At 47.8% G+C, this 122,568-nt stretch overlaps 2 protein-coding genes across 6 annotated transcripts; one reads left to right on the forward strand and one right to left on the reverse strand.

Moving 5' to 3' along the window:
- Positions 1-4,038: 4,038 nt before the first annotated feature.
- On the reverse strand, positions 4,039-35,608 carry Alg7 (Alg7 dolichyl-phosphate N-acetylglucosaminephosphotransferase). The gene is made up of 8 exons (XM_077707262.1): positions 35,093-35,608; positions 34,392-34,506; positions 32,307-32,520; positions 30,795-30,941; positions 24,967-25,051; positions 16,598-16,786; positions 15,794-16,049; positions 4,039-4,190 (listed from the first exon to the last, which is right to left on the reverse strand). Exons 1-8 carry the CDS (start codon positions 35,239-35,241, stop codon positions 4,125-4,127), a joined length of 1,221 nt encoding a protein of 406 aa, XP_077563388.1. The 5' UTR covers positions 35,242-35,608; the 3' UTR covers positions 4,039-4,124.
- A 968-nt stretch (positions 35,609-36,576) lies between these two features.
- Positions 36,577-95,231, forward strand: LOC144179066 (uncharacterized). Of its 5 annotated transcripts, none has more exons than XR_013324138.1 (4): positions 36,577-36,739; positions 38,379-38,404; positions 43,816-43,968; positions 95,143-95,231. XR_013324138.1 is itself a non-coding variant. In XM_077707263.1 (4 exons), exon 4 carries the CDS (start codon positions 61,211-61,213, stop codon positions 63,311-63,313), a length of 2,103 nt encoding a protein of 700 aa, XP_077563389.1. In that variant the 5' UTR covers positions 36,589-36,739; positions 38,379-38,404; positions 43,816-43,968; positions 61,182-61,210; the 3' UTR covers positions 63,314-63,465. The 5 variants fall into 5 exon arrangements, 4 of the variants coding, with proteins under 4 accessions (XP_077563389.1, XP_077563391.1, XP_077563390.1 ...); XM_077707263.1 differs by lacking the exon at positions 95,143-95,231 and adding an exon at positions 61,182-63,465 and having other exon boundaries at positions 36,589-36,739; XM_077707265.1 differs by lacking the exons at positions 43,816-43,968; positions 95,143-95,231 and adding an exon at positions 61,182-63,465 and having other exon boundaries at positions 36,589-36,739.
- Positions 95,232-122,568: the final 27,337 nt, after the last annotated feature.

Here is a 122,568-nt window from a genome sequence, read left to right on the forward strand (position 1 = left end):
GATTTGTACAAATCATACCTGTCACTAAAGTAAAATGTTTTTTTTCTGGCCATACCTGATATTTCGATTTACTCTCAGTTGAGAACTGCACTACGCTTTCGGCATGCTTTCCTTGCTTCTCTGTGCATAGTGTCCAGGGCCCTGTAGAGCTGTTGTAACAGCTGTTGTTTTCTTTCCTGATCTGTCAAGCAACTTGCTTGTAAACTACTCAACTCGGTATTCACTTCAAGGTGATCAACTAAAGACCTCAGTACAGAAGCATTCGGGAAATCAACATGAGTCGGATTGATTGATTGATTGTAGGGTTCAATGCACCGACGCAACACAGGCAATAAGGCGCGCCGTAGTGGAGGGCTCCGGATTCATTTTGACCACCTGGGGATTGTTAACGTGCGCTGAAATCTCGCACACACGGAAGTTTTTGCTTTTTGCCTCCTTCAGAAAAGCAGCCGCCGTAGAACGCGAGTTGGAGGCGAACACAATTATTCTTGAGGACACCACACCGCCCCTGAGTGGCTCTCGTATTAGTGTAACAGCATCAAAAATTAAAACAGTGATTAGATCATGTCCGTTATTTCCTCAAAGGAGCATTGAAAGATCAGGGGCGGTATTCTCAAGTTTTGTCCCTTTTGTGTCCCTTTCAAAAGTATCCCTTTTGACAAGCCCTGATTGGCTAAAAGCAAACAACCGGAAGTGACGTAACGCAAGCGCGGCAAACCTACTGCCAACGCTCACTGCTTAACCGGAAGTACGCCACGAGGAAGGGGTGCAAAAAGGACATTTTGAAAAGGGACAGTTACGAGAATACCGCCCCAGGTGACCTGCTGCGGTGGCTCAGTGACTGAGGTGTTGTGCTGCAGAGCCCAAGGATGCAGGCTCGATGCTGGCCACGGTGGCTGCTTTTCTAACAGAGGAGAATAGCAGAAATGCCGGTGTGTCGAGATTTTTGACACACACTAAATCCCCATGTGATCAAAATTAATCCGGAGCCCCCCATTACGCCGCACGTCATAGCACAGGTGTAGCTATGAACATTTAGGTGAGTTTCAATTCTAGCAAGTTTCACTGCCAAAAGCAAACTAAGCTTACGGCTATGCCATTATGGGGTGCAGCATCTTTATATAATAAATAAAAAGCTCAGCTACGTTTCACCGGGTTTGATGTCCAAGCCCCAACTTCAGTCTCCACACAATAGCATCAAGTCTGTGCACTTATTGTCCGGTTTCGGCTACTATCTACAGCATGTCACAGTGCCCTTGCCATGACATGCATGGCGGTAGGGGTGATTTAAAATCCTTACCTTTAAAGATTACTTCCTTTGTCACATCAAACAAAACCGTAGCGAAGTACAAGCTGCACGATATCTCAAATAAGTCAAAAAAAGTTGTTCATTGTACAAATTTCAAGACAAGCTTGGCGTTGCAGTGTAAAAATGCAGTCAGTATGCACTATGAATTTTCAAAGACTGCATGTTATCTTTATGGTTTTGCTGTATTTGCCACATATTGTCCAAGATCCTAAATTGTTAACAATTATGCTCTACTCTTAATAAAGGTATGCGAAGCTAAAATATGACTTAGAATAGCTTTCTATGTATTTTCAAAATTTATATATGTACTGAAATGCGAATAGCGTTCTACGCTTGTTTTTCCTAAATACATGCAAGTAGAGAAAATGAGGCACATTATGTACTACAGACATACGAGGCTTGATGGCCAAAATTATGGCCACGTTTGTGTCGTGTGTTTAATGGAGTGCCCAGCCCACAGTTCACTTTTTTAAAGCGAAGATTTTTATGCCTCACTGATAATGTCAAAAAGCAGAAACGTACTGCAGGAAAGCCAAGTTTACACAATAAGTTTCACAAACCGATGGTGACGATTAGCGAAGGCACATCTATAGCCCCTCAAGAAAAAAATTGGCCGCGTATCTGCTCCTTTTGTTGCAAATGTCGTCAAAAGACGATAGTCTTTGTAGACATTTGCCAAGGAAATGCCCCCTATTGCTTTCCCGCTCACCTCTCATGCTGTTCCTGTACCGTCGCGCTCATTCCAAGGTAAACACACTAAAGGTTTGCGCAAGGCGATTTGAATTTACCGCGTTCCACTGCTACAGGCCGGGTTCCTCGATGCCAGCGCTGCAGTACGGCGGAGACGCGCGTGAATGGAGGTGGCCGACTAGAATGTTTAGAGAGCAGTGTGGCCGTGCTCCACGTGCGTTCCAAGCAGAACGCAGAACTGGCTAGTGGAACCTTTCGTTGCTGTTGCCGCGTGATTTTTCATACGCCGCCAGGAGGCGGTGGTTTTCTGCAGTAGATGTAGAATATCATTTGCTATCGAAAAACCAAGCATCCATGAATTTTTTAATAAAGGAACACTGTAAATATCCCTTGCGTACTAATTTCCCGTCTTATATTTGCGTAATGTCTTGTTCTTGTTCAACACAGTTGACAAGTATGAACATATAAACTGGGTTTAGATGTTTACATGTGGCTGTGAGTATGTAAGACTATTGCGCAATATCAATTTTACTTTGGCTGGGTGGCTGAATCGAGTCACAGACAGACAGACGGACAGACAGACAGACATACAGACAGACCAAAATTTCTGGGTTTAAGTAGCCCAAGAAAGACTATCGTCTTTAAAAAAAAAGGCTTCCTGTGGTTGTAACTGAACCAGGGTTCCTTGCATTATGCAGCCGGTGTCTATCCAATTGCACCATTCCAACACAGTCAAAACAGCTTTGCGTTTTAACCATCTTTCTCGTAAGAAAGGGGCTTTGAGTTCTTTAAATTAAAACCCACTGTCATTAAATATATGAGTGCTTGGGAATCTTAGCAATGGCCTACAGTCAGTGTCAATATGAGGCTGAATTCAGTTTTGCAAATGTTGCGATTAGGGGTGGGCGGTTGATTGACTAACCTTACGATTAATCGATTAATGTGTTAGCCAGAATTAATTTTAGGTACCTTAGGACCGCACAATGTCCGTCCGCATCCGTGCGCATAGCATTCACAATCGCAAGAAATCACACAGGCACCGGCAGGATTCGAGCCTGTGTCTGGTAGACCAGATAGAGTTAGTGTCAGTCGTCTTATTCATTGGGCTACGACCGTGAGTCAGTAGCCGAGAGTCAAACGGCTTACTCCCTCGCCTGTAACGGTGCGGAGTACCTTAGGACCTCGCAATGTCCGTCCGCGTCCATCCGTGTGCACACCACCATCAAGCGAAATTCGATTTGAGCCGAGAGTTGCAGTTTCATTTACGGAATAATCAAGGTGCAACTCACGGCTCAAATCAGATGTCACTCAGGGTGCAACTTGGATGTCATTTCGAGTCCCCGTACTCCGCACCCTCGCCATCATCCACGAAGTGGAGATGCTGCCATTTTTTTTAATCAGTTGAAGTCATGTCAGTGAACGGAAACAAGACTGCCGCATTGAAATTGTGCAAATTTAGTGTCAAGCGTCACATTCGTGTTCAAATAACCTGCCTGAGGTCACAACAGAAAACGATGCAAGTACGCTCAGACATGATAGTGATTAAAACCGAAAGCTTACAGCCGAGACATACGAGAAAATGGCTGCTCTTAATACGGATTTACAAGGCAGAAAAATTGGCAAGCGGGCACTCGCACCGTTTAGCCGTTGTATAAACTAACTCTGTCGCAAGTAAACCATGGTTAACTGGCGCCCGCTGCAATTGCAGTGAGTGTCCATGTTCCTGATTCTAGAAAAGTGTGAGTGACGAACACGGTGATTAGCGTCTCGCCAGCATCAGCGCCATGGTGGAATGTCTGTGAACACACCGTCGAGCATAGTGATATTATTATTATTATTATTAAAATGTAAATTTTTGGTCATTTTTTTTCTTTTAAAATCAATGTAACCAATTAATCAATCAATTAAATGAAAGCAAGCTGATTAACTGGATTAAATTTTTTAACTGATGCCCAGCCCTCGTTGCAACAAATAAACACGGGGGAGGGGGGAAGACAAACGCACAAACACCGTGACTGTAAAAGACAAACGAAGCAATGTAAAACGCAACACTTTAATGATTAACCACTGCCATTGAGGCAAAAAGGGCTTTGGAAAACAATTGCAGCAAAGAGAGAGAGAGAGACTAGAAGTCATAGAAGAGCCTTGCAACGCCATATCGAATTCCAAACGCTACCAGACTGGAGGCAACCTGGAAAGAGAGAAAAAGTGCCCATTGTCAAAAGCAGCAACTGAAAGTGTCACTGTCACCAAGAAAATTTACCACAAATGAGGATGTTCTGCAGTACAGTAAAAAAAAAGTTTTTAAACAGTGACTTCGAAGAAAACAGTGCCATTTCAAGTTGGTACACAAATAAAATGAGCAGAGTAGAAATTGTACTCAACAGTTTCAATATTTATGTTAAAATTTCACCAGTAAGGCACCATTTACACACCACTTAGCATTTTCGAATTTCCCCCACCCATCTTTTTCTCGTTCAAGCTTAAAGCAATGGCACCACTGCATCACAGGATGATTCAGACTGACCCCTTAGGAAGGCAGTAGAATGGGAGACAAGGATACCAGTGAATATGGCAACAGGGAGAGAAGGAGAGAGAGAGAGCGAGAGATGTTTTGAAAAGGTGGAGAGAAGGAAGAGGTTGGCATGGCCACAGGCTAGTATGGAGATGGCAGAAAAATTCCCAGCCCCTCCGACTTGGATATTAAAGTGCACTGCATTCAATTATTCACCAAGTTACAAACTGTGAGTGAATCTACTGCTCAGCTAGTACTCCAGCGAGGCAGCAAAAAAGAAAAATCTTACAGAAATTCAATTCAAGATGCCGCATGGTGAAGTGAACAGCATGCCTGCTGCGGTAATTGTCGGCAGCACAGTCGGACAGCACAGACAGGTGCCACATATGCACAAGTAATGGAGTATGGTGCCTCATCAAACAACGCAATACCCGCAGCAACTCCAGCTACAGTTACTGTAAAATGAATGGTAGTTCTCAAGCAGTAATTATGCATGTGGCTCCACAGGCAGCAAAGCAAACAGCAGGCATTTGTAGCCCTGTTTCAGTGTCTACAGATAGATATAAAAAAATGATATGCTGAAATGGGAATTAAAATATTAGCCTTCATTTTTCAATACGGCATTCTTGAAGCCATGCATTCCTGACTTTGTGCAGTGCAAAATGGGCCCCCTGAAACTTATGGCCGCTCAGCAAGCCGCCTGTTTCCACTTTTCTGTGGCATGCACGAGGACACCGCTGAGTAGTTGAAAGGCACTCATGCGGTGCTTCGAAATTTATCCTGCTCGTTTTTCTCTGTTTGCATTCTGTACTTGGAATGTCTGCACTTGGAATGTCTATACTTGGAATGCCTGTACTTGGAATGTCTGTTACTTGGAATGTCTGCACTTGCAATGTCACACCTACATACAAATTATACAGATAATTATTTGAAATTTTGGGCACCTCAAAAAGCAATTGGGCTTCAAAGGATGCTCAAGTGCCAATAAAAGGTCTCGGGAATGAGGTGTTGTGCATTGTGTAGTATTGGGCTAGTTGGTGATTCATCTTAACAATAAAGCGCAACAGAAACAAAGACTTAAGCTGAGGCACACAGGACGAGCGCTTTTGCCCTCATGTGCATTTTGCCCTCATGAGTGCCAGCAACAACAGAAATCGCTGTTTGGTGTAAGGCGCGAGTACATTTGTTGTCATTCGTTTCGACCTGATAATTGCGCACGATGAAAGGTTGGTTCAGCCCTGCAATGCATACTTTCTCCAGATGCAACATTTACGGCCTCGTTTAGAACACAAATGTCGTAGAATTACAGTTGTACGAGTAGGAATTGTAGGAACACTGTTGTAATGTTGTAGCACTCATTAGGTGACAGCCATCTGTACTTTTTCTGCGAATATGAGCCATGCAAAAATTTAGATGCAGTACAAGGCTTTGCACCAGTAAGCATCATCATCACCAGCCTATCTACGCCCACTGCAAGGCAAAGGCCTCTCCCGTTACTCTCCAATTACCCCGGTCCTGTGCTAACTGCGACCAATTCATCCCTGCAAACTTCTTGATCTCATCTGCCCATCTAACTTTCTGCCACCCCCTGCTACACTTGCCTTCCCTAGGGATCCACTCTGTTACCCTTAAAGACCAACGGTTATCTTGCCTTCGCATGACATGCCCTGCCCACGTCCATTTCTTCTTCTTAATTTCCACTAATATGTCCTTAACACGCATGCACACACTCAAATATGTGCTGACTGATTCTTTAGAGCAAGAAGCAATAACGGTTAAGAAGAGTAAGCAATAACAAAGCATGTTCGAGCCCGAAAGAAACAGAAAAGCCTATATGAGGTTCCATGTTCCACCTGGCAGGATTTCCACGAAGCTCTAAGCTGCGGGAAGGGAACGTTTGCTGCTGCTCGCCCCAAGGCAATCTGACCTTGCATAAAGGCTTCAATATGTGTTTTTCCTGTAATATCATTTTGCCTTATTCAACTAAACATTTCCATAAAATGTCTGAGAACTTTGTCACACTAACACTTACAAGTGCGGCTCGTGCACTGTTGCGATAACCGAACAGCAAAGGTCTTACGCAGTACATATCTGAAGTACGACACTCACAAGTGTAACCGGCGCACTGTGAGGTATGAGCTTTGATTATCTAAGTGCATTGCTGTACCATGGCCGTGTGAGGAAACATGGCTTGCTAAGGCATTGTTATAAAGCTTCAGGGCAGAGCACTCATGATCAGTGCCACACCACTTGCTGGTTTCGTGATGATCGTCTGTGACACACCCTGGGGCGCTTATACAGACAAATTGTGCCACACTGCAGTTGCGTCAGAACTATCTGTCCTCGTAAATCTCGCACGCCTTGCCAAGACTGTCCCCGCCTGTATACAATGTGTGCAAATGAGAAATCGCAGCCGTGAATGTGGAACATAGCTGCAGCTACAACGGGAAGTTGGCAAGAGCGACACACAACTGCTTGTGAAACTCAAGCTTCTAGAGAGCACGCAGTGCAGCTCCTGCACTAATGGCCTGTTCAGTTATGACGCAAACACCGAAACAAATTTATATGTACAAACTTGAGGGTTCTTGTTCTGTCAAGGCAGAAATACTAGCGTTAATCTTCTATAATGAAGCACACATTTTAATAAAAAGTGCATTTGAAGCTTTGATTATTTTTCTTATTGAATTAACAACCAGCATGTATGTTTAGCTTCATATACTTGACTTGGCCTTTGTGCTATTGCAGCCCCACACTCTAAAAGCCTGCTGCATGCATTTCTGCTAGTGCTTTGATAGCACGGTCACCCACACATTCCTCGCCCTTAGGTAGCAAGGTCTACCTGCTCACGCGGGGGTATGTGTCAGAGCAGAGTGGAAGAGCATGAGTTTTCTCAAGAATTCAGCATTTGACAGTGGCCAGTGACTGGGTCAGAGTCGATCGAGGTAAGCTATATTCAAACATCCAGGCGTCAGACAGGCTTTCTGAATCGCCCTGATGCTTGAATATTGTATTTTTGCGCACATAACCTGCTTTTGAAACAAGCTTTCAAAACCCGCAGCGTCATGTTGCGTCTTGAAAAATATATATATATTAGCATATTGCCCGCACCACTGAATGGTAAATGCACCCTTCAATCTTCATAACAAAGGAGTACTGCAAAATTACATTAGGCTTATTGAGATAACAAATGTACCAGTGTTTATAAAAATTCATTTTCTGTTTTTACATGCATGTAAAGAATGAATTACCGGGAACGAAAATGTAGCCAAAAGATGTGCTGCTCTATGGCAAGGCATATCTGCTTGGTTACATTCAGCTTTCTGCTGGCTTCTCAGAAGCTCCCTTCTTGCTTACTCCAGGGGTGGCATTTGATCTTGGAACAGCAAGCGCACTCACAACATAAAAAGAAAGGCACTGGCTCAAAACTGAACACTAAAACAACTTTATTTCTGCTTTCGACAATAAGCCAGGTAGAATAAAGCTACAGGAAGAAATGCAACAATGGGTGGTGCTGATGCATGGTGCTGAGTGACTTGCATCCACACCGTGGTGAAGCTGCATTTTGGAGTAAGGTTCATGCATTACCTGCACCTAAACTATAAATCTAAAAGGGACACTGAAGTGATATGTAAACATTGCGGGATTACTAGCGCAAATTGTAGTCCGGAGTCCCCAGGCCATGTTTCGACCACTCTAGGCGCGTTTACGCGATTTTATTTAGTAGAAAAATTAATTCGAAAATGCTGTCCTCCTCTCTTTACGCTCGCCCATTTTCTGTGGCGTTCTTGTGTGACGTCGGGATGAGCCGAGCTCGCAATTGGCTGCGCTACTGCACGGCTCCCCGGCCTTCAGACAGAGTCAGTCGGCCCAGCATTTCGACCGCCGGCCGCCGACGGGTCGTCGCAATTCGTTCGCTCAGTTGAAACGAAGCCAGGACACGTTTGTGAATGGAAGAATGTGCCTTTCTTTACTTGGTTAGTTTGTACACTGTATCTAGCTCCAAGTCAAGGTCGCTTCACACAAGCGCTGCACAAGCGCACATGCGACGCTTCGCTGACTGGTACGCCAGTAGGAAAATATAAGGCCTCTTGAAGGCAGGAGAAGAGTCAGCGAAGTCCAGATAGGTACTAAGGAAATAAAATCAACTGATATTTTTACCGTACAGCGTAAAACTAGGGTGTGGGAAGCACTTTTTTGCGCTGGGCGAACAAGCACAGCGGCCAGCAGCACGACTACACATCTGCGAACGCTTTCCCGTCTAAGAAATGCAATTGCTACACGTGAGATATTGTGGAAACTTGGGGGATGCGTACTGCACGAGCGCAAAACAACAAATAGTCACCGAAGCTGCTTGGAATGCTAAAACTAAATAAAAGTGTAAACTGGTTATACATTATACCTTATATTTCCAAGTCCGGCAGCGCTCGCCGGTGGCCGAGTGGTTTCGAGCACTAGGTATGTCAGCGCAAGTGTTTTGCAAGTCACAAGTTCAAATCCCCGCGGGTACGTGCTTTTTTTTTTTTTTTTTTTCCGCCGATGTTTTCTATACTGAGTTCACCTTTTTTTTTGGGCTGCAACGTTCATTGCTCCACGAACTAGTTCACAGAACGCGCGCAGGCTGGCACTGGCGCGCTAGCGTGTTCTCGTTGGCGTGGTGTTGCCATAAGCACCGACTGCTTGCGGGCAGTGGGCACACGCCAGAATCAACAGACCCTTGGCCAGGTGCGAACACGCTTTTAACGATACAGGCATGAGTGGGGGAAAAATGCATGGCATTTGAGCGTCTGCAGGGACGCGGAGGGCGTTCATGCACTGCGTAGGCCTCGGCTAGTGAATGCTACGATTCCAAGCAGTCCTGGGAGGCTTATCTTATTCATTTTACAGCCGACAACATGGCAGAAGCGCGGTACGATGATTACTGAGATATTGAGAATGCCCATCCAACAACGCCATTGGTTGTGTTTCACAGAACCGAAACCGAAACTTGTTTGATTGCTAACCTTGGGCATCGTCCAATCACGGTGCCCCCTCCTCCCAACGTCACAGCCTTTAGTTGGTGCGGCCGCCGCAAACCGCGCATGGTAGTTTTTCTTCTTTCGCGCTTTGTAAAATAATTACCGATTTGCCAACCGGATAAACGATGAAAAGTGTGCTAATTTGAGCCAGTCTACGCAGTGCAAGCAAAAACGGGAGCTTGACAAATTCACTTCAGTGTCTTTCATCGTTTATCCGGTTGACAAATCGGTAATTATTTTACAAAGCGCGAAAGAAGAAAAACTACCATGCGCGGTTTGCGGCGGCCGCACCAACTAAAGCTATGACGTTGGGAGGAGCGGGCACTGTGATTGGACGATGCCAAAGGTTAGCAATCAAACAAGTTTCGGTTTCGGTTCTGTAAAACACAACCAATGGCGTTGTTGGATGGGCATTCTCAATATCTCAGTAATCATCGTACTGCGCTTCTGCCATGTTGTCGGCTGTAAAATGAATAAGATAAGCCTCCCAGGACTGCTTGGAATCGTAGCATTCACTAGCCGAGGCCTACGCAGTGCATGAACGCCCTCCGCGTCCCCGCAGACGCTCAAATGCCATGCATTTTTCCAAAACTCATGCCTGTATCGTAAAAAGCGTGTTCGCACCAGGCCAAGGGTCTGTTGATTCTGGCGTGTGCCCACTGCCTGCAAGCAGTCAGTGCTTATGGCAACAGGCTCACGCCAACGAGAACTTGCTAGCGCGCCAGTGCCAGCCTGCGCGCATTTTGTGAACTAGTTCGTGGAGCCATGAACGTTGCGGCTCAAAAGAAGGTGAACATATAGGTATAGAAAACATCGGCGGAAAACGAAAAAGTTAACTTACAAAAAAAAAAAAAAGCACGTACCGTGGAGATTCGAACTCGTGACTTGCAAACACTTACGTAACATACCTAGCGCCCCAGACGACTGGGCCACGGAGCAGGCTCCGCCGGCCTTGGTAATATAAGGTATATATTGTACAACCAGTTTACACTTTTATTTAGTTTTGGCATTTCAAGCAGCTTAGGTGACTATTTGTTGTATTGCGCTCGTGCAGTAAGCGTCCCCGAGTTTCCGCAATAGCTCACGTCTAGCAATTGCATTTCGTAGACGGAAAAGCGTTCGCAGATGCGCAGTCGTGCTGCTGACCGCTGTGCTTGTTCGCCCAGCGCAAAAAAGTGCTTCCCGCACCCTAGTTTTACGCTGTACGGTAAAAATATCAGTTGATTTTATTTCCTATATTGACTTCGCTGACTCTTCTCCCGCCTTCAAGAGGCCTTATATTTTCCTACTGGCGTACCAGTCAGCGAAGCGTCGCATGTGCGCTTGTGCAGCGCTTGTGTGAAGCGACCTTGACTTGGAGCTAGATACAGTGTACAAACTAACCAAGTAAAGAAAGGCACATTCTTCCATTCACAAACGTGTCCTGGCTTCGTTTCAACTGAGCGAACGAATTGCGACGACCCGTCGGCGGCCAGCGGACGAAACGCTGGGCCGGCCACAGAACAGGGGCCGGCTGACTCTGTCTGAAGGCGGGGTGCCGTGCAGTAGCGCAGCCAATTGCGAGCTCGGCTCCTCGCGACGTCACACGAAAACGCCGCAGAAAATGGGCGAGCGTAAAGTGAGGAGGACAGCATTTTGGAATTAATTTTTCTACTAAATATAATCGTGTAAACGCACCCAGAGTGGTCGAAACATGGCCTGGGGACTCCGGACTACAATTTGCGCAAGTAATCCCGCAATGTTTACATATCACTTGTGGGAATCGTGGAGAACCGCGACCTGCGATCCCGAGCCAGCGCGCGCTTCGGGAGAGACGCTTGTGCGCTGGAACCGGTCCGGCGCTCCGCTGGTTCGTCGGCGTCCCCCGAGAGATGGCGCCACCGATGTGTGCGGGGATAGGCGCGCGGGCGCGGGCGGCGCGAGCGTGCGCGCACGGGAGAAGGGAAGTCTCGTCGGAGACCCGGTCGGGACGAGATCGGCGGAACATCGCGGCGATTGCGGATACCATGCCTCTCAGGTGGGAGCTTTGTTTGTCGCGCGCCGTGAGTGCCTACCTCCCGTTCGTGGTCACGACCCGGACGGCGTGATTCGTGAACGCCGCCGAGCCTTGTGCTCGCATGCTTTGGGATTCCCCAAATAAACGGCTGTGCTTCGGCACTACTGTCTACTGTGTTCTCGTATCGGCGAACCTCGCCGGGCTGCCGTAGCCATGGGAGCCCGCGTGGTTGACACGCCGGGAGCTAGCGTGGTGGCTTACGCCAGGACTGGCTAAGGCCCCCGAGGAACCCCACGTATATCCCACATGGCGCCCGAACGTGGGTCTCGTATTCGGACGAATTTGCTAGCTAGCTAGCTAGACGAGGTTGCTAGCTCTCCGAGAAATGCGTTGCTGCAGTCGTAGCCCGCTACCCTTTGTCCGGAAGACTTCGGACGAAACGCCTCGCGCCAGTCGGTTGCAGGCAGACAGTTATGATGCCCGATACAGCCGTGACGGCAAATGCGTAAACTTCCCTACACGCACCAGGCGGTGAGTCAGTAGGATACCTCCGAGCACCGCAGTCGCGGCCCGCTTGCGAGACGGGAGGTGCGTAGGCCTTGTTCCAACATGGCGGCGGGTCGCCTTCCTCGTAGCGCCGTCCCCGCGCAGTCGCGCCGGCGGCGCCGGTTGAAGTTTCCCCCAGGCGCGGCGGACACTACCGAGCGAGAATGCGGTGTTTGGGAGTTCGCAAGCCGCACGATGAGCCCGCCGCTACTGCGCTTCGAGTCCGAGGCGGAGTGTTTGCCGATTTGACGCCTGACAAAGAGCGAGGGGGATCACTGAAGAATCAGTCTCCTCTCGCTGCGGGGGGAAGCGGGAGCAATGGGACCGTTGTCTCCGCGCTTCCGGAGTGCGTGCGTCTCGATGCCGTGAAGTCTCCGCTTGAGATTGCGTTTAGGCAGTAAGAGCTTCGCGCGGCTCGGCAGCGGGCTCGTTGGTCGCGAGAGATCGCCAGTCTTAGTAAGAGACGGACTCTCAGGCGACCTATACCGGTGATGTGCGCCCGTAAGCCGCTGGTATTGCGGTTGGCGCTGGCTCTACGGCAGCTTGTATTGCTGCGAGTGAGTTGCAGGAGCCCGCCTGCTTGATGCTGACGCTGCTTTGCCGACCAACGCACCAGGCCGAAATAGCTCGGACGGGCGTTTCGATGCCGACAACCCGTAATAGTCAGGCGAGCTGCCTCCAGGCGGGGATGGCGGCTGGAGCACAGTTGCCGGACTCGTGATTCCGCGAGCAAGCGAACGTGCAAGGGGGAGTCCCCTCGGGCATCTTTGTTACCCTATTTGGCGAGATCGTCGATAAGGTTTCCGGCCAGTCACAGGAGATTGCGGAGTCCCGCTGCTCCCCACTTCAAGTTCGGGAATCGTTTAAACTGGACGGTGAGAGCGAGACCTGCAGCATACGGATACCACCGGGAGCCACGCCAGTCACCACTGCCACGGACAGCGAGGATGGCCTGCTGAACCACCGGCGGGGCCGAGCGCGGTTCGTGGAGCTGCTACTCCAGTTGCTACTCCGGCCTGCCGGGCGGCAGCCAACCGTTCGGGAGGACCTGCGGCCGAAGCGGCCACGGAACCCAGGAGGCGGCGGTATCTGGCGCCTACGCGAGCGGCGCGAGCCTTCGGGCAGCCGCAGTGGGCGCGGCCGTTCCTGTTGCCGCCTCGAGCTGGGAGTGGGGGTCGCATCATGGCGCGACCCCGGCGTTCGTCGGCTGCGGCTGCAGCTACCCCCGGGCCTGCCAACCTGCTGTGCTGCCCAACCGCGAGAGACTTGGAACCATTGCAATGTGTTTGCGGGTTTGTGAGGCGAGCATCGCGACGGCGGCATCGTGTGGCGAACTTTGGTGTGGAGTGGCGTTCGGTGGCTGTTTTGCTGACTTGAGACGTGACGAGTGTGGTGCACCGTGGCGTCACTTGAGCTCAAGTGGCGTCCAGTTTTAGGGGGGAGGAGTGTGGGAATCGTGGAGAACCGCGACCTGCGATCCCGAGCCAGCGCGCGCTTCGGGAGAGACGCTTGTGCGCTGGAACCGGTCCGGCGCTCCGCTGGTTCGTCGGCGTCCCCCGAGAGATGGCGCCACCAATGTGTGCGGGGATAGGCGCGCGGGCGCGGGCGGCGCGAGCGTGCGTGCACGGGAGAAGGGAAGTCTCGTCGGAGACCCGGTCGGGACGAGATCGGCGGAACATCGCGGCGATTGCGGATACCATGCCTCTCAGGTGGGAGCTTTGTTTGTCGCGCGCCGTGAGTGCCTACCTCCCGTTCGCGGTCACGACCCGGACGGCGTGATTCGTGAACGCCGCCGAGCCTTGTGCTCGCATGCTTTGGGATTCCCCAAATAAACGGCTGTGCTTCGGCACTACTGTCTACTGTGTTCTCGTATCGGCGAACCTCGCCGGGCTGCCGTAGCCATGGGAGCCCGCGTGGTTGACACGCCGGGAGCTAGCGTGGTGGCTTCCGCCAGGACTGGCTAAGGCCCCCGAGGAACCCCACGTATATCCCACACACTTCAGTGTCCCTTTAAGACTTGTCAATTATTGGTGCGGGTTACCTGCATGACAATGCGCTACCATGCGCTTCAATGAGTCTCTGCCAGCGTGAATCTTGCTTCATTTCATATTGCATCATGTCAGGAAGGCCACCAGCTACCTCTGCACCGACTTGCTTTTTCTTTTTTATGCAATATGTCAAAGCAGTAAACACTACTGTGCCCTTTGGGAGAAATGTTCGGGCCGGGATTTTTGTCTGCCACCTTCCTTCACTTGCATCTCCTGCCTCTATCCAGCCCATGCACTACCTTTTCCAAGGTGTGCACTGTGCTGCTTAGCTTGAGAACCTTCTAGAATGAGACAAAAAGAGTCTTTATTTCTAGGGGTGTGCAAATGCCGAGTAGTACCTTTTGAATTGGATATCGAATCGAATTCGAAAAAAAAAAAAAAAGCCGAATATCGAATTGAATGTCGAATATCAGTTTTATTTCTACAGGCCTCGATTTTTCATAGGTTTTTGCGCAAAAGCAGAAGATACTTCGCATGTTCCGAAGACATGACGTTCTTTTTCAACCCGGAGAACGCAGTTTTCAACTCGCTTCGGCAGTACTCCAGGAATCCGGAGCGGGCATAATACGCAAAAAAAAAAAAAAAAAAAAAAAAAAAAAAAAAAACGACTTGCACTTTAGTTGCTGTACTGCAATCATAGGCAACGACTATACAGCGCCTCGTAACTCAGAAGCGAGCACTTTGCAGGCATGAACAACAGGGCGTGAAAACACGGCACAACCACAATCATGGACCACGATGAGACACTTCTTTGGAAGCACATGGACAGCGTGAAGCGTGAATAATATGTAGCGTAAGGAAAGCTCACACTACAGTCGCCGTGGACAAGCCCGCACTATCCACTGTGGTCTAAAAAACAAGTAAACACGCAGTAACTGTACACCAACTACATTACAAACAGCCAGAACCACTTTTGATTTTCAATTAACGAAGGCGCTGTCAAAACGGAGGCGCTGTCAAAATGGTGGCGGTTTTTACTGGAAGCTGCCCTAACATGTAAACATCCGGTCGCAGAATTCAAAATGGTAACCAGAATGGACGGCGTCGGCTCGAAAAAAAGATGTTATCGCTCCAATCGCAGATTACTCTCTGCAGCGGGATAAAATTTACGGCCTCTGCAAGGCGCGCTCGTCAAAAGCACGATTTGGATGAAACTTGCCGAGCAGACAGTGTAGCAGCAGTGTGTTAGTGTGCGCCGACATCTCTTGCTTTTGCAAAGCCATGGAATGTTCGGAAACTCCACTCAACTATTCGAAAAATCAAATAGTAGATATTTGATTCACGAATCGAATTATTCGCAGAGGTACTATTCGATTCGTATTCAAAATAATTAGCGGTACACAAAACCTGACAACAGCTCACGGGTTCATTCGTACACATGCACGCATCCTTTTTCTCAAACAGCTTTTTGGTCTTTGGTCGCGGGATGAGCAGTTGTGACACCCCCTTGTCCCTCTCAGGGATCAGGGTTCTGCTTGTAATTCCACGGTTCTGCTTGTAATGAGTGGGGTGGCCCCCCCCCCTGTTGCTTATGAGCAGCAGGCCCATGAGCCCACCCAGCTCCTGGCACGGGTGATAGGTGAGTCACGATGATGATGATGATGACGGTGATCACCGTGACAATGCAGCGCACTCTGCCACGAAAAGCTGAAAGCCCCTGGGTGGTGCCCCCACCTGCATGGCCAGGAGCACGGTGGTGAGGGACTGCTCATGCCGCTTGCCTCCCCGCACCAGCACCAGGTTGATGAGGGTGAAGTTGCTGCACTCCACCTCGTCCTCTGCACTGCCTCTGCCGTCCTTGTGCACCGGCCTGCACTGCACCAGGCCCATCATGCGGTACAGGCGCAGAACCAGCCGGCCCAGGGGGTCCAGCGAGGACACCCGGAACCGCACCGTGCTCGCCTCCATCAGGTCCTCCTCCGGGCAGAACCTGCACCACAGCGGCAGCAGCAGCAGAGGGGTGGTCCACCAACAAGGTTGTTGCCGCAACCGAAGTACCACTCTGCAGGCACCGGTCCATTAGTGCAGTGGACGGGCCCACCTTTGATTACCAGGACCACTCAAGGGACAGGGATGATGCCAGGTCGATGGCAAGGCGGTTCATTTGAACATGCTATGCAACCCTCCGAGTCTTAAACTAACGGCCATTTTCTTATTACGGCTGCAGAAAAATGGAGGCAAACATAACATCAGCATGCAGGATGACACTTTCTGCGACGCATCACGCATACAGCTTCTTTGATTTTCATAATGTGCAAGTAGCGCTTAACTGCTGCTAACTGGTGTCTTACGAAATGTGCCATCAAAAGCTGTATCCTACTGGAAAATCAAACGTCAATATTTCTGCAAAGGACCAGGGGTGACCATTTTCAGATTCGGCATCTCCCAAGTGTTCCAGATGCTTTCCCCATTTTTCACTGAAAGCACTTGCAATAGGTGCACCGCCTGTATCCATCACAAGCGCTAGTGACTAGTCACCTGGGCAGCCGGTGCCGGGGGCAGGGCACCAGGTGGAAGAGCTGGGGCACGCTGTACAGGAAGTTGAACACTTGGGGCAGAAAGAAGAGCAGCATGGTCTTGCTGAAGTGGCCCAGGATGCCCACCACCGCAAACGTCATGCCCGCAAAGTAGCAGAACGTGTCCCCCACAAACACCCGCGACGGGTACCTGTGAGGGGAGAAGGGGGAGCGAGGAGACCGCCGCATGAGGCTACAAAGCGTCACTGCATTGCATCCAATCATACTGACAGGTTCTCACGGCTTTGCATGCTTATAATACTGCCAAGGCACTCGTTATAACATTCTTTGTCGAGGAATCGGCAGTTCCTGGCTGTTAATGCTGCAAACTTGCTTCCAGACCATGTAGATTTCAATTCATCCATACGCAATTCAAAATGTTCTTTTAAGCAGCAGCGACCATAGTTTTGACGATATCACTATGTTCGTTACTCCCAAAGACTCCAGTTAACCCTTCTACATTTATCGAACAGGTTGGGGAGAGCTACCAGCCATTTGAGAGTCAACTGGTATGCATCTAGACGGTAACTCTTTAACGCCATCCTCACTGTCAACACGACACCACTGTGAAAGGAAATACCGGAAACAAAAGTGCTAGCAACAGTTTCCAGTGGAGTTTTGGCTACTGCGATTAATACTCAACATGTCAATATCTGCATAACCCCTTTTCCCCCATTTCAGAGCCCTGAAAAATCAATTGAAACTCACATTTAAACAAAAAATACTTTGGCACTTTTCATATTGAACAGCTTTCTGCCTTCAGCAAACTAACCCACAGTCCAGGTAGCCAGCATATACACTTACTACCTTGTTAACTCAAAGTCGTAAAGTCCGCAAAAAATTTCAATATAAGCAAGGCTCAGAGTTAACCCGATTGCGCAGAATGCAGAAATTCAAGATTCAATTTCACATGTGTCGCTCATGTAGCGCAGCGAAAACAACGAGCAACCATAAAAACCTCCTTCGTGTGCTTGCAAGGGATGGGTCCAGCCATTGTGCGGCTTACCAATAAACCCGTGGGAACCCACGCACAAGTGACACCACCCATGGGTGCCATGGTGTCAAACGTTGATATTACTCACACCGCTGTTTGACACGTTAGGTAGAAAACTGTCACACCGCGGGAATTTCAAATTTGTCGTTCGTTCATGACATGGGAGCTAGGTGTTCGCATCAGGGGCGTAGGGAGGGGGGGGGGTTATGGGGCTTCAGCACCCCCCACCCCCCCCTAACTTTTGTCGTGCTGTCATGCACGACAACCTGCGGCGGAAACCATTCTACGATTTCGTCTAGAACACAAGAAATCCTGCGCTGAAATCACACCCACTCTCCCTTAGTGCCCCGTTTCCCTCCTGGCATGCCTAACTCCTATGCAAGGCCTTCATCTACGGGAGTGTTCTTTGAGCTCCCGCTCCACAATGCAATGGAGACACCTTGCTCAGAAAAAACTAAGAGAGATTTGCGGGCGAATCTGCAGGCCTGGCGGCTTCAGTGCCTCCATGCCAGTGCACTAACCGGTGCGTTAACGACTTCGGACTCCGTCCCCCCTTCACTCTACATGGTGCGAATTTACCTGTGAATTTGCTCCTGCAGTGCCATTCGTATGGCTAAATGATCAATTGCCACAGCTACAAACACAGATTGTTTTGCTGCACGAGCAGCACCGCAGCAGTGGATTTTCAGGTAAATTCACACTGTGTAGAACGGGCTTTTTGTATAAATGTACACTTTGTTGCCCGTGACACTTTTGTTGCCCTGATCAAAGTATAATCTTCTATATTTCCATGACAACCGTAAATTTTGACGTATTAGTTGTGTGACTAATTTTGGTGCAATTATTCGCAGCACGCAATGGTTGCCAAGCTTCTCCTATGCAATATTTTGGCATAAAAGACTGAGGCTTTAAGACTTGTCCCTAACCATCACATATGTGCAAAAATGAAGAAAAGATTGCTTAAAGGAGCCATGAAGACAAAATACAAGTTGGGTTTATTAGAAAGACTGCTTAATCCCGATAACAATGATACCAATATCATCGCAATCTTCGAACAAATAACAGAGATATTAAAGAAAACATGTGAAGCAGTCGCGACCCCCTAGCCAATTTCCCGCAACTTTTCTATGACGTCACGGAACCTTGTTTGTGCGATTGACGGCCGCCTAATTGACCTGTCGAGACGACACATGACTGGATGTCTCTAATGGGGCCTTTAGTTCCATTTGACCGCATCACTTGATTGCTAACGTGCAGTTAACGCACTGAAAATTATGTTTTATTGTTGGCCCGTATGACGTCATTCTTGCTCATAACACGTCACTGTGGCGCAAAATTTGAAAGTTTTTATATACTTCTTGCTTTTTTTTCGTTAAAAAACATCTTTTGTGGCTGTAATGGAGCTGAGTGAGATACTGAATCCTAGTTCTTTCAAATTAAACGAAGTTGTATTTTCTCTTCATGGCTCCTTTAATGACAAAGCGACAAAGTACAACGCCCACCCACAAGTTGTTTAGTTTGTTCGTTCCATATTTATAATGTCCGCTCCGTGCTTTGTTAGTTTTAGATGAATTAGCTCTTTACTGCCACGTTTTTTCTTTATTTTTTGATTGATCAGAAATGCAACGCACCGACGCTGCACAGGCGATGAGGCGTGCCGTAGTGGAAGGCTCTGGATTAATTTCGACCACCTCGTGATATTTAACGTGGGCCGAAGTCTCAAACACACAGGCATTTTTGATTTTCGCCTCCATCAGAAAAGCGGCTGTGGCAGCCGGGAATCGAACCCACATCCCTGGGCTCAGCAGCACAACACCTTATAGCATCTTCGATAAACCGCACTGGTGCACACAGGGGCCCACCGGTGTGCCTTTTAATCCTCGATAAACCAAGGCACACCGTCGCGGGGCAATTTTCGGTTGCCCCGCCACGCACCGAGAGAGTCAACAAGGTGCCGACGTGCAATGCCAAGATACATTGCGAATGACGCCAAGTATGTGGCTTTCTCCGCCGTCTTCTGCAGCGACGGCGCATCGTTGCAGTTGTGAGAGCGGAAGGAGCTGTATAATGTTGCTAACAAGGATGACTTACATGCAAAAACATAAGGCAACGATACGACAGGCTCTGAACGGGCGGTAACAACGGCCAGAAATTGTAAATGAGGACGCGAACTTCGTGTACTGCACGCATTGCCAGCTAGTTGGAGATTTGGATTCGTTTCGTTCGATTGAATAATCATGAACAGACACTGGAGGGCCTTGGCCATAAAGACCTACATGCTTTGCAGTAGCAGAAGAACGAAACAAAACAGGCACTGTCATTAGGGTTCTAACGAAGATGAGAAGCAGCTTGTATGTCGCTGTTTAGTGGAAGCAGTGGAAGTATGTTGTCGCACATCTGTGACAGATATGGGTTGTGTACATATAATGATTGGCCATCCATAAATGTCACTTTCTAGTAGCGCTGTGTCACATTACGCTGCTGTATTTCCACTTGTGAACCCTTTTATGAGTTGCTTTCTTAGCTTAAGAGATGGGGCTCGGGTAGAAGTGCTCAGTTTGTTCTCGATCAACACTTTGTGCAAGTGCACACCGTCACGGGGCATTGCGCACCGCGCCAGTTTTGGGGGCGACCCCAGTGTGTGTTTATCGAGGACGCTAATTAGCCACTGAGCCACTGCGGTGGGTCTTTCATGTTTTTTGCTTCCAACGTTTGTTAAGCATACATGTTTATATACGTTCTAGTTTTATATTTATTTAAATGGTATTTTTTCCAGGGTGTCGAACCGGAACCGAACCGAACCGAAAACCGGAACCGAACCGGTATTTTTGCCGGAACTGAACCCGAACCCGAACCATTATTTTTTGAGCCGGCTGAACCCGAACCGGAACTGAACCGAAAAAATAAATAACGGTTTCCGGTTCTCGACAAAACGGTTCGACCATCCCGTTATTGATAACGGGTGGTAAGTGTCATTAGGGGCTTCTTTCTTTCACGCGCCATCAACTTCGCAATCTCTCGCTCACTTTTACCCGTTCAATGAATCAAAACGCTCCGAACACGCTCATCACGGTCACAACATGGTGACAATTTGATTACTTGATTGATTGTGAGGTTTGTTAATGCGCCGACGCAAGGCAGGCGATGAGGCGCACCGCAGTGGAGGGCTCAGGATTAATTTTGACCACCTGGGGATCTTTAATGTGTGCCGAAATCTCGTACACACGGGCGTTTTCGCTTTTCGCCTCCATCAGAAAAGCGGCCGCCGCGGCCGGAAATCGAACCCGCGTCTTTCGGCTCAGCAGCACAACGCCATAGCCACAACATGGTGAAACGACTGCACACCAGTATAGCAATTAAGTCTCCTAATTGCAATGGTATGTTGCTGATGGTCGAGCAAGCAGGGTGCAAGGCTTGGAAGAAGAAATGTCAAACTCTTGGCAGCCTGCACGATGTTTGAAGCACCGAATTCACCCTTCCCGCGGTCGCCGGTGCGCCTGTCACCACGCCCCCACAAGGGGCCTTAAAAGGCTCAATAAAACGTTTGTCGCTCTCTCTTTCTCCCTCATTGGGACAGTGCAAGTGCAATCAGTCCACGAGATTGTTGCACTGTGTACCAGCCAAGGTTCAAGCCCTACATTTGCCTATGCCTATTTACAGCAGCTAAATAGTGTTGAAATTTTGGCTTTTAGGTACATGCATAATCACAAGAATTAAAACAGCGCCACTAACGGGACGCACGAAGAAAGGGACGCACATATGTTTGTTATTGGTTCGAGACATCGGCTTTATACAAGCGAGGCGAACCTCACGAAACGAGGAAGAGGGGAAAATAGGGCGAAGGGGCCGGAGAAATAAGATTCTTAAACGTACTGCACGGGGAAAGAGAACATTGATTGATTATGAGGTTTAACGCGCCGACGCTACACAGGTGATGAGGCGCGGCCCAGTGGAAGGCTCCGGATGAATTTTGAACACCTGGGGATCTTTAGCGAGCGCCGAAACCTCGAACACACGGGCGTTATCGCTTTTCGCCTCCATCAGAAAAGCGGCCGCCACGGCCGGGAATGGAAACCGCGTTTTTGAGGCTTAGCAGCACGACGTCTTAGCCACTGAGCCACCGCGGCGGGTGAGGTAAGCGAAGATACGTGTCTATTCGAAATTCTAGAGACTGTGTTCTTTCGAATGGACAGGTGTGCCCAGCGTTGGGCACTGTACGTTTGGTTTCGCTGATTTCCACTAGCGTCTTTGGTAGTCTCTTGTACAGGTAAAGCTGCTCTTCACAGGCGAATAAAACGCCATGTTGTGTGCGCGGGCGTGTGTTTGCGCGCTTTACGTGGAAGTTTTCTTTGTTGATTGTTTTGCAGGCAGCATTCGCTCTTGATTGTCGCAGTAAGCCCGATAACGAAGGGGCCGCAGCCCCTGGTCGGCGATATTTTTCCGCCGCGTCATCTTACATGCTTGGCCAAGGATCCTAAATGGACCATGAAAACGAAGCCCTACCTTGCCTTATTTGAAAGATCTGCCTTTGGTGACTCGTTAAGGAAGTTGTTTTTACAAGAAGTGGTGAGAAACACCGAAAAAACTTTCAAATTTTCTGCCACCCAGCATCAGCAGTGACGTAACAAGGAAGTAATTCAAGCAAAATGGGATATGTCTTAAGTCATTATTAGCATCTAAGCAGTACAATGAAACGAAGAAAGGGGCACCAATAAATAACACACTCATGTCTCTTGGCGGCGGCTTTGTGTAGTATCTAGGATGACAGTAGGGGTGGTGAAAAAGAGGCTGGTACATTTTCTGTTACACCTGGCCAATATTTTCAAATTTGACAGTAGTATTGCAGCTCATTTTCAAAAAACCACTAGTTCGAGTGAAGAAAAAAAGTACTTCAGTTTTGATGAATTTGAAGTATACAAAACTGATTTTTCACGCCTTGCTAATAATTCAGTTCTGAACCGGTTCACGAACCGGTTCAACACTCCGAACCGGTTCGCGAACCGGTTCGTGGATAGAATTAGTCGAACCGGAACTGAACCGGAACAAAATAAATTTACCTGAACCCGAACCGTAACCGAACCCGTATTTTTTTCGGTTCGACACACTGATTTTTTCATAATTAGACAAAACAGAACATTGGAGACAGTGATAGCGATTCTGCCACAATTCTGAGAACACATGAATAGGTATTTTAAATATTTTGTTTTTCTTGTTCTTCGCAGTTAAAACTTGTGTATTTTCACTTAAGAGTTTCAGATAATAGTTATGTATATTATTATGAGACATTGATAAGCTCAATGTAAAGAATACGCTAGATGAGCTGTAAATGGGATCGTCATCAAGGTGGGAAGATGAAGATGTTGACGGAAACGCGCGTGTAGCTCAGCCCCTTGCTTGGGCGGTGCTCTCTTCTACCATGCCTTCTGTAACCGGTAACTTGTAAATAAGTACGTTAAATACACTTCTATAGATACCAGTCTACCTCATATCAATATTATCAGTTAATAGTTATGTATTTATTATACATATTTTTAATCTCTTGAAAAATCATATGGAGGTGGTCGAGGTGCAAGAGTTCTGTCTACGCCCCTGGTTTGCATGGAGACATTATCAGCGGCCTGCAGTGGACTTTTCTGTCCTCTCTGTCAACATTTTGAGATATTCGTGGTCCCTCGGAAAAATGTTTTGAGATAAAAGGGGGAAATACATAGCACCTATGAGAGGTAAAGGTATGGCGAGGAAAATTTTCGACTTTTCTGGTATTTCGAGATACGCAAGTTCGCGTTAACGAGGGTTTAATGTGGTATTTCTGTTCTATTATTTTCTCTCCTTCTAAGTAGCCCTTGCTCATTTTTAACCACAGACTTGCGGGTAGCAATGCCTGGCCTTTGAGTCACTCTGCACATAGGAAAATGCTGCTTATAATAAACGAAACCTCTCAACCAATCCTTTTTTAATAAAAATAAATTACGAGGCACCTTGAAAATATGAAATTCCCATTTATTATAACACTATCCCCCCATAATAAATTTTGTATCCGTGTGCAAGTCATAACATTTGTGCCCGCACATTTGGCAGCAATATTACTCGAGGTCTGCACAGTCATGAGAGTGGGCTGCATTAGGACAATAAAAGGAGAAAAGGTTCGCCAAAACCTACTTTCTGAATTGAATGCACTCATTCCAAAACTGCATAATCTTTTAGACAAAACAAGGTGTCATTATGCAACTAAGTACCTACTAGTATTACCTGCCCTTCATTACACCAGTGAGTACCAACGTGCCTACTTGCATAAGCATGTTGAAAGAATAGGCACCCCTGGCAATGCAAGTTTGCAGAACACGATTTCAACTGTCAATGCTGGCTCAGCGCTTGATTAGTATCAATAAGTGAAGCATCATGCTTTGCAGCATTATCACTGCACAAGTAAAAGGAGCTGATCCACCAAGGCAGCACAGAAATTATCTTTGATTATTAAAATCACATTCTGGAAATTTTTGTCCCCAAATGGGCCTTACAAAGTACCCTGACGAGAGTGATAAACATTTTTTTTTTCTAAAAAAAAAGTGCCTTAAAAAGTGCTGCTTCCTCTCAAGTCACACTCCTCTTGACTGTTTCACTGATTCACTAACATTAGCTACAATGACACACTCCTAACTGTGCAGGGCGAAAGTAAACGGATTGCGAGCATACTTACCCCGTACAGTAAACTGCCTGCAAACAGGCAAAAAGTCAATTTTTGCAAAGAACACAGCTGCAAATAAAATACTGACGGCTGGGACAGCATCAAAAGGGACCGCAAACGAGTGTGACGCCCCTGCAGCAGTTCATAACGCTAAGGACGCATGATGTTATCTCTTCTGGGCGTTACTGATAATTTGAGTCCCCTATATGTACTTACACAAAACAGTGAAATTAAGGATTATGCAGGATGAACCACACAAAACAGCCACAAAGAAGGCTCAACAAATTCACTTCAGTGGCCCCTTAATAGCAGATTCCTAGTCCCAAGCATGTCGACTCGTTTTCCATACATATTGTATTCACTGTTTCGACAATCCCCAACAAACATATAGGATATGCAGTAGAATAACTCGAATGAAATACATAATTGCTTTGAATCAGACCCAACTAAGAATTCTATATCCGCGTTTGTCTGACACACATTGCAGAAAAGACTTAACGAAATTATCACCAAAATTATTGTCTTCCCAAAATTCACTGCTCGAAAGTGGGGGCTTTGCTGCACTAAAAGTGACGAGGACAAGCTATTGAGCCCAGCAGGAGCCAAAGCGGCACAATGCGGAGTAGGCCAGCACAGCCAAGCTGGTTCTCACCAGTTGTATTTGAGCAGGCCCAGGGTGGTCATGAGGAACGGAGGCATGAGGTAGAGTGAAAACAGGTGATTCTTCCAGCAATCACCTATTCACCAAACAGAGAAGGAGGACAGAAACAGGTTAGATCTGTTGTTGCGCACGGCACCTGCCAAGGGAAAGCAGTGGGTAGGGAGAGGAGGAGAGGATGAACAAACGAGGAGGTTTCTTTCTTAAGGCACAGAACAACAAAAGAGGCTAAGGCACAACTCAAGTTTCATTTGAACCCGACTGCTTTTGTTTTTGCCTCATGATGTGGCACATGCCGCACACGGGCGTGCATTTTATAAAGCAATATGCCACCGCTGCATCTTAAAGATGAGGCAGCAAAGAGACAGGGCAGAACTGACCAACTTGCTGAGAGGTTTGATGTTGTGGCCGGTCTTGCGCTAAATCAATGCATACTGATCAAGTTACCTTGGGTGATTTCTAAAAGCAGCAGACTGTCCCAAATACCTTTTGTAGAAAAATGGCTGAAATTGTAGGGTGCATGTGTTAACAGTGCATGCTGTGTGATGCAGCAGTCATAACGTGGTGAGAGAGAGAGAGAAAAAAAAAGGAAAAGTGCAGCTGCCGTTTCAAAAGCAATTGATCCAGACAACACCCTTCAAGACACCACCCTTTCATCCAGAAACCCTTCTTGGCATAGCAGAGTAAGGATTTAGCCTACCTAGTTGGTAATGGTGATCCATGACTTCATGTAGCACAAAACCCGAAGCCCAAGACCTTTGACAGTGCTGGCCCCATCAATCACATTGCGAAGGTAACCTGACAGATATATCACTAATGAATGTCGCCCAGGCACTTCGTCTTCCCTAGAGCTGCTCTGACAGCATCGCTTGCCACAAAGCAGAATCCTGCGTCATCCTGATTGATTGATTGATTGTGGGGTTTAACGCGCCGACGCAACGCAGGCGATGAGGCGCGCCGTAGTGGAGGGCTCCGGATTAATTTTGACCACCTAGGGATCTTTAACGTGCGCCGAAATCTCGTACACACGGGCATTTTTGCTTTTCGCCTCCATCAGAAAAGCGGCCGCCGCGGCCGGGAATTGAACCCGCGACCTCGTGCTCAGCAGCGCAACGCCTTAGCCACTGAGCCACCGCGGCGGGTCCTGCGTCATCCTTTAAAGTTAGGAGCGCTTTCAGTGGTGTAGGCAAAAATATTTTTCGGGGGGTGTTTTATAGTATAGCAGTACGTACCGTCAAACTAATTGGTACATGACTGGTAGCCCCATGAAATGTGTTGTTAATTAGTTAGAAACGTTGAAAATAGCTCCGTCGCAGGTGATGCTGCACCTGCCGGCAGATTGCCCAAACAACCATGAAACAGAAGTGGCAATGCGGCCGACCCTGAGCTTTTTCCTGTGGCCAGCCAGGAGAACCAGTCAAGCTCTGCTGGGCGTGCTTCCTAGGGTTGTGGCGAGGTTGAAGCATTGTACGCAGGTTCAGAATATGACGCTATGGAACTCGCACCTCTTCCTCGGATGAGAAACTTTCAGAATGCAAATCCGAGCTGGGCTTGTATTCGGATCAGAATTGAAGAACCACCACTCCTGTCCGCAGTGGAAGGCCCCGCGCCGTCAGCCATCCAAAAGTAACCGCACGCATGGAGGGAGCGTTTTCAGCAGTGCAAACAACGCACAGAAATGAGCGAGCGAAAGCCGCGATTGAGTCATGTTTCGGTCTATTGGAGAGGCAACGGCACGCTGGGCTAACCTGGCACGCCGTAGCAGACATGGGAACAGAATGAATAAGTAAATAAATAAAAAACCCAGAAACCCGTCGCGGATGGCACAACAACCCTTGCACCCGTAATCGCACACGTGCCGCATGGTCACTCATCCCGACAGAGTACAGTACGTCAGTGACAGCGAAAGGGTTAATTACTGGTGGGACATTGCAAGCTAAGCTTGTACACTCAGTAGTTTCCCCTGGCCTAACGTCACTGGCGTATAGCTTGATGCAGAATCACTCTGCTACTTTTACTATCTCGCCGATGATGTGCCTAATGCACCCTGCTCGTCGCTAAGTGTGTACATCCTGTCTTTGCTCTTAGTTGCTTTCAATCTTCCTTCTATTTCCAGCGTTTCCTCCATCACTGACACATTAAATGCACAAATGTCGTTTGTTTCAGTTCTGTTAACCAATTTCGACAGGTCTGCTGCCTCAATTTGATCCGCCATACTCGACACATTCAAGTTCTTACATTTCGCAATTAGTTCCTTTGTTTTCTGAGTCAGTTTTCCAGTTTGTTCCCTACATGCTGCTTCTCCCACAGCTGCTGCTGATTCTGGGATTGCTGTTGTTAGGTTGTCATTTAGTTTGTCTACCAAGGGCTTAGGCGTAGGCAGTGTTTTGGTGTCAGAACACCCCCATAAGTTTCAAAAGTGGTGCTTCCCCCCTCCTTTAAGCCCTTTTTCTGCCCATGCATTTTGCACACTTCACCTATATGTAACAAGGTGAATAGGATAAGAAAACAAAATTAAGATATCGTTTGGGTGCAGACTATTTTAAAATTTAACGATGGGGTATATGCCTCTAACTTCGCAATGGCTGCGCCACCTGCCGCCGCTTCTCCGCAGCATCTATGAGATGAGTACCGGGTGGCTGATAGGGCGACGGCAGCAGCAGCATATCAACACTGTCACCTCTGAACACGTCAGGCACTAGTGAATTCTGTTTTCGCCTCACTTAAACGTGATACCCACACAGTGAGAGGTTGGTTTTGTTTTGCAGCATAAACAACGAATGCAGTTTCGTTTCGAATATATACGTGGAAGAAAAGGCTGTCTTGGGGATTATCCCAATACCTGACAACCACTTTGTGCCTTTTAATGGAACATGAACCACGCGAAAATGTTAAGCATAGTGCACGGAATAATAAATGGTCTGCAAGTCAGGGGGGACCAGAATAGTTCCTATGGGCATGAAAAGACCCAGGGCCGCTTCGGAAATGCTAAGGACGTTCGTCTAATAAGCCAGGTAGAACCCACCAGACCCAACTCGATGCGCTGCTAATTTTAGATGTGACTTCAGACTGCATCTCATTCACTCGCCTTGTCCCTGCATCCGGCGGCGTCGGCGTCGGCGTCTCCGCCCCTCCCCCTTTCTCCGCGCCGCGCCAGCTGTGCTCTCCGCCGCTCACCCCCTCTCCTCTCCGATAGTGAACACTCTCTCGCGAGGGGAATTGGATTCGATTGGATTGGTTTGGATTGGATTAAAGTGGATTGTGTTGCGTCATAGCCGCGGCAGACGCACTGGTGCCGGCGCGTCCCCTCACTGTTATGCGCGCTATAAAACGCGGTGCCTGCGCCGCTCCGCTCCATTGTTCCAGCGCCGTTCCTCCGCTGTCCAACGCTGCAACGTGAACCCCCTATGCGTTGCATCTACACAGGGGTTCCCGCGAGAGGAGGTGGGAGTTTTTTTGCGGGACATAGGGCAGTGGGGAGGGGGATGCTTCACCATTGTTGTGTCTGAATGTGGAATGAAATTAAAGAATGAACGTTTTAGTAATCATGCACACACGCTGCGCGTTCGCTTTCCTTTTTTTTTTTTTTACTTCAACGAACAGCTGATCACTTGGTGGGTGCATTTTTTGAAGTACAGGTAGGCAGTCCACAAAGGATAAAAGGTGTCGTTGGAAGAGTGTGGTATTTGATAAGGCCATCTGATTTTAGTTTGTGCTAGTTTCTGCAGACTCCCTGTGTCATATGGTGATGTTCTGAAAATGCGTTCAGTCGTGGATGTGGCTTACCCGTCGCCGTGCTGCTTGCGAATGACATATGTAGCAGATGATGAATGTTTGCGAGCGCTCACCTCGGAAAAAGACGACCTAGCATTCAATTTTTCGTCGGGTGCTGATCCCTGGGTATAATTTTCTATTATCCACTGACTTCTTTCGCAGAATGTTCATGAAATTTATGCCACACTGCTTGTCCACGGTAGTGATGAATATCCGAGGTATGATATTGGCAAGCGCAGCTGGCGTGCTGTAAGGTATGAGGGCTCTGCGAGATAATGTAAGCACACAAAACTGATTTACATCACAGTGTGTAGCCGTAGCATGACCATCTGAGGGAATGCTGCTTACGGAGACACTGTTAGTAAATTTCAAAGCTGTGGAATTACATTCAGCTGCATGCATATGCCTGACTCACCATGCTGGTCTGTGGCACACAGATGGCACTCATACAGACCACACTAAGATCGTAAAAGAAACATTTACACTCTCGTAAATACACCACATTTGCGGACAGAGTGACTGCTCCACATTAACATGTATTTCGATCGCATACAAGCGGTGAATCTCAATCTTGAGCTTGCCCCAAAAGTAGCAGCAACAGTGGAGAGTGAGCTGGAGCGTCCCGTGGTTGCTTTCGAAACAGGCCGCTAAGGGGACTTCAGTGGCGCCTATACAGGCAGCGCTCAAGTCGTCTAACAACCGCCGAAAAATATTTCTGGCTACGCCATTCTTGTTATCCTCATTTAAAACAGCAAATTTGTTTTGAAGGGTTATTTTAAATTCCTGTGTCCTGGCTCTGACTGACTCCATGTTGGGTTTCTTACTTTTCACGAGTTTCCTTCTTTTTCCTTTGAAACTCAGCATTACGTTGCATTCAACGATCCTATGATCTGTGCTCTGATTCTTGCCTAGCAAATCTACTACCAGCTATACAGTAGAACCTCGATTATACGACTTTCTCAGGACCGTGAAAAAGTGTCGTAAAATATAGGCGTCGTAAAACCCAAACAACAATTACGCCTATAAGTACAGTTTAGCGAGACGGCCTTACAAGAAACCTCAACGTAAGCTACAAACTAATGCTTTGCAGGGCTCGGAAACCCCAATCCCTAAAAAAAGTAAATGCAATTTTTGCAGGGTTCGGAAACCCAAATCACTAAAAAAAGTAAACGTGAGAAAATAGTACCGTGCAGGCGTCAATCACGCCGTTTTAAAACAAATCTTGTACCACAGTCCACATCTGAGATTGCCGCCAGCTAGTGTGAATCATGACAAACACATGTAGAAGCCTAAGCCTGTGAGCGTAACCTCATTGGCGATTCACTGCTGAAATGAACACCTGCACACTGCCCCTGCGACTGCTGTGCAACAAGAGGAGCAGCAAGCGAGGAGAGGGGGAAAGGGCTTGTGCAGGGGAGTGGCCCACTGCTGGGGGGGGGGGAGAGAGAGAAACGAAAGATGTGACGATGAAGAAAGCTATGCCCAAGAGAACCGATTGGGCGGGCTCCAGGTCCACGGTACAAGCCCGCAGCACTTTCAATTCACCCGCCGGTCGGCCGTGTGCTTTGCGTGGGTTGTCGGTTCTTAGACTGCGGTTATCGGAGATAATGCGGGTGCGGCATGAAATTGTGTTGGATAAGCGAAGTTTTTAATGCATTATTTCTAGAAAAAATTCGCCGGGAATCGAATAGTCCGTCGTAAAAGCTGGGCTGTCGTAAAACAAGGGAACATATAACCAGGGTTCCACTGTATTTGCAGCAGGGTGTTATAGCAGAATACAGGCATGGGAAAACAACCAACTAACAATGATCAGAAAATTCGAAGGAAAGAAGAGGCTTTGATACTCGATCCTCAAAGAGGCTTCGATCCTGGCAAACTAACTTGCATGTGCTCCAGGTGAACATGACCACAGCAAGAAACTCCTAGAGAGTCAAGTCTTTCCACGGTGTAAAACAGGATCAATTTAAATGCACAAATTTATATAGAGGGTGAATGCACGACATCAATTTGCACACGCTGCCTATTGAGGAAGGCTTCAAAACACTCACCAAACAGCTCAATCAGATTAAAGACGATAATGGATGCTGCAATGACCGCTGACTGGCCTGCCTCAAGACCGTTGATGCCGGCAAGGATGTTGATGGCATTTGTACAGAACACCGCCAGCATGCCCATGTAGATGTAGTACAGCGGACCTGCAATACATTGGGCCACAGGTCAGTCTGAGGTTAGAGATAGCAGCAAGTGGAATCACAATGCTCTGCGCATGTTCTGACTTCCATGGCAAGCTTAATCAGCTAGCGGTAAGGCTAGCCAAAACACCTTTTTAAACAATGAGTACAGATAATCCCCGACATACATAATTCACATGCATTCGCATCTGGAATGCCCATAGCTCTAGTTTTCTCTGCTATCGCAAGGAGCACAATTTTTTCTGCTATATTGTCTTTGCTTCGTAATGTCTTATTAACACGTGTTTTATTCATTTTGTTCTTGCTGTTTTAATGGCAGTCATACCCACACCAATGTCTTATTAACACGTGTTTTATTCATTTTGTTTTTGCTGTTTTAATGGCAATCATACCCATACCAGCCCTATTACATCCCTATGGCATTGCACTGTGAACAGGTTTTTTTTTTCAAATTGGATTGAATCATAATTTACAACTTTGATACCTTTCTTGGGCAAAAATTTTGTTGCTTGCGATTATTTTGAAACATTTCATTTTGAGACTGCAGAACTGCCTGTCTTACGTTAAAAAACACAGCATCAAAAAAAAAAAGCGGTTCAACCAGTATTAAGTTGTATTATTATCTATAAATTCCTAAAAATTAAGCCAGGGTGATTTTCCCCCCAAGCAAAAACATTTGAAGTAGAGCACACCACCTCTCTTAGCGCTCCTTCATAGTACAAAGTGTAAACGGCAACGGCGTACTCCACTAGAGCCCATTGCTCTGTGCCCCCCATGCAAGCAGAGCGCCACCAATAAACACTAGAATAATTTTTAGTTGTTTTAAGTATAGACCGAAAGCGCCTGTTTTCTTATTGTTCTGGGAACAAGAGAAGGAATAAAAAGAAGTGATGGTTCAAAATACTTGTTTTGCATTTTTGTCACGGGAAGGTGGCTCCCAGATCACTTGACACCTAGCAGCACACACTGTTAACCGTTGATTATAAAAGAAACTGCTGCGATAAAGTGAAACTGTAGGCACACGTTCCCTTGTCTGTGCCCATTTAGAACTCAAGTAAAGTGAGCTAGTGCAGTGGTGGCGGGTTACTCATCTTTCTCGGCGCAACAATAGCTGTGACGGATATCAGACAATTGCAATACGAAGCCCATGCCCACATCATACGAGATGAATTCCTTTCACATAACATGAAAAATCAGACGATTGGGTGTCAGGACTCCCGCACCTGCATTCGTCGAATCATTCTCGCTACTTCCTATGCTTCATAATTGTAACAGAAGTCTGAGCCCACAATACACAAGATGAATTCCTGTCGCAGTGCATGGCCTTGTCAAAAAAAGAAAGACGAGGCAATCAGCTAGCTCCCCCACCGAGCCAGAGGTCGTTCCCCAGCAGCATGCGCAGGGGCCGGGGCACGATGACGGTGGTGTGGTTGAAGGTGACGTAGTACACCACCAGCAGGGGCAGAGAGGCCAGGGTGGGCAGCAGCAGCTTGTCGCGCCACTTCAGGTCCAGCACGTCGTCCGCAAAGCCCAGCAGCAGCATGCAGCAGATGGACAGCAGCGCCGCCAGCAGCTCCACAAACTGCCGTCGTTCGGAAAAAAAGCACAAAACCTCACTACAGGGTAAGCTTCCTCTTCACGACAAAATCGAGCGAGCCTCTTCCCTGCCCTGACGTCAAGCCTTGAGCACCTCCAGTGGCTCCAAAAGCATTATTTCTGGCCCAACTACACCGCAGATGCAACCAATTGCCCCCGTGAGGTGGTTTTGTTCCAGAAGGAGCAAAACCGGTCTAAGGAACAAAATAAAATATGTGGTGCACTTGACAATATTGAGCCCGTCGAAGGGCACCACCAGCTCTTGCTAGAAAAAAAAAAAGCCTTCTGGGTGGCCCTGTGACCTGTCTAAGAAATAAAAAAATGTCTCCGGACATGCATGCACTCCTTTGAATTGTGAATTCAAAAGCACTAATGTCTAATTGAATGCTGCAGAGTGCTTCTTCGATTGGGTATGTTGACGTCGCAGCCAATGGTAATTGGTGAATTGGCCGTGAGCCTCTGTCATCATCACTGGCCGATACCACCGATACCACAACTGGCCGATAGTACAGGTGAATGGGAATCGGTGAATTGGCCATGAGCTTCTGATGATAGCTGTCATGGTCACTGGCCAATCCCATTGGGCAAGTACTTTGACGTCGCAGTTGAATGGGTACTGGCAAAACAGCCACGAGGTTCTGACGGCAGTCGTGATCATCACTGACCAAACCACTGAGTGGGTATGTTTAAAATTTTCTTTTCATCAACTATTTTATAGTACTTTTGTTCCCTCTGCACCGCCACCCATATTAGGAGTTGTTTCGCTGCTACAGAAGCTAGACGGTGGCTTTTCTGCTCAATGGGCCATTTATTGCTTTCTCATTAAAACACTGAATGTGTCTCCGAGAATGAACACAATACAAGCTCAATTTTTGGCACAGATTGAGACAACAAAAACACTAAAGACAATGACACAGTGCAAAGAGTACTCTTGGCAATGCCACGCTCTAAAGTACAAACTTGGAAAATGGCTTCTAATCTTACAACGCGGCTTGTACTATGCCTCAGTGCCTATATGAACTAGGTATTTTCTTAGTCTTTTTTTTTGTTTTCTTGCCTCAGTGCCTATATGAACTAGGTATTTTCTTAGTCTTTTTTTTTTTGTTTTCTTTCATTTCATAAATATAATAGCAGGTTTGCATGCAGTATGCTGTAACTGGAGCAGGGGGTGTTGCAATAATATTGTGAAACTAAAAAAAAACTGAACTACTCAATAATTTGCACTCAAATGTGGCACTTAGATCATTGCTGACAACCCACTTAGTCTACGTACAACATCGCCTGTAGCACTTCCCTGCTTATAGCAAAATGTAACAAAAATCATTTTTCATTCATGCAAACATCACCAGTGCAACCAGGCTGGGTAGTTTGGCAGTGCCTCTATCAGTACAGAGGCAAAACATGCGAGTCGTATCTTCACCACTTTCATCTTTGCACCAGTAGAGGATGCAACCTGCTTTCACCTTCAGGTGTCTAATATAGATGGTGTCCACTGCCCAAAACACTGATCAAGAAGCAATACACCGTTGTCAGATGCTGCTGGTCTGGACCCAACCGTATTAGCATAGAATAGCACAGCACCCACTACAAGCCATTCAAACTACTCATGTCATCACGACTAATGAAATAGCAGCTGCCAAAACAGCAAGGTTGGCAACGAATAGGTAATGAAGTGTACTCGGCAGAGGTAGGACTTCAATGCTAGAGGGAATATGCAAAGGCGGGATCTTGACAGTGGGTATTACACTCGAACCTAGTGCAGTGACACACTTCAATCATGTTTGGGGCACCGCTTGACATAGTTCACTACTGCCTTTTATCTACTCTATGCTGAGAAAGAAGGGCCAAGACACTTACATCACTGTGTGGAAAGCTTGAGGCATCAGCCAGATAGTTGAAAAACGGGACAGGAATGAACAGGAACATAGTTATTAGGAAGACTGTTGCCGAGATCACGCCAATCGATTCTGGCCTGAAAGCGAAGTAAGAAGAAAAAAAGATAATACATATTAGCCATGTCGCTGCTCCTACCACGGGGCAGTTTACCGGTGAAAGTTACCATTTCTATCTTAGCGTACGCCCGACATTTTACGCATCGTTCTACCATACAGACTGGTGGAATAAATATTAGATATGTAACAACTAAAACTTGCGGGTCAAGCAGCAAGAGCTTCGTTTAACTTTTCGTTATAAGCAGTTACTCTAGACGTCGCACTGGCACGCCGAACGCGAATGCACGCTTGAGGGAATAGCTGACTGCTCTAGTCGTTGTAATCGCGTCATAAATATAGCGAAAAATTGCAATGAATTGGTTTCTCACGTCTTGGCTTGTTACAAGGTTTTGCGTGTTTTAAAGGGGGCACATGGAAACTGATTTGTCAAAGTTCCACCAAAAGTACAGCAGCGCTTGCGCCACACAGCAGTCGCGAAGTTTCGCTTTCGCTAGCGGAGGATCGCCGCAACGCTGATCTGCTTCCACGTTACCATGTTTCACGAACATCATACCATGCGATTGACCCAAGCAAAAAGCAAGCAACGCAACAAAGCAAATCACTCACACTTTTGTTTTGGCTGTTTTGCTCATGTCAACACCAGATAATCCGGCTTTAATGAACATCTCTCTGAAGCGAGGTATTAAGCTGAGCGTGACTAGATGAGCAAGCGCCGACATTGCTGCATTGACACCGAGAATGATTAGTGTATGCATTGCGTATGCTCTTGCGAGGACAACCGTCACAAACGTTCACGGTCCAAAACCAGTCGACAGCAGCTAGCTCCGCACATCACATGCCACGAATGCATTACACGAACCACACGTCTCAGCACATCGCGATCAGCGTTCGCGCACATTCGCGCACCACTTTCCAAACGCGCAACACTTAGCAAACCGTGACGTGACGTATTAGTAAACAGACTAATGGCAACCGCCCTTCCCGTGCGGTGCTGATGCCGGCGTTTGGCAATCAGATAACACTGCCCAAACAACTTTTCACAAGACCATCTAAGGAACAAAATCTAGTCGCAGCGACTAACTGATTATTTATGCATACTTAATGCGCAGAATAATAATGCAGTTTTTTGTTAATGTTGTGGCTATTTTCTTTCGCGCATGCATGCACTGATGACAGTTTTGCACATGGAGCGGTAACATTTAAAATTAGGGCTGTGCACGTTCCGATGATCGCCACCAGGTTTTTAAAGGCAGCAATTGTCTTGGGGGCTTCTTTCTTTGTGTCTGAAAGCGTGCTCTACAAATAGTATTTTCTAAAATAATACTTTTAATAAGCGTTTTATTATAATATTATACAATACTTTACCAGAAAAATATGTAATGACACCGCAAGCAGCAAATTTATGCTTCCGGTCATGTTATGGTCTATCGGCTCTAGCAGACGACAAGCTCCAGCTGGAGCCCATACCTTCTATATTCATTCCTTTCTCTTTCTGTCCCCAGTACCCTCCCCCAGAGGGAAGTAGCAGGCCCAAGATCAATTTCTCAGGCCGACCTCTTCTCCTTTTCAATAAACATTTACTTTATCTCTCTCTCTCTCCCCTAAAGTTTGGCATTTGTAGAGCAAGACACTCGAAAGCAACGCATTTACGAAACATAAATAAGACGCACCAAAACTTCTTGTATAAGTAAAGTAAAATACACCGGTTATATCGGCTCTCACTTTCAAAGCCTTGCTCGGCTTAGAGTACCTAAGGGGGGAAAGCAGGCCCTTTGGTTCTTGCTTCATTTTTAAGCCACGCATAAAGTTTGACATGATGGCTCCGCTCATTTCAAGAATTTTGCAGACCGAATGAACTGGAGTCCTTAGCTAGCCACCATACTTTAGCTTTAAAGTGGAGTAAGTCCTGTTACAATGAAACTGAGCAGCCACTAAAACAGGTGCTGTTCTTAGCGGTGAGAAGGTCAAATAAATAAAACTCTTGTAAATTAAATGCAAGCTGCCCTCACAAAAAAGCAAATGAACGAACTATTTTGCAGTTATTGTTTGTGGTAAAATTATTGCCTATTGCATTTATGTTATTTTTTTGTGCGCGGCTTTTGGTTGGTTTTAGCTGCGCCTGCGCACTACGCTTCTTCTTGTCCAGTATTCGCCGCCATACTGTGTAAACGTGTGGTTCTGCGGTTGTCTTCTGCGGCCAGGAAATTCTGTTTGGCTGGATTTGGAGCGAGGAGACGAACCAGAACAAGAAAGGTAAGCACTTGACGAAAAATCTGGCAGCGTTCGCTTTAGTCAGTCTTGCGGCGTAACGTATTTGAGTGCTACCGGCGAACTGTCCAGTCGTTATTGTCTCAGCCGCCCGCCGCCATTTATGCGAGGTGGAAACGCCAGACGCTGACGCCGGAGTCGGGGTTTTAATCAATCTTCTAGCGTATGTAAGCTGCTGTAGGTTGAATATTGTCTTTTCTCTGAGCGTCGAACATTTTTACGACGGGTTTCTGATAAGCAGCGTTTGAAGCTTAGCGTTCTCTGGTGCGGGTACATTTTGTATACAGCTACTTTAATTTTGCATCCGCTAGACGCTGAAGGTTACACTGGTTGTGCTGATAGTACCAAGCACTGGCTCAACTAGCCTGAACCTCCTTTTAGTACGGCCCCTGGCACGCTCTGTGTAGCGTGTAGACGTATCATTTGGCGTACCGGTTTTGTTTTCTTAGCGAAGTGCGTTCGTTTGCTAAGCCTAACTTGCGCCGTTTCTACCGGTTGAACTACTCATACGGCGAACTTGCTTCTGCCTGAATATGTTTTTAGCGCGGTTTAAATTGCTGTTTTCAAATGGTCGCGCGCTGCGTGTAAATTTATTTTAGCTACAATTTAGGTAAAAAGGGTGTTGGCTGGTTTCTTTTTGGCTTATCCGCACCAACAGGTGACGGACGCTGGGAAATCCATTAGGGCAAGGAAGAAATAAAATATGGCGCTCGTACCGGCTTCTTTGCGTGCGTAAGTCGCGCTTGGTGACGCTGCCGACCTCGGCAACAGTTCAGCGAACTTCAGGCGCAAGTAGTTGTGTCGGCGGTCCCTTCCTATTGCCCTGACGGGGTCTCTTCCTCCCCTCCCTCCCTCGCTCTCGTTGCGTTTAAACATTCAGTTTTCGCATTCCTGTGTTCCTTACAGCTTTGCAGGACACCGTGTCGTGATAACGGTTAACTGGCCAATAGAGCTTCATCATATGTGATATCGTTCCTAATTTTTGTAAACACTTGGTTATGAATTACTCAAACAATATGCTAGCCGTGTCCTGAGCCTGCGCATCATACGTCTTTGGTCAAATGATGTTGAAGTGAGGCCTCTGGTCTGCATAGAAACAATTTCATTTGGGCTTAAATTAGATTTTGGGCCTACCATGGGGCATAGGTATATTTTTAGCGCATTAAAACAATTTTTTTTGCTGACAGTGTAAAAAACGTCATGTAGCTCATTACACAGCCCTTACGTTTTCTCAGCATTAGTGGGAATGGTTACGTAGCTGATGTACTTTAACAATATGGGTATAAAGTGCTTTATCAGAAAACCACAAATAGAACTTGGCACGGACTGTTTAATAATGAACTCGAAAGAACAGGCTCGCTATTCATTTTTCATTGCCTCGTTTTTGTATTCCAGCAGCACTCTTCCTTTTCTTAAACAGCTTAAAACAACTTTTAGTTTTTTTGTTGCCATTTAGAATTTCTATTTTCATTGCCTGTTTTTATTGCTTCTCCAAGCTGCACCTGCCTTCTCGTGTCTTGTGCCTGAGTACTCATAAAGTCAGTCCGATAAAGTCAGTCCGTTTTCCATCCTTCACAATTTTGGCTCATTCTAATAGTTGTTGTCTGCATTTTTCTGGCTTCAGGGTGGCCACACGGGGGAGGACGTAAGGTAAATATGTCTAAAGTACTTGTGGTGTGATTGCAGCTAATGGGAAAGAAACTGAGCACGGGTCTCGCTAGGCGGCCCCTGAGTACTGCGCACAAGGTTCATCATCTGTGACGTTTGGTAGTGGGAGAACAGCAGAGGCCGGAGAAAAGTGGCATGGTGCAGTTGCAGAGAACTGGGGTAGGAGTTACCTCCTGCTTGGTCTAATACTTGATCTAAATGTTAAGCGGCATGACTTTACGAGTGCTTGTGTAAGCTCGGACTACAACAAACATTGGTTCCATAAAAAATAGAACGTAAAAGCATTCAACTCAATATTTGACTCCCATGATGTTGACCAGTCAGTCCTTCCTCTTGGGGAGTGGCACCGGATGTGGTAAATGGTTCGGTTAGAGAGCTAATGAAGTCTTTTAAAATTGTGATCGGGGGCTACATTCCACAGTATTTTGCATTGATTTCAATGTTCCTAGTTTTTTTCTTACAAAGTTCTAAAAATTTGTGGAGATCAAATGACCCCTGTTGTATTGGCTTCCGGGTGGAGCATCTGTGACGTCGCCGATTCTGGTTTCTGCAATAAGCTGTTTTCTGCAAATAAAAATGACATTGAGTTTTGGGGGTCCTCAATCGCTCGTTGGATTGCATCACATGGAAGGTGGGATACATCCAGATCATAAATTGCGGCTTTTCTACATTCTGGAAATGCCGTTTCTGACCAAATAAGGGGAAATTTGGAAGTTTGTCGTCGCTATGGTTTTTTTTTTATTATTCTTTAGAAAAACTATGCTGTCGGGTAGGGGTCAGCCAAGTTGGCAGAGGCAGGTTATTTCAGATGGAAGGAAAAACATGATTTCCCCCGGTGTGAAGATAGGTGACAGAGACGTTGCATTTGCATTGGGTAACCATGTTCCGAAAACATTAAAACAAAAGCTACTGCAGCATTCGGTACATCGAATGTGCCCGTGATCGGGAGTTTGATACAAGCGTACAACGTTATACTTCTGCATGGGATTTCCAAGGGGGTGTTCAGTCTGTACGATATAGGCAATAATTCTATATATCTTTGTTCGACTGTATTTTGCATGATGGACTACAAATCAGCTGAAATATGGGAATCTCTTTCCACTGAGATTTTCGAAAACTTCATTGTGGTCACAGCTCTTCCTGCCATTGCCCTCATATTCGCACACCACCTTCAGTAATTTCTGTTTATACAGTAGAATCTCATTTAATTGCCCCCTTGTATATTAGCAATACCTTTCTGGGTTGATTTTCTATGCCCGTTTTGAAACGTCTCAGGACAGTTAACAGAGTACCCTAACGGCCATAATAACCCGTGTTATGAAGCAGGCTTGGTGATGACGTCTGGACTGTGGCGTTTGGGGCAGAATTTTCAAAAAAAATTTGCTGCATGTCTGCCCTTGCTAGCTTTGAGCTGCTGAGCAAGCACAAATTTCCTGGTTAAATCCTCGGCCAGGGTAGCGTTTTTTTTTCTCATGGAGATGAAAAGCAAGCAGCTACATGCACACGAGATTTTGGTGCACAGTAAGGATTGCCAGGTAGTTTTAAGCTGATCTGAAATCTTCCACTGCATTTCATAGCACCCAAGTGGGAGTTCACTCTTGCTAGCTTAAGCTAGTTTGTCTTCAGTCTTGTATCGTCGGATGCAGTGATGCCGAGCAAGGCATGAAGAATTAAAGGGTGAGAGTTTTCCTGAGAAAATAGAGATGTTGAACCAGCGCCAGAAAAATGCTGGAACCTTTGCGTAACCGGTTTTGAATTTGCTCGGAAAGCAGCAAATGCTGTAAACACAGGTGAGAGGCAGCATGTTTAGCTGGCAAGGGAAAACTTTTTGGGCAGTAGTAACGTCTATTGTGTTACCCACTTTCTCCTATGTTGCGTCGTCAACAGATGCTGCTCCTGTGTTGTAACTGCCCCTGACGATCCCAGTGACTTGTGAAATAGTCCGACAAAAAGCTCAGGAAGTTAATGTTGTGATTTAATTGCAGGTACGTCAGTTGCTTTCAAATCAAATCTGGAGGTCGCATGGTCGAAATAGCAGTCAAAGCCAAGTGGAAAAAAAGATTTCTTGCCAAAGTTTTCTTGTGTTGTTAATTTTACTTGCTTCAATGCGGGAACAATATTTATAGTATGGACTTAAAGTTGTTATTCATAAAGTTGTTATTCATCATTCCACACCAGCTGCTTCCCATCTCTATTGTTTCTGTACTTGTATCGCTATTAGCAGTCCTTTTTGAACGAGAACTGTGATAACCGTGCTACAGGTCAAGCAGTTACAAAGTGGGCTCATGAATGTTTGGTGCTCAAGTTGGAATCGCGAGGGAGTTCTGAACGCAACTTCTGCCCTCTTCTCTTTACGCCCGTATGTTGGACATTGCAAAACAACTTCAGTTGATCAAATCGAACCAACCCGTTAAGAGTTGGGCGTTAATTATACAGTGACCTGCAGTCGCGGTGAATTCGTGCGGCTTATTACAGAGCAAATTATTCCATTTTGTGTGGCCTACTGCATCTATTAACAATTGCAAGGATGAAAACCAGGCTGGGTAATAAAGCAGACGTCCCCGCGTGCATGCTGATGTTTTTGCTCTGCCACGGCCGGTCTTCTATGATTAGTCTGCACAACTGTTAGTGCTCTTGGTTTGACACTGAGTATTTTGTCAGTAAACCATTGGTAGTTTCTAAGCAAGGTGGCTGAAACAGGTGTTCATAGCTGCTCCCCTTATCCCCTGCTGTAGCAAACAATATGCTCAGCCGGTACATATGTACATGCTTACAGGGCCCTGGTCAATCCGTGGTAAAGGGGGCAAGGTCATGTTTTCATGGGTGATCAGCTTTGTGCAGTTCCCTCCTTGATCATGTAATTGTAAGAGTTACGAGGCACAAAGTGGATGTCTACTCTGTATGCACATAGAATTTTCCTCGCACTTGATTTTCAAAAGAGCCATTTAATGAACTGTTACGTAGATCTGCTTAACCTCGTTACATGAGGCCTAGCCTCATCAGCCTCAAATCAAATCAAGTCAAATCAGCCTCATAAAGATGGCAGGGAATCTTCATGTCTGCAGGCTGCTTGTAGTATGGACAAAATCTGTAGGGAACATTATCTATGCTGCTGTGTAAAACACGACACTTGAGACTGTTATATTGATTTATTTACAGATACAGCAGGTCAAAGCTTTGAACTAAGCAGGAGGGGCTTTTACAACATAAGGAATGACACGAGTACATAAGAGAACATGAGCAATAAGTGTAGGAGAAACATTACATGGTAACCTTAAACAATTATTTCTATTAAACAAGACGAACACAGAACACGTTATTGAGAAAGAACATGCAAAAAATTTTGCTTTAAAAAACATTGAGGGGTAATTCTGACAGTTCTGAGAAAAAAAGCTGTTCTTAAGCTGACGCGAGTCCATTTTTGTGGCATGGTTTACTATTTGTGTCATGTAACTAAGGCGTCACTAGAAAAACTTGTAACTGCCCAATAATTATTTTTTTCTAGGTTTGTTTTAATTATAGTCTGAAATTAGCTGACTTGTGTTGCTGATACCATCAGGCTGTAGTGGCTTGGATGTATGTTGCTCAGCAAGTACTGGCACTAGGTTTTGGCTTTGGTGTTTCTGCAATGGCAGGTTACAGCTTATCTTCTAATTGCAAAAAAAAAAAATCAAATGCGCGTAATAGTTTAGGCACTCGATAGTTCTCCAGGTTCATATTTTGTACTTGAGAATTATGGTTCAAATTGATTCAAGCAATGACTTAGACCCAGGTGCTTAATCAGGAGCTGCGGGAAGGCAGCGGAATGGTGAAAGCAAGGGTTAGACTTTGGTTGTGCGAGCTCTTGGGGCAGTGGTGTTGTCCAGTGTTACGAGTGTGTGCCCCCGTCCTGAAGGGGCGGCCCGGAGGAGGTGGTGCAGTATGAGCTTTCACGAGAATGCGGAGCCCCGCCAGCGGCCGCCCATCTACCGGCCCAAGGACCCGCCGCCCGATGTCGCCCTGGACCGCAGCCGCATCTACATTGGCAACCTGCCCCACTCGGTGAACGACGACGATGTGCGGGAACTGGTGGAGCCCTACGGGGGTGTGCGGGACGTCTTTGTGAACAGCCAGAAGGGCTTTGCCTTTGTCAAGATGGACAGTCCACAGAGTGCCGAGGCGGTGGTGACCAACCTGGACATGAACCTGCGGCGCGGCCGGCGGCTGCGTGTGACGCCTGCCTCGAACGCCAAGGGCAAGCTGGCCAAGGCGCTGGGCCAGGGGGGCGCCAATGTGCGGCCGCGCGACGAGAAGCCCGGGGGCCGCTGCCGCCTGTTTGTGGGGAACCTGCCGGCCAGCACGGGGGAGGAGGAGCTGCGGCAGCTCTTCTCCGAGCACGGGGAGGTCCAGGAGACGTTCCTCAATGCCGAGAAGGGCTTCGGCTTCGTCAAGATGGCCTCCTACGAAGCGGCCGAGGCAGCCAAGGCGGCCTTAGACGATGCGCCCGTCGAAGGGCGCCGCATTCAGGTGCGCTTTGCCACCCAGGGCACCTGCCTCAGTGTGCGCAACCTCGGACCCTGGGTTTCCAACGAACTGCTGGAGAGTGCTTTCTCCCTTTTCGGCGAAGTGGAGCGGGCCGTCGTCATCGTGGACGACAGGGGCCGCTCGGTAGGCGAGGGGATTGTGGAATTTGCGCGCAAGCCCGCTGCCCAGGCTGCCCTGAAGCGGTGCCTCGAGGGCTGCTTCCTGCTCACCAGTGAGCCAAGACCAGTGTGGGCTGAACCGCTGGAGTACCGGGACTGGGTCTTGGGCCTGCCAGAGCGATCAGTGTCTAGGCGGGGGCGCGGCTATGCGCGCGAGCGGGAACTGGGACCACGTTTTGCCCGGCCAGGCACCCAGGAGCACAGGGTGGCTGAGCGCTGGAAGCGCTTCCTGGACTTTGAGAAGGACAAACGGGAAGAGCTGGAGAAGGTTCTGAACGAGGAGCGCCGGAAGCTGGAAGAGGAGGTGGAGCGCTTCCGCAGGGAGCAGGTGCTGGAGCGCCCGTTCCCACCGCCGTGGCAGGACGGGCCGCACGACCAGTACGCCAGCTATTTAGGGTACGACACGGGCTACCTGGGCTACCCTCCCCAGTACGGCGGAGGCTGGAACCACCGCAGTCCGTACTGAGTAGCCTCCACGCCAGGACACTTTGAGGGACCTTGTGCATCATCCAACCAATGTTGCCACCGCTCCTTGTTTGACACTGTTCTTACGGAGCCAGCCATTGTACTAAAAGTCATTACATGCAGGTCAACATGTGGCTTTCCCGTGTGTTCTTGCTTGGGGGGGCTCCCCGCTGGGAGCCGGCTGACCCTTAGGGCCTGCGCTTGGCCCTGCGATGCAGCGCGTTAACAGCCGCTTCTTTTTCTCAGGCAGGAGCTAAGCATCTGCTGTGCCCCCGACCCAGCTGCTGCTCTCCATTTTGAGTCGTCTCGGCTGCGTGCGAGCTACGCATAGCCGGCTCGTCTTGCACTAGGGATCACGCACCGGTCCTTGGCGCGCGTGTGGCGATATAGATCTGTGCGGTAAGATATGCTGCCTTGCTTGTCACTGGGTGTTCGTGCTGTCAGAGCTGGGATCTGGGATGATGGGGGGTCTCTCGTTTATTTTGTAACAGCCGCAGTCTTGCACCGTGTGTTACTTTTGTGGGGCATTACTGGGAAGCTCGTATGTTGAACAACCCAAGCGCTTTCGATGATGCTACCGGGTCGGTGCATGTGGGCGCTGCCTTCTCTCGAGTGAAGGGAATTCTCACGGTAGTCATCTGCATATTTGAAGTGGAACGAGCTGTGCTTTCAGAAAGCACTGCGAGATCTGGGTGGGGAATGTAAAAGTGAATTTAGTGCTGACACTGTTTCAGCAGTGAACTGTCAGCCTCCGGGATAAATGAACGTAGCCTTGGCAGGTGTCTCGAATTGGTGTATCTGCATCAATTAACTGACTGGACAGTAACTGTTTTTGAAAATTTCTCACGTTATGCCTGAAAGACCCCACATTTCTGTTGTGTGCTGTGCGCACAACAGAGAAGCCTTTCCTGAATGTTAATTTGTTGGTTAAAAAGGGTCGGCCCAGCTTTTGCCTTTGGAGCGTGCAGTCTCCTTTGAGAGTATCGTCATGGCTTGCCGCCATGGCTGGCGCTCTGATGCTAGAATTGGCCGATGGCTCCGCGTTGACTGAAATGAAGTGGTCGGGGTTTTGGGGCCGGTCGTGCGTGGCATGCAGGCTGCTTTGGAAGATGGCGGCGGTCTGCAAGATTAATTGAATGTATCGTTTACGTCAATATGCACATTTTACATTGTCGTGGGAGTGGGGTATGGTGTGGTATATCTTGAGCACGTGACTGGGGTGGTCGAGTCTGTGAAATTGGACAAGAGACTATGTAACCATTGTGCAGTTATCGAAAGGGCGAGAATCATACAAGTCTGTAAAAATATAACAGAAACGACTGCTTTTGCAGCTCTTCTTAAAATTTGATACCAGAAATGCCATTGCTGGCCTTGCAACTTCTAGATCGTACTACCATGTAATTTGTAATGTGAAGGGGAAAAAATAGCTTCATGCACTTGTGCAGAACTTGAATTACATGCTGGTGATGGCTTGTAAGCATGAAAGGGTTTAAAAATTTGTAAATTATTCTTTCCATGTTGTTAGTTAAAGCTTAATGGCAATCGATTCGCTGGGGCTGTATTTCTAAAAAAATGTACCAAGCTTGGATTAACATTCGTCCCCAACTGTCTGATGCTTGTCTGTATTCTCAAGGGACATCGGAAATGACTGGCTTGAAGCCTCTATGGCATTTATGGGCTTGCAATGATATCTAACGGTCAGAGAGGCCTTCACTTGATTATAATTTTAAGGAACATGTAGTAACACCATATAGTATATTCAAAGGAAACGAAGAATGGATTCGGCATTCTTGTGTGGGTTCCCTGTGTAAGGGGGTCTCAACATTTTGCGTTATATTGCACGAGTATGCTCTAAAGTTTGCGTGAATAGTTTGCACAATACTCCTTTGACTTTCTAGATGCATTATTCCAGCTAAATAACACCCCGTGGAGAAGTGCACTCGGGAGTTTGTAATGTTAACAAAAAAAAAAAAAACGTGGTTGATACGAGAGGTGAGGCTTGTGTAAACGCGCGTGACCATTTCCATGTCGTGCTGTATGTTGTGCGAAGTCAAACCGGGTTATCGGCCATCCGTTCATTGTCAGTGTGAAAGCTTTCAAACGCATGGGCTCATTTTGTGGTCCTTGTAGTGAGTAAGGCATCATGCACGTCGTTCCAGTGCAAGAACACAGTATTCGACGACTCTAATGGGCCTGTGTGCTGCTCATTGTAGTTATTGCTACTACTGAACCGTTTTAGGATAAATTGTTTTGCTGTATTACAGTGTCTCTTGCACATTGTGCTGAACCATTGAAAAATCTCTTAATCTTGCTGCAGTGGTGGATAACATTGAGTTGAACAGGCCAAGTTGGTGGTACGTCCCACCTCTGTTACTACAGGGAGGTGCCTCAGGGGGCATTTACGAGAGAAGCACTTTAATACTGTGTACTCTGTACTTTGGCAAGCTCCAAAACAAATTTGTGGAGTTTCATAACTACGAGTGAAGCCAAACCTGTGTACAAAACCAAGTTCGTGACCTATGGGCATTCGACATTTTTACGTCTTCATGTTCTGAAGGTCCATACAGGGCAACCTATACCATAAATTCTCCTTGTGCATTTCCATCATATTGTCAAATTTATTGAATAGTAGGAGAAAAACGCTAACATCTTGATCTAATCAGCAAGTTTGATATATTTAGAAACAAGATTACATTGTGCTTTTATTGCAATGGGCACTTTAAGGTGCATGCAGCTTAGATTGCCACAACTCAAGGCAGAGCTCCCTTATAATGTGCTTGTGAACATAAACGGAGCACAAAATTTTAGGGGAATATTTCAGTACCTGTGGCATCATTTGGGAAAGCTATGTTAGGCTCGTTCATTTACACCCTAGCTCCGCTATCGAATTATGTGAATGCTCTGCTGTCATATGACCTTTGGCTGGCCAAGTCAGCATGGGGCACTGCATGAACAAAGGGGCTTAGGACACCAAAATGCTGCGTGGCTGCATGGAGAGGTGTGGCTGGCTCTTTTTATGTGGCTGACCTTGGTTATCCCCTGTTTCTGGGGAAGTCCTCGCTTGGGCGCATGATACGCTGTTTGGTCGAAAATAGAGCCACTACATAAGCTACGCTTGAGCAACGACACTCATGCATGCCGGCGGCCATTTTGGTGCCAGTCACCAGGGTGGCCAGCTTTATGCGCCCCATCGCGGGCGATTTTGGCGGGCGGCATTTGTCCGGGCACCACTTGGCAACCATGACAGCTGTGTTTACTTTTTGAAGATTTCGAGATAGCATGCCGATGTGACTGAGTCAGGCTCAGTTACGCTAGTGCAGCTCTAGTGGCTCTAGGTTGTGCTGGAGCCACTAAATAAGCTACGCCTATCCAGTGGCTGTAGGTTACGCCAGGCTACTGCTCTTTCTCGGCAGGAAGCGAAGCAGGAGTTTTCCACCTTCCGGCCAGCAGTTGTAACGGCCCAGTACAGAGCACCATGGCATGGCTACTCTGTCTGGAGCTTTAAAACTGTTCAACGTGCCATACAGCCGCACTGCCCTCCAAAAACTGATTTATCGAAGAACGCATGAACACAACAATACAGCAGCACCAAAATGTCAGCGCCATGGGTTTCCAGCGTAAACAAATGTCATGTGACTTGTTTCCACCATTGGTTTCTGTCGGCGGCATTAAACTATGAGAGGGAGGAGCGCTGGTGCTCTGAAAGCTGATCTAGTGGGTCTAGTCGAAAGAGGTGCATACTTTGGAATATGAATGAATGCTTGCAGTCATTGAGATTTGTCTTCTATTCTGTGTGTGTGAAAGGGCCGTGTGAGTTATCCGTTCAAAGGTGGGAAGAGAACTTAACATCACACCGTTGTACCCGCGTTCAAGTGCCCTTTTGTGTGCACTCTTGTGCGGTTATGCGTGCTACTTCGTGTTGTGACTGCACCAGTATTTAAAAGCACGACTGCGAAAACATTGATGGTTGGGGGGTGCTTCCTGGAATGCATACCTTCGCAGGCCAGCTCAGTTGTTCTGGCTTTTCTGTGATGAGCCAGTGCGTGTTGTTTCGGGGCCTTTCCAAAAGACTGGGCCAACCTTGGGAGAGCGTAGCTTTCAATTTTTTCTCTGGTTGCATGTGGAAATGGGAATATCTTGCGTATTCTTCTTATTCGGGGCTTTTGTCCTGTGGTGCAAATTTCAAAGGTTGGGGGTAGGTGCCCTGTCGCGTAGATTCTGGGCAACCTATCCATGGGGCCACGGTGACCTCTGCGGCCTGTCCCATCACTGATGGGCTGGAGATGAAAACTAATTATTTTGCATTTAGTGCGGCAGTGGGGGTGCGGTGCGCACCTGTGTTGCGTGGTATGGATGATGCCGTCTTGTGATGCTGGTATATGCAACGTGCGCAGTGGCATATGTAGGATGTTGCTTCATGGGGGGGAAATAGTGGCACATAAAAAATGGAGAAAACAACAAAAACTACCAAATAATAATAAAATAAATATGAGAAGAACAAATCCTAAAACAAAGATTACTTGTGGTTATAATCCAGCTTTGAACCCCCCTCCCACCCCAAAAATTACGAAGGTATGGGGGGGGGGGGGGGGTGTACGCCAGTGAACTCATTGCGTGTCCTCCCTCATGGAGTGCTACGAAGTAGGGTTGTGTGCTGATACTGAAGTTGCATGACATTGACGTGGTACACTTCCTTTTTTTTTTTTCTTTCCGAATTCAACACTGCCAAATGCAACGAAAATAATGTGTTGCATAGCCAATTTCACTTTGACAAACTGACGCAAATGCTTTTTTTTTTTTTTTAACGATTCACAAGGGCATAAAATTGCTATGGGTCTTCAAGCTAAGAGCTCTTGCTCTAAAGCAGGGGTTGGCAACCTGCAGCCCGCAGGGCAGTATTATGCAGCCTCCCGCATGTCGTCAGAACCACCACACTGGCGCACCAGTCATGGCCTCAAGTGGGGTTAGACGGGAGACGGGAACAGAGAATTGCTTACAGTTGGCATTGTCCCCCATCTTCACACTTTGCCAGATTACTGTGTGAAATATTGTCAATTCGCTGAATTTTTTCTCTTTGCGTCAAAAATCTCTCCCCCACCCCTTGCCTGCGCACTTGATTTGCCACCCGGCCATCCTCCATGTCAGCTTCACGCTACTCGGCCCTCCACATCAAAGTGTTGCCAACCCCTGTATTAAAGAATTTTTGAGGTGTAAAACCTGGCTTGCCAGCTATAGTGGACTGCCATGCAGGTGGACGTTTTCCAGTTTCATTCCTAAATAAGCTAGTCCAATTGGTGCATAGTTTCGAAATTAACAGTGCACATAGCGCGACAATGTCTTAAGAAAGCGTGTAGGCCGACACTGCGTTTTTAATTTAATTAATTTTTCAAACCAGCTACTTATCTTGGCAATAAAGCTTCAGGAGATGCTACCTGTGTCACAGCTAATAACCTTCAGTCATTAACAAAGTGGGAAAGACTGGCAGCAGGGTCGTAAGGGATGCCGTAGGATAATTGAATGGCCTGTCTTATGCTGCACAGGCTCAAAATATCTTTATTGCTGTGAAGCCTGGCGGCATGTTTCCGTGCTTGAACTTTACCACGGGCTGCGCCAAAGGGGGATGCACCGACACTGCCAGCTTTCTCTTCGCTCAAGTAGCACATTTCACAGTGCAGCTCTTAAATGCCTGCTCCTGTGTTTTTGCGGCATCCCTCGCCGTCGGCCTCATTGTAAGCGCAAGAACAAGGACGCCACAGATAGTGCGGGAAGGAAAGTGTGGGTGGGAGGAGAGTATGGTGGAAGTGTGAAAGGGAGGGTGGCGTGCCGAGGGCGCCGCGTGAGATACATTCCGCTGCAGCGATGCACTACGAGATGGCGCCAAAATAGCGGGTGCATTTGTGCAATCGCCGATAACGCCCTCACTTCGCAACACGAAGGAAGTGCTGCCTGAGCAGAGGTACAGCGCTGATAACACCAGAGCTCAGAGGTATGCGCCGCCGAACCAGCAGCTGTGCACACTTGCTGCGAGGCTCGCTGTGCTCAAATTTCGCATTAGGGAGTATCTTAATCATGGCTAATTTTTCTCCTGGAAGCCCTAATGATAATGCTAATGATAATGCATTGGACTCCACGGCAAGGCGCTTCACCCGCCTTCAGTAAGGAGGGACAGGGTTCCTCCGAGGTCCTGCATGTTTTTGCCAACTTGTCAGTGCCTGTATTAAATATCCTACTTCAGTTTATATCACTGTTTGTTATGTAGCTGCTTTCACTTTTATCTAGCTACAATTGGCAGTCTAAACTTAAACTGACCAACTAGGACATTTATGTTAAAACTGAACTTGGAAAAAAAAAAAGCTACGGTTTGCTTGTGTTTATCTTGACTACTAACTCAATTTTTTTTTTAGATTACCAGAAAGCGTGTTCCAAACCATTTTCTCGTGGACTGCTACAAAATTGACTGCACTGGTCATGCTGCTATAACTTTTGTTTGTTACAGTTGCAAATAGCTGTGAAGGGTAAACAGCTTTCTTCAATATTTACGATTTCTTTTCTAATTCTTATTTACACGACAGGAGCATGTCAGTATAGTTGCAAGAGGAAGCAAGAAATACGCAGTACAAAAACGTCAGAGTATGTCTTGTCCAGCTTTGCGAAGTGCACTTCCTGAACTGCGAGATTCCCATCTTCTGAAGCACAGGTCACGATGTTGGCTTAGTGGGGATGAGCTATTACAGCTCCGCTGCCCGCAATGTTAGTGCCAACTGCTGGCATACAAATACTGACCACGAGAGGCAGGTTTTGCATTTGCGTGGTGCTTGTTAATTAACACAGTTGACTGAATGGTGGCTGTGTCATCTAGAAGCAGTCATAACGTCTACATAGTCTGCAGGTAATGGTAGATTTCGGAGTAAGAAATTTTTTTATGAAAGCATCAGTATTTGGCACGCTGGCACTACAAAGGTAGGGTACCGCTCTTGCACCAAAAAAAAAAATGCGCTGTTCGTCACGACAGTGCTCAGGCAGCAAGGAATGCTGTGGAGCATTGTAATTTAGTAAAATAATGCACCCTAATTTCTAGGTATACCTCAAATGACAAGATTATCAAGGAAGCAGTGTTAACATTTCTGACAGACGGAAAAATGTTTTAAACAAGTTTTGAAGGAGTATCGTGAAATTTCAAAGCCGGGATAACTATGTAAATGCTTTGTTTGTATATGGAGATATCTCCCAGCAAGTTTCTACAGTAAGCGTTAGTATAACATATTTTAAATCCATTTTAATCGTTGCCTGCACGAGAAAGCTCAGAATAGGCACCCTCTCGCAATTGGCATCAGAAAGACACCATCTACTCTTCCCGGTCTGAAACTGCCGACGTTAGGGCTCCTATGACCTGGCTAACATGCTAGTTTAGGGCTTCCATGACTTGGCTAACACGCTAGTTGCGGTTGGCGCGTGCTGTTTTGCCGTGTACATGTCACGGTTTCGGGACTGACATCTGACTGACTGGCAGCGGTGCGATGAGAGGGGTGATGTCACATGCGCCCTCCTGTCACGGCAGCTGCCTCGGTGTTCATTTATTCAAAACTGAGACTGGCACAAATAAGCGAGACTGTAAATAATTATTTACACTGCTAGCGACAGTCTAATGTGCAATTCTGTGATTCATGGGCTGGTAGGCACCCATAGCAGCGAAAAAAAAACTTGCCACGAGAATTTCGTGTCACTACTCCTGTAAGGTGTGGCAGAAATTTTAAGTGTGGCCCAAAAACAACTGTGAAATTGAAAATAAACCTGCATCAAGTGCGGCCACTGCGGCGATGTATCACGTGAGCCACGTCCAGCGAATCGCTGAAGAAAATGTCATTTGCATAACTCAAAACTGATTTGTCAGCTAAAGGCACAGAACAAAACTTGAAGCTGGTCGAAAACGGCTTTTGGTCATCTCTGCAAGGTTGGGAACAAATGGAAGGTGCACTAGAGAAGGAAGGTTGTTGTCCCATACTGCTTTTCCACTTGCATTAGTTGCAAGAATTATGTCATGTGTCTGAATGCTGTAAAAATAATTTCCATGCAGTTTTTTTTTTTTTTTTTGAGAGAGAGAGAGAGAGCTGTTATGCTGAAGTTGAAATGAAGCTGAAGTCTAAACAAACTTAATTGTTTTAAAACCATTGCTCCCAACTGGATCAGGCCTGGATTCGAGCCCAAAGCTGAGATAAGCTTTTGAAATTTGAAAAATTTGGAAAGGCAACTTAGCCGCTTAAGGCTGCACTGAGTTGGATTTTAATGTTTTTATTTTTCAGGATTTGACGCAACCTTTTGGATTTACTTTGAGCCGAATTAAGTTTTTAAGCGAAGTGCCTATTGCACTCAGTTGGGCAGGAGTATTTAAAATATTTTTGGTAAGTCATTTAGAGTCAGAATTACAAGGTGCAAACAAGCACAAAAAATGCATAAATGCAGTCTGTTCTTGTTAATACCACCTTTGTGAGCCCACAGACTTTGAGCCGACAAGGGGCAGATTGATGTGTGGGCATAGGGCTTTGCTGTCGCCTATACAGTGCAGCTGGATATAGCGAAAGGATTAGCCGAAGTTAAACTACCGAAAGTCAACTATAACAGCAAACTATAGTGTTGGTTGAGCAAACGCGTGCTTGGGCCTCGAGAACGAACAGATGCGTGTGCGGACATGGCACATTGCTGTGCGGAGATACTCAAAGTATTTTGGATAACAAACATCATGGTACATGTGCTGGAAGCTTAAACCATAGTTGTCAAGATGCATTCTGCATCTGACTTATTTTTGTTTGTATTCTGGGTGAGTTGACTTCGAAGAAAAATATTTGTCACTTCTAATGTAGGGGGTGAGCTTTGTATATTTCAAAGCAAAAGAAAATGCGGAAGGCTCAACGAATATTAGTTTCGCTTGAACTACGCCGCCTTCTCAATTCGGCGGGGGTTGCTTCTTCCAATGCATGGCGGGACTTGGCTCAACTCGTAAACCTTGCAAGCGAAACAAGTCTCGACTGCGGTGAAGGAACAGACATTGTTTTTGTTACCGAATAGGTACTGCCTTCATGGTTTGGAAGTCCTACACTGTGGCGATATCACTCATCAAATTTGGATGAAAAAAAAGATGAGTTTCAGGGCAGAGGACCTTGTAAAGAAACCATTTGAGATTGGGCAAGATGCATGCAGCAAACGCATCGCCTCATAATAAGTGGAGTTTGGTCAAGTGGGGGAACGTGTTGGTTTAGAGGAGACGCCCGGAGCGCTCCTCTGCCTTGCTGAGGGAGGGGTGGCCAGCGGGTAGCATAAGCCTGGTGGGCCTGTAGAATTGCGTCACCTCCTGGTATGAAGTTATGGGGATTGCTGTCTCTAGCCAACTTTCTCGCGGTGCTCGGCTGGTTAGACCTCGAGCAGTCTCATGAGCAAAGACATTACCGCAGAGGGAAGCGTGAGCTGGTGTCCAGACAATCGACACCCTTTTCTTCGGAGGGTTCTGGCCGAGGATCTTCATGGCGATGCACAAGATGCGGCCTTGGAGGTAGCTCCTACTTGCTGACTGTGAATCCGTGATTATCACTTCCGCTGGGGTCTGCGTTATTGCCAGCACAATAGCTACCTCTTCGGCCTGTAGCCTCGAGACTTTGTTGAGAGAGATGCTCGTGGTGTGGCTATCCTTCTTCGTCACAGTCGCTACCATGGTTCCTCGTCTTGCATAATCTGCGGCGTCCGTATAATAAACCGTATCGTTTGAGCCGTAGTTTTTCTTCAGGGCTCTAACTCTCGCCTCTCTCCGACCCTCGTGGAACTGTGGGTGCATGTTTCTGGGCAACGGGGCCACTGATGTTTTGGCGTAGTTCGCGAGGGATGTCTACTGTGGTTTCAAGAGGGCGATCAGGGATGTTTATTTTATGCCCAGTGTTAGCAGAAGGGCCCTGCCTGCATCCGTCCCTGTTAGCCGGTAGCGCTGACTGAGCAGGTGACCCTCAATCAGCTCGTCCACAGTATTGTGCTCCCCAAGCTTGAGGAGATGATCCGTGGAGGTGTAGGGAGGCAAACCCAGGGCTTGTTTATACGCCTTTCGCAAGAGCGTATCTAACTTGTTCTTCCCTGCCTTGTTTAGTAGTGCATAGAGCGTCACATAGCAGATTCTCGACACGACTAATGCCTGGACGAGTCTTTCAGAGCTTCTCAAGTGCCGGATATGAACAAGGATATCTTCGGGGAATAATGGCTCTCTGTTGCTGGGACTTATTGCTCACAACAAGCCTTTCTTCGTTTCAAGGGGCTCGTTTTCCAGTTGTTTTGCTTGAAAGCCATGCTCGTAAGAGCATTGAAAATTTATTCTACTAAGGAAAGGACCTCTATGTAGTGAGCACCGCACTCGGTTAGCAGGCCGCGGTTATTGTCCTCCCCGGGTCCGTACTGGGGCGCGCAGAGTTTATTTGAAAGCTGCTACCACTGGCAACAAAGAAAGAACGTACTGAAGGACGTATTGCTCAGAAATACCTAGTGCATTAAGCACTATTGCAACGGCTGTACCAATCCCTGTTACTGTAGGGGTTAGCGGCATGGACTGACCCCTCTACAGGCAGTGAGCAGTAAATTTTCGCATTTATATGCAACAGCAGCATTTTTATCTTGGTATCGTGCTTAGCGTGCCAATGTCTGCATGTCTCAGCTGCAGCACTAGAAATAGATGAATTTGTATTTACAGCCAATTCCTCTCTCCCCTAAGCCTGGCATAGTTGCCACTGCGCAGGCATTTGTAAAGTGTACTTCATTTGTTATAAGCATGTCCCACTTTTTATAAAGCACCAAGTAAGTATTTCTAAAGGCTGTTTTAGATGAGGCCTTGCTCATTTTATTTTGCTAGTGGGGTCAACATAGCTATGTTCAACACCTTATGAAGCATTAGATTGACAGACCATTAGAGAGATACCAAAATGTAAAAGGAAGTTGGCCTATTTCAGTAGATTGGTGTCTAATATACAAGCATGCCACTTGTGCAGCAGCAGTTGTGTATTAAAGAGACACTGAAGACAAAACCAAAGTTGGTTAAATAGATAGATAGATAGAAGTGCATCGGAGCGACTAAAATTGGACTATCCATAACAAGAGTGCGAAGCATGAGAGTACGACTGATTTCGTTCTTGCTGCGGTTGCACTGTCTGCTGGACATTTTGTAGGTAGAGTAAAAGGCTGCGCGGCGCATTTACATTGTTTAACCACGATAGCACCTCCCATGCGGCACAAAGGTTGGCGCACACAAAGCGGTGGCCTGCGGGCATGTAGGGCGGGCAAGTTGTTTTGTCGTGTGCACCGAGAGTGCAACTAGTGGCTCTGTGGCTGCAACGGTTCTTCGCTTGGTAGGTTTAGGCTTTCCTGATAGACCACACCAATGTCTCGCTTGCTTCTGGCCTCCATTTACGTCGCGCAAAACGTCATGAAATGGTGCATAGGATGAAATGCGTTTTTAAATTGGCAATTCTTCCGCAATGAAAGCAACTTTTGTCTGTGCCCAACTTGCTAGTTGCCTTCAGAGTCCCTTTAATGCAGAAAATGCCAGAGGCACAAAAACGGGTACCTCCATCCTGGACACTTCCCGACGCGCTAAGATTGTGAGATGCCTGCGCCTGCCTGCGCAGGCAGCCTGCGCAGGCAGCCTGCGCAAAAATTCTGAGGTCATTAGCGCAAACGGCTGTGCTGAGGGACAGAACAGGTGTCGGCTTGTTTAGTAGCCACTTGCCTGTTTTTTCTGCACCTTCTCCTAGCTGGCAACACCTTACAAGGAAAGGCTTTGTAAAGGGTGGCATGGGAGGGTGGGGAGACCAATCCAGGAGAATCAGCATCGAAAATATCCTACTGGTTGGCTGCCAATCTTGTGGGGGGAAAGTGAAAGCCAATCAGCATGGGCTTTCTGGAAGACTGCAACAATGGAGTAAAGTTGCGAATTTGGCCTCAGCTCTTTCGGGGCACTGTGACATGCCCTTTTAGTGCTGCAGAAATAAGAAATGCTGGAGTGAAGTATCGAGCTTGCGTTATTTCTCGGTGAACCTGGTGTTGGATGTCCTACAAAGGGGGCTGGGAAACATGGGTTCATTTAGTTAGCGGAGCTATATAGACTGCAGCTGCCCTTTAAGCTATGCCGACAGCTGGAATATTGCAAAGCAAAAAACCATAAATGTTAGCACTGAACATGATTGTTACGTTTAAAGTCCAAAAAGAAACTGAAAAATTGTAAGAAAATAAGCTTGTTAAAGTAGCTAAAGAAATTTCGCAAATCGAAAGTAAAATTGAGAAGTAATGTTTTTTTTTTGGTATCCTCTTTAACTTTTGATTCACTGAAGTAAAATAAATTAATTTCTGTTAGCAACTATCAAATTGCTGAGTTTTGGCATTTACATACCATAATGTACCTTATTCTTTCATAAAACTTTGAAAATCCCAGTTCTTTCAGATAAAAATACTGCATTCACAGGTTGATTGCAGAGTTTATCGGAAAATGAAGCTACAGAAAGTTCGCAAGAACTGGCAATGTCCAAATTTAGCAGAGCTTCACTTACTGAATCTGTGTACTTGGAGTGGCTATAATAATAGCCCTGTTAAACATGGAAGCTAAGTTCACTTATGGGGAGTGCACTTATGTGCCTGGAGTAGTGCTCAATGGCTAAAATAAAATGCCACCTGTAGGGATGGGGCGGGATAATTGGCGTTGGTAGCTAGGTGCGGAAATGATGATAGCAGAGAACTACCTTCAATGCATTGCTGTTATAGCTGTTATATCAGTAGTAGCTAACTAAAACAGTTACAAAAGAGCTCGTGCAATTTTTTTTTTCTTCTGGAATCACTGCCTATGAGGCTGTGCAACCTTTGTGAGAGCCTGTTCCGTAAATGCACTTTGCCAAGACTGCACTCATTGGCGAGTGCACTTGACTATGCTTTGCCATGTGACTCCTCTAAAAGTGCACTCCCCATAACTGCCCTTGCGCGCCTCGCAAGGGCATTACATACATTTAGCGTGTGGGTGTGCTGCTTTTTTTTTTTTTTTGCATTTTTACAATTCCATTTAACCAGTGTGTTTTTTCAATGTCCCCCTTTTTTTCCAGCAGAAACTTACTGGAATGTAGAGGTGCTTGTTTGTTTGAGGCTGTTGTATGTTACACGTACTATCGGCATCAAATGAAACGCGAACATGAAAATATGAACCAGAACATGCAACATTGGAAAATACTGTTCGTAAAGTTCATATAACGGCACGCTATTGGTATATTTGGAAATCCACTTTTCCCAACTTTGTTTTTGTAACTAAGCTATGCGTCATTTTGGCTTGCATGGAAAGAAATTGCGCATTTTGTGCGTTCAGGTTCGTATTTTCATGTTCGCATTTCATTTGACACCGATAGTACATGCTGACTACATGAGCCATATGGGCTTTCATTTTGCAGTTTGTGCCTGTAAACCTGTTAATTTGGCGCGCTCCCTTTGGGCAGACGATAAGTGGCAATAAGAAAAATAGTGCCAGCTAGTGAATGTGGGAGGGTATAAGAGTCTCCTTGAAAATTGCGGGCAAACGTTATTATGAAGTTGTGCTGTAGGTACTTCTGTCTCCTTCCAACCTCCACCGTAATGTTCAGAGAATGCAATCTTCGTGAAGAAAAATCGGTCGCTTCGAAGAATCTTGCTGTGCCACTTACCCTGGTATTCCGAGTCCTTCCACCACATGCGCCTCCAGTGGAGGAGATTCTTGAAATCGATTTACCCATGCATAAGCATTGTGGAATCCTCCCCCCAGCCGAGTGGAGTGGAGGAGGAACTCGAAATACGTCCCTTCGTCAATCAGAGGGAAGACGGAATTTCATTATTTGGCGTTTGTGTCGAGCAGGCTCAATGCGTTCTGTGACCATTTGCAGATTTATTTTTTTTTCCTTCTCGTATCTTTCGGCGGGCGAATGTTTTCGAAATTTCAATTTTTGCCGTGAACCTTTCTAAGAGGTGCAAGTCACCCTGTCACTCCAATCCTCCGAATCGAAGCAATCGGATCTGAGAGTGGCTTCTGCTTTGAGCTGGACACTGAGCAAGCTAGCCAAGTGGACAGGTAGTTTGAGGTTGTCTGGTTGCTTATAGCGAATTCGGGCCTGCTCGACGGGATAGTACATCCTGTGCTGGGAGTTGTTTAAACCGCAGATTTCAGTGCCAAAGCAAGAAATGGCCCAATGAGTGAAGAAGCCACTGTTGAAGCCTGAAGCGGTGGAACGCACTTGCTTCAGTACGTGTCAGATGAAGTGAGGGAGTGGAAGAATGGAGCCAAGTGAGCTAACAAAAAACAAAACCCACCATTGCTGTCAACTGGCAAGAGTGTCTTGAATGGAGGAAACTATTAAAATGTGCGGTAAATTGTTCAGGCAGTGGCAGTCAAGCAGTGTCGTCCATGGCACCATCGCTCAGCTTCACCCCAGCTGCAAAAGGCACAAAGCAGTGTCGTGATGAAGACAAACTAGCCTCCCAGTTGCTGTTGACTGCAGTCAAAGGGAACCCAAACATGCTGCTTCCCGTGTGCTGCATAAAAGTGGGTACAGTTGTGTAAGCACAGAGCAGCAGTGCCATACGAGAGAAAACTGTTTTACTGGATTTTCAGAAGTCATCTGCCACCTTTGCTTTCACACTTGAGAACATGCCATGAAAACTGCCCAACCAGCTCAAAATGAGCAACGAAGCACTGTGTGTAACAGCCCCCAAACATCCGCGCAGCTTGCAGAGTCACATTAGTTGGCGAAGCCCAAGCCTTTTCCAACAGTTGCTGTTTTGCGGTGACATATCGTGATACAGTAAGGCCTGCTTATATCGAACAGCGCGAGGATTGTAAAATAGTTCGATATATCAAAAATTCGATATAGAAAGTGAAGCAAAAAAAAAAAACTTACATGACAGCAATCTTGCCGACGGAGTCACGAGCTAACGCCGAGCTCTTACCACCCTGCAGTTCACTATTGATACGACACTTTCTCGGAAAGAAAACATTAATTGGGGCAGAAGAACTGTGTGAGTGTAGCCTGCTTCTTGGAGCAGAACGCATTGCTAGTGACTGCTTGCACCACGGTATCTAAACAGTTGACAAGCACAAGACCGCTGCCCGCAATGGCACTGCAGTATCGCCGTAGCAGGGCCACTGCAGCGATGGCTTCGCTCATGCTCGGAAGCGGTACGGAATCCTCGGCGTCTTCGAGTGAGCATAGATACAAGCGAATAACGGCGAACCCAGAGAACCGAGCGAATGCGGGCGGCGAGTGGTGCGGCCTTGAAGTGCCACGGCCAGTTTGGACACGCCCGAGCTCGTGCGGGAGTCGCAAGCGACACCCGCGCCACCGCTGCGCGCCGATGTATTGCGGGAAAGCCTGCCGCATGCCTAAGGGGGAGCGAAAAATCCCACGTGGGAGAATATATTGTGAGCAAAATGGCGTTCGATATAAAAAAAAAATTTTACCATAATTATACAAGGGTTTGATATAGGCGGGCTTTACTGTAGAAGGCGCAAGGGGTTAGAAGTGACACATTTTCTGCATCGGTTGGGGCCTAAGTGAGGGATGAATACTTGAAAACAACCAGCTGGGTATGCTGCACAGTCTCAATTTTTAAAAAACGACCAACTAAAGGTACCGCGAGCGAGGTGAAGGAGAGCTTGCCTAAGCACTTAAGTCTGTGGATTAGGGCGGAACAGCAGTTCCTATTCCACTGCATTTTATTAGTTCACTGTATAGGGAGGAAGCACACGTTTGTTGGGTAACGTGACCCTGTATAAGGATTCAGTTGCTGCAGAGTTGCAGACTCAACAGCTGAGCAGTTTTATTACTGGTGCCACTATCAATCAAGCCTATGACCCATTATCTTTTCTTGGTCTGAGACTATTGGGAAGTGTGTGTACATGCGCCTGAAGTGAGCAACTTGATTCACTTGATGCAAAAAGTTTTGAAAAACAAGTAATCGGCATGCTTACTACAGCCGTCCGTGTGAAGCCTTACAAGCAGTTATTTTACAATTCACAGGCTTCTTCTACGGTGGTCTATCCCTTTCTGGTCGGCTGTTTGCCAGCCACTGTCGGAGTGAAAGGATTTAGGGGGAAGTGGCCGGTCCTGTCTCATTGTACGCTCTGGTTGGCATACCAAATTTGTGGGAGGGCTGTTTATGTTCGAAATCAGTTGCATCTATTTGTTCCGATATCCCAAGTATTTGTCTGAAGGTTGCTTCTGAATTTTTATGGATTGTCATCCTCCAACACTACCCAATGATTACTTTGACTTATGGTTGACCAGGGTGTGGGGCCTAAAGCACACTTCATTGAAACTAAGCAATGTCGTCAGCCTTGAAGCAATAGATTTTTTTTCTTCTCTGTTGAACCGCGTTGAATTTTTTCTTAGTTCTGACACCACTCACCACCTTGTTTTCCTTCTCTTTAATACTGTCAATTGACTGCCTGTAAGTGTCCTGAAGGCCACATTGGGGCAGCAGGTTTTCAGTGTTTTTACCTACGTGTTCTTTTGCAGTCTCCAAGATCCGTCCAGTGTGTCCTAACCTTGTTTATGGAGTGAGGGCTAAAGTAACTTAACTGGAACAAAAGCCACTTGTCAGAAGTGCAGTGGCTCACTGCACATGATGGAAGTTTCGCAACAAAAATGTTACTTCGATTTCGCTGTACTCCTAATATTGTGGTTACTATACGGGCTCTTAACAAGTGGCATAGCGTCCAAAGAGTGTAACGTCATGTACTCACTCCACCTTTCTGACATCACCTGATTGCGGCTTTCCAAAACCTGTATGCCTGCACATTTAAACTTGAGGCTATCGTTGCTGTCTGCCGCGTAGCCGAATGGCCGGTCTTTTTCCTGCACTCAGGATGTGGGAGCATGTACATTAACGTCACGACCGTTGACATTGACACTTTGTTCTTTGAAAGAGGAACACCTTTGATATCGCTATCCAGGAGCAATTAGTTCGTGAAAATTTTGTGTGGTGTCTTGAACAAATGCAAATCCAGTCATGGGTATCATGAGCATAACAGTGCGGGGCTGTTATGGTTGTGCACAAGCTAAGTACGTGCATGCACCTTAGGTCTGCAATCGTGATTCAGGCCACAACTGTGGTTCATTTTGGGCTTTGCCGCCTCAAATATGAAAGGGATTTATCGGTGGCTCTATACTATCTTGACTGCAAGGGCGTGTAGTGTCTGCCTTAGTTTGGTTTCCGGCGGGTTCCACGTTTGTTAATAAGTTTCATTTCCATGGTGGATTTGGGGCTTGGGCAGCAATACACCTTGTCAGGGTATTTTCTGGATGGTGGCTCGGGGCTGTCTCATTACAGTTTGGCAGGTTCTTCTGGTTTCCGGTGTTTGCTTTTCTCTTTGTTCGAAGTATTCAAACACTTGCTATTTTCATCTAGATAGCCGTGCGAATTGCCCAGGCTAGAAAACGGAGCGGATGCAGAGAACGCTTTGGCCGCTAACATCACCGGAGCGAGTCAGCATATTATGAAGTGGAATGTGCAGACGCGATGGCGCGGTCACTGTGGATTTAGCAATGTGTTTCTCTTTTTCTTCCACCACCGTGTCTACGTAGGTTTCGTGTGCCAATAGCGAAGTTAGACAATGTCTGGAAGACGTGGCTCATCCTCTGCCTACCCGCCACGGCACTCGCCGTATGGGGGTGGCGGAGATAACCGCTATGGTGGCCGGCAGTACAGCGATCACAACAGCCACTACGGCGGCCAGCGCGACGATTCACGCGGCCCGCACCAGCAGGACGGCCGGTACCCGGCGAAGTCCATGCCGCCGCCTCAGCAGCAGCCAAGACAGCAGCCGCCCAAGTCGTCCCCGCAGCAGCAGCAGTCTCCGCGCCAAGCGCAGCAGTCCCCACAGCAGCAGTCCCCACGCCAAGCGCAGCAGTCACCGCAGCAGTCGGCGGCACAGCTGAACCACCAGCAGCAGCCGCCAAAGACCCCGCCCCAGCAGCAGAAGCCTGTGCCTGCACAGCAGGGCAAGAAGGACGGGATGGCCAACAGCCAGCCTGCGCCGGCACCCGTGAAGCCCGAGCCGCCGTCCCCAAAGCAAGATCCGAAGGGGCCGCAGGCGGCGGCTAACGCATCTGGGCCGCAGGCCACACCAAATGCTGTGAATGCCAACAGCACCAACAGCAAGCCGGCAGGGGAGCATGCAGAGAACTGCAAGCTGTTTGTGTCGAATGTGCCAAACATCATGAATGACGAGTCCTTCCGCAAGATGTTTGAAGAGCACGGGGAGGTTCGCGACATCTTCCTGAACAAGACCAAGTGGTTTGGCTTCGTCCTCTTCAAGACGCACGAGCAGGCTGAGAAGGCAATGCGGGCCTTGAACGGCACCGAGAAGCACGGCCGTCGTCTGAACGTGCGCTACGCAACGCAGCAGAAGCCCGACCAGGGGGGCCCCCAGGGTGGTCCAGGTGGGCCTCAGCAGCAGCAGCAGCAGATGCAACAGCAAATGCATCCGCAGCAGATGCAGGGAGGTTATGGGGGACCTCAGGGCCAGGTGCCAATGCCGCCACCACAGCCCGTGAAGCGCAGCGGTGCCCGGTGCCGCCTGTTTGTGGGCAACTTGGGCACGAACATGACTGACGAAGAGTTCCGTACCATGTTTGGGGCATTCGGAGAGTTGGTGGAGGTGTTCCTGCATGCCCAAAAGGGCTTTGGTTTCATCAAGTACGAACAGCGCCAGCAAGCAGAGGCAGCCAAGGCTGCACTGGACAACACTCCACATGACGGCCGCTACCTGCAGGTGCGCTTTGCCACACAGGGCTCGTCCTTGAAGGTGAAGAACCTGAGCCCATTCGTGTCCAACGAGCTGCTCGAAGATGCCTTCTCCATTTTTGGAGAGATTGACCGTGCCGTGGTCATTGTAGATGATCGTGGCCGCTCGGTGGGCGAGGGCATTGTTGAGTTTGCACGCAAGACGAGTGCCATGGCAGCCCTGAAGAAGGCCTCACAGGGCTGCCTGCTGCTGACAGCGTCCCCGCGGCCCGTGCTTGTAGAGCCCCTGGACCTTCGGGACGAGGAGGACGGCTTCCCCGAGAAGAACATCAACAAGAACAATCCGCAGTTCCTCAAGGAGCGAGAGTTGGGCCCACGGTTTGCCGAGCCGGGAACCTTTGAATACGAGTTCTCCAGCCGCTGGAAGAAGCTGCTGGAGCTTGAGAAGCAGAAGCGCGAGTTCCTGGACCGTGAGATGGAGGACGAGCGGCGCAAGCTGGAGGAGGAGATGGAGTACTACCGCTACGAGCACGAGACGCGGCTGCTGCGCGAGCAGCTGCGCATCATGGAGGAGCAGAGCAAGATCTTCCAGCACGAGCGCGAGATGCGCCACGCTGAGCAGAAGCGGCGCGAGGAGATTCGGCGCCAGGAGGAGATGCTGCTGCGCCAGAGGGAGGAGGACATTTTGGGGATCCCGCGGCGCGAGCACCAGGCGCAGCAGGTGGCCAGCATGCAGCAGCTGGGGGCCCCCCAGCAGCACGACCCCATGGCCGCAGCCGCAGCACAGGCCAAGGCCCCCACCGCCATTGAGGGGGCCACCTTTGTCAGCTCGTACGACAGCGGCGCCCGCGTGTCGCGCTTTGACCAGCAGCAGCCGCCCCAGCAGCACTACGGGATGCCCCCCGACGATGGGCGGCGCCCCGCGGCCGACGAGTACGGAGACCGGGACCCCAAGCGGCGCCGCTACTAGGATGGCCGCACGCGTTCCCCTCATGTTGTGCGCTTTAAACAGCAGGCCAAGTCGTGTCACACACCAGTCTTCTTCCTCGTCGTCTTGTAACATTGTTCTCTACATTGCACTGTGTGCTTGTCGCCCATTAAACATAGTCCAACACCAAGAAAGCGTGTGCGCGGGCCTGATTCAAGCACTGCCCTGGGGGTGGGAGGGCCGGCTGGCTTCTTGACAAGGTGGGCCGCCGGCACCACCATGCCGTTTCGGGGGTGCCGTTGTCTGTCTGCTGCAGTGGCAGCCCTGCTCGTGTGCGGTCGCAGCCATAGTCCCTCACAGTGGGCGTTCAGGCTAATGTTTTTGAACTATGAAATCGGCGTTATGTTGTGCTTATGTGCATACCTCGACAAGCATACATTTGGCAAATTGCATTGCTACCACTTCTCTAAATTTATGTGCACTCTACTCTTAATTTGGAGTAGCCTTGTGGCAGCTGATGGTCTCTGCACAAAGTGAAGTGCAGTGCAAAGTTGACATTCAGCGTCGGCTTGCATTTGAGCTACATGCTTGAAGCTGCAGCCGCAAACTGATCTTCAAGTCGTTGATAGATGTATACGGTAGGGCACTGCCAGGCTTCCCAGACTCGTTGGTTACTGCTGTACATTTTCTAAAGGGGAAGCTTAAGGTACTCCTTTGAACAATACTTCGTGGCTCATTTAGTCCAAACTGAAATGCGTTACAGGCATGGGCGACTAATGAAGTTCGTGTGCCAACCTGCTGCAATAACATCGGATAACTAAGAGATGAACTAGTGGGCATTCATTGTACTGTAGCCACATTTATTGCTTTGCTGGTTCATGTTGTCGTGCCTGGCATTTTAGCTTGGACTGCCTGAAACTGCACAAACACAATCTGTATAAGTCAAAGAAAGCATAAACGCTGTATTTCACCTTACTGCAGGAAGGTGAAAGTGACTGAAGTACCGTACTTACCCGATTCTAATGCGCACTTCTTTTCCAGAAAAATAGGCCGAAAAATCGCATGCTCGTTAGAATAGAATACAGCAATGGCAAACAGCGGCTCTCACGCGTTCCTAACGAGTGGTCGGCTGAAGGTTGCGCCTCTGGAGAAGCTCGCGGGATAGCGTGCGAGGCGTGGGCCACGATCCCATCGACCATGGTTGAACATTCGTTCAGAAGTGTGGCATCGCGAACGCGCTTGACGGCACCGAGGACAAGGTGTTGTGGTCAGCGGAGAGCGACGAGGAGTGAGATGAGTGAGATTACTTTGGGAAATAAATCGAGGGTTTCTCTCACATTTGTTTTTCTTGCTAAAGTTCCGTGCTAGTTGCAATCGGAGATGCAAGTTTTTTCGGGTTTTTTGCCATGAAAATCGGGTGCGTGTTAGAATTGGGTAAGTACGGTAATTGAAGTCTAAAATTTCGAGCATGCCTGCGAGTAGAGGTAATGTTATTCTGTTGCAATGCTTCGTAGTTAGTACAAAACAATAGCTGGGAGCATGCTCTCATCGAAATAGTAATAACTTCAGTCATTAGCACCGGGAACATCTGTGTAAACTGCATTCAGTTCAAACTAACCTACTGGCATCTATGAATTTAGCAAGCTGGTTGGTTTTTTAAACAGCTCAGCTGTTTAAGCTTGAGCTTGGTCTGGTGGTGTTAGCAAAGAAAAATACCAATAAGGAAGCACCTCCTGTAAAGCGGGATTTACACGACGGAGAAATGCTGCCTTTCCGGCCCGCAAAGTCCGCTCGCGTGACCAGCTTTAGGCTCCGCCCGTCGGCTAGGAATGCCCACGGATGCTCCGGGAAAGAAAATTCCTTCGCATATTTCCTCTCGACGGTGGCAGACTTCCGTGGGGAATGGAACCTGTGTTTGGCACTGCTGTGATGTGGTTTTAATTAAGTTGTACCAGCTGCAAGGGTGACTTTTCAATGTGGCGTGATCAACACGTGTATAATGGACTGGTGTGGGCGCCGCTTTGAATGCTGGTGGTGCTGTTGTTGGGAGAAGAAACGCGCTTTGGCGTTTGGGGTGGTGTGGGTGGTCAAGAACTGCCTCGCTTCCTCCACGCTGTCGTCTGCTAGTCGCTCCGCGCTTGTGTGTCCGCCGCCCTGCCAGACCATCCGGTGACGTCCTGTTGACGTCGCATATCTGTCCGCCTCCGCAGGCCTCCTCCGTCATGTGAATCCCGCTTAAAGGGTGCACCACCGCAGATGGGGTATTAAAATAGGGAAGCTGGCTTTTGCGCCTGCTCGAGTGTGAGCACAAGGGGCATGTGCGTATGCGTGCCCCGTACTATATTATTTCAAGGGTGACAGTTTTCCTTGGGCTTCTAAAACAACAAAAATATTGGGGCAGCTTGCAGTAGGGTCCGCCGCTGCTTTGTTTTGCCGCCAACACAGGCCACCCTGCCCCCAGCCGGCCCAGGCCGGCTGGGGGCAGGGTGGCCTGCGTTGGCGCCAACACAAAGCAGACGCCATAGCCATAGTCCAGGTGCAGAGTGCGGGACACGCTGCTCGAGCAACCTCGGGGCGCAAGACTTGAGAAACACGGAGCAGGGGGTCGACCTAGCTTCTTCTCTCTGGGATCCACAGTCAGTGTTTGGGACTGACCCAAAAAAGCCCAACTAAACTTGGCCTCACCCCTCAACACTTAGCCTAGCCTAGCAAGAACATTACAAAACTTAGCAATGCCTAGCAAAACTTAGCAGAACTCTAAAACTGGAAGAAGCTAGGTCAACCACGAGCTCCGCTGTTTCCCCACGCTGCATCACTAGTGCAAACCGAATTTTTTTGCAAGTTGGAGGCAAGCTAAAGCTAGTTGGTTAAAACGCATCATGAAAAACGGTGCACGACGTGGAAACAAGGACAATAAAGGAAACAAAACCAATGCTTACTTTCAGCTTATTGCAATTTTACCTATGAACTTTTTGCATAGTGTGTTAACTGTGATGTGGTTTGTCATTCCTCATATGAGGAACTGAAATATAGTTTTTGCTTTTGGTCGCGGGTTTGATCCCCGGCCGCGGCGACCGCTTTTCTGATGGAGGCGAAAAGCAAAAACGCCCGTGTGTGCGAGATTTCGGCGCACGTTAAAGATCCCCAGGTGGTCAAAATTAATCCGGAGCCCTCCATTACGGCATGCCCCATCGCCTGCGCTGCGTCGGTGCGTTAAAACCCTACAATCAATCAATATTTTTTGCTTTTTGCTGCAACGTAAGAGTAACTGACATGCAATTTCCAATCTGAGATAACAAAAAGTAACTATGTATCTCCTAGAAAGTTTGATGGGTAACTTTTTATCACATTTTAATGTCGGGTTTGGTTGGTCGCACTAATTCTCTGGCTCAGAGTGCACTGATGCGGGGCACCCTTGGGCGAAGTGAGAAATTGCTCCCGAACCAGAGAGTAAGATTGAGACGGGAATAGAACGAACGCTCTTTATGGTGTTCAGGTAGCGCCACAAATGCTTGGCCTATGTGTAACTACACCCGGTTACAACTCAAGAACGGCACCACCTCATGTAGTGTATCACTCCACCAAAGCGCCGGACCCGTGACGTCAGTGCGCGTGCGTTTTGAAACGGGTTTGCTATGAATGCGTGATATCTGCCCTGTCTCACGCAGTTTGTTTGTCGTCACTGGAGTCGTTTATAAGTATATTAAGTACAAAAAATCACGGGAACGGCTTACGCCATGTTCGAAATATTCCCAGTAACGCCCTACTTGCGCCGCGCGGAGAAACATCCGGCTACGGTGATAAGGCACAGCGGCAACTTCTGGTGCCGTTCTTAAGTTGTCACGGAGTATAGCGACAGTGTTGCGGAAGAAAAAACTGCGTGCCCACCGCGATCGCCATTTCACTGTGTGGTCCCGGTATGAATTAGGGCCGCTATAATTTTGTCCATCAGTTGTGGCCTCACTGTTGCAGCAATGAAGCTTTGTAGTGTTCGTTGGTTTTTATTGTGACACTGGGTCGCCCGCCTGTGCCCGCCACAATGGCCATTTCACCTCCTTGCTCCGCTTATCCGACCAATTCGGAAGACAAGAAATGCACAGGCGCTGACGAACTGAATAAATTTTATTGTGTGCAGCCAATATAAGAAAAGGCAGAAAGAACCCGAAAAGAAGAAAATATTGCAGATATACTTTCTCCTTGGGTAGCGAGTCGATTGAAAATGCTTCATAAATCTCGCATGTTAAGCGCTACGCATGCTCACCGTTGCTAAGCGCTACGGTGACCAACGAACACTCAAGATTCGGAACACTCAAAAGTCGGAAGAAGCACCGGTGAGCACCTGTCCGAACTCTCCCTAATGCCCCCTCCCCTTTTCTTTCGCTTTTTTCTTCGGTGTCCCTGCGTCCAAGAAACTGCCCTGGTTTCGTGCACACGGGACCGGATTGCCTTTGAACCTGTGCCAAACTGATCTGTGCCAGCTCTTTCCTTCCTTGCTCTGCTCAGCAGCCTCCAAGTGGGCTCGGCTCACTCGTGTGCACCAAGAAAGCTGCGAACTTCCAGTCGACTTTTTGCTCGCATGCGGTGCCCGTTCTGCATTCTGAGAATTTCGACGAAGTGACTGAGAAAAGAAGAAAGTTCTCGAACGCAAATAAGGGGGTGTTCCATGCACAGCTGTCGGAAGAACGTGCAAGAATTGGCAGATGGGGAAAAGGGTTGTGATGGTGAATAGGCTGAAAAAATTTAGCACCTTTGCTTAAGTGTTAGTGACAGTGTGGAACTTCTGCAACAGTTTCATTTTTCAACCTGCAGCTGGAGCTACCTGCGTTGTTTCATGGCTGCCGGCAGCGCGGCGGTGTTGCCACTGGCTGCTACGTGCAGTACTGACGTCATGCTTTATGGGCATTCCAACAAAAACGGATGGCCCGAGGCAGTCGGTGCCTGCCGGTTTTGTTGAAACTGACACGAATAATCGAAGGCTGTGCATAAATGTTTACGCTGCTGCCTGTGATTATTCCATTGCTACCAACAAGGACAAATTTTGTTTTTCTTGTTTTCTGCTTTTTTGCAATATTGTCTACACAGGAAACTCGCTACAATTGCCTGTCTTCGTGGAAATTAGGTGTATCGTGTAAATCTGATTGGTGACACACTCGTGGTTCTAGGAATTGGAATTGTCGGCATTGAAGGGGCTATGAAGACAAAATACAGGTTTCGTGATTCGAAAGATCTGGTGTTTTATAGTGCCCGCGGCACTTGATCGGCAGCTATCGATGCGTTATTCGCTGAGAAATGAAACATTTTTGCCAAAATTTTACTTCTCCTGCTAAGTCATGCTTTGGGAAGTCGACAGTAACGTATCCAGGACAAGGCCATAAAACTAAACACAGTATGCTGACCAGGGTCGCTACCATCTCACAGACGGCCGTTTGGTTACATTGTTTTCATAGATAGCACTGCAGTCCCGCTGAAGTACCAGCGTTTGCACTTTGCTTCTGACCGCGCTTCTATACCTGCTGTATTTTTATTACGGTTGACAGTAATAGCAGAGCCCTTCAATACTGTTATGGTCATGAAACTTCGCCGTCACGCTATGGAGAGCTTCGTGCACGACCCGAGGAGGTGGCACCGCAGCGCTGGCATTGATCGAAGGGCAGTTGGATGGTCGGAGGGCATTCAGCAAGGAACGGACACTCGCCGCGGTATTCAGTGCGCTTTCGCTTTACACTGTTCGCCGCTAATATGGACTTGGCAATTTGTGAGGGCCGACAAATTTCATCTGAACGGTTATGCTGCCTGCTGGTGTGGCTACGGGGGAAACGGCGCCAAAACGTCACTATTGCGTAGCATGTGTAATGCCCTGCATTTTCACAAAAATGCGGATTTGTCAGAAATTTTACCTTAAGTTGTTATGACAGGTTTTTAAATGAAGAATTGGTTGGGCAGAATTTTGTACCCAAAAATAAGACATGTAAAATAAAATTATAACAAAAATGATCCGACAAAATCAAACATCTTGTACATCTCCCCATGAAACTGAAAAAAAAATGAAAAAAGACTCAAAAGAACGCTCTAAATATGGCTGTATTATTTTAAATATACAGCCATATTTGACTGTATGGAAATTGCACTCTACAAGCGGCATAAGAATGCCACGCATTAGTAGGCAATTCCCTGAATCTCTGCAAAATTTTTTGCTCTCCTTCTGACGCCGAGCTCCGTGGAAGATGGAAGCTTACCATTCTTTGAAAAAAAGTTAGCGAATTGAGCTTTTGTTTACTGCACATCCGCGTATGTAAAAACAATCTCTCACCGGCTTGGGGAATGCGTCTGGAACGGAGATAAATAGCGCATCAATGTGTGCGCAGACATTGTGGAGAGCACACTCCTTGGCAGCAGCAAATAAGCTCTCTCTCTCTCTCTCTCTCTCTCTCTCTCTCTCTCTCTCTCTCTCTCTCTCTCTCTCTCTCTCTCTCTCTCTCTCTCTCTCTCTTTTAAGTGCTTTCTGCTTTTTTTTTTTTTTACTCAAAGAATAAGGCTTCGAGGACAGCGGTTCCCTCAATTCCCAGTGAGTAAAGGGGAAGCCAAGCCAGTGGGAGCTGCTGTGATTTTTTTTTTCACTTTGTTTTCTTTACCTTGGGTGGGGAGGGTAATTGGAGCTCTTAAAACCACAGCCAGTTTTGTCTTGCAGACATTTTTCTTTTTCATCACCCAAACGACGTTTGTTTGTGGGGATTAATAAAGCCAGAAATAACGCCGCTATATAAAAGGCCTCGTCACCATATGCCTGAAACTGTCAACTGTCTTAATATTTCATGTAAAATAGATATTTAAAAATGAATATTTAAATGTTAGCTGTGAACTAATTTCTGTGAGCATACATGTAACAAGCAATGTGCAAAGCTGAGAAATATTTGAAAATACTCCAGCTGCACTTTCTGAGCCTGAATTCTACAACCAACTTCTTTCCATCAGGAACCAGAGGCACTCGCGAGAGTAATCTTTGTTTTATAGTATTCGATAATGCTAAGGCTTTTAGCGTTTTGAAAAAGCACACTATGACACCACACTGCACCTCGGTGATGTGTATAAGAAAAGCATTGAAAAGGTTGAAGAGAGGTAAAAAGAAATTCTTCACCTGTGCAGTCTTTTCCTTTCTCACTGTGTCGATATGGCTCCTTTACTTTTCACACGGGGTTCAGCCGTAGCAGTTGTCAGAAATTAGTTCCACGTGTCACAGGAAATCCATGTTCTTGCGGGGTAGGAAAAGTCTCGAACTTCGGCGCCTACGCTTGTATGCAAGCACGGAGCACCAGGAGCACATCGAAAGCCAGTTAGGCTTTTGAAACGCGCATGAATTTTTTTCCTAAAATGAACAGCGCACTTTCTGGAGCTTCAATTGCAATGCAGTGAAACCGACTTTCATGGTTGAGAGCCGCAGCTGGGCAAAGCTATGAGGAGCACGATCGAAGGTCAGAAAAGAGTTTACACCATCTCGGAACCCAACTCCTTAAATCTCTCACGCGTGGAGACTTCCAAGTAATTTCTCCGGATCAAACCCAGACATCAATCGCCAGTTTTTAGTGTGCATTCTGCCTTTGCGGATTCCCTGTAAGGGCTGCAGTTATAAGACTTTCCCGCCTGTTACGTTTTGTGGCAACAATTGAGGGTATAATTACCAACAATGCGTTTCTATCAAGAAAGTGCCGCTAAATGCGGCTGGAGGTTCTGCCGCGTGGCTGCACGCGCACGGCAGCAGCGGCCACCCCATGCCCTTCGACCTGCGGTGGCGCCCCTCGTAGTAGCCTGTCTCCATACGAAACTTGGGCGGGAGTTTCATGACCAGGAAAGCGTTGGGCTCTGGTAAATCTCCCTAAACATAAGATATGACTCGACAAACGTGGTCACGTAAGTGGCCGTGCCACTTATGTAAGTTGGCCAGTGTTCTGTCAGATGCATTAAATTTAAGTGCCAGTAGCTCATTCTGCAAGCTTATATCTCCTGTTTAATTTTCATTTGCTTTTCCAGCCTCACCCAATTGCACAGCTGCCCATAATACGTTATAGGTTCTAGTGCGGGAAGTGAGCTAATTGGCCGCATGGTCGTTCGCAATTTTCCTAATTACATGGCTTATTTAAGTGAAGTTGGCATTAAAAGTTATGTCAGTGTTGTTCTATTGAGGCAATATTGTCACGTTGCCAAAGGCGGTGCAGTTGTCTTTAAGAAAAACAAGTTTATTGGAGCGAACTTGTGCTACCCTAACAACTCAACAAGGCGGCGATACAGCAATCAACAAAGTGACGTGGTCTCGTAAACTGGTCGTAAACAGGGACGTAAACTGGTCTCAGTGATTCGAATGCCATGGCATCTGCTGTGCAGGCTTTTGTCTCTTGGCGCGAGTGTTTCTGAAACCGTCGATTCACATCCAGAACATTGTAGATCAAAGAAGATCATCCTGGGCTAGTGACGTTGGGGCGAGACAGTCTGCTTATCTGAATGTGATAGCCCGTGCCGCATAAAAATAAAGAATGGAAGACGCACTTCACTTGGGATGCAGATAAGACAGCCGGGCATGGCCGGGCAGCAAAAACAAACAATAAACTTGTACATGGTTCACGGCAATATTTCAAATGCACCAAACTTGTATTTTGGCTTCACCAGCCCCTTCGTATTATTTTTGGCCTGCACCCACATTGGCGTCACCTTGGTATTGCCTTGTAAATTGGAAGCTTTAGAGCTGCCGGTCTAGCGTAACCATGGGCAGAACTAGGCGTCTTTGTAGGGCAGTCATGTGTTGCCGAACTAGAAATCATCATCCCTCTTGATGCGAGTGGCATGTGCCGATCGGCAGCATATGTAGCTTCCCCAATCAGTAAACTGTGTGAGGAATCAACTGTCATCATATATGTTATCACATCTGCTATCATATTTGGATACTCAGGATTATTTTTTGGATATTCGTCTAGTGGCTTTTGGCTGCAGAACAAAGCATGCGCTCTCCCTTCCACCACCCAAGCTGCAGTGCAGCAGCAAATAGCAGACAGCAACAGAATGTGTTCTGCATTTGAAAGCTGCACATAATGGCCCCGTCTTCTGACACTGTTATGCTAACGCTGCAACAATCAACGATATTGCAGCCGTGGTCTTCGACACAAACCAACGATTGTCATCATTGCACCAAGTTCTATGCCGGAGCTTTATATTAGGTCATCTGGACTTGCGGTGTAAACATTGTGCGCAGCAAAAGTGACACCACCATGCTGCACCAGACCTGTATTCTTTTTACTGAGAAAATAGTAATATCTAGTAATATGACCCCACAAAGTGCCCCTTTCACCACTTCTGTGGTTGGGCGTAATCTCAGAAAGGAGGGCCCTTCAATTGGCTGGAAGCTTGCAGTGCTTGACGCAGTTCCACTTGCATTTCGCACCATGCGGATATTCATCGATTGCTTTAATTTTGACATCGCCAACCTTTAGCATGGCATCCTTATGCACAATTTTACCCCCCATCAAGTGTGAGGGGCTAAGCTTGTTCCGATATCTGTTGGGAAAAGTTGATTGGTAGCTGCAACTGCTGGCAAGATTGCTCACTGCATCTGGCAAGCTCGCTCGCTCCATGGGGTTAATGGGGCCCTGAAGCACCCTCCGGCGATGCTGTGCAGCATCTTCCTCTACAAGGATTTCTTTCCTTTTCCCTCCCACAATGGAAAGCTGTGGATGATACCACCCGTTGGCTCGCCCCTGTGACCGGCCCGAAGCTGCCCAGAGTAGTGAATTTGTCCAACACTTGGTGTATTCTTTCATTTTATGGAAAGTGCCTACAATGTGGTACTGGGGCCGAGTGCTTCTTCCGAGTTCCGAATGAGCAATCATTTGCAGTTCTGGCACGATTTTTTAACGTGAACAGCAAACATGCAGTGTGGAGCTCTCGTGTTGAATTTTAGTGGCCGGTGCTTTTGGTTCTCTGGCAACTGATATGATTGGCAATTGATGCATTAAATTGGCGCCGGAATAACTTCATTTTCTGTGGCACCAACGAGGTATAGAAGACAAATATGAAAAAAAAAAAAAAAACGATCACATGAACATATGTCGTTCTGTGTTGAAACATACGAATAACCAAAGGCTGTGCATAAGCGTTTCCGCTGCAGTCTGATTATTCCATCAATAACAACAAAAACAAATTTTGTTTTTCGTGGTTTCTGGGTTATTACAATATTGTTTGCAGGAAACTCACTGCAATTGCCTGCCTTCGTGGAAATTATGCGTATCGTGTGGATCTGATTAGTGATAAGCTTGTGGTTTTAGGAATTGGAATTGTGAGCATTAAATGGGCCATGCAGACAAAATTTTTTATTCGGAAGGTTTGATTTTTATAGTTCCCTTAGTGCTTTTCCCACAGCAAGTGATGCTTTATTCAGAGAGAAATTAGCCTAAGTTAAAATTTTGATTCTCCCGCCAAATTGGGTTTCATGTTGTCTGCCATGACCTCACACGTATGGGTCTTCAAGCCAACTTCAACTGTTCAGTCTGCAGGCGACTGTGGAGCCTTGTTTACCGTCAGTCCTCCTAGAGGGTGCCACTATAGCGCTCCACACTGCTATTTGCTTTTGCTTTGTTTTTGACCGTATTTTCACCTGGCTTGTTTTTGTTTGGCAGGTAGTAATCGTTTCGTGAAACATGGGATATGTTCGATGAAGAGGGTCATGTAAGACGATGTCTCTTGCGCCAGTCGGCCAATGCAGTCTGAGACAACCCCAAAGCGCCGCACTGTTGTGCAGCTGTAACAAGCACGGTGCGCACAGTACCAAAACAGCAGTAGGCACTGGTACATCTGTATATGTGTACATTCGTAACTTCCATATTTTCACCCCACCATTCTTACTGCTATAAAATGAATATGCGTTACACTGAAGCGAAGTAGCTCGTTCTGCAAGCTTATAAGCCCTGCCTAACTTGAATTTGCTTTCGCCGGCGGCCTCGGCCAATCGCACAGGCTGTGCATATGACATCATATGCTCTAGTGCGGGAAATGAGTTAACGATTCGCATGGCTATTCCCTTTTTTCTTAATTATGTAGCTTCTTTGAGCGAAGTTTTGGTTAAAAGTGGTGTTAGTATGATACCAACGAGGCAATCTTTTGTGTTTTGTCTGCATGGCCCCTTTAATCTGCTGCGGCATAATGTTCCAGTATTAAATTAGTGCATGATAATTGGCATGATTTTGCGGATGCTGAGCATTCGTTTCGTTAACCTTCATGTGGTTGTTCTTAGTCGAACAGCTGGGTCAGTATAGTGTGTTTGAGCAGGCATCCTTTCTCGCGCCGTGCGCACATATTTTATTTATTTATTCACAATACCCCTAAAGGCCAGGCGAAAAGCAAAAACGCCCGTGTGTACGAGATTTCGGCACACGTTAAAGATCCCCAGGTGGTCAAAATTAATCCGGAGCCCTCCACTACGGCGCGCCTCATCGCCTGCGTTGCGACGGCGCGTTAAACCCCCACAATCAATCAATCAATACCCCTAAAGGCCCCCGTGAGGGGGTATTACATAGGGGAGTCACATAGCACACGTATTGTATTAGCGCAGTAAAAGGAAAAAATGTCAGTGCTGCAACTGCCAGGCACAGTTCGTCGCAACACTGTCAACATCATCATGTCCTTCCATCGAAGACTGAGGCCACTGACAAGTTGCCACAGTAACCGGCCACCTGGGCAGCTGTGCCTTCACGGTGTGCACTAGGTCGCCATACCAACTGGTACTGCAACCAGGTCCATCGCTCCACTGCATTTTTTTGGAGCAGGGGCAGTATTGATCCAACTCCCCGGTTCACAGCCGACAGAATAAAATCAAACGTGGCATTCTGCAATTGATGTCTTCATTACAGGTGACAATGACAAGCTGACAATGACTCATGGGTTGCCTTAGTGTGTGTTATGTCGGTGAACTGGCTTCTATCGCTGGAAGGAATGACTAAAGCGACTGATTAAATCTTGAGAATCCCTGACTCGTTCAACCTGCTGACCAAGTAGCCCTTGGGTTACATAACTCTAAGCAGAAGCTTTCAGCGTCAGCTTGTCGGCACCTGCTGTTCCAAGAAAAATAATCATGTTGTTAGGGATACATGAATAATTTACTTATCAGCTGCTTAAATTTAGTTTATTTTGCCCGTTAAAATCCTCAAGATGTGGGTTTTTTTTCTCCCCTCGACATGAGCAAACTCGTCTAGGAATAAGAATATGTTTGCACAAGACTGCGAATGCATTTTCATTTGGCTGCTTCATAATTGCGATTCTTTTTTAGGAGCTGTATTCCTCTGCTCAATATGTAAGGCAGTTTCTCTTGTGAAGCTTTTTAAATGTGGTTGTCTGAATTAGAATAAAGTAATCTATAGAACTTGTAACTGGGAATTGTCAGATAGTGCGTGAGCGTTCTCTCTGGGGTCTAATCCCTGCCCATACACTCCTACGCATTTTTGCTTTGAAGTGCTAAGGGTCTTCTGTTAATTAAGCCACTTCAATAATAAAGATGCCCTTTGTTAAGGTCCTTTATTCATACTCCATATTGCCTACGGAGCAAATTTTACAGGCAAATTGGCAAAATGTGCGCGCTAATAGCATTTAGGGATGGGGAGGCAGTTTTATGTTTGGGCAACATAAATAAATACTGCACATCAAATATCTGCACTGAAGAGCAGATTTTATCTAGCCTCCGAAAATTCTGCGTGATTTCGCCTACGTGTTGGCCTGTACTTTGTTCTGTGTCCGGGCGTAGAAGATGGCTCGTGAAGCACTAATAAAATATCCCCTGCAAGCCTGCTTGGAAAACCTCACCTGTTGGACAAGCTAGAAGACATCGAGAAGACTCGCCTGAAGCATCGGGAAGAATACATGGCAATCAAGACAAGTTGACCTTTTCTTTTTCTTCATTACGCAATATAAAGATGGGTCTTCAATCTTTGGTTCCTGTCACTCTGTGTGCGCTACGTTCAGACACGGTTGGAGGTTTCGTGGTTCCCAGCCGCCTACTTTGTGTAGTGTGGTTCAACTCTGGACGGGTAGTATGGGGGTGTTTAACCTCTGCTCGTCAAACCCAAATTTCTAAGTTACTGCCTGGCACATTATGGGATCTCTCATTTGTGTGCAAGTAAACAATAGACAAAAAACATTTTTTGTCCCTTATTATGGCATGCCGTGAATTTGTTGCCACGCCAAATAGTCTTAATATTCAGGTACAGCCTATAATTTTTAACTGGGTCCATGCAAAGCTAAAATAAACACTTACAGGTGTGCTGCTTACATGCTGTGACAGGAGGTGTAATGAAGAACGAACTAGTGCATGCCTGACAAGAAATGCACTAGTTATTCGTTGGCTGCTTTTGCGTTCCATAAAAAGTATTTCTAATTCGTTAGACGACATCCTGTTAAGTTATCAAACAGAAAAGCCACCCGATGTGGTGACTTCGTTGCTTAGGTACTTTGCTGCTGGGCACAAGGGCTCAGGTTTGGCTTGTGTTCACCGCTGCTATTTATGAGGTGGGGGTGACAAAAATGCCTGCGTAGGCAAGCTTTAAGTGCATGTTACTGATGCCCTGGTGGTCGAAATCTGTAGCCTCCACTATAGAGTTCATGGTTTAGGTGTTGCTTCGACCCTTAAAGCCCAAGTTTCATGTTTCAATATTCAGTGAAAAGCCAGTAGAGGGACAACTTGTCTAAGAGAAATACTAATCTTGCAAACTTTGAGCCGCATTTTTCATGTTATGTGAAGCAGAAAATATGGTTGCTCACGTGAATTTACACCTTTTCTAAAGGAACGAGCAGTTTTCCGCAGTACTGGACCTGGCATCACTATAGTGGGCTAAGCAACCATTAGTGTTCCTTGCGAAAGGAATTTTTCCAAAGTGAAGATCAGGCATTTGCCAGGAGCACGTCTAAAGTGGACAATCCAGTCTCGTGTCATCTCCAAAGGCCGCTGTCACGCACTCCCTCCTGTACTTGGCTTCATTCGGCTCTTCATTGGCACATTGATTGTCTACAGTGAACTTGTGTGCACTTTGGGCCACCAGCACTCCTGGATCAAAAACTGCACCTGCAGCCGAGCAAGGTGTCACCGGTGTTGAAGCAAATTGGACGCATGGTTGAATGGCGCCTATGGCATTGGATTTGTATTTAATGGCTCTGACAGCCTCTGGAGACTGGAATTTCAATTTTGTCGGTGCTCATCTTATCGAATCACAGCTTTTGGTGGTGTTTGTCTTCATTCTGCTTGCACTCTAAATCAGGAGGTGTTTGAAAAGGTTGCCGAATTTTTCCAGACCTGTAAAATCGAGTATCTAGATTTTTTGGTGTTCGTCCAAATTGTACACGAATCGTATAACTTCGACGTAGCAGTGATGAGAAACCATCCAACTTCTGTGTGGGTCTTTTTTTTTTTTTGTATGGGCCAAAAAGGGCTTGCCAAGTGCCTGAACTTTTCTTGAGCAAGAAGAAAATGGCACGCACAGGCATAGCTTACGCTCACTGACAGCGAGAGAACCGGAGAGGAGCAACAACACAAAGATGGTGGCGCGTCCAATTCATGCTGAAGGCGATGGTGCTATTGAAGTTTGGATGGGCCCGATGGGCTGCCTGGTTGCCAGATGACAATGTTAAGCCAGTGGCCGGTATATAGACCGTTCCATCGGGCGAGGGGGAAACGTACTCTCGTACTCGGCGGTCGCGGCGCGCGGCCGCCTTTCCTCCTCTCTGGAGTGGGCGCACGATCACGGCGGGCCCGGCCCGGCTGCTCCTTTGCCTTGACTACGCTTCGTAGGCATCGCGCGTGCGGGTTTACCAATAATTTACGCATTCTTTTAATTACATGTTGCTAATAAATGAGCCTAACTAGCAGCTTGTGAGTTGCACACTTTAGAGCACCCAAACGTTTTGGCAATTTTGTTATGAGCTCTTACTGTCCTACCTTGGAGTAGTGGCACAAAATTCTTCTACCTTCTTTCCAAACTAAAATGGGTGACTGAAACTTGCCTGTGCCGCAGATGGTATTAGTTCCATCCACCGTTGCTCCGGTCACATTGCGGCATACCTGGCTCCAAGTATTACGTGAGGTGGCCTTGACGATTTTCACAGTGACTACTACCTCCCTAGATTGTCCCTTTGCCCAGCCAATCTGAGTGGAAGGGGTAGGGGGCTACTGAAGGGGATTCCACCTCCCTTCTTCCCCCATCCCCGACTCGGGCAAAATAAAATTGTTCACTCACTTACTCCAGCCAAGAGTTCAGTGTATTACCCAAATGTGATGTCTCGTTGTCGGCAACAACAAACCTAGATAAAAGTAACGCAAAAGCGAACGCTTGTGTGGTTGCCCAACGGCGGACGCCTAATAATAAGTTGGCCAACGGCGGACGCTCTCCAGGAGCTGTGCTGTTCATTTTATTTATGTTGTACATTAGTTGCACGGCTAAAGTGTGCTGCAAAGCAGCTTGAAATTCTAAAGAGAGGGAGTTTTCTTTATAGTTGGCGGCAGTGTTGATATATCGATAATATTTAATACAAACTATCTAATATGCCAAATATTTACTAAGTCCACCTAAAACTACCTGTATTAAACCCTGAAGGGATGTGAAACCAGAAGTCTGTTACACTGACGTCGACAGGCGCTTCTGTTTGTTGCTTATGGGCGCCGAGCGTATCACGGTTAGATCGTTTTAATAAACATCAGTCTTTGCAGTAAAGCGATCAAAATACCCGCTTTACGTGATCCCTGGCACACACACGCAAACAAAAAAAATTGTGATGAAGTACTGCAAACGTGTTCGACACGGCATCGCTTACCCAACGTGGACCATGCTACGTTGAAGCGAATTTCAGCTTCACCACGGCCTTAAAAGCCGCCAGTTTAAGCCAGATTGCTTAAACTGGTCCTACGCAACAACTTTTCTATTTAAAGTATATTACGGAAAAGAACGTACAACGCGCTACAACGAAAAATTCACCAAGCCGCCGTAGACGCCCATGTGCCGCGGAGCAAACGCCCAAGCCAGCAAACCGGCCAGCTAGGAGAGGGCGCTGCGCACGCAAAATGGCGGCGCCCTCGTTGGAACGGTCTATAGGTCGAGGGGTTACTTTTCGGCATATTTTTCTGGGTAAAAAATGACAACCTATATTCCGACGTATAGGTAACATATGCCCCATGCCTATCCGCCTCTTCCTCTTCGAGTTCATTCTACCGATGCTGAAACTGAAGTCACTCCAAAGAGTATGAAGGTGCTTCAGCGCAGACAAGCGCTTGGCATGCCACCAGTGTATCCCATGAAAACACTTGCCATTTGGATGTCATTGCACTTGTGGTGGAGCACTGTTCAACGCACTCTCATTTGTAGTAACAAAGCTCACTTCCAAGAATTGTTGTTGTACGTACCCGTTGAAATGCAGCTGAAAAGCAGAGTGGTCGATGAATGATTTTGGCTTTGGCATGATTGCGGTGCACCCTGTAGTGTAATGCATGGGAGAGGGGCAAAGACGTGAAAGCGGGCACCAGTGAGTGCACTTATCTCGACAACCAAATCTCGATAAGCATCATCAGTTCTCTGCTGTGAAGCGCATGTGGCATAGTGCTGTTGGCGCTGCTGTAAATGTACTGCGCACATTCAATATGTGACGACCTAGACGTGCCATTCATTGCACATAACTGTCAAGAGCACCGCCAAGCACAGAGTGCGTGTCGCTTGCAGTAACGAAAGCACCTCGCCATATCTGTGCACGCCGTCACAAGCGGAGTGTTGGCAAATCACGCTGATATACGGTACATACAACAAACGCCCGGTGGTGATGGCATGTGCTTAGTAGGTGACGCACTGCCCTAAACGAGCAAGCGATCGGACGCCTTGAGCGACTCTTCTAGCAAACTCCAAAATGTCGAGGGCAAAGCATTGATGTGGTATCAAGGTAGTCTGAACTAGTCAGTATGTGCTGCAGTTAGCTTCTTGTGGTATTGAAGAACAGCTTTTGTCTTATTTGCATCTAGCGTAGCCGGATGTGCTCACGTGAAAAAACTGTGGTAAACAAAAACCTTGGAGTACAAACACAAATATCGTCTGCAGTTCTTATACCATTCTCTTTTATCTCATAAATACTTTAAACATATAGATAAACCTGCTTAGCAGGTTGCCACAACTCTACCATGCCTTGCGGCTTTCTGGAGTATTTTTCTGTTACTTTTTCAGGACTTTGTTCGCTGAAGCTAAAGCATGTCTGCACCACCGGCGTTGAATTTTTTGCACATCTTTTGTATTAAATTGCTCCAAATTGGGGATGTGGTGCTCCAAAATGAAGCTTTTTCACATACCCTGCTCCAAATTTGGATTTTCATGCTCCAAAACCAAGGTTTTCCTGCTCCATAAATTGCTCCAAATCCTATTTGGGCTGTTGCACCCTTGTAAGAATGACAGCTAGAGGACTGGTTAGCCAGCTTCTTCCATGCTCCGCTAATACCTTGCAGCACACACAACACAGCACTGTTTAATTTGCACAGCGTGTGTACTTGTAATGTAACCCAGTAGCACGGTGACGGTGTGTCTAGACAGTGTTGAAGCCGGAACTGGCTGAGTGCATAAGAAACATTAGCTTGAATTGTCGCCTGGAACCCAAAGCCTTTGCTGTTTGCTATGTGCAGAATATCTGCATTTTTGCGAGATACTAAGACACACCGGTTACACCTTTACCAAGTGGTTCCAGTTAACCGGGGCTGATGTCGCCAGTGGCACGTGCTCATTGTCGGGACATGGAGTCCACAAGTTCTGTTAAACTGTTATCATTTCGGGAAACATAGTTGCACTAGTAGTATGAAAATATTTGCAAGCACAATGAATCCGTCTTGCTTTGCATCTACAAGTCGGACTGACATTGATGACCCCTTGCTCAAAATGCCTGATGCGGGAAGCTCTTTGGTGGGTACACCTTTTTGTCCTCGTTGCTTGCTTTTTTCATTTGTCTGGTGTCAAGCATCTGTACACCTGTGAGATGAATAATGGCTATTTGGCTTGCATGATTTCATTAGGAATGGGGCAAGTGCTTTTATGAAATGGTGTCGTGGGATGTTCGAACGCAAAAGCTAGCCAATGGCCAGCCACCATCGACGGAGTGTAAAATGTGAATTTGGACTTGGTATACAAACTCTTCATGCAAAAATTTGTTGCAGAAATTTTTTTAAGCGACAGGATGAAGATATCCGACACCCAAGTACCTCTGTTGATTTGTGTATTCGAAGTGCCACTGAGTGCTGCTTTGAGTTTTGCGCCACAAGTAATGCTTTGGCATTTTGCAGTTAGATTGGTGCGGGCTACTTATTAGAATTATTGCGTTAGCATGCTGACTGTAGACTGAAATCATTTGGGCGGTACTGCTGAGAATTCTTCTGACGTGCACAGTGACCTGTCTCTGTGCATGCCCAGGCTTTGTCTGGTAGCTTTTTGGGGTTTTATTTGCGACGCAAGAGCTATAGGATCCTTCATTTACTTGGGTTTAGGAACTGGCTTCCAGCGCTGGTTTTATCACTCCATGGGCCATTTGTATCTTCGCATTAAAAAGGCACCGCAATGGCTTCCAACGCTGGTTTTACCACTCCATGGGCCATTTGTATCTTCGCATTAAAAAGGCACCGCAATGGCTTCCAACGCTGGTTTTATCACTCCATGGGCCATTTGTATCTTCGCATTAAAAAGGCACCGCAATGGCTTCCAACGCTGGTTTTACCACTCCATGGGCCATTTGTATCTTCGCATTAAAAAGGCACCGCCATTTGCGGTACCTTGTTCAGCAGAGCAAGGTTATGGATGTCATCCACAGGTGTGTCCACTGTTCATTCAATGGCCAAGCATCTGCATTGCTATAGCCATCACCTTTGTTTGGGCAGTGCGATGCCCCATCTTACCTGAGCCTTCTTGACGACTCGTCCAGCAACCGCATTCTAGCTGTAGTGATTTGCAGACTGGTAGCCGGCTCCAATTTATTGGAAGTGCCCTGTGACATTTTTGGTTGATTTAAAAAAAATCTCTAAAGTAACAGGTTCAACTTGTTTTTTTCCTCTCCGTGTATTCAATTCCATGAGATGTGCTTGCGTTGTTGCTAGGTGGTGCTTATGTTTTCTTAATTCTATAATTTTATTTGTTCAAATGAATCAATTAGCACAACAGCATGTCATGGGTGCTCTTGGGAGTCGTTGAAGTCGTGCACGCCGAAACCATCATTCCGTCTAAGTGAATTGAAATATAGGTTTTCAAAGTGTAGATGTTCCTCATTATTGGATGGACCTTGCCCTGGGTTGTGTTGATTCCGTGCAGTTATGCTGAATTCCAGTGGATGTTTTGCACCGTAATAAGTACTTGTAAGTGTTGCCCGTCCATCTGTTAACCATGCATGTGGGCTGGTGGTGAAGGCAACCAGGGTGGAACGCACTTCGAACAAGCTTACTCAGACTGGGCAGCTGCGAAAAGCAGATGTGCTATGAAATAAGTTGCTGATACAGTGGGGTTTCTTGCATTGATATCGCCTAAAATTCGTCGCAAGCTTGGCTGCTAATCTTGTGATTGCTGTAATAACGCCATCAAGAAAGCTTTCTTTCATTAATGTAAACCTACAAGCATGCTGCTTTATCTCTTCCCCGCCCCTTTCCCAGTGTCTTTTGTTTGGTTTGGTGATTAAAAGTGAGAACGTCCATATCCACACTTGAGACGCAGCTGAAGACGGTTCGTGACCTTGGTGTCTTCTCTGTCAGAGGAGCTTGAGGCCCTGCCTCTTCGAGTGTGCACATTTGGTCGCCAGTGGCGTCTCGTGTGGCAGAACGTGATGGTCGTATGTTTCATGTTGACGAAAACGTTCGCCGTCGATCCGCCCCATAGTGACGGACAGAACCGAACCAAAGCGGCCGTGGCTGCGGGGGCGCTGCCTTAGCTGTGCCGCCGGCGTTGTTGCGAGGCATCAAGTAGAAGCGGATCTCGGCACCTGCCTCTGCCGTTGCGCCGGTCGCACTGCGTCTCGATGGGTCCCGTGACCCCCGCCGCCGCTTGTGTGCACACAGTGCAGGGCGCCATAAGAGGAAGGAATGGAAACGACGGCGACGCGACGGAATGCTGATACCGGTAGACAACAGAAGTAGCGACAGGCGCGGTTTAGGCCCAACCACGTGGGCGCGTAAAACTAGGCGCTGCTGCGTACTACCCAGCGAGGGCGAGCAAGCCCATCCTCTGTACGGCGTATACCCGTGATGCCGCTGAACCCACTTCAACCGAATCTTGCCGTTGTCAAGTCCTACGCGCGCCTACGCTGAGCTACGTGATACGCGAGTACGCGCCCATTGTGGTCGGGCAATTTTGAGTGCGCAGCGCGGTGTACGAAGCGAGGCCGAGAAACGCCCTGTTGTGGACTTCAAACCGAAGTCGCGCATTTTAACGGAGCCTAAATTTCGTGAGGGAGAGGTATAGATGCCCGTGCATTCTTCTAAATTAAACACAGCTGGAACTGGGGATGTCGCGGTTGATCGCCTTTAGGCGCGGCAAGCACCTATGTTGTCACGCAGCAATATTAATTTCAAAAGCGAAAAGTATCGCACCCCTCCGTCTAACGGCGACGATGGTTAAACGTCAAGCTTTCTCGTGAATTCCTTGTTTGGCCAATCCCAGCGAGTATGTGTTGCCCTGGAGGTACACACCACTCACAGCAGCTCTCGGGTGTGCACTCCGTAGGCCTAACGTTTGGATTTGGGGGTACGACGCGAAGCGGTACCTGCTTTTTGGCGTTCGCTTCGGCCTGGTCGAAATGGAGCAGTGGGATAGACGCCGGCTTCATTAACGCGGGTACCCAGGTTCGACTCCGGTCACGGGAAGTTTCTTTATTTATTTTTTATTTCACCCGCAGTCGTTCGTCGTCATTGTCAGGGAAAGTTGGTGTGGTGTGATATTGGTCCTCGGAACTCGCGTTGCAGAAATTAGACAGGACACAAAATACCAACAATACTTAGGTTCGGGGCGGACGAGAAAAAAAAGCAACATTTCCGTTCAAAGACACAGCCGTGATAGTTTAAACGTCCCACGTGGTCTGGCGCAGTCGATGCTGGTACGGTCCCGGTTGTCGGCGGCCTCAGTTGACACGGGATACACAACGTTTGCGCAGAAGCCGGCGATTTAATGAATGCGCGGTCAACGAACAGCGGGTAGGCACGGCTCCTCCGATTCCGCTCTGCTATGCCTTGGGCTATTTTGCCGGTTCCCTTCTGGCGGCATCTTGCAGGCGCATGCCCACAGAGGCGATTTTCTAACTTCGTATTGAGCATCCTCGTCATCCGAACACACATCCGCTGTCCTCCACTTCATCACAGTTGGCTTTCCTGCAGGGCGTATTGGCGTACAACGGCATCAGTGAGGACACTAAAGCTTCGCTTTAAAAATACATCTATCAAGGGAGCGAACTTCCATGCGGAATGTCGCTCTCGCTGGTCGTTGCATGTGTACGGGTTTGCAAGATTGCCACAGCAGCGCTGAAACCTCAAACCGCGCCATAAAGAGAGAATAAACTTAGGAAACATCGACGTGCTTTGTTTGAAGATCACGAGGGGGGGGGGGGGGGGTCTTTGTTTTCCATCGAGGTTTTTGCCGCTTATTCACATTGTGTTAGAAAAAGCGCTTTGGTCGTCGTTGTTATAAAGATTTTGTTCCTTTTGAGTTAATAACTATAGAGCTGTTTGTCAGGATTGTTCACATCAATCATAAAAATCTGCCCTGTTTCCTGTTAAATTTTAAGACTTGCACGCAGCAAGAACTCGATTCTTGCTGGCGTGCTTTCGAGCCATCGCAAAACTTTCGTACTTCTTGTCGTTGCTGACATTACTCTGAAATGTTTTGTGGCGTATGAACGTAAGCTCTAATGGGAATTGGATGTCACGAGGTGGGGGCGTGGCCGGGGTAGGGGTGGGGGGGTGTTTCCGTGTCGGAACACCCCCCCCCCCCCTTCCCCGCGTAGCTTATGTATTCCGAAAAATGACACCAGATTTTTTTTTTTTTTGAATGAGTCAAATTCAAAAACTGGAACTAACTTTCCCCTAAACTTCCCCATTCCCCTAAAAACTTTCCCCTAAAAAAGAGGTTGCAACGAAATAGGGCAGATAACGCCCAGCGAATGTGCATTCAAATCGTATTGCGCACCGAAAATGAGCCAAATCCATTTTCCCAATGGAAGTTTGTTGTGCGTTTGACGTCATATAACCAACGCTGACAGTCCGAGCTGTCAGGCGGGAATAATTGTTAGGATATCGGTAAATAATTAGTTCGTGATTAATTGATTGCTTTATTTTTAATTACTTGTTAAACATATGACATATTAAGTTTGCCAACCTTGTATTTAAATCATGTAACAAAGTTTCGTTTTTTCACAAATTTGGTTTAGGTGGATTTGACTCATTTCGAAAAAAAAGCTGAGATATTGTTCAGGCATCCGGCGCCATCTCTTTCAATTTTTATTTGTCCCGGTGGCGTGTAAAATAACCCCCGAAATATCTTTCTGGCGACGCCACTGGCACGATACGTACTGCGGTTTATAGTTTCACACTAATTAAACGAGAGGGAAATTGTCGCTGAAATCGAGTGCCGTCATGGCGCTGCCATAGTAGCTAGAGACGTTGCTATTCTTGACCTAGGTAGCAACATGCCTTTAGTACCCCGTGACCACCAAAACGCAATAAGAGGGGCAACCATTTTTTTCTTGTTAAAATTTTTTGACAAGTCTTTTATGAGCAGCGCTTTGTTGAAAACAAAACTTCAGAGTCTTTTAAACAAGAGTTACGGTTTTTGCAGTCACAGGCAAATTTTGGGCTTGTTTATGAACCGTGCCAAGTAAAGGCGCGATTATACTCCAACTTCTCCGGCGGACGGGCGCGCGGTCGGCGATGGAGGGAAAAAATGGAAGCTAAAACGTCGTCAGAGATGTACAGGGCTGAGAAGATGAACATCAGAAAGGAAAATTTCTACGATAATTCCCAGGGCAGTGCTTTGCTTTTTGAGGCTAGAGCAGGTTGCCTGCGAACTAAGAGTTTTGTGGGGAAGTATTCACAAAATGATGGGGTATGCGTGGTCTGCGGAAAAGAAACAAACTATTGGGCTTTCAGAAGCCCTACGATTTAAGGGTATCAGAGAGGAAGTTAACTTCAAGGCTGTCGAGGGGACGAAAAGAAGATTAGAATGGACGAGAAGCAGAGAGGGGAATATTGCCTAGGACAGTTAACACCTGTAACAGGGAAAAGAAAGTATTTCGGGCCTAATAAGCTTTAGTGCCTGCCATAAGCAGCGCTAGTATTAAACCAAGAGTGTGAAACATCGTTATATTGGTCCTTTTTGGTAAGATGACGTGTCATCACCCCGCAAAGGGGAAACCAATAGGAATCATCATCATCATTGGCAGGTCGGGTAGGATGCACCAGCGGCAATGTCTACCCCTGTGCACCCCAACACGACCGGCGCAGCGTATGCATAGCCAAACAATAGCCAGCGCACCTTCCGGCTAATCGCAGAATGTTTTGCGACTAGTGCGCAGACTGTCGTGAAATTTACGAAATGGTCGAGCCTCCGCTGCAGCCCGGCCGTGGGCGAGCGGGTGCATCCAGTCTGGGTGGTCTTCCGAGGTGCATTCTGGGATACGGGGCCGACGTTTGTCGACGTGTCCTTCGCACTCAGCGCGGAATAGACGTGTATTACCTCGACGCTCGTGTCGCCGGAGTGCGCCGAGCTCCGCCAAACGCGCTGGCGGTTGTATGACGTTAGATATAGAAGTCCCCGCATTCGCCCACGTAGCGTAATGCATATGCTACGTTGGAGTATAAACGCGCTTTAACAGCGGAATGCTTCTTCGATGTAAATGACGGCACGCTCGCTGAAACGCGGCTTGCCAAGAGACTACAGCGAGGTTTCGTTTCATCTGGTATATATTAGTATGAAACTCTTGACTACGATGGTAGTAGGAATAATGTGCGTCGCACCGTGGAAGCTGCACTCCGTAGTGAGAGGCGAATTGGCGCATCGCACGTCGTCCATATCCATTTGTCAATGTGGATGAGATGGCGGGCGATGTTTAAAACGCGCCCCACCAGGGGACGCCTACTCGGCCTCGTGCATTCGGCACCGTGGCAGTTTGGAGGCCCACCCACGTTCTCCGTGACGCTTGGGCAGGCCAAGTGGTAGAGTGTCCTCACGAGGTGGTCCACGTGGGTCCTTGGGATCTTCGAAGCCGGGCTGGGGTACGAGCGTCGCAAGGCGCGAGCTCGAGCTGCGTGTCCGAGCAGAGGCTGTCGGGCGCCCCCGTTTTTATGACAGCGCTGATACGGTGACACGGGGGTCGAACCAGCGGTTGAAGAGGGCGCGCGTTTTCGTCATCCCGTAATAGCGCAGTCGTTTTTCCTTGCGGACCACACACCGCCTTGCCTGTGCTTTAAAATTTTACCGCTGTCGCTTGTACAGGGGTGTGGAAGAATACGTTGATCAGCTTTTGCCGTGTAGTCTCACGAAATTCGAATACCTACAGCCGCTACCTCCCCTTTTTTTTTCTCTTTATATTCAGCCAGGAGTGAAACGGCAATGGCGGGCCGTAAGATTTGGAATTTTGGGATGAAAGTCATGCGGTTGGTCCAGAAACACGTGTGATAGTCTCTTGCCCCAATTCCTCAAATCGGGGCACTTTGTCCGTACTGCTTCCGCAATTGCTTGAATCAATTTTTTGTTTTCTTCTGCGGGGAGGGGAGAAGGGTGGGCAAGCAAAAGCACGTGGGCCTGTTTGCCAAACATTCACTCACTCCCACGCTCAAGCTGCGGTTTGAGGGCGCAGTTTTTACGAGTTTTTCGCAGAATACGCGTGGTGCACACGTCGGGATGGTTGATGCGTGAAGTTCGCGCCACACGTCGCTAGAAACGTGTTTTGGATTGCCTCTGTCGAGGTAACTGGACGCTATTGATATGCCGCCGTACTCTGCAGGGAAGTGTTTTCTGCGGGGCCTATGTGTAACGGGGCCTTGCATTGCATTTAACAGAGAAAGCTGAACATCTGGCCGTCATGAATTATTGCTGGGCGGCCCTCTCCCCTGCCCGAGCCTCTCACCATTCGGGACTGAGTCGGAAAGCCTTCAGCCTCTCTCTCTCACTCTCAGGCTGCTTCATTCCCCTTCCCCTGAAATCTGACCGACCGTAACGCGTGACGCTTATGCCCTCCATGGGTATAGTGTACGTATGGGGCCGCACAGGGTGTTTATTAAGAGGCGGTGGGGCATTATTAGCTGCTCCGCAACAATATTTTGGTGCAAGTCTGCCCCATAATAAAGTCTGCCCAGTGGTGCATTTGTTATAGTAGTGTCTGGTTTATTGCAGTCAATCCCGCTATGGTACTTAGATGGCTGTCCCAAATTGGTTTCGTGTATTTGGGGAAGTCTCACGACAGTGGTTCAGCGGCGTAAGAAAGCACACGGCGGATGCAGCAAGCGTTCTTTCCAGTAGCAAAAACGAGAGAAAAAAAACTATTAGATACGCCGAGGTACTGAATGTGCGTAGATTAGCAGCTGGAATGAATTGCGTGAAGTGGGTCATCATTTTGAAGCGTACGACGCACTGTCTGATGGTTTCCACTTTGCTTTGCTTTTTTTTTTTTTTGAAGAGGAAACTTGATGAATGCGTTTTAAATAAGCGGATAAAGCATTTTCTGTTGCACGAGTCGTTAAAACAGCGCGCCATCATATGCGACACCGACATTGATAAGTATGCCTTCGTTAACTTTTTACCTGTGGCGGACGCAAGCACAAGGCCCTGGGTTGAACAGGACTGTAACGTCCTTGAATTTGCTTTCATCATTTTGAAGCGTTTTTGTCGATATAAAATTCTCCTCAGGAACTTTCCACAGATGTTAGTACATTTTGAAATCAACTCCTTGACGCGAATAATTGGAAGCTGGACAAGCTTTCCTGAAAGCCGAATTTCGCTGAAATTGGCGGTGAGATCTTTGAGTGGCGCCCCCTGGCTCTGACGTCGGCTTAGGGATTCGCGCCGTTGTCGTCTGCTACACTCAGCTTGCGAGGGGCAACAGTGCCTGGGCTAGAAATCGCCCGCTTCGTTGCTGTAGTGCGTTAAAAAGCGTATTCCTAGTGACTCAGTTATACTGCCAGCTTCTGACGCATCTGGATAATTTGAAGCTGTATCCCCCACAAGTTTGCAACACCGAAAAGATAGAGAACAACTTTCTTCAGAGTATCGGTCAGAAGATCGTGTGTAACTCGTCCTTTCTTGCTTATTCGCGAGGATCAGCGATCAGAGCTTCTCGATAAGTATTCAAAATGCGTAGGCTTCCCTGCAGTATTTTTGAGATGCTCCTATGAAGACTCAATCGTCTAATACTACGTACCAAGCAGCGGCCTCTACACGCTCATCGCACAGCAGGAAATAAAGCGGCTTTCTTCTGTTTCTTTCGTTGTTGTCTGGTATCGGATTTATGTTTCTTGCTTTTTTTTTTCGGCCCAACGCATTAATTTTTCTGCGCCGTCACCAACTTCTTATTAGGAGGTTTCGGGATGTTTGGGAGCCTCACAAAGGTCGTGTGGATATTTCCTTCATTTTATATGGCATACATTCCCTTCTTCACAAATTGGCTTTCATTACGGCTGCGTGCAAGAAGGTGCATATCCGCCGCGTGCTTTGTTTATTCGCATGCAAATACAATGAGAAGGTTTGTGCTACGTCACCGCGATCGCGCCCTAAACAACGTGGTCCACAGTACTCGAAGGCGGCTTTTGTGCCCCGAATTTTTGTCGTAATTATATCGTTATCATAACGAACTGACTCTCAACTCAAACAATGATGACATGATTACGGTGTTGAAGGCATGATATACTCACTAACTAACGTAATAAATAGTATGCCTGCATATGTTACAAGACTCGAAACCGAAGAAGAATTCCAAGTAGCTCTTTATTGCTTTTCAACCCTTCCAGGCGCGAAGAACAAATCCTATTCTACTCGGAATGGCGTTCTATGATTTGAAGAAAATTACTTTCACTCTCTTGTCCTGGACTGAGGACCCGGCCCACTAACCAGATCGATTTAATTGTTAAACAAAGTTTTCCCCTCCTCCCCTTACTCCTCCTCCTCTCGAGTGCAGTTTTCCTATACTGTGCAAAATGTTCCGAAATATCCCTCCAGGTCGTAACAAACATATATGTGTTACTATAAATTTAACGAAGACGTGACCCGTTTTGCTTAATAAACCTCCATACTGGTTAGATGCCTGGTATAGAATCAGCACGCGCGTATATACACACTGGGTTATTTGGAACTCAACCTACAGTTTTTGCAGTCTATAGTGCATGTCGGCAAACTTTCATGCCTTGGCAACGTAAAGTGATGTGGCAAAACGCGTTCGAGCGTTCGGCAAGGTTGCAAAAACTGTTTTACCTTACATATGATTACCGGGAATCGTGATGCCTTCTGCCAAAGCCGAGAGCCCTGAAGGCCTAGAATTTGTTTTCGTCTTCCATTTTCGCTGTTGTCGGTTATTAGCAGCTGACTGTTCCTTTTGTTCGAATGCTTACATGAGAAGCTGACACCTACCTCCGACTCTTCGCGCTCCGCACAGGACCTGCTTCGCAAGGAATGGGGTGGCGCCGGCAATGTTTCTCCCGTAGCGGTATCCAAAACTATACTTTAATTGACACCATGAACTAGTGTATGCGATTTTAAGCCTTTAATTGTGATAAAAAGTTACCCACACGCCAATTCTGGTGCGGACAAGCATCAGACGTTGACCGAGCGCAAAGAAACAGCAGGGAGAGCGATCCTGAGTGAAGCAGACGACAAATGTGAGAATCCCTAAGCTGACGTCACGGAGGCGCGCTTCGCAGCGCCGCCTGTGTTCGCGCTCACCGCCAATACACATGTGGGAGGGAACGCTCTCAATGATTTCGTACGTCGTTGCACCGCTTGCCGCTCTTCGTTCCCTCTCGTAGTGGTTTTGTGGTGGTGGCTAATTGAAGTAACTGGGCATGGGTGTGTTTTTGTTGCCTTTGGTGGCGTTTGTAAAAAATGTGAATTTACTTTCGGCGTCAGATGTTCTTGGCGAGGTCTGCGAAGTGATGTTGGCGTTGCGCTTTGTTGTCCATGAGCGTGGGGGTCCGATCCGTAAAACCAGCCCGTTCGCAGGAACGTGTGTACTCGGCTCTTGGATTTCGCTTAATTAACCTAAGCTTGTGTTCTCACCGCAAAAGTCACTAAGTTTCGTCAAGGCACTTCCATTTCTGCTAGTTTTCTGTAGAAACAAAAATCCAAATGTAAACCGTCGTTGTCTCCTCGGGACGGGATGTGTAAAAGGCGAGATTCATGGCAAACCCTGCAGTAAGGCCGTACGCCGTTAAAAAGTAGTTCTCCTTGAGCATGAACTGTGCACCCCGCGTTGACCACCAATGACGCGGAGGGGGCTTAATCAGCAACGCCGCTACGTTACGTTGGTTCGTTCAATATGTACAAGGGTGAAATGGGGCCTGAAGATGAGTGGGAATCTAATTTTGCGCGGTTGTTCCCTTGTTACCGAAGGCTTTCATTTGCGTGCGCCCGAATGTGTTTTTTTCTTGGGGGGGGGGGGGGGGGGGGGGGAAGGGGGGGGCAGGCGGTATGTTTGAATCAGTACGAATTACGTGCGGAAGTTTTCCTAAGCTGCATAACGCTGTCTGTAGCGGACTTCACGAAAGGCTGGCTATTGCTATACAGTAAAAGCTCGTTAATTCGAACTTGAAGGAGGTGCCGTCTCAGTTCCTATTAATTAAAGTTCGAACTACCAAAAGTGAAGAGTAAGAGCAGTACACGGCGATACGGAAGCAGTACGACATGTCTGTAATGTAGTCCTTGAAAAAACTCCGTGATTGCCGCCTGCGGCCTGCCTTTTTGCCCTATAAGGCGGTGGCAAGCACTTTTTGCTCTCAGTAGCAGATAGGGCGGAAGGCCTCCCCTACGGGCGGTATTCCTTCTTCGCCGTCACTGGCAGCGACAGGTTTTGCGTTTCTGATCTAAGAAATGAAGTCCCGATCTGTCAGCGCACACAAAGCACTGCATTTGCGTCCTCACCGAAGTAACCCGCGAAGAAGACGTCTTTGGAAGCGTCTGCCATGCGGGTTTTAATTGGTTTTACCCAATTTCACCTTGTCTTTCGTGTGGCGGAGCCCACTCACGTTCGAATTAACGGACTTCTTTATTGCTTGTATTCACTGGCGAGGCATGCAGGCAACCGTGCCAGTGCGCTTTCACTGGTTGCGTCGGGCTCCGCGGGATGGCGGTACTTGTCCGTGCTAAGTACATGACTGTTGCACGTTAGAAACTATCTCACCGAACGCAAAGTATTGCCTCGAGTCCAATGCGAGTGCGAATAATAACGTCTCCGTTGACCCCACCGTTGAGAATCGGGTTGAAGCGGAGCAGACGATGCACGCCGGTGTTTTTTTTTGTTTGTTTTTTTTTCGGCGTGAGGGCACAGTGGCCCAAGCCGCGCCTGTCTGTGGCCGTTTCCAGTGTTGCCAAATGAAGAAATTGACAGCTAAACTTTTCAAAGAATACCACCTATATATACGTAGGCTTCTATAGGAGCTTGGCCCGACCAAGTCGTTTAGTTCGTATGTCGAGGTTTCGGCGTGTAACAAATGTCCTTCGGCGGTAGACGGAAAATAATCCCTTCAAAAGTGAAGAAAACTGCTCTTTTGTACGTAATATTATTGCTTTCGCGCCACCTACGTTGTAACCGTAGGCTATGTAATTCGAAAAGCTGAAGCTAGCACTTTTTGTTCCCACAGGGCATGAGGCTTGGAATGTTGTTAAATTTGTTCTCGGGTTACTTCCCGCGAGAACATCTATTGGAACCCCCCGGACATCTAATACCTGTCATGTCTGCGTTGCTTTCGCGTTTCTATAAATACTGAAAAATTCCTTCTGCTGTGACTCCAAGCTATCGCTAAGGGACTGTTCCAATGTGTCGCGGCGGAAACGTACCTGTTTGTTTTTCTACGTAATGTTTGGTCCTGTTTTTGTTATCGAAATTTGAATTTAGCTTTAAATCCAGAATGGTAGGAGTTTTGTCGAGCGATGTGTATACTGCTACAACGAATTCCCTGGTGGCTTTCGCGAACGTGTTTTTTTTTTTTTTTTTTCCTCGGCCCTCCTCCTCGGCCAAACAGTGTATTCGCCACTCAGTGAATGTAATCGTTTTCGGAAGTCACACTTTTTCGGCCACTCGTTGATTTAAGTAAAGTAAAATAAGAATTGTGAGTGGTCTGTTTCTCCTGGATTCGTAGCTTTTACGGGCTATGAACTGTAACTAGCGTCGTATGGTCCAGGGGGAAACAGAAGTGGTTTAGCTCACTATTCCATTGATTACTGTGCTACGTCTGATAATTCGCCTAGGGCTAAAACTAACTGCGTAACGTTTTGCAGGAAGCGACAAGGATAAGTATTTGCGTCTGTGCCTCCGTTAAAGTGTGCGTAACATTGAAGCTGGCGATCTGAACTTACCGAAGTTAACTCGCCATAGCGATCGCAATGTTGCCGCACACGCACCAAGTTTTCTCTAACCTTAGGTGTGTGGCACGTGACGCTAGGTTATGCCATAATAGCGCGTGTCCGAAGTTCGTCTCTCGGTTATTCGCGGACCCGTCTAAAAAAGAATGCGAAAGATAGGGTGTGCTCTGTAAAAGTCAACGCCCACCTACTGTGTGCTCCAGAATAGCGAGTACCGAGCTCCAATGTCGTGAGACAGCAGGTGCATGGACCCGGAAACGCGATGTTCGTGGTGTGTCTAAATGGCCTCACGTTTTCGCTCGCCCATTCCCGGCTGTGGTCAGTGCACACCTTTCACACCGCTAGTAGGGCACATCAGGGGCTTACGTGCCGAAGCTACGGCCTCGCGGTGAGGCGCATTGGAGGCGACACGGACAGATTAAAGCGGATGCTGCGGGAGCTGCGGTGTGTTTGGTTACGAAAAGAGTAGCTCTTGTATTGCAGCTACTATTTAATCGAAGTCTGGCCGCCGGAAACATTATCAAGATACTGGGGTAGAAAAGCCATTATTCGCTATTCGAAGAAATACGTTCCCTTTAGTGGTGAACGTCGACCCTCACTGGACTGCGGTGGTGGAGTCTCGTGGAAAAAAAAAAAAAAAAACCTTATACGCTATTGCTGTGGTTGTACATCGTATTTACGGTTTAAAACGAGACGGGTAAGGGTAATCCTTTGAACAGTTGGCGGAGGAATCTGTTCTGAATTTATAATTTTCCTGAACTCTCGTCAAGCCTTAGCTCCGAAACAGGCCCGCCTTGCATGTGTCAGTGCTGGCCCGAGGGAATTTGTATACAAACAAGAACAATCGCTAATCGCGAGCTGCTTCGCTTCGCACTTCTTGAATAACAAAAGTGTGTGTACCGTCGCGCCACCATTAGCCTACTCTAGCAGAGAATAAACGTGGCACTGTTTGTTGGTGAGTGTAATTTCAAGAAGGATGAAATATAACCCATGGACTCGAACTTGCATGCATCCATTGCTTGCTTGCTTGCCTAGTCTTGAGTTCTCACATCGGTGCTCTTTGGATGGTAAAGTTATTCTGGGTGACATTGGGAATCTGGGCACGATTTTCGAATTTTCTCTCTGCACTGATCCAAGGAGTAGCAGCTCGCATGCAATCCCTGCTTCGTAACCGAAGTTGCGCGCTGCTGTAGCAACTGACGCTTGTTTGCCTTCGTTGCAGCTTGCCAGCGAGACACGGGCAGGGGACATCGATAGGATGTGTCCAGGAATTGACGATCATTTTTTCTTCTCCTCAACTAGGTTCCGAGCCGAGGTTGGCCACGCGGTTGGCACGGCTGGTCGCCTGGGGGACCGCTATTGGCAGTGAATAAAGTCCGTTTCACATGTGATGCCTGGCCTCTGTTGTCGTTGATTGTATTGCAACACCTGATTCATCCGAGTGGCCACTAGTTCTGCATGACCTTTGGACTTCGACTACAGTGCAGCGTAAAGGTGAGACCCGACCGGTGACTGCTCAGCAGCTTTGGTGGCTCGCGTAAAGGTAGGTGGTCTCTTGTCCTCTAGTTAGTTGCTTAACCAAAGATGCCATAGTTTCCTTGGTAACTTTGGAAGGGCACGTGCTCTCGCATCTAACCGCAAGAGGTGACCCCCATGTGCTGCCGAGCAAAGGTTTCGAAGAGTTTCGCTAAAGTAACCTCCCTACACTGTACTAAACCCGCAGTGCATACGAATACAACGAACAGAAATCAGGGTAAAATGAAGCCTTTGTGAAGCAGTAATCGCATAACTGGCGTGCTTCGTTGTTAGGAAAAATAAGTAGCCCTTTAGAAACGTCCACATGACTGATTTCTATTGTACTAGATATATGCAGCCATTGTAAAATGGCATCTGCTCGAGCTGAAATCGTCCAGTTCAGCGGTGCCCGAACAGTCTCCCATTTATTTCGGTAAGTCCACGGCAGACTGGTGAATTGTGCGGCAAAAGGCCCTTTTCCGTCACTCACTCGGATATTCAAACACCATTTTGGCAGCTGTGGACCTCTCGTGAAACTCGCTAACGATTTCTGCGTCCGTTAAAGTATAGCTTCAGGGCGCGAAGCCCCGAATTTCGAACTTGCAAATATACGCCTCGAGCTTTGCGATCGCCTGCCGCCGCTTCTCCGCGGAGTTGACGGGATTAGCGCTGTGCGGCCCATAGGGGCTCATGCAGTGTTTTGGTTTTCTTTCGCTTCTTTTTGCCCTTCCAAGTGTTAAAAAAAATTCCCCCGCGCCTCCCCGAAGGGAATCGTGCAGAAATGCGAATGCATTGGGTGCACCGATGAGTGTGTTGCGAGTAATGGCGTAATTAATGACGACAGTGTGAACGTAATCATTTATTCATCAGCACCTGTTTGTGTTATCGTTGTACCTGACGGCCACAATCACTGCCTTGTGATCGCTAAAGTGCACGGTCAAAGGGTCTTTGAGAAGCATACGCGCGTCACAGTTTCGTGTAAAGACCAGATCACTTCAACTCCCGTGAATGGTAGTGGGGCACGTGTCGAAGCCGGCAGAGAGAATGCATAGAGTGCCTGGTCTGCATGTACTCGACCAGCCACTCGCCACTCTTGCGCACGTCAACGTTGAAGTCGCCAACCAAGACTATGGGTTTGGAGCGCACGCGCACACTTTCCATAGCCGCGTCCAGCTGCGCGGCAACGGCGTCTCGAGCGAGGTTGGGCGCGAGGTACACGGTCACCACAAAGACTCAGTCTCCGGTGTAGGCAAGGGTGTACAAATCCTTGTACGGAGACGTGTGTCCAACGGCGTGCGATATAAAGTTCCCATACACGTTAGACACGAGACTAACACCGCAGTACTCGCCGTCCTTGCCGCTTCGAGCAAACTAGTACAGCTCGCTTCAAGCGCATGCGTTCGGCATTGAGCGCGGAGAGATAACACCTGCGGGCGCACGCCGACGGAGCACGACAACCCCCGACTGAGAAATGCATTCGCATTTACGACGACGACGAAGGCAGAACTACGAGGCGCGCGCTCACGTGCGCTCGCGCTGGAGGAATCCAGGCGCACGCCGCTCGATGGACGCAAGACAACCCCGACTAATAAATGCATTCGCATTTAAAAACTTGTTATGGTGACGTCTGTAAGTAAACAGTACGCTTAGGTCACTTCAAAAGCCGCTGCGTCTTGGTAGGGTGCTCTAACACCAACAATAGCTATCCGGAACGCGGCTTTGCGTCCTTGTCGGCCGCTGTTACGGGCGACGGCAACAGCATACCACCGCTGTCACCTCCGAGTGCGTCCGGCACAAGTGAATTTTATTGTCGCCTTGTTTAAACCTGATATTGGCACAATGAGAGGCGTGTTTTGTTTTGTAGCGCGGACAACGAATGCGGCCTCATTACGAATATGCGCCTCGAGCTTCGCGATCGCTGCGCTGCCTGCCGCCGCTCCTCCGCGGCGTTGACGGAATTTGCGCTGCGTGGCTGGTAGGGCCGCGTGCAGTGTTTAGGTTCTGTTTCACTTCTTTTCGCCTTTCCGCGCCCTGAAAAAAACTTGTTATGGTGACGTCTATAGGCAAAGAGTACGTTTAGGTCACTTAAAAAGCAGCTGTGTCTTCGTAGAGTACGCGATCGCCTGCAAGAGCTACCCGTAGACGCGGTGCTGCGTGCTTCATCGCCGCTCTTCCGGGCGTCGGCGACGGTAGCAACATATCACCCCTGTCACCTCCAAAACATCAGGCACAAATGAATTCTACTGTCGCCTCGTTTAGACCTTATACTGGCACAATGAGAGGTTGGCTTCATTTTGCAGCGTGGACAACGAATGCGGCTTCGTTTCGAATATATACGTCGCAGAAAAATATGTTTCGGGGATGTGATTACCCAATCCCGGACTATAACTTATGCCTTTTATAAGCATATAAACGATGCGGAAATGTTAAGTATATTCTAAGCCTAGCTGTGCATCGTTAAATATGTGCCCACACCAAGGCAAGTTAATGAAACCACGGAAAAAAATTGCTGTGCAAGTGCGGAATTAAGAAACATAATTCTCTAACGGAAATAAAAAAAAACAGTGCAGCTTCTGACATGCTGAAGACGTTCGTCGAAACTAGATGTTCGTCAAAACTTAAGCCAGGTAGGGTTCACTAGACCAACTATAGGCTCCGGACAGCGCCCAGAGGGCGACACGGAGCCCGCAACACCCAGCGCCCCCTTCGGTAGTATGCGCAACACTGGGTCGGTCCCCCCAAGCCGGTACGCTGCTGGCTCGGGGGCGCTCTTCATTTTGCAGCGCGGATTATGCATATTAGTCGCCCCTTTTGGGCTTAAAACGAAGTAAGAGATTGTAAAGTAATCCTGCCACATAGTTCATGTGAATGGAGAAAGATTTATTCGGTTGAACTCGCGTATGAGAAGGGATATAAAGGCCGCATAGGCGTGATGCCCAGAAGAGAAACGCTTGTACAGCCTGCCTGCGGGGCAAACCTTTCTCAAGATCAGCATGTTTCGCTTCAAAAGAAAACGTAATTTATATTGTTCAGTCCACAAAAGAAGAGGCTTTGTCTGCAAATATATCAGACGTTGCGCAATGTTTCCGCGCGGGGTATTCCATCCACGTGAGTGCACTTGCATGCGACTGCAGAACTAACTGGACCACATGGGAGTTACATATAGGTCTTCGAACCGAATGTGATGCTCCATACATGTAACAGTATGAAATTCGCGTTTGTTGGGGTAGAACGAAAGTGCGGACGTTAATAAGTGCCCGCTTCGCCGAGAAACTTTTGGGCTTCCAGTTGTAGCCCAGTACGTTAGTTGCATATATGTAAACACGCCCCCAAAAAAGAAACTGATCACGAGAAGGCTATCACAAGAAATTCCTTTGGGCAGGGATGCGATGGGCGAGGGGTAAGCAGAACATCTAATAGGCGTATCGGAATTAATTACGGACTATTCATATTCGGGTATTTTTTTTTCTCTCTCCACGCCAACGGGTTCGGCAGGAGACCTCCGTTAGGAAGGAATAGTAGCGCTTTTATTACCATCAACACTTTTGCAACAACAGTCACGGGAGAAAAAATTTAGTTCCCTGAGTACACCCCTCACTGGTCCGGAGTGACCGCAATCACAACGGATGGGATAAATAAAGTTTGTCCTCCTCCTTCTCCCTGAACGCGAAAATTTTTTTCCTGTGTACATATTGTTCCAACTTTGATTGCGGCACATCCTAGCTCTATTTTTGTTTGCTTTTGAGTGGCTTAGGCAACAATTTCATTGTTTCTTTTGCAAGAAGAGGCGGTGATTTTATGCTATCCAAATGCTCGCGAAACATTTGGGAACATTAACGCCTATAAGTGTCCGCGCCCCATATGTGGTTATATGTATTTAATTAGGCGGTATAAGCACGTGCAATATTAGATGAAGCAGAGTAGAACCGCTGGGTGATAAAGCTACAATGCTATAGCTGTGCTTGAAGGCCCTCTTTGTTACCAAATTCAGAGCGCAATTATGTGTATTGACCACCTGCTAACCAGCCTACTATCAAGCTGATCGTACACCACGGCAGCATGTAATCCGCTCGCTTAATGTGGGCCTTTCAAGATTCAATAACCATGCTCGGTATCTGCAAAAAATAATAATAATAAACAGTGAAGAAGAATCCGCGGGAGAATGCAAAGCCTTGAAGAACACATGCTTCCCAGTTGTGCTAGCCTACGGCTCGGCAGCGAGGCGACAGCATTTTATCAGTGCCCCGTTTTATTTGGAGGCTTCCCCCGACTGTATAACATTTTGCATGACTTTGTTGCACTATGTAGTATATATACGCGCAAATAACGTTATAGCAAACGTTTTTTGCTAAGTTGCGTTCACTGGCGCTGAAGGCGGTCGGCGCGGCGGGACCGACCCAGAGTTGCGCGTGTCTGTCGCGGCTGGCGCTGCGCTCGCGCGGCAAACTTCGCTGTCCGGAGCCTATACGCGAAATGCACTGCTATTTTGCGAGACATCGGTAGGGGGGGGGGGAGGGGGACACTGTGTACAAATGCGGAGCGGAATCAAGCAATGAACGTTTTAGTAATTACACACACACAGATCTTGCGTTCACTTTCCTTTTGTTTTTCTACTTCAACAAACAGCTGATCATACGGCGGCCGCATTTTTGGAAGTATACAGGGTAGGCTGTTCAACAAGCGGTGAAAGGTGTCGTAGGAAGAGAGTGGTATGTGATTTGGCCCTCTGATTTCAGTTTACGCTTTATTCTGCTGGCTCCCTGTCCCATATGGCGATATTTCGAAGAAGCATTAGTCGCGGACGCGGATTATATTCTAAGCCCGTCTCCGCGCTGCTCGCAGAGGAGCAGATGAATGTTTGCGGGCGCTCACCTCACGACAAGACGACTTTGTCGTGTGCTGATCCCCGAGTATAATTATGCATTGTCTATTGTACTTTTGTTGAATATTCCCGAAATTAACACAGACTGGCTTGTAAATGGTGGTGATCAATATCTGAGGTATAATATTGGCAAACGTAACTGGCGTGTTGCCAGTTATGAGTGCCCCGCTGATTCTGTAAGCGCACAAAAACAATTTAAATCGTTGTATATAGCCGCAGCATGAACATCTGAGGAACCAGTGGTTACGGAGACACTGCTAGTAAATTCAGGTATAAATATATATATATATATTTTTTATACAGTCGGCTCCATCACACGCCGATTCCGCGCCGCTGGCCTGTGACACATACCTGGCGCTTATACAGACCGAATATACCACACTAAGATCGCGTCAGAAACATTTACACTCTCGTAAACACGCCTCATTTGCGAACAGAGTGACTGCTTCACATAAACATGGATTTCAAACACCCGCACACGGTCAATCTCAGTCGTGGACGTGCCGCAAAAGCAGCGGCGGCCTTTGGGAGCCGGACGCCGACTCCCGCGCCTGCTTTCGAAACGGGCCGCTAGGGGGATTTCAGTGGCGCCCCTACAGGCCGCGCTTGAGGCGTATATGCGTCGTAGAAAAACATCGGGGATGCGATTACCCAATACCTCATAACTTGTGCCTTTTTTAAGAATATAAGCCACGCGAAAATAAGTATATTCCAAGGCTCTGCGTCGTGCAACAAGAACCAAAAAAAGTAAGTGAATTAAACCACTGAACATTTAATGGTCTGAAAGCCCGGAAGAAACAAAATAGCTCGTACAGAAGAAAAAAAATTCCCGCGAGGGGAACACGAGTAAATGCAGAGCATTGGGGCCTCAGTACTGATTGAAGGCAGTGTTGCTTCCATCGCTTCTTCCGTGATGCTGGAGTAGCAGACACGAGTAAACGTGGGCGCGAGCGTCAACCAAGGAAGGAAGGAGCAACGCAGTGACTGAAACACGAGCGACCGCTAGCCGCTATATTTGCAGCGCGCGCAGTAGAGGGAGAGCGCGCATGCGCAAGCAGCGCGCGCCCTTCCACACCCCACCGCGCTGCTAACGCGCACCTGTTACGCCGAGACCGCGACGGAGCGAACGGGCTGACTACGACGCATGCGCGCGCCAGCTGCTGTTGAGAGAGAGAGAGGAGGGTAGGAGAGGAGCACCTGCTGCGGACGCGGAGCTGTTGACACCGTCCGACGCAGGAAGAGGCGAGGCTAAGAAATGCTCTGCATTTTAAAAAAAACTCGGTGCAGCTTCTGAAATGTTAAAGACGTTCGTATAAACTTAACCCGGGTAGGACTTACACGAGACCAACTAGTGTGCGAAATGCACTGCTATATCGCGAGACATGGGGAGGGGGACGCTTACGTATTGTGTACGATTGCGAGCGAAATCAAGGAAAGAACGTTTTAGTAATCGCAAGCTATTCGTTCACGTCACTAGTTTTTAGACCAACTAACTGCTGATCCCTCTGCGAACGCATTTTTTGAGGTATACAAGTTCAAAAGTGATAAAAGGTGTCGTTAGAGGAGTGGGATATCTGATAAGGCCTTCTGATGTCCGTTTGTGCTATATTCTGCAGGCTCCCTGCGTCATATGACTATGCTTCGAAGAAACGTTTAGTCGCGATTGGGCATTACTGTAGAAGCCCTTCTCCGGCGTGCTCGCGGAGGATATATGTAACATATATGAATGTTTGCGGACGCTGAGCTCACGACAAGACGCCCCAGCATTTTTTTTTTTTTGTCGTGCGCTGATCCCGGGTATAAATAATTTTGGAGCATCCATCGTACTTAATTCGTAGAATGTTCGGGAAATGTATGTCCAGGGTAGTGATCAATATCTGAGGTATGATATTGGCAAGCGTCCCCGCACGGGGCACCTTGAGCAATCTTGGTGACGGTACTGGCGATACCGCGGACCCCGAGCCCCCAAACATACGCTGGATCCAACCGTGGCAATGTGTTTATAGGTGGAGGGTTAGAAACCACGAACGGTGGCCGTCGGAGCCCAGGTCAAGCTCCGGCGGATGGGCTCCCTGTCTGTTTACCAGGCAGGGAGCTCCGGGACCTCCTCAGCTATCAGGGTAAGGTTGTGGAAGAAAGTACCCCCGTCCCCTGCTTTCCAATGTATCATATGGCATTTTCAAACCCCCCCTACAAACGTGATCGGTCCCTGAAAAGGGGCCGCACCGAAGTATCTTTTCCTCCGTTGTCTTCGATCTCCATTCCAAAGCCCGATAATTTCTCGCGCTTCCTGGTAATGGAATCCCTAGATAAATCAAAACCCGTCACGTCCCAGTCTGTCTTTGTCATTTCCAAGTTTCTTGAAAGCCTTGTAGGCAAATCGTACAAGGCTAAAAAGCTCACAACCGGAGAAGTCCTAATTGAAGTCCAAAACAAACAACAATCCTGTAACCTCTTGAAGCAAACGCGCATGGTCGATGTCGACATCAAGATCACGCCCCATCGCAGTCTGAATAGCTGCCAGGGCGTCATCTCTGATAGAGATCTAATAAATGAGACTGAAGCAGATCTGCTCGACGGCCTTCGTGATCAGGGCGTGACAGCAGTGCGGCGAATCACGATACGCCGAAACGACCAAATAATAGCTACTAAACACATAATCTTGACATTTGACCGCTCAACACTTCCTGAGTCGGTCAGCGCAGGTTTCCTGAGATGTCCGGTCCGACCCTACGTGCCGAACCCACGCCGCTGCTACAAGTGTCAGCGGTTTGGACATGGAACTAATGCTTGTCGTGGTCGACTAACATGCGCCAAGTGTGCACAACATGATCATGCATCTGACAACTGCCCATCGCAAACCCTCATCTGTGCGAACTGCAAGGGACCCCACGGGGCCTACTCTAGAACATGCGAGAAATTCAAACAGGAGAAGGAGATCATCAAGGTTAAAGTGACTGAGAATCTTACCTTCCCAGAGGCGCGAAAGAGGTTCGCCTCTTTCCCCCTGGGGAGGTATGCCGACGCAGCTCGCCGGGGGGCGGAGCGGCGTCTAGTTTCGGCGGGGACCCAGTACCGCGAGTCAGACCTGGTCCCGCCCCCGCCCCCCCCTGGGTTGCCTCTGGCCGCCCAACCCGCCACCACGCCGCTTGCTAAGTCAGCAACGGCTGTGGTGGCATCCACGTCCGTTGGGGATGCTGCTGCACCCTCTGTTTCCTCCTCTCTACCGGCCCGAAGCACATGCGAGGGCCCGGAGGAGATGGAGCTGGAGGAAACCGCAGCAGTTCCCACCTCCGCCGCACCGCCTGTGCCACCCGGGGCGCTCCTGACGCCCTCGGCGGTCGCGGCCAAAACGAAGGGCACCGCAAAGGGTGCCAGGTCCGGGGGGTCCGGTACGCCGGGTACCCCTTCCAAATCAGATGATGACATGGATGTGGGACCCTTCCTGTCTGCTTCGCAGCGGAAGGAACGGGTCCCCCCATCTAAACCTCCAGAGGAGGTAAAAAAAACCCCGTCCAAGAATCCAAGCCCCGAAAGACCCTACATAAATAGTCACACTCCAGTAGCTCTAATACATAATAATGGGAAGAGAAAATATCGTTCAATGGAACTGCAGAGGCCTTCTAAATAATCTTGACGACGTCTATGAGATTCTGCATGCTAATCAGCCAAGTGTAATGTGTGTTCAGGAAACACACCTGAATTCCAAGAACACAAATTTCTTGAATAGTTACCTGGTATACAGAAAGGACAGGGTTGGCTGCACACACTCTTCTGGCGGTGTGGCCATAATCGCCCGCAAATCCTTAGCATGCCACCCTGTCACCTTGAACACTATCCTGGAGGCTGTGGCAATTCGAACGATAATATTTAATAGGTTGATAACGGTATGCTCCATATACATTCCTCCTGATGTTTCACTTTTAAGCTCTGACTTCGAGGCGCTGGTTGACCAGCTGCCTGAACCATACATCCTGACAGGCGACCTTAATGCTCACAACACTCTTTGGGGCTCTTCTCGCACGGATGCCCGAGGTCGCCTCATAGAGAAATTTCTTACATCTTCAGGAGCATGCCTTTTCAACAGTAAACAGCCTACATACCATAACATAAGACACAACACATACTCATGTCTTGACTTGGCGATTGGCTCCGCAGTTCTCTTTCCTCTTCTCGAGTGGGGTGTGGGAACTGACCCATATGGCAGTGACCACTTCCCCACCTCACTTACATATATAGATAAAGGCCCAAGCAGTTCATCTTCCCATAATAGGTTCAATGAAGCACGAGCTAACTGGAATACATTCACAGAGACATCCAAACTACACCACACATCCATAGGACACCTACACGTTGAAGAAGCTACCCAACTCCTCACGGCGCACATCCTCGACGCCGCCGAAAAGTCCATTCCCCACGTCTCTGGTGCCCCGCGCAACCAGCGGAGGCCGTGGTGGAATGAGGACTGTAGGCGGGCGCGAGAGGCCCAGAACAAGGCGTGGGGTATCCTTCGTCGGTACCCCACGTCGGGAAACCTCCTCTTGTTCAAACGGGCCAAGGCATTAGGAAAACGTGTGCGCCGTGAGGCAAAACGAGAGAGTTGGCGTACATTCATAACATCAATAAACTCCTACACAGACACACGGAAAGTATGGACACGTATACGCAAACTCAAAGGACAACAGACACACAGCCTGCCCCTGGTCAGTACAACAGGGGACACTCTGGAAGACCAGGCTGACACACTCGCACAACACTTTCAACACGTGTCCAGTTCAGCACACTACACGAACACTTTCCTGAAACATAAAGCCTCTTGTGAAAAGAAGTCCCTACACGACAACAACAAATCACAGACTTCGTACAACTCCCTGTTTTCACTACATGAGCTGAGGGCTGCTCTGAGCACGTGTAAACCCTCAGCTCCAGGCCCAGACAACATTACATATACAATGATACAGAACTTACACACAGACACTCTTGTAACGCTTCTTCACCTTTTCAACAAGATATGGCTTTCGGGGCACATTCCAAAGTCTTGGAGGGATGCCATAGTTGTAGCATTCTTGAAAGAAGGGAAGGACCCTTCTTCTCCCGCTAGCTATCGACCCATTGCCCTGACCAGCTGCCTGTGCAAGCTTCTCGAGAAGATGATAAACCGGAGGCTCGTGTACTTTTTGGAGTATAACGGCCTTCTCGAGAGCTGCCAGGCAGGCTTCAGGGTGGGGCGATCCACGAATGATCAACTTGTGGCACTAGAGTCGTATATTAAGGATGCCTTCGTGCATAAACAGTTCTGTTTAACTGTGTTTTTCGACCTAGAAAAGGCCTATGACACCGCTTGGCGTTATGGGATTCTTACTGACCTGAAGTCATTCGGTGTTTCTGGTAATATGTTTAACACCCTTGCTAGCTATTTGTCGGAGAGAACCTTTCGCGTCAGAGTTGGTTCTGCACTGTCAAAGGTACACGTGCAAGAAAATGGCGTGCCGCAAGGCGGAGTTCTAAGCTGCACTCTCTTCATAGTAAAAATGAACTCCCTTGGGAAGGCACTGCCGCCTACAATTTCTTACTCCATGTATGTAGATGATGTGCAGATATCTTTTAAATCATGTAATATGTCCATCTGCGAACGTCAAGTCCAGCTCGGCGTCAAGAAGCTTGCCGGCTGGGCAGACAAGAATGGTTTTAAAATTAATCCCGGAAAGAGCTCTTGTGTTGTATTCTCCAGGAAGCGTGGTGTCCACCCGGACCCAGACATCACTCTTGCAAATGTGCCAATTCCTGTGAACAAGGAGCACAAGTTTTTAGGTATTTTATTCGACGAAAAACTTACATTCATCCCTCATATCAGACAGCTCAAATGTAAATGCCTAAAAATAATGAATATTCTTAAGGTTCTGTCACATCAATCTTATGGGGCCGACAAACAACTCCTGCTGCGCCTGTACACGGCGTTGGTGGAGTCTCGGCTCGACTACGGCAGTGTCGTGTATGGGTCGGCGACAAAGACCGCACTGAGAATGCTCGACCCAGTGCTGCATCTTGGCCTTCGCCTCTCAAGCGGCGCTTTCCGCACTAGCCCTGTCGAAAGCCTTTATGTCGAATGCGACAAGTGGTGTCTAGGGCATCAGCGGGAGTATGTTGACCTGCTGTATGCATCTAAGATTGTGTCCCTTACCGACCATCCTTTTAATTCCGTCATGAACAGTACATCAAACTTGCAACACTTTTTAAACAGGCCATCCATTTCCTTACCTTTCTCTCTCAGAGTTAGGGAGGAGGCTTCTGCACTTACGGTCCCTCTTTCAGACACGCACAAGACACCCATCCATAATTCAATTCCACCATGGCATCTACATCCTATATCATGCGACCTATCATTCACATTAGTAGAAAAAAATAGGGTACCCAGGAGTGCAATTCTGCAGCACTTCTTGTTCCTGCAGGACAAGTACAGGTGCGCAGAATTCTATAGCGACGCGTCGAAAAATGGTTTTAGTGTATCTTGTGCAGCGCACGGACCAAATTTTACCGTAACTAAGACAATGAATTTTCATAGCAGTATTTACACGGCAGAAGCCTATGGCATTTTACTCGTTTCAAACCACATCCTCGAACATAAGATTCCAAAGTCCATCGTCTACACAGATTCTCTAAGCGTTGTGCAGGCATTGTCATCAGGAAGGTCGTCAAAAAACTATGTAATCAATGTTCTTTTTAAAGGTCATAATGACTGCATATGCTTCAGATTTAGAAATAACCATATGCTGGGTACCAGGTCACTGTGGGATCCCTGGCAATGAGACTGCTGATCAAATGGCTGGTGCTGCTGCTCTCATGACCACAGTTGACATAACAACAGTACCTTACACCGACCTAAAGACACTCATCAGACGACAGCTTCGTAACACATGGCAATTACGCTGGAGTCAACAAACAGACAACAAACTACACATAATAAAACCACAACTGGGACGCTACGTAACTGACTCACACAACAGATACACTGAAGTCGCCCTGGCTAGGCTGCGGATAGGCCACACACATGTTACGCACCCCCACCTGCTCACTGGAACTTCGGGACCCACGTGTAGCAGGTGTGGAAAGGGCCTATCCGTAGTCCACATACTAATCACATGCAAGGCACTTGACACAACACGACACAAACATTTCCCTGAATTATACAGACGACACATTCCTTTGCACCCATCATACTTTTTAGCCGACGAACCAATGTTTTCTAGTCAACGTGTTTTTAAGTTTTTAGCTGAGGTAAACTTCCTGCAGCTCTTGTCATATCATGTGTAATCACCCTGGCCCTATACACCAGCCATCTCCATTGTCTTTTGTTTTGTATCACCTTTACTTTTAGTTACATGTTTTAGTACTTACGGTCTGATGAAAACTCAATAACTTCTTTGGCGCTCTTTGCCCTCGTTGGCCTTGCGCCATAAAACACCAACCATCATCATCATATTGGCAAGCGTAACTGACGTCAGGTATGAGCGCTCCACTAGGTTATATAAGCCCACAAAACTGATTTGCATCGTAATGTATACGCCTCGAGCGCGGCCTGTAGGGGCGCCACTGAAATCCCCCTAGCGGCCCGTTTCGAAAGCAGCCGCGGGAGGCCGCGTCCCGCTCCCCACTGTCGCCCGTGCTTTTGCGGCACGTTCACAACCGAGATTTACCGTTTGCGGGCGTTTGAAATCCATGTTTATGTGGAGCAGTCACTCTGTTCGCAAATGGGGTGTCTTTACGAGAGTGTAAATGTTTCTGACACGATCATAGTGTGGTATATTCGGGCTGTATAAGCGCCAGGTGTCTGTCATAGGACAGCGTCGCGGAACCGGCGTATGATGGACACGATTGTAGTTTTACACTGCCCTGGATTTACTAGCAGTGTCTCCGTAACAACCGGTTCCTCAGATGTTTATGCTACGGATATACACTACGATGTAAATCAGTTTTGTGCGCTTACGTATTCAGCGGAGCCCTCATAACTGACAGCAAGCCAGTTACGTTTGCCAATGTTATACCTCTGATATTGATCACTACCATTTACAAGCCAGTCTGCGTTAATTCCGGGAATATTCAACGAAAGTACGATGGACAATCCATAATTATACTCTGGGATCAGCACACGACAGAGTCGTCTTGTCGTGAGGTGAGCGCCCGCAAACATTCATCTGCTACGTATATCCTCTGCGAGCAGCGCGGAGACGGGCTTAGAATATAATCCGCGTCCGCGACTAAATCCTTCTTCAAAATATCGTCATATGGCACACGGAGCCTGTAGAATAAAGCAGAAACGAAAATCAAGAGGGCCTTATCACATGCCACACTCTTCCAACGACCCCTTTCATCGCTTGTTGAACTACCTACATGTATACTTCCAAAAATGCGTCCGCCGTACGATCAGCTTTTCGTTGAAGTCGAAAAACAAAAGGACAGTGAACGGGAGTTTTGTGTGTGTGATTACTTAAGCATTCATTGCTTGATTCCGTTCCGCATTTGTACACCGCGTCCCCCTCCCCTCCCCCCCCCCTTTGTTTCGCGAAATAGCAGTGCATTTGGCGTATAGTTGGTCTGGTGACCCCTATCTGGCTTAAGTTTCGACGAAAGTCTTTACCACGTCAGAAGCTGCACTGTTTTTTTTTTTTTTTTTTCATTTCCGTTAGAGCTATTATGTTTCTTCCGCACTTGCACAGCATTTATTTTTTCGTGGTTTCATATTAGATTGTCTTGGTTCTTGCTATAAGGCGTGTGTGGGCAAATATTTAACGACGCACAGGCTTGGAATATATTTAACATTTTCCCATGGTTTATATTCTTATAAAAGGCATAAGTTATTGTCCGGGATGGGGTTATCATATCCCCCGAACATATTTTTCTGCTACGTATATATTCGAAACGAAGCCGCATTCGTTGTCCACGCTGCAAAATGAAGCCAACCTCTCACTTCGCCAGTATCAGGTCTAAACGATGCGACAGTGAATTCATTTCTGCTTGACGCATTTGGAGGTGACAGTGCTGATATGCTGCTACCGTCGCCGACGCCCGGAAGAGCGGCGACGAAGTGCGCAGAACCGCGTCCCCGGGTATACTCTTGCAGGCGATCGCGTACTCTACGAAGACGCAGCTGCTTTTTAAGCGAACTAAACGCACTCTTTGCTAATATACGTCACCATAAGTTTTTTTGGGGCCCGGAAAGGCGAAAAGAAGAAAAACAGAACCAAAACACTGAACGAGCCCCTATCAGCCACGCAGCGCAACTCCCGTCAACGCCGCGGAGAAGCGGCGGCAGGCGGTGCAGCGATCGCGAAGCTCGAGGCGTATAGCCATGGCATGACCATCTGGGGAAATTATGCTTACGGAGACACTGTTAGTAAACTTCAGGGCAGTGGAATCAATCATCTCCATATGCATATCCCTGTTTCGCGACGCGGACCTGTGAGAGAGAGAAACTTTAATCACGGTTGAAGTGAGCAGATTTGTGGTCGGGGTCTTCAGTCCAAGACTGCGTTGGTGCGACCGGCTGTCTTCGCCCTTTCCGCTAGCAAAAGCTGTGTTTCAGGAGAAGAACTGGCCAGCGTACTCTCCCGCTGCTCGCGTGAGGGGTTGGGGATGGGGGTAAGATCTGGGGTCAGTTGACATTCCCAGACAATATGGTACAGCGTGCCTGGTGCTTGGCAGTGAGTACCTAGGAGATCGTAAAGAGTAGGGTGGATGGCGTGTAGTCGTGTTGGGTGGGGGTAGGTATTAGTCTGTAGTTGTCTCAGGATGACTTCCTGTTCTTTCGTGGCCTGATCGGTGACTGGGGGATAGAGTTGTCTCGCTAGTCCATAATTTTGGGTGATGTCGGCGTATGTGAAGAGCGGTTGCCAGGTTCGCTCCGACTCTTCTTGCGGTGCCCGGTGGGCGAGTTCTCGGGCCAGGACGTGTGCCGTCTGGTTGCCGCGAAGAGCAGAGTGGGCCGGTGTCCAAATGATTGTGACCTGCTTCTGCGGTGGCCGTTGAAGGAGAACCCGAAGCGCTTGTCTTGAAGCCCTACCTGCTTGGTATGCTCGGCAGGCGGCTTGGCTGTCCGTAATAATTACGCTGGCCTTTGTCTGGGAGAGGGCAAGGGCGATAGCTGTCTCTTCAGCCTGCTGGGTGTTCGACGACCGAAGCGTCAGACTGGAAAGGAGGCCGGTTGTGGAGAGAGAGAAATAATTTTATTATGTTTTTTGGGTAGTTGGACGTTGTGGGTGCCCCTAGTCCAGGGCTCCAGTCTCCAGGGCGCCGGTGGCTGCTCTGGCGATCGTTCGGCACTGCTCGTCGTAGTCGGCGCTAGACAGTGCCTCGCTCCACTGCTCCTCTGTTAGAGGGTGTTTGTGAATTTTGTGGCACCCTGCTGCCGTATGGTAGAGGGTGGCTACTTGGTTGCACTTGGGGCACAGCTGGTAACGGCCGCCGATCTTACCCCGTACCTCGCGTATTCCGCCGCGTCTGTATATACGACGTAGTCTTGTCCTCCGTACTGTTTTTCTAGCGCAGTTGCTCTTGCTAAGCGTCTTCCCTCATGATGTCGAGGGGACATATTCCGGGGTATTGGACGGACAAGAATTCTGGTCCTTAGTTCAGGCGGGATGTCCACTGCGTTTTCCGTGATGTGCGGCGCCGTGTAACCAAGCGTAGCTAGCGTTTCCCTACCCATTGGGCTTGCTCCGAGTCTTACTTTCTGCGCCGTTAGGTGGGCCTCCATGAGCTCTTCGATGGTGTTGTGCAGTGCCAAAGCCGTGAGTCGTACCGTAGAGTGGCTTGGAGGAAGTGCCAGGGCTTGTTTATATGCCTTTCTAAGAAGGACGTCTAGCTTTTCGCGCTCCGATGTCCCCAAAACCGCATAAGGAGCCACGTAAACGATTCTGGAGACGACGAAGGCCTGCACAAGACGGACCATGTCGTTTTCTTTTAGTCCATGGCTCCTGTTCGCCACCCTACGCAGCATCCGAACAATTTGAGCCGTGGTTTCTTGGAGCCTGTTGAGAAGCAGGGTGTCTTTGCAGTTTTCCTGGTACGTCATCCCTAATATCTTGATTGAGGGTTTCGGTTTGATGAGTACGCTATCGAGCCAAATTTTGATGTCTGAAACGTCCCTGCGGCATTTTTGTACTATTATAAGTTCCGACTTCTGCGGGGCACAAGTTAAACCACATCGGCTGGCGTAGGTGCGGACGACGTCCGCTGCCGTTTGTAGGCTGTCTTGCATAACGCCAGGAGAGCCTTCGGCAATCCAGATCGTTATATCGTCCGCATACAGGGCATGCTTAATGTTGGGGATTTTCTCCAATTGTCGGGGAAGGCCTATCATGGCTATGTTGAAAAGTAGAGGCGATAGCACTGCCCCTTGTGGTGTACCACGACTGCCACACTTTATGGGAGACGGCTGGATGTCGCCAATCTTAATAATCGCAGTCCTATCAGACAGAAAATTCTTGATGAAGGAGTACGTCTTTTCCCCGCAACCCAGGTTGCCAAGATTTGTGAGGATTGCTTCGTGCGTTACATTGTCGAACGCACCCTTCAAGTCTAAAGTCAGGATCGCTTTGGGGGTGGTGCGACTGGCTGCCTCAAATATGTCCTTCAGCTGCAGTAGTACTTCCTGCGCTGAGAGGTGCGGGCGGAACCCGAACATCGAGTGAGGCGTTTGGTCCGTCGTTTCAAGAAACCTTTGTACACGGTTAAGAACGACGTGTTCCATAAGCTTTCCGATGCACGAAGTGAGGGAGATGGGGCGAAGATTATCCGTGCAAGGTGTTTTGCCTGGTTTTGGAAGGAGACGAATCTCTGCTTCTTTCCAGGCCGGTGGCACCACCCCCTTCTCCCAACACTCGTTCATGTAGGTAGTCAAAGCCTCCACGGAGCCGTCATCCAGGATTGTTAGGGCCTTGTTCGACACGCGGTCCATGCCAGGGGACGTGTTCCGGCGGATCTTCAGCAAAGCCGCCCTCACTTCAGCTGATGTTATTGGGCTATCGAGATCTGAATTGGGGCGTCCCCCGTACTCTGGCAACTGCATTCTGGGTGTAGGCGGAAAATATCTTGCCTGTAGCTCCCGTAAGAGGTCTTCTTGCGTGCCAGGAAATTGGTGAATGATGGCTTGCATCGTCTTACTTGTTTCACTCCGACTTTTAGTACGGTCGATTAGGTAGCGGAGGATGTTCCACGTCTTGGATGTACTTACGCACACCTGGCGCTTGTGCAGACCGAACGTACCAGACTAAGATCGCGTCACACATTTACACTCTCATAAACACACCACATTTGCGAACAGAGTGACTGCTCCATATAAATATGCATTTCCAGCGCCTACAAACGGTAAATCTCCGTCGTGAACGGGCCCCGAAAGCAACGGTGACAGTGGGGAGCGGGCCGGCGACTCCCGCGGCTGCTTTCGAAACGGGCCGCTAGGAGGATTTCAGTGGCGCCCCTACAGGCCGCGCTCGAAGCGTATAGTCTCTGCGAATATGAGAACGTAGCAGGGCCTATAAGCGAAGCTTGGTAGCAAGTAGCAGCACAGTCATTTGTATGGTTCCTCACTCCAGGAGCCCAAGTGACTGCTTGGCGGTCTTTTCCCTGGCTACGAGTAGTTCCTGGGTGTCCAGGTCGGCGCTGGTCGTCGGGTGCTGGCTTCACCCGCTGATCTTGGTCGGTGGGCACTGCCGTTGCTCACCCAAACCTCACAAAGTCCCAAGAAGCGGCACTCTGACCACTGTAGACCAGCACCTTCCCGCACCAAGTTTTAGTGTCGAGCCAGGCACACTCGGACATTGTAGGAAAAACACGCCTTCCACCCCTTCCCCGCACCCCCGAGAGAGCTGTCCAGGCCTGCTGCTCGGGTCAGCTTCCGTTCACTGGAGAGCGTTCAGTGCCAAGACTGCTCACTACGAGAACAAAAATTGCAATACTTTTTTCCTCTGAAGGGCGAAAGGGTGCGAAGGCTAGGTTCCGAGCACACCTGATGGTGATGTGGGAGGGTCGGAAATTAAATTTACGTTGTGCGGGGTACTTGCGTGAATATAGGTTGGGCCGCGTGGGCGGAACCTATATTAGAGGTGTTCGTCTGGAGTCCAAGCAAGGTCAATATGTTCCGGGTGGGTTGGCGGTGGCTGAGTACTTGCGGATGCGGGCCACCTCACCGGACAAGAACCTGGAAGACCGTGAGTATGATCGTGAAGGAGCAAGGGCTTGCATATGCCGTATGGTTGGCCTGGCTACGAGAGACGAAGTGGTGTCGGACGCATATGCTTGAAGGTCGCCGACTAGACCGATTACCTTCGATTAGCTCAGTAACAAGTTATGGAAGCGCTCCGTGGAGTCCCTTAGCGATGTGCACAGTAGGGGTAAATTTTCGATACCTGTCTGCAGAGAATATTTCGTATTCACGTGCTGTAAAGGGCCGGACCATGAAGGCAAAATACCTTGTTCAGTTTGAAACGTCTGGCCTTTTGGAGCTCCATCCCAGCCTCGGCCACTTTTCAAAGCGAAAAAAAAAAAAATTTCGAAACTAATTACGAGCTACAGTGACGTAATATGGATCGACGCTAAAAACAACCCTCTCAACGCTCCGTGGCCCCCAAGCGTCTTGGGGCGTCGTACTGCGCATGCCCAGAACCCAAGCCGTCCTTAAAGGGGGGGGGGGGGGGCGGAGGGTTTGCGTCTAGCGCGCTCGCTTTTGCTGAAATAGCGGGCGCCCCAAAGCTGGAGTATGCGTTCTTGCGTCGCTGGAGATTGCGCGTGACCATGGCCGAAGCGAAACCTGCGCCTCGTTCCTCGACTCTCCCGATCAACTACGACGATCGCCGAGCTGAATTTGTAGATTCCGCGCGACGTTCGCAAGAAATGGATACAACAGGCAGTCGTGAAGCGTTTGCTGCCTTCGGAAACAGACCGCGCACACGCCGGCCGCGCCTGCCAGCTCGGCACACACAGCGGCTCGGACCGGCTCGGACCACGGTAGCAACCGCTTGTCGCTGCTCTTCCGAATCAATCTGGGGCCCTAATCTCGACTGCACAAATTGCCGGCAACTCGCCCGTGTTTTTTTGCGTAAGCACGACGTAAGCAATCAGTGATGTGCTGCACCAATAGTTATGACGACATGCAGTGTAATTTGACGAGTCACACATAAAGATCGCTACCAAGGTATCAAATATTGCGCAAGAAAGATATAAAAACACTTGGCATGTACTATAAAAATTAAGACGGTAGCTGAGGGTGACAAGAAAAACATTTCTGGAGGTCAAAATTGGCGTCAACACCTCAAGGCGATCGAGTAACGTTGATCCAAAAGCAAGCGAAAGGCGTATGTCGAGCTCAAGAACATCACACAATTTTTTTACCGTATCTATTTATTTCTTTCAATCGCTTTTAGTAACATAGCTGGGCTCTCTGCTTCAATGCAAGCTTTGTTGCGTTATCACCTTCCCGGCTGCCACCGCCGCCACGCCATCGTCTGCTGCTATGTTACAAGTTTATGGCGTGATCAGAGAAAAAGACTGCCGATACCATCGCTTGTATCACACGTAAGAGCAGCGAAGCGATACGCCTGATAACCGCGGAGCGCACCGATGTCGCCGATTCACTCATTCGTCAAGCTCGACTTCAATCAGCGCTGTAATGAACCAAATAGTCACTTTTCTTTGTTACTGTAATGAACCGAATAGTCACTTTTCTTTGTTATTTTTCCCTTGAGTTCGATCATGTGACCCAACAGCTTACTAGGACGAGTATGGACAAATGCCATGCATTGGGTTCTCTTCGTCATGGAGAGGCTTGTACTGCCCTCTTATGTTGCGGTTAAGCCAAGCAAATAATTTTTATTTTATTGCCAAACATAAAAGCAAAATACTGCACGTTATTTGTATGCTCCATGATCGCTGACTTGGAAGCAGTTGAAACTATAATTTGTTTCGGTAGAAAACACGCTTTAAACAGCGCGCATGCAAAACTGCGCCGGCTGCAAATTGCCGCACATTTCGCGGCGCCGTAAGCCGGGGTTCAATTTTTTACCCTGTTTTGCTTGTATTTTGTGACGAACAGCCGCCATTTTCAAGCTGTTACGTAGCATTACGTCACTTTTACGCAGGCTGAAGTTGCCAATGCATGACGTAATCGTTCCCGCCAACTGTTTAAATTACGTCACGCCTTCTCAGCCAATTACAGAGAAGGTGTGTATTACAAGCAGTATTGTTGCTGAATAGCAAAGACAAGCTTACGTTGTCACGTCCGGTTCATTTAGTCTAGTTTTTCAATTCCGGCCAAGAATTCTGTGCTTTCAGTAAAGAGAAATAAGACAAACTTTAGAACTGGTGTCCGTAAAAGATATGAAACGTCAAAATGACAACACACACAACAGCTTTGTCAACCGGAAGCACGTGACCAAAATTGAAAGCCGATCAGAAAAGACTTCCGGCAAATTGCCTGAGTTGCCGGCAATTTGTGCAGTCGAGAATAGGGCCCCTGATCGCTAAAAAGAAGTTCCACATGCGAGAAACTAGGTGTTGTGCCAGGGATTGTTATCAGGGCTTATTTTAAAAGCAGCGATCAGATATCTGCCGCGATGCCAAGCCTACGCTAACCGGTCGCCGCGGCGCGCCGAGTGGCCGAGAGATGGCGCTACCTGCGCGGAATCATCGAAGCAGGCCACGCGGATGTCTTGGTCACCCATCGCTCAAACGGCAGTTATAGCTGAAATAAAGTTCCACATGCGAGAAAGGGGATGATAAATAAGGTTGAATTTGTGTTGGAAAACAGACGCCACGTGTTTTTTTGACATGCAATGCCGGTTATTGTAGCGCTTTCCCCAAAAAAAATCAACATAAAATTTGCGCAGAAAATGCTTAAGAGTGTCTAAAAAAGAAATCTAAACCTGATTTTATGGAAACACGTGACGTATTTTCTTTGCTCACGTGTCTTTGCGCAGCTTGTCGGCACATATTTATTGTCGTATTCGCTGAATTGACGCTTATAAAACGCCAAAACGATCATAATCATGGGTACGATGGCCAAAAAAACGGCCAATGACGGCCGGTTTTATTATGGTTTTGGCAACCGGCCGGGTGGCAAACCTATCCCGGCCGCGGCGGCCGCTTTTCTGATGGAGGCGAAAAGCAAAAACGCCAGTGGCACGTTAAAGATCCCCAGGTGGTCGAAATTAATCCGGAGCCCTCCGCTACGGCGCGCCTCGTCGCCTGAGTTGCGTCGGCGCGTTAAACCCCCACAATAAAAAAAAATCAGCTTCCGGCTTCTATAGCGATACTTTCCAGTCTACTACGAGCTTCGACGGGTGAATGTATCCCGAATTAGCTCTGCAATAATTCAGGCTTTTGTTGGTTTACTGGGAGGCATCACTACCGCAGCGACAGGGCCAGAGGGGGCGGCGAGTCTTCATCTATGCATTCTAAAGCACTCTATTCGTAATCGGTGTTTTTAACGGTCGTACGTGAATGCAAGCGGCGTACTCTTAAATGTTCAACGTGTTTCCTTCACGACCTGCCGTGGTTCGATTTTCAGCCTGCGCAGCCCTCGGTCATCATATTCTATTTTTTTTTTATGTGGTGCCGTAATTCAGCAACTCCTATTTCGGCGCTTCTTCAGCACTTGCGTGTATACGAGGCTGCTGGCAAAATTCAGCGGCAGTGCAAATTACTACGCGATTACATAAAATTCAGATGACTGACAAAAATCACTGAGCGAGAGTGATAGCCTTACTAAATGCCCGAGAACTAAACGGGAAGACAATGTTCAACGGTCTGTGCAACGTCGGACATAAGTGGGTCGCAATAATACAATCCAAATGAGTTTTCAGTAAATGTTTACGCAAACCTGAGAAAAGCAGATGAGAATTATTGCTGTGTCCATATCGCTGATTGGCGTGCACAAGATTACGTGTGCTTTGGGCACTCCAACGATCAATTTTCCATGCGTTGAGTTCATTACGGCGCATAATTCACTCTGTAACTTTCCACGTGACTAATCAGCAGCACGCTGAATACTTTTTTTCCCTAAATTTAAATGGTCTGTTCAGACAACTGTCAAATACTGAAGTACCAGTTATTTTTGTATACGTTGCGTGGTAATGTTGTTGCATGGGTAGGCACTTTCATTCAGCTTTTCTATCAAATTTATTGAGGCTGTTACCAAAACAATTTCTTTTTTGCGCACTTTGAGGTAGTTTGATTTGTTAATGAGGGGTGTGACCCAAGCCCATTAAGAAAAGTACCGCTGTTTGAAATTGATTCCCCAAGTACATCAAACAGTTGTGTTGTGCGATTCAGCTGAGCGGCAACATAACGGAACTTATTTCGTGTACTCTCGACATAAGTGCGCCACGACAGCGTATCTCTAATCAAGGCACACTTGACAGTGATTATTGTTGTTAAACATTTATTTCACATTAAGGCTGGTAAGAAAGAATGAAAAAATAAAAGTACAGCGAAGGTTAACGAAGAGACATCAAATCCTACCGCACGGACATGTTCGGGAAAATGAACTCTGAAGGACTCTGAATGAACTCGTGAAAATGAAAAATGAACTCTGAATGAGCTTGTGAGGCGGGTTACAACGTCTCTAAAAGGTTGGGGACTGGGCCCGGGAACCAGCTCCTCGGTAAGTGCCACTAATTGTGCCTCTAGAATGTGTAAAGTGATCGGCTGTACCGAGACCACAGCTTCGACCTGCCAGTGAGGCACCGAACACTCAAGTTTGCCGGCCGACCGCAGCGCCAGAGTAAGTGAGCGGATTACGGATGATTCCTATTGGTTTCCCCTTTGAAGCGGGGTGATGACATGTCATCTTACCAAAAAGGACTAATATAACCATGTTTTACACTCTTGGTTTAATACTAGCGCTGCTTAGGGCAGGCACTAAAGCTTATTAGGCCCGAAATACTTTCTTTTCCCTGTTACAGGTGGTAACTGTCCTAGGCAATATTCCCCTCTCTGCTTTTCGTCCACCAGCATTCTAATCTTCTTTTCGTCCCCTCGACAGCCTTGAAGTTAATTTCCTCTCTGATACCCTTAAATCCCAGGGCTTCTGAAAGCCCAATATTCCCTTTATGTAGATTTGGATGGATACCCTCACATTCTAACACTATGTGCCGCATAGTTTCTGTTTCTTTTCCGCAGACCACGCATACCCCATCATTTTGTGGATACTTCCCCACAAAGCTCTTAGTTCGCAGGCAACCTGCTCTAGCCTCAAAAAGTAAAGCATTGCCCTGGGAATTATCGTAGAAATTTTCCTTTCTGATGTTCATCTTCTCAGCCCTGTACATCTTTAACGACGTTTTAGCTTCCATTTTTTCCCTCCATTTATTCGTTTCAATCTGCCTTGCCTCTTTTTTGGTTACCTTGGCTGTTTTGGATTCCCCGCTGTTCTTTCCGTATTTCATCGCTAGCCTTCTAGTCTTTCTTAACCACTGCGTGTCGACGCTTTTCAAGTATAGGTACCTAAAAACCTTAGCTGCCCAACTTCGTTGATCCATTGCCCTCAACCTCATCTCAAAGCATATTTTACTCTGAGCTTCTCTAACTTCAAACGACGCCCAGCCCATATCTCCCTGAACTGCTTCGTTAGTTGTTTTTCCATGCGCGCCTAAGGCCAAACGTCCTACCGTTCTCTGGTTTACTTCAAGGCCTGATAGAACGTCTGATTTTAAGCAGAGTACAGCATTCGCAAACGTGAGACCCGGAACCATTACTCCTTTCCACATTCCTCTTACTACTTCATATCTGTTATACCCCCACAGAGCTCTATGCTTCATTATAGCTGCGTTTCGCTTTCCCTTAACCTTAAGTTGCTCCTCGTGAGTACTTAAGTAGTTATCCCCTTCGCTTATCCACACTCCCAAATATTTATATTCCTTCACTCTAGGTAATTCACCTTGCTGGATAGACACTATTGTCGGTGGTAGCGTCATTGAAAACCATTATTCCTGATTTTTCTGCACTGAAATTTAACCCGAGGTCAGTGGCTTCCTGGCCGCAAATATTTATTAGCCACTGCATATCAGTTTGGTTATCAGCTAAAAGAACAATGTCGTCTGCGTATAACATTCCCGGAATATGCTGTTGTACCACTTCGCCTTGCAGCATATGGGTTAGGGACTTTCTTCCAGTTTCTTTTCTAACCCTGCCATGTAAAGCATGAACAGTATTGGGCTCAAAGGGCATCCCTGTTTCAGACCCCGATGGATGTTGACCTGCTGGGCGCATTTCTGTCCTTCCCAAGTAAGGTGCACTCTATTGTCTTTATAGATTGCTATAATGGAACTGTACTAACTCGACATCTAATCCCTGGAGTTTCAGCATTCTCCACAGCCGTTCTCTGTTTACGTTGTCATATGCCCCTTTAATGTCCAAGTTGCCGCTGTGCCTTAACGTAGCCGGATGTTTCTCCGCGCGGCGCAAGTAGGGCGTTGCTGGGAATATTTTGAACATGACGAGAGCCGTTCCCGTGATTTTTTGGACCTAATATGCTTATGAACGACTCCAGTGACGACAAACAAACTGCGTGAGACAGGGCAGACGATCGTTGCGGCGGAGGCGCCGGGATTTCGTTGGCTGATCGGGCAGCTGGCCGCGACCTAAGTTCTACAGCGTTTCGTTTTTTTGGGCACTCTTTTGATTGCTTTTTATTACACTGACGCGAAAACGCGCCGGGCACACGACAGGCGCACTGAGGGAGCCGCGTATGCAGGACGGTCGCTGTGCGGGCGGCGGCCGTGGCCGCGAAGTGGCACAGGCCTGTAGCTCGAGTGATAGCTTAATTGTTACCGCCCCACTAAATGGCACTCATGCATGGGCCAAAAAAGCTGGAGATACGAGGAAGGGGGTATGATGTGATGGCAAATATTGCATTAAAAATCGTCATCTGGACCGCTTACGAGAGAATATCGCGCCGCAGTGTTAAGCCTAACATCTGTAGGCAGACCGACTGGCTGCTCCTAGCGCGCGTCCTCCCAACCACTGCCTCGAGCGTTGCGCGTCGTTCTCTAGCCGCGGCAGCAATCTGCACTCGCACTGCATCACGTCCACGGTCGCTTTTTAATTAAGCAGCTGAAGAGATCAGTCCGCCGACGTAGAATCGACAGTGCTACGGCAGCTCTGCTTGGTAATATCCGTCCGACAGTCACGTGGGCAGCTTCGTTTATACCATGAAGGAAAGAAAAGGTTGTTTATACAAAATCCCACGTTTCGCGGCACCCGCTGAAACCGAAACTGCGACTGGCCGCACTAAAAACGTCCCTTATTAAACCACCGTCGCGCGCTGAAGCAAATGAGGTTTCCACACGGGATATGTAGGGTCTTCATAACACTTGCTGCTGGGCTAGTTGGTTCAAGGTCGTCATAACGGAGGTTAGCGCTTCAAGAAACTCGACACGTACATGACAGGGAAACGAACAGGACGGGTGCTACTTCAACTGATTTATTACCAAAGCATTTATTCCTTGAAGAGGCGGGGGGAGAGGGGGGCCTCAGAATTATTTTCCGCAGCTGATAAACACATGACGTAGCATGCACATTTTTGTTTTTTAAAAGTTGGCACCTGCTGGTAGGTTACACTGCCGCGAATGCTCGCAACACACGGAAGTAGCACATGTTGAAGCAAGAAATTGGAAATGCGCGAGAAGGTCTGGCATCGCTGCCCCGTACACTTTCTCGCTCTGCGATCTGGCAAGTAACAATTAAATTTGTGTGACTAGTAAACTGAGTTTTGGGTAGCTTGTGCAAGCGTATTGCTGAAGCGAACTACACTGCAAGTACACGGAAATGTAAAATGCATGTCTGAGGGAACTCGTGTTGAACGAGTGACTTCGATGGACGAAAGTCATCTTTGAGATATTGTCACGATGCCAAAGACGACGCAGTTGTCTTCAAGTAAAAAAAGTTTATTGGAGCGAACTTGTGCTCCCCCAACAACTCAAAGAATACACAGGCGGCGAAGCAGCAGTCAGCAAAGTGACGTACGCAAGCGCGTCGGCGATCGGAATACCGCGGCGTCTGCTCTGCAGGCTTTTATGTTTCGGCGGTAGTGTTTCTCGAACCGTCGATTTACATCTAGAACATTGTAGATCAAAGAAGATAATTCGAGGCTAGTGAAGTAGGGCGAAACGCTCTCCGTATCAGAATGAGATAACCCGTGCGGCATAAAAATAAAGAATGGAACACGCGCTTCGCTTGGGACACAGATAACGCAGCCGGGCGCGGCCGGGCACTAAAACAAAACATAAACAAACAAATCCAATGCCTAGTTCGCGGCAATATATGTTATAGTCCCTACTTCGGTCAAAAGTCTTGCATTGTCGCGAACAAGTAGAAGATTTGTGTAGTTTAACGCGAGGAGCTATCCGGCCTTGTTACAGTCGATGTCTACCACGGGCAAAAGCCGGACTGGCGCGCAATCGGGTACGCTGTCGGCAGCGTATGCTACCTCTTTCTTGAATGACTTTGTAGGCAGTGCCCCTTCACCATATCTTTCATCTTCTGTTCCCGTTCACTGATCAGTCTCGTCTGTACCCTTTCACTCCCCAACTACCATTCTTCCGGACTCGATCGTATGCTGGTCTACTCCCAGACGAGTTCAAAATATCCCCAGCCCACGTTTCTCTGCCTTTCTTCACCTCGAACCACTCAGTCAATCAACCTTCACCATGGACGCACTTCATGTGTGATGCCCTCTTTTGCGCCACGTAAAAATGAAATTAAGCGGAACAAGAGAACCAAATCAGCAACTTCACTTATTTACCGATGTGTCAGCTTTCTAAGGATCCTGCGGAAAACAGTGTTTCCGTGAATAAAAGATTTTAAGAACGTCATTATTTGGTATGAGATCGCTTGCTGCACCTGAAAAATAAATCCTCATACACGCTTTTGTGGATAGAAGTAAAACTGACCTTAAAGTGGCACTGTGACTGTGTATGGCAGCCAAGCGAACGTATTGAATTTGATCTTACTGTAGTTCGCTTCCCCACATACCTTCGCTTAATGCAGTGAAGTCTACTTACAAAACGAAAAAGTGAGGGTGTGGTAGTTGGCTGGGGGTATAAAAACGGCGTCGAAGACAGGCGACAAAAGGCAAAACTTAATTAGTCGCTCTAGGCCAAACAAAAACGGATGATAAGGCATCACGGCAGTAAATGAGGCTCGTAAAGAAGCCTAGGGGCGGGACTCTATATAGCTGCAATTAATGCGCCGAAATGCTTATGCCCATGGCTTATGTGCACTGTCGGAGAAGCAAATATTTTCTTTCTAGGGGAAGCATCGTCTGACGTCGAAGATAACAT

Source organism: Haemaphysalis longicornis, unplaced genomic scaffold (assembly GCF_048455015.1).
Source record: "Haemaphysalis longicornis isolate Haplotype H1 unplaced genomic scaffold, Haemaphysalis longicornis Haplotype H1 scaffold_4, whole genome shotgun sequence".
NCBI classification, from domain to species: Eukaryota; Metazoa; Arthropoda; class Arachnida; order Ixodida; family Ixodidae; genus Haemaphysalis; species Haemaphysalis longicornis.

Bases quoted from the DNA above. Each gene is read 5' to 3' on its own strand.
- Alg7 (XM_077707262.1), bottom strand. From the start codon at position 35,241: ATGCATACACTAATCATTCTCGGTGTCAATGCAGCAATGTCGGCGCTT. The intron at 30,942-32,306 runs GTGGGGGAGCTA...AATGTATTGCAG, and splicing joins GGGGAACGACCTCTGGCTCG to GTCCGCTGTACTACATCTAC. The intron at 16,787-24,966 runs GTGAGAACCAGC...CTCCCCTCACAG, and splicing joins GGCCTGCTCAAATACAACTG to GTACCCGTCGCGGGTGTTTG.
- LOC144179066 (XM_077707263.1), top strand. From the start codon at position 61,211: ATGTCTGGAAGACGTGGCTCATCCTCTGCCTACCCGCCACGGCACTCG.